Source organism: Delphinapterus leucas, chromosome 4 (assembly GCF_059928025.1).
Source record: "Delphinapterus leucas isolate spDelLeu-1000000601 "Yukka" chromosome 4, BTC_Dleu_Yukka2, whole genome shotgun sequence".
Classification (NCBI taxonomy): domain Eukaryota; kingdom Metazoa; phylum Chordata; class Mammalia; order Artiodactyla; family Monodontidae; genus Delphinapterus; species Delphinapterus leucas.
The window spans coordinates 31,054,464-31,198,642 of NC_143132.1; the positions used below are offsets into that span (position 1 = coordinate 31,054,464).

At 35.3% G+C, this 144,179-nt stretch overlaps 1 protein-coding gene across 1 annotated transcript; it reads left to right on the forward strand.

Annotated features, from left to right (window-relative positions):
* Positions 1 to 32,161: 32,161 nt before the first annotated feature.
* On the forward strand, positions 32,162 to 115,380 carry ROBO2 (roundabout guidance receptor 2). The gene is made up of 14 exons (XM_022578293.3): positions 32,162 to 32,626; positions 35,721 to 35,842; positions 42,912 to 43,143; positions 46,237 to 46,361; positions 48,685 to 48,856; positions 59,272 to 59,454; positions 68,551 to 68,593; positions 70,010 to 70,137; positions 75,131 to 75,412; positions 80,688 to 80,844; positions 89,531 to 89,791; positions 94,011 to 94,216; positions 105,603 to 105,776; positions 114,082 to 115,380. The coding sequence occupies exons 1-14, from the start codon at positions 32,557 to 32,559 to the stop codon at positions 114,315 to 114,317; spliced, it is 2,391 nt and encodes a 796-aa protein (XP_022434001.2). The 5' UTR covers positions 32,162 to 32,556; the 3' UTR covers positions 114,318 to 115,380.
* The last annotated feature ends 28,799 nt before the right edge of the window (positions 115,381 to 144,179 follow it).

The window sequence follows — 144,179 nt, forward strand, 5'->3', positions numbered from 1 at the left end:
GTCGTGTATACCATATGCTAGATAGTGATTGCCTCCAGTATGGAAACTAAAAACTGAGTATATCAAGTGAAACTCATTTAAAATATCAAAAACAAATTGACAATATACAACTTTATGGAAACTTCCAATTATTTCCTAATTTAGTAAATCAAAATTTAGTATTTCCTAATTTAATAATCAATTTAGTAAATCAAAAGGCAGCAGTACCAGCTGCCTTGCTTGTGAAGCTGAGGCCTGCTCCATTTTGTGTCGTGTATACCATATGCTAGATGGTGATTGCCTCCAGTATGGAAACTAAAAACTGAGTATATCAGGTGAAACTCATTTAAAATATCAAAAACAAATTGACAATATACAACTTTATGGAAACTTCCAATTATTTCCTAATTTAGTAAATCAAAAGTATGTTTCTTTTTATAGAATATGATTGGCCACAAGAGTGTATAAGTATTGAGAAATATATATGTTTTTGGCAAAATTCCCATTTTTTATTATTATTATTATTTTAAAGAAGCAGCCACTATTCTAAACAGAAATCTATAGGGACATATTTTTTCAATCTTTTAACTGTTTAAACACAAAAATTTAACATGTCTTCATTTTAGAAAGTTCTCTTTTGAGTTGAAGTGGAGTTTGTTTTATAACATGCTCTAAAGCATTTTATTGAGGCCACCAAAAGATCCAATAAAAAGTGAGTGACTGAAAAAATTCATTCAGGAAAAAATAGAAATCATATAATGCTTTAAAAATAATGCAGCTGGTATTTTCAACACCCCTACCCTCCACCCCACCTTGAAATTTGGAAAGTTTAATGTGCTGGATATAATTCAACCTAATATTGGAAATATTACAGTTTTTTAAAAATCAGAAACTAGGTGGATATTATATACGAATCCTTTCATGTCGAGATCCACTTTTGTGCAAAAGGCATCCTGAGTGTATCTTGGTAGGAAACCTCTTGGAAGGAAACCTATACTTTTATTCTCTTCAGCCTTTCTTCTTTGGGCAAGGTGTTACGCCATGACCTGAGGTGATCATCTCTCTCCTAGGAGCCCTTGATGTTTCCTACATCTGGCGCTGATTAGCTACTTTATGCAGTGTCCCATTTAATTTTTATTAAGCATCACGTTTTTCATTGCTCCATATGTTTTGATTAAATTGTAGGTTAAAAAATGCATTGTATTTTGTCTTGTATATTCTAACAGAGTTCCCATAATGTGAAACATTTAAAATATCTTTAGCTCATACTAATTTTTCAAGTGAAAAACAGGTAGTGGTTACTTCTCATGCTTGGCTGGTTTTAGTCACTGACATTTCTTTTGGAAGCACCTTGTGTGTTTGACAATGTCTGTTCAATGCCTCTAATTTGAAGGGTAGGTATAAAATTATTGAGTCATACTTTCTTTTCTCAGACTTTGGTGAAAATGTTTTATTGTTTTTGTATTGAATGGTACTATAGGGAAGTACAAGGCTTACAGAATATTTTTAGCGTCAGCTGGGATACCCTTTTATGAATACAAATATGAATACCAATGTATTCCCTTCTTCCATAACTTTGCTGGGTTATACTTTGGGCCTGATCACCCTGTGTCTAATGTTCCTAGGACAGCACGACCCCTAGAATCTGCAGATTCATCCTTTAATTTACTCTATTTCAAAATGGTTTCTTCTGTTTTATCTCTGAATACTTTTTCTGTCTCACTTGTTTTTCTCAAATACATCAGTTATATTGGCTTTCCTTTGTCTCAGTTCCATATCTGTTAACTTCTCTGTAATAATTTTGAAGTCATTGTTCTTTCACATTGTATTATTTCTTAATGCATATTTATCACCTTCCTAACTTTTTCAATTGCAGTTATCTTTTTTTCTTATTTCTAAAATATATTTCTTTAACTTACTTTAACTTTTAGTTCATTTCCTTGATAAGCTTGAACAAAGTATTCTCCTTCACTTGTGTTTTAATGCCTTTACCCCTTTTTGAGATTTTTTTGTTTGTTTCTTTTTTAAAGAGAGGCCCTGTTGTACATAATTCTATTTAGACTATGGACAACTATTTATTCTAAAGTATTTCTGTGTTCCCTTGGGTTATTTTTGGATGATATAAATGCTTTATCTCCCTTTGATTAATTGATTATGTTCTTTCCTGTCATTAATTAGTAAGTAATTAGTTAATATACAGTTTGCTTTATTTTATTTTACGTAGATCCTGTTTTAGTCCCTATTTGATTATTAATCATCTAGTTAACTGCTGAAAGCTAGGGTTTACATGTTTGGAGAAGACAAAGTGAAAAGTATCAGGGTCAACCTCTACTTGAACTCTTATCTGGAATATTTTTTCAAAAAACATGTCATTTTCTCCTTGGTAAGCTAGTGATTCTAGTAATACACAGCAAAACACTTTATGTTACAAACTCTCTGTATTCCATAGGAAACACTCTTCATCTTCCTTCGTACTCCCTGCTTTGTAATGAAGATGGTTTTTACTAGTTTTACTAGTTTTCTACTGCTGCATAACAAGTTACCACAAATTGAATGACTTAAACAGCAGCCGTTTTTTAGGCTGCAGTTCTGTAGATCAGAAGTCCAACCAGGCTCAACTCGGTCCTTTTTTTAGCATCTCACAGGCTAAATCAAGATGTTGATCAGGCTGGGCGCTTCTCTGGAGACTTTCCAGAAGAATCTACTTCACAATTCATGCAGGTTGTTGGCAGTATTGAGTTCTTTGAGGTTGTATGATTGAAGTCCCCATTTCCTTGTTGGCTGCCAGCCAGAAGTTGCTCACAATTCACTTGCTAACCTTGCGCATGGCTGCCACAGCCTTCGAAGTCTGCAGTGATCCCTTGAATCCTTCAGGTGCTTTGCTCTGTATCTCTCTCACTTCCCAGTCTGCTATCAGCTAGAGAAAATTCCCTGATTGAAAGGTCTTATGTGATTGGGTTAGGCCCCTAAACTAATCTTAAGGTCCCTAAGACCTATCTTAAGGTCAACTGATTAGTTACCTTAATTACATCTGCAGAATCCCTTTTGTCACATAACATAACATAACCATGGGAGTAACTCCATGAAGGGAAGGTCATGGGGGCCCCCTTAAATTTTCGCCATCCATAGTAGGCTTGGCTTTTTCTTTCCTTCAATACCTTCTCTCCAGACTTCTTAATTTTAGTTGGTTATCTGCAAAGTCATGTCTCATATTTCCCAAGTCTCCTTCTTGACTCTAGATCTCCTTTCTTTCTATAAAAGGATCATGGATTGGGCTCTCACAGTATTGACAGAAAATTTTTGTGAAATTGGAATTGATAGAGGATTGTGGGTGGGGCTAGCTGTTGCTCACCTTGCATCCTCATTTTCCTCCAGATTTGACCTTGTTTGGCAGGGGTACTTCACAATTTGTGGTTTGAGGCAATGGTAGTTTTTCCATATTATTCATTTATTTTGTTATGCTCAATAGAGGAAGGTGGAGCAATAAGCCTTTACTCCATTAGTCATTAATTTTGGGATCTATCCAAATGAAAATAAAATAAACTGTTAACTTAGTAGTTAAAAGTACTATAAATATCAAATATCACAATAATGTAGATATTCTGGATAGAAACAGTATTATGAGATTAGTATTAAGAGATTTCACTGGCTATTGCCAGAAAGAAATAGCATCAATATTTTAGTCACACCTTCTTAGAAAGTAAAAATGTTCATTTTTATAAGTTATAATAATTTGTTGACAGAAAGATATCATCATATCTATTTACATATGTATATACTGTAAAATATATATCATGATGTGCATTACACCTAAATATTATATGCATGACATTTGAATTACTGCACTACTTATTTAAACATATTAAATGTCACTCAAGGGAATAGTACATAATTAGATTAATTAAAATATATAAACTACCAAATTGAATTAAATTTTGAGTTAAAATACGTCTGAAAGATTTTTTAAATCTCTTATGGCAAACATGGCTTCCCAGATTCACTGAGGCTATTATTTTCATCTCCCCTCAAAACTATTAGCTCTTTGTCAGTAAATACATTGTTGTATTTATCTTTCTGCTGCCTCTAGGTCTAGCATAACATTTACATGTGGGAGGGGCACGCCAAATGTTGGTGCAGTTAATTGATACACACATATGCATACATAGGTAATACTTGCCTCGAAAATGTTTATGCAAGCAGTTTTAAACAGTGCTATAAAAAGATTAAGCAACATTAATGGTAACAGGCCAATCATATAGTCCCCATTCTGCTAGTAGGAGATAAAATACAACAAAAAAGAAGGCACTAATGAGTTAGGATGGTGCCTTACTAAGCGTGTAATTAATGTTATTAAGAAACATTGCAGTTGCATATTAAAATTCCGTTAACTAAGCAGCCCTTCAGCTTCAGTACATTTGTTCCTTGCTTGCAAGTTTCCCCCCCTTTTTTTTTTCTGATTGGCATCTTCATGCAGTCTTTTTCTAAAAAAATGAGATAATGGGATGTGATCAACCTTTGTGGTTTAGCTAGAGTGCTGACATGACAGTTCTGGCAAGTTGACAGGTTAAGTGAGTGAAAATGGATGTCTTGTCTCACCATTTACATGAAGAGCCATTTTTAAGCTATAGTTTTCCCTCCTCACCTCCACACATACAACCTCTTCTACCCACAGTACTGAGAACTCTAGCTTTCCCAGTTAGTATCTGGAGAGGATTTTTTTCACCACTACTTGAACTACTTTTCTTCTGCTGGTGAAAATGAGATCTTTTTCAAAAATAATGTAAATATTGCCTCATTCAATGATTCCTTAGTTTTTAAATTAATAGTATTTTCCTTGAAAATTAACAGTCCCTTAAAGAAAACAAAATTTTATTATTTTATTTTCTACTCAGTATTTTAGTTCAGAAAGCAAAGTAGAGAAGCAAAGCTAGATTGGTGAAGGACAGTATAATATGGGAAAATGTGATTTGCAATTCAGAATTTGTTTAAATTTAATTTTTTTCTAAATTTGTAACTTGTAGAATTCAAAAGTTTATGAAATTTGCATGTTAGATTTCAGAATGATTTCCTATAGTTACATGATTTTCTGTACTTGCCTATAATTTAAGTGGAAGTCTGAAATATAATAAAATCTAAAATGACCTGTAAACATATCCAACTTAGTTACTTTATGAGTTAGCGATTTCATTTATTACAATATAGAAATATTTAATACAATTAGAGGATTAAGTTGGACTTGCTAAAGCCAGTAAAGACCATTTACACAGAAAAATACATGTTTCCACCAATATAATCCTTCAGTTTAACAAACAGACTTACCTGCTTTTCTAAAGGTGTCAGTGAAGCCAGGTGATGGTAATGGTGCATTGGTGCAGTCTGGAAAACTTCTATCTCTAACATAATGCATGTATTTTTCCCTCTGTGAGGAACAACCTCACACCCTTCCTTTCTTACCTACTTAATCTCAAAAGAACAAATCTCTCTCTCGCTCTCTCTTTTTCTCTTTCAATGCTTTCCCCAACTGTTGGAGACAGACTGAGTCAAGTTACTCTCGTAATGGTGGGACATCCTGTATTACAGCAATTACCATGTTCATCATGTTGTGTCATGCTTGATTGTTTGCATGTGAGTTTCCTCTGGTAGGCGGTAAGTTCCAGAGAACAGAGATTTTAGTACCCTCAGACCCTGACACCATATAAAACCAGTAAGTGTTTGCTTAAAATAATTAAACACTATTATGAGTGAAAGTGCCAACAAACATCTGAATTCATTTCTAGTACAAATTTATAATAATAAATTATTATTTTTATATTTATTTAATAATTTATTAATAATAATAAATTTTATTTATTTTTTCCAGTAATATGTTGCCTTAAAAAAATTAAGGTCAAATATGGCTATGTGATGAATTGGGAGATTGGGATTGACATGTATACACTAATATGTATAAAATAGATAACTAATAAGAACCTGCTGTATAAAAAATAAATAAAATAAAATTCAAAAATTAAAGAAAAATTGGCTATGTGGTGGAGCTGTTTATTATAACACTGTTTTTATATGCATGCAGTGAGATCTTAATGTGCAGGGTATTTTGAACCAAATGAGTTTATCCTTTTCAAAGGCATTCTATTTATTCTAGATAATTGTAGAATTATTTCATTTTTATATTTACATGGCTCATTTTCAAGGAGAAGCATATTATCTGTGACTGTACATTAAAGAACATGGTTTTAATCACTGTCACAAAACATACACATACTTTCTTGTGTGTATGTCACATTATCACCAAAACTCAGTACCTTTGACCCTCTTTGGAATTGCTTTCCCAGTTATTGTAAATGTCAGTTTAGAAGGCCACTTACATTATTTTATAGTTATACTATATAACACATTTGACTAGCTTCATGGCCTACTTTAGTCATCAGATTTTGAACAACCATGAGTAACTTTTAGTTTTCACTATTATATGAACCTTCAAAAATCAGTCTTCCCACAATCAATAAATTCCACAACAGTGGTTAAAAAATATAAAGAGTATAGCTGCAAAATTAGAACACGTCTTTACTCATACAAGGATTGAATGCAGTTTGTACATGCGAGGGCTCTCATAGGTGGAGAGTAGAATATGAAATCTAAATAGATGAAGAATCTAAAGATTTTGATTCATTTCAGTCATTTTATTTTTTTGACCACTATACTTTCCATATTTATGAAAACAGCAGACTATTTAGTAGTTTTACTTTTTCATTTTGACATTAGGAAAGCATATATATATATATATATATATATATATATATATATATATATAAATATATATAACATATATATTGAGAGATAGATTATTAGATTACTGTTGAAAAGAGGTATAGATATTGGTTTTTGTTATGGAATAAGAAGTTTTAATATTAGTTAGAAGTAAGGTAATGGCTGAGAAAGAAATCACAGCACTCATCCAGAAGAGTTATTGCCATGGACCCAGTAAGAAAATGATTAATTGGAAAGGTAGGTAATTTAGCAATTTGATCGTTTATATTCCTGAAAAATAGTGACAAATGAACAAAATGTGATTAAATGGGGTCTATAAAAATTTTCATTTTAAATCCTATATCCCTAAGTTATATTTTTCATTATAAATTCATTACTTCCTCTGGTATGGATTATGTGTTACTAAGTTTCAAATCAAATATTTTTATGACATTATGCATTTTCAGTATTATTAACAGAAATTCTTTTGAAATCAAGTGAAGTGTTAAATGGTAAAAATTAAATAGAATTAAATAAGTTGAAGAAACAATCATTTATCAATTAGAAGCCAGCCTGTTCTGATTACTGAGTAAACATTCATCTCTTACTCCTGCTCTACATTTCATGTTAATGAAATGAATTTTTGCTATTTCTTGTTGCTGAGGCTAAGCCTATTAACTAATTTCTTTTGCAGGAACTTTTAGAATTGGTAAACATTTTTTATGCTGTTTTTGTCACTCTGGGGTGGTGGCTACTCATTTATAGTCTTTAAGTTATAGATTTTCATTTGGTATATTGGGCATTCTTTACAGAGGGGCATATAAGAATCAGTTAGGAAAATTTTTCAAACATATTTTCTTTGACTTCTCCCCACCCAAATTACTATAATAGTGAGTTACTGTCACTGGTAAGAATGCATCATATTCCTTAGTACGATGAGATGGAAAAAAGCGAGAGTATTTGCTTTAAATCAAGAATTTTATTTAGTGTTCACTATTTGGAGATTTTCCAGGCCAAATAAAGATACCATTTCATTGCAAAATAGTAGACAGCACACCATACCACTAAGAGTTTACAAAGGAACAGAAGAATCAAGGCACACAGGCAGGGGGAACAAATAGAGAAACAAGACAATACAAGCAAGGGCAAGTACCTTAAGTGGGAAGAACACAAGAAAAGTACAAGATTAGAGTGTGTTCAGGTTAATCGTTGTCGACAAGGTGGATCAAAGGATAATAGATATCAAGATGGATTAACCACTAGAACAAGCAAATACGCATGCAAGTGATTGAAAGTAGACTGGTCTGCTGAAATGTTGGAGCTAGTTTGGGGACAGGTGAGCATCAGGATGGTAAAACCCTGGGCCAGCTGATGGAAGACAACATGCTACACAGGAGAATGATGTGCAAGCATTGCAATGGCAAGCAATAGAAAAAGCACTGTAGGTTTTTGAATAAAGAATCACTTGAAATAAGTATACTTAAGAAAGGTTGTACTTACAGGTGGCGCAGAAAGAGCAAGATTATAGGTTTTATGTACTTTAACAATAAAAGCAATTATTTAGGAAAAACATGTTATGATTTTAACAACATTATACCATATTGGAAATTATAGCATATAATTCTTACCCTTCAGTTTGGTAATAGACATGACAGATTCTCAGTTAGTCATATGGCTTGAAGTGAACCATATGTGTTTAAGAGGTCCAACTATATCAGACGGATCAGAAGTCAAGTCCTTCCTCCTATCTATTGATTTAACCTTTAAAAGCCTTCATGAGATTCAATTTTCTGGTCTTTACATCATAATGATAGAAGTTAAGACATAGGGCTCTTTGAATATTAAATGAGATAATGCCTGTGGATGGTTTAACACACCTCCTGGTACTTAATAAGCGCTCAATTAATTTTAATTATTGTTGTATTAAGCAGTTTTCAACTTGCAGATCTTTAAAACAAGCAAATGATGGAAGAATGTGTGTTTCAAATATGCTTATAGAATATATTATAATTTAACAACCAAAAAATATTAAATAGCAAAAAAATTTTATACTTGAGTTTAGGATACAAAGTTCATAATCTTTATTGTTACAGAAGAAGAAGCTTATTCACGCAGGTGCAAAACTGTACCCAAAGGAAGAGCTGCTGAGTGTGCCTAGAGCCACCGTATCACATATTAATGTATGCAACTTCTTCATGACTGTCTCCATGTTCATGTCTTCCATAGAAAGTCATGTTTTCCTGTAAAAACAACTCTGAACATGATGTGATCACCTTTAGGGTCCCCCCATCCCACATCTCCAAGCACACCTCATGCAAGGCCGATGCTTCCTACTCGTGTTCAGCCGTCTGATTTCCATATCACCCACTCGCTCACAGCAGCGGGCGTTAGCGTAACAGAGCTGTAGTGTGACTTTGATTGAAGCCAGCTTGGGCTGAATGCAGTATCAAAGCATAACCTAGCAGAAATCAAATCTAATTTACTGTGCATTGTATTTAAATTTTCAAAAACACAGTTTTGGGTGAACAGCACCAGACCTCTAATCTTTCTTTTTCTTTTTTCCTGTGTCTTCTTCTAAGACTTTTTATTTTATTAGGTCTTATATTTAGTTTCCTGATAAAATTTCCTTAATTTTTTGAAACATCTTTATTGGGGTATAATTGCTTTACAATATTGTGTTAGTTGCTGCCGTATAACAAAGTGAATCAGCTATATGTACACATATATCCCCATATCCCCTCCCTCTTGTGTCTCCCTCCCACCCTCCTTATCCCACCCCTCTAGGTGGTCACAAAGCACTGAGCTGATCTCCCTGTGCTGTGCAGCTGCTTCCCATCAGCTATCCATTTTACATTTGGTAGTGTATATATGTCCATGCCACTCTCTCACTTCATCCCAGCTTACCATTCCCCCTCTGTGTCCTCAAGTCCATTCTCTACGTCTGTGTCTTTATTCCTGTCCTGCTCCTAGGTTCATCAGAACCTTTTTTTTTTTTTTTTTTAGATTCCATATATATCTGTTAGCATACGGTATTTGTTTTACTCTTTCTGACTTACTTCACTCTGCACGACAGACTCTATGTCCATCTACCTCACTACAAATAACTCAGTTTTGTTTCTTTTTTATGGCTGAGCAATATTCCATTGCATATATGTCCCACATCTTTATCCATTCATCTGCTGATGTACACTTAGGTTGCTTCCATGTCCTGGCTATTGTAAATAGTGCTGCAATGAACATTGTGGTACATGACTCTCTTTGAATTACGGTTTTCTCAGTGTATATGCCCAATAGTGGGATTGCTGGGTCGTATGGTAGTTCTATTTGTAGTTTTTAAAGGAACATCCATACTGTTCTCCATAGTGGCTGTATCAAATCACATTCCCACCAACAGTGCAAGAGGGTTCCCTTTTCTCCACACACTCTCCAGCATTAATTGTTTGTAGATTTTTTGATGATGGCCATTCTGACTGGTATGAGGTGATACCTCATTGTAGCTTTGATTTGCATTTCTCTAATTATTAGTGATGTTGAGCATCCTTTCATGTGTTTGTTGGCAATCTGTATATCTTCTTTGGAGAAATGTCTATCTAGGTCTTCTGCTCATTTTTGGATTGCATTGTTTGTTTTTTGATATGGAGCTGCATGAGCTGCTTGTATATTTTGGAGATTAATCCTTTGTCAGTTGCTTCATTTGCAAGTATTTTCTTCCATTCTGAGGGTTGTCTTTTTGTCTTGTTTATGGTTTCCTTTGCTGTGCAAAAGCCTTTAAGTTTCATTAGGTCCCACTTGTTTATTTTTGCTTTTATTTCCATTTCTTTAGGAGGTGGGTCAAAAAGGATCTTGCTGTGATTTATGTCATAGAGTGTTCTGCCTATGTTTTTCTCTAAGAGTTTTATAGTGTCTGGCCTTACATTTAGGTCTTTAATCCCTTTTGAGTTTTTTTATATGTATGGTGTTAGGAAGTGTTCTAATTTCATTCTTTTACATGTACCTGTCCAGTTTTCCCAGCACCACTTATTGAAGAGGCTGTCTTTTCTCCATTGTATACTCTTGCCTCCTTTATCAAAGATAAGGTGACCATGTGTGTGTGGGTTTATCTCTGGGCTTTCTATCCTGTTCCATTGATCTATCTTTCTGTTTTTGTGCCAGTGCCATACTGATTACTGTAGCTTTGTAGTTTAGTCTGAAGTCAGGGAGCCTGATTCCTGCAGCTCTGTTTTTCTTTCTCAAGATTGCTTTGGCTATTTGGGGTCTTTTGTGTTTCCATAAAAATTGTGCAATTTTTTGTTCTAGTTCTGTGAAAAATGCCATTGGTAGTTTGAGAGGGATTGCACTGAATCCTATAGTATAGTCATTTTCACAATGTTGATTCTTCCAATCCAAGAACATGGTATATCTCTCCATCTGTTTGTATCATCTTTCATTCCTTTCACCAGTGTCTTATAGTTTTCTGCATACAGGTCTTTTGTCTCCTTAGGTAGGTTTATTCCTAGGTATTTTATTCTTTTTGTTGCAACGGTAAATGGGAGTGTTTCCTTAATTTCTCTTTCAGGCTTTTTCATCATTAGTGTATAAGAATGCAAGAGATTTCTGTGCATTAATTTTGTATCCTGCTACTCTACCAAATTCATCGATTAGCTCTAGTAGTTTTCTGGTAGCATCTTTAGGATTCTCTCTGTATAGTATCATGTCATCTTCAAACAGTGACAGTTTTACTTCTTCTTTTCCCATTTGGATTCCTTTTATTTCTTTTTCTTCTCTGATTGCTGTGGCTAAAACTTCCAAAACTATGTTGAATAATAGTGGTAAGAGTGGGCAATCTTGTCTTGTTCCTGATCTTAGAGGAAATGGTTTCAGTTTTTCACCATTGAGACAGACCTCTAATCTTAATTGACCTTTTTATATCTGGGTCTACTCCTCTGGAAAGCACACAATGTACTTTTCTTAAGGAGCTGTTGTTTTTAACTAGTACATGTGTAATTGAACATTGAATTGTGCCACTCTGTTTTCTTCATTTCATTTCTTGTTATAGCTGAAGCAATAAAGTATCGTCATTTAATAGGTTAAGCAAGTCGGTCGTTACATCATAGTTACAAAAGATTTGTCTAATGCTTCAGGTTTTAGAGAAGACATAAAAATATGTATCTTATAGTCTTCTGTCTTCGAAATATATGAGAATTGCCATTTCTATAACTAGCATATTCTTCTGGAGTTTATAACTCAAACTCTTTAATTCACATTGGGTTTAAATATGTGTTTTGGATTGTCATCCTGAGGACCTAGTTGTGTTTTTTCATATTTAATGAGAGCCATCATAGAAAATCCATTTTGTGTATAGCACACTTTGTGCTATCGTGCTGTGTTGATAAAATGCCACCTCTCTGCCTACTCCCTCCCATTGGTGCCATCGGCCAAGTACTGTTTTTTCAAACCATTTTCACTGCCACCTGGCAGAAATACTGAAACTGTGAAGTGTTATCAGAAGAATTATTGATGCAGTTTTTCATTTTAAAACCTCAAAAATAAACTCCTTAAGCTGATATCCCTTCACAGAAGATTACATTATAGGTCTTGGGCAGAGAAGGAGAGTCTACAGAAGTAAAAGTGATTGATGCAGTTGGTTTTGGTGGCTCAGCTTCAGATGACAATAAGAAAAGATGTACATTTTCAGAGACTTGAATACTTCTAAAATCTTTTGCTTTGTTAAATACTTTAATATCTTTATTTTTTAATTTTAAAAATGAAAAGGTGATTCTAGTTTCAGCAAGATCAGTGTGATTTAATTTTGGGTGACAAGAAGCAATTTGGTACATTATAAATACGGTGCATTTATAATAACTTGGAATAAAAGTACATTATATATAAACATCACATGAAAGGATATTTCATAGCATGAGTAACACAGATGCTGATAGCATTTTGTTACTAGTCTTTAAAAATTCATTACTGAGTAAAAACTCAAGAAACTTTGATTTCCTTGTCTTTTAGATTATATCATCAGTGGTAAATATTGCACTGTGATATTGCAGAATTTCTTTTTCCTTTAAGAATTCTTATGAAATATTATATTTAGGTGCTACTATGAATATGGCAATTCTCAACTGGATTTGCTGTCCCAACTTGCTAAGATTTTTCAGCCTCATATCTGCCTTTTCTCTTTTAGGAAGAGCATTCTTTCTAGAACACAACCTTATTATATCTTTCTTGCATAAGCATCTGTGAAAAGATCTCCATACTATCTAGGGCAAAATTTAAGCTCATTTAGCATAAATTATCTCACCTTACCTATGTCACTTCTGCATCTCTGATTTTATTTTTAAAATCATTTATATCCTCCCAACACATCTGCTTCCACAGGTCTCTGCCTGTGTCTGCCTCTCTCTGTCCCAGGTGACCTGAGTCCTCTCCATCTCGTGAACTCTTACTTGTGCTTCAAGGCACAATTCAAACATAGCCATCTCCTGGCATCTTTCCTCTTTTTTCCTCAGCAGTTACTTGATCTAGTTTGTGCACTTCCACACTTTTTCCCCTGATGCCCCCTGCATGTTTCTATTATTATGCAAATCATATTCTGCCGTATTTGTTTTTATTTATTTATTTAATAGCAAGTCTCTGCCATAGGCTATGAACAACATTTTATTCTGTTTCCTATCTCCTGTACCAAGCAGAATGTATCATAGTTTGTAACCAGTCAATACATTTTTGAACGAGTAAATAGATGAATCATATCTTTTTCAAAAAGTGGATTGATAGATATGGTTATTCGCCAGTCCTTATTTTGGGGGTTATGTTTTAGCAGCTGTGTTAAAATTGTAGGATCTGGATTCCAAAAGCATTTTACAAAATCGCTCATCTATCCAAAGGTTTTTAAACGCTTGAAAAATCAAATTTAAGAAGTCTATAGTTTAATATTTAAAGTACAAATGGTAATTTTACTGAGATAGATGATAGATAAACAGAGTAAGCATAATATGCTTAAAACTATAAAATATGTTTTCATTGCTTGCATTTGATGTTTCATCTGATGATTTTAATCATGTGTATTCTCATTTATTACATTTTAAAAATTATATAAAGAAGGATTTTATAGTTCATATGGGGCTCTAAATTTTTACTAACTAGTTTTACTAGCTAGTTTTGAGAACCAATTCAAATTCTTTCTGGTCCAAAGCAATACAGATGAACTAATAAACTATGTATGTGATTTTCGTCACAGACTGTTAACTGATTTTTACTATATTGGCTTTTATTTTAGTTTTTATTTTTGATAATGAGGTACAAGCTAAGTTACTCAGTACTTCTTACTTAGTGTCCATGTTGGCAGTAAACTTTTTTTCATAGAATTACTAAGAAGGAAAGAAATATACATTGATCTTTAAATTTTTTAATGTATATAATTTTTCTTAGATATTACAGATGATAGAGACCAATCTTAAGTATCTTTGGGGATAACTATCGGTGGTTTCACATCTCTATTGAAAAATGGACACTGCAGTGTTTTAAGAGTCGTACCTAAAGTAATGTTGATTTAAACTATCATTCGTATTAGAAAAAATGGAACAAAAATCAATGTATCTGTTGATTCAGTGGAATTGTGTGGAAATAACAAGAAGATCATAAGAAGCAAGTAATCTCCTAAAAATACAGGGCAACATAAACCACGTCCTGTTCAAATAGATACATAAATCTGGGTTCTTCATCCTTTTAAACTGAGTCTTCTATTATCTATAGCTGTAGAAGAAAATTTCACTGAGTAGATTTATTCCTTCTGTCTCTGAGGTGTGTGTTGAATGTGTTGAATTAGGAGGCAGTATAATAGGACAGCAAAAAATAAGCCACTACAGATCTCTTGAGATTTTTGAAAAAATGCTGCTGCTGTTTGTATGTACACTGTACACTGTAAATCCTGCATGTTTGAGGATACCCTACATTTACTCCGTTCTTGGACCTGTAGTTATGTACTCCTAAAGGACTGAAAGAATTCTGGGTAAAGGACTTTACCGAATGGTGCTTGCTGTTAAAATTCTTCAGCGTTCAAATTTTAGGACTGTGGCCATGTACACTGGGTTCTAAAACTTTGAGTTCATTTTAAAGTTTTTTTCTTGGTCATAAGTTTTCTAGTATAAGCCAGGAGTTACACTGGAAACAGATGATTAGAAAAGTCATAGAATAAACATGTTGTTTTCTCTTCAACAGGAGTGGATTTTAGTATGAAGAAGATGCCCTTGTGAAAATGTCCAGTTACACAGTCTACTGTTTTTCACTTTCTTCTTTCTCTTTATAATTAGCCCCAAATTTAAATCTGAACTTACTTAGAATTTTTACCCCATCCCTTTATTTTCTACTGGAGTTCCTTGTACCTAGGTCTCATTATTTTTGCCTACACCATTTTACTGGCCTTCCCGTCAGACTCCCTACTTTATTCACTGATCTGTCTCGCTCACAATCTATATACTACATTCATTAGAGGGTTAAAGCTTCCAAAATTTTTGCTTTACATTTATCACTCCTCAGCTTAGAAAGAGTCGGAATAAAAACCTCAGTTTGTCTTCTCAGGCCATTCTTAGGATACAAATCTATCTTTTGTAGCCAATGCTGTTTATACAGTGGGGACTTGCCATTCCTTTGGGATTACACACTGTATGCTAGATGCGTTCTTGCTTCTTACACTTTGCTCAGTTAGCTCCTTGCTTGGAATATGTTCATTTCTCCACTTCTCTAAATGCCACCCCTTCCTCCAAGTCTCCATAATGTCCACCTCCTGCATAAAGCATTTCACAGCTACCTTAACACAAAGGGATCCCTCTCTCCTGAAATCCTATCACACTTATGACGTGTACTATAATTTAAGTGCTTCTCCTCTGTGCTCTGAGAGCACCTCTATCATTGAACTTACCACAGCCTTAGAGAATTGTTGTTTTAATTTTGCTCTTGCTGTTGTCATCATGATCATGTTCTGTATTTTCTCTTAGACTATGAGTACCTTCATGGCTGCAGGATAGATGATTTTATCTGTGTATCTTTAGTGCCCAGTAGGGGAACATAGTAATTGCCGAATGCTTATTGATGTAAATGAAATGAATTAAATAGAATCAACCACTTTCATATGTTTCTTTATATTGTTAGTTATCTTTGTATGTAATTCCCATCTCTTCGATTCTTTGATATTTTCAACGCTTCAATTCCTCAGGTCTAGAATATCAGCACTTTGAGAATAGGTATCATTATTTTATTCCTTCTGGTATCCCTGTGCCCAGTACAATGTCTTGCAAATATTACAAGAACAATGAATGTTTGTTAGTAGATTGATTTCACAGGAAGGAGATATTTGAGTAATGCAATGCCTCTTTTTCTCTCTTCATTCAAAACACAAAACCATATTGGGAAACCATGTTTTTTCTTAAAAACTTTAGAATATCATTAAAAATCTATTTTTCTATGCGAGTATAGGGGCTGCAGGATTTACAGTGTACATTTAAAATGTGTCTACGAATACATTTACTTCTTTCCTCACATTTGATAGAGTGCTCGTTTTTCTTTCCCCATTGTGTTTTGAGAAATACTTAAAACTAAACCAAAAACTGTAGCCTCTGTCTGGCACTGAGCAATCCACCTAGTATCAGATTTTCTCTTTGATATATTTTTCTTTGTCAGCAGTTTATATTGACACACTTTCTTTCCTTTTAAATTATAGCTCCTCCACAGTTTGTGGTTAGGCCAAGAGATCAGATTGTTGCTCAAGGTCGTACAGTGACATTTCCCTGTGAAACTAAAGGAAACCCACAGCCAGCAGTTTTTTGGCAAAAAGAAGGCAGCCAGGTGAGTGTAAGCCTTGACTGCTTTTCTGAAATCTCTGAACTCCCCGTCTCTAGTGACCCTCAAAGTTTGTCTTTCCTTTCTTGTTAACAATGTTGAATTTATTTTATTTCTGAAAAAGAGACCAATTAATTCTAAAATTAGCGGGAGTCAGATGCTTTAATATAACATTCTTTTTTTCTAGTGTTAATTCTCTAATATTTTTATCTTACGTCAAATAGATACAATGCAGTGTAACCAAATTATCTGAAAAAGTCTAACCTGTAGCTGTTTAAAACCTCCTAACAGAAAGGTAAGTTTGCTTTCTTGCATTGAGCTACATTGGGATAAGTAAGTGAGTTAGTATATATAAAACACTTAGGACATCCTGGGCAAATGTAAAACAGTCAAAAATATTTCCATTATTAATCAGCCTCGAAACTAGTTTCAACCCCCTTTCAGTTATATAGTATAAATACCTTTTCTTTATCGTTAATTTAAGCACGCTTCCATTTGAGTAGGAGAAATATTTTCTTCCATCATCCCTTCTGGATTCCCTCACAGTGGGGTTAGACAGGAAATAATACATTAAATACCAGAAAAAAACCCAACACTTGTCTGGTCTTTGCTGTGCCCTGGTTTGTCCTCTCCGGGCCCTCTCTGGGCAGCATGATCTCTCAAGACTCTGCTAAAAGCTAATTGAATACACCCGTTTTCTCATTTAGAACTTGGTCCAAACTTGGACAAGCACAAGCCTCTAGGTTCTGAGGCAATGAGTGGAACTTCCAGCCTAAACCAGATCAGAAATTGAGTTCTTTGTCTACAGACTTATCTGTGCATTCCTGAGGGACCTAGAGATATTTTTATTCTAGTCTCTCCGGAAGCATACCGAAGGAGGCATATAGTTCACAGGAAGAGGCCTACTGGTGTTCCTCGTCAGCACCCTCTGGTGTTAGTCCAAGTTCTGGAAGAATTTCCTGGGCAAACATGGAAACCATGATTTAAAGTCTCAGGCAATCTAAAAACTTTGCCAGAGACGGAAAATGCTTTTGACTAAGTTAAGAGAACCTGTTGATCAAAACTCGTGTATGATTATCTGGGTAGAGAGACATCAGGAAGTTTCCCTCAGCCGTCATTTTGCATTGTTGTGAATTCCTATACAGTTCTGTACCACCCCGAGCTAGCAGTTTTAACATCTCAGTATGGACGGGCAAATTATCTTTCTTCCTTTCCTCATTGCTCTTTGTTGGATTCACTTCCCCCATGATTTGTGGGATGTAAATATAGTGATGAGAAGGTTAAGGTAAAGTTCTGGCCACTGTCTTATCCCACATCAGGATTGTTCCAGGACTTAATTGCCATCTTTTTTATCAGTTAGTAACAATACAATAGATTTCTACTCATAGACTTCCTTGATTCTTCACTTAAAAATTGCTTTCAGATTAAAACATCCCAAACTCTAAAGTGAGTGTAAAGCAACATGATATAGTTATAACACACTTGAACACACACACACACACACACACACGTACCCTGAAAAAGGAAAGAATTCTAAAGCCATTTTCCCTCCGTATAATTTTTACAATCTTTGTAGCACTGTTTAAATTTACTGAAGCTCATTTTCTTAATCTAAAATTTGAGGATAATATATTTTACTTCACATAAGTTATGAAGATTATGTGATTAAATTAGTTTATATGTAAAAATGCTTTACACATTTTGAAGGTTAGAAATGGGGAAAATGCAGAATGCATCTGCCTTCCCTTGTTCCTGGCTGAAGTGGCAAGTTCATGCTTCTGCTAAGGCCAGGCTGCTAGGGCCAGAGGTATCCCTCTGCCCACACACAGAAGCTCAGCACCACTCTGGTCACCTCTGTCCCCAGACCCATATCGTGCCTGAGAAGGCAGGAGGGGATGAGCCTGGAGAGCCCTGGTAGCCTGTCAAGATTCTCACTCCTGCCTGTAGCTCCTTCCCTCCACCCATTCGGGGAGGTATGGGGTCCACAGAAGTTACTTTCTCAAGCCACTGATAGTAAATATATTTATGTGAATTTATTATTTATTTATAAGTGATACAAATATAATGATATAAAGCAATTTGATTGTTGCAGATTTACACTTTAAATCCATGTAGTGAGTTAAATCTCATTATAACTTGTTATCATGTAGATACAGCTGTATCATGTATAAATCACATGCCCTTAAATAGCTTCAGGTTTATACATGCTATTGCATGAAATGTGTGTTGGTCTTGTGGCCCAATGAGCATGATATTTAAATATGCTACATTGTGTTTTAATGTTTTTTAAACAAGAAATGATCAAATAGCATTAAAGTATTTCTTTTTCTGTTATTTGATAAAGTGGCATATAATTCCAGAGATATTAATCTCTGGGAAAAATTTTCGAGTTAGGTGATTGATTTGATTATAATCTTAGGCCTCCTTTTCTTTATTTCAGCTATCTCCCTCACATTAGACAGAGGGGTCGGGGGAGAGAGGAAAGGGGAGAGAGAGAAAGGAGATTGTGAATGAGAACAAAAGAGAAATGCTTGAGCAAATTGTAAATTTTCAAATCATGAATTGGGACATTAGGAAAAATAAATTAGTCTTACTGTCTGCAGTATCCAATTTTTACAGTGATCTATGACTATCCATCAGTATAGAGAGTTAAGAGCCTGGACTTAATGGTCCATATTCCTCAATATGTGCTGATAATGCCAATTAGCACTAATAGGATACCCAGGCACTTCAAGGCGAGAAGAGCTCTGTAGAATTCCTGGGTTTTGCTTGTCATCCATTTTCTTTTGCCTATGTCATACAAACAGGGAATAAAGATGATGGGTTAACCTCAATCATATGCCATTTTCCATGTCATCGAATCATTTAGAAGGTGGACTGATAACACATTGTAGAGGAAGAGATCCCAGAGAGAATTAAGCCCATCTGATGTATTAGTGCTATGTAAATTAGTATTCTAATGGCTAATTGTAGGAAAGTGCACACTTTGAGTTATTGTATCATTTCCAAGTGCCTTTAAAATTTAGACCCTTCTCTTTCAGATGGTTTATTTCAGTAATATATTTGGATTCCACAGGAGAATTAGCTTGCTCTCAAATTATGCTTCATATGTATGAAAAAGTCTAGCCTTATATAGTAATACAAATTTTATAGGAAGGCAATAGCATTTTGAAATTATATTCCTGGCATGCTAGCAAACATCACCTCTTTTAGAAAAGGTTTAATAACATAGTATGTTTATGTAAAGTGGGCTTACAGTGTCACACTCGAATCTAATAAAGTGGACATCCATCATGTTGCAATAAAGAGAAGAGCTTCTAATTAAAGTAGGACCTCATTCGCAGGATTAAAGTCATTTAGGGTAATTGAAAAGTGTTAATACACTATTTTATCCTCTTTCATTGGTATTACTTCAAGGGTAGAAACATTTTAAGGGGAAAATGTGTCTTATGCCTTTAATTGAATGTTATTACCTCCTGATTGTAACATATTGAAACTGTTTAATTACAAACCTGGAAAATTAATTACTATGTCGAGAAACAGATCCCAGAGGGTTATAATGTTCTTTTTTTGTAAGTAAATACAACATAAAAATTGATATGTCCTTATTTATAATCCAACTTGGAAGCATATCTCAATATAATTTATTGTATCCAAATTTTTGTTTAATTGAACAACAGTAAAGCAACATAGGTCATCCAGGTTAACATTACTGCTCTCCTATAAGAACGTTCACAATTTTGTGATTTGGCTGCTTGTATTAATATGAGTTATATAGGAAACTAAAGAACCTTTGGTTTTTTGATAGGGTAATATTATGAAATTCTTTACCATCACACGCATCCTTCAGAAACATCCCGCATCTTCTTTTTATTTTCAATGATTTGGTTAAGCTTGCTCAGACGGTAGCCTTTATACCTAGCTCCTTTCAAAGCTGTTACAACCTGCAGAAATCTTATAGCAGAAGGAGATTCAGCTGTCTCTCTGTGTCAGTCTCAGTCACACACTTTTGAATACCTTTAGGAGAAATTGAGTTACTTATGTCAAATATTCAAAAGGGTCAGCAGAAAATATTTTTGCGTTCTCTAGTGATCTGCAGTTTATAAAACACATACACAATTGATGTTACATTCTAGATTCTCACGATGTTTTATGAGTTGAGTCAGATGAGCATTATTATGTCCATTTTTACAGATGAGGAAACTGCGTTTCAAAACTGTTCAGTAACTCACAGAAAGTCACGCAGAGAGTAAAAGCTCACGATCCAGACCTAGATGATTGTCCCTTCAGCCAGAGCATGCTCGCTTCTTAGAGCACATCATTTTCCCATGATGGGAAAAAAGTTTCCCAGTGAGACTCACTGTGTGGCCTTTAACCCTTTCAGTACCGTATTTTTAAATCTTTGTGTTTTCTTTTTCCAGCCACATTTCTCTAACTGCGGTAGCTGTTGTTAATATAATTTTCCTTCTGAGTGAGAAGAGAATCTTAGTAACATTGTGTTTGTTTCCACAGAATCTGCTTTTCCCAAATCAACCCCAACAGGCCAACAGCAGATGTTCTGTGTCGCCAGCCGGGGACCTTACAATTACCGACACTCAGCGCTCGGACGCGGGTTACTACATCTGCCAGGCCCTAACCGTGGCAGGAAGCATTTTAGCAAAAGCTCAGCTGGAAGTTACTGATGGTGTGATATTATTAGAATTTGTTTTCTGAAAATAATGATTTTTATCAAAACTATGAAATTCTCTGACCTTTTAGTTAAATCCTTAAAATTAATGCTTATCTTCTAAGTTTGAATCTAGGTAAAATAACATTCTTAATAGTCTCTAATTCTCCCTGATTTAATACCATTTACTTTCCCAAAGAAGAACATCAAACACAATCTATTTTATTCTTAAAAATATAGTGATGCATTATTTTAGTGAAATAGAAATAGGAATGTTAGCTCTATATTTTTATTCAGTCTTGTGCTGATATGATTGCTTCTAATGGGAAGTAATAATCTTATTTTACTAGAGGAGAGAGAGAGATATAATCTTTATTATCAGTGGAAACAGAGATGACTTTTCACTTAGCCAATCACATTGTGACATCCTATGATGTGTTAATTATACATTCACTAAGTTAAATTAATTAAATACCTTCCAAACTACAAATGGATGCTAAAACTAATTTTTTATTTGTATGTATGCACTACAAATCTTAACTGAAGCACCTGATTCAGGTGAAAGTTGAAGACCATGCAGCGCTCTTCATGTCTGATTTTTTTTTCCCAAGAGCTTTTCTGTCACAATTGACACGTAGGGAGTTTTAGATATTTGTGAACCTCTGAGCATTAATTTAAGCCATATTCTTTGATATCTTAAATTTAAAAAATCTCTCTTGCCCTCTTAGATTTGTGGGGTTTCTGATTCTCCCCACACCCGCACCCTCCCACTCTGGGTTCTGCGATAAAAGAGCTTTGGGCTGTGACCTCTCTGATTCTCTTCTTTCTCTGCTGAGCTTTTATGCAATTCAAATTTACATGTAGATTAAAAGGTCATTTAAAATTAATAGAAAGGCAGTATTTTTTAATGTCTGCCCATGGTATTGCCTGATTCAGCGCCATGTCAGGAATGGGAATAAATAGAACAGACAAACATTAGCTGAGGGGATATTGAGTCGTTAATGGCCATACCTGCTGATGCAGCAGAGACTTACTGCTATGGAACTGAAAGAAGTCAGGTTCAAGGGTAATGGTGCCAAGAAATTCTTCCTTTACATGGACAAGATCGTCGATCCTTCAAACCTCCATATTTCTTTAAAAGAAATAAAATATAATTATTAACCTTTTTTAAGCTCCTATGTTAGGAAAAAATGTCTAGAAACATATACTTGGAAAATAAGGTATTCTGGCCAAAACCTAAGTTTTATTCTATACTACTATGAAAGATTCCAAATATAATGCTTAAGAACTCCACTATAGCTGCTTATGGTATTTTATAAAAGACAGACTTTTAAATGTTTCTAAATGAAGAAAGTGTTATGAAGAAGGCAAACCATATTTGTAGAAAACAAAGTTGATGATTTAGAAGAGCCAGTTGATATGACTGATGTGGTTCATGAAACAGGTGGATATTCAAAACTGTGCCTGATATAATGAAAAGGAAAACTTGTTTTGAGAAATTATGTTTGTTGTTGACATAATCTCTCAGACCAGTAGTAATTCTAGCTTTGGTTCTGTGGTCAAACTGAAAAGAGTGATAAGGAAATTTAAATCTGATGACTGAGATGTCTCTGAACATTTGGTTACAAGTGGCTTGAATATTAATTGCTACATTGATTTTTACTTTCATAAGCATTCACAAAGTCAAGATCCTTTTGCAGGAACATTGAATGGAGGTTATAGAGTTATTGATTTTGACAGTAAAGAAATCTAACTTCAAGACCTAAACACACACACACACACACACACACACACACACATACACACATACACTTTATTATAAATAACGGTCTCCAAATATTAACTTGCCACATTGGCCGATGACTTCAGCTTTTATTCATAGTTTTAAATTTTTCAGACTGGTTAACAGTTTAATAATACGCAAGTCATCCCCTTTTGAACGTGTTGCTTGGTATGATCCAGGGCAGTTTAGAGCCAAATGAAATTCCAATGTAGAATGAAAACATATGTCGTGTTCAGAAAAACAAGCAAAACATCTATAGCGATGTTTCTGTTGTTACACTTTTGTACTTAGAGTCCTTTCTTGGAAATATTTTTAACTCAAGTGTTCACATGAGATGAGATTGTTAATGGTGATGAAAGGTGCTGTTGAGTGATAATTTTACTTATTATAGGTAGAGCTAAGATCTTTAATACACTTGAATTTCAAAACATCCCTTTAAAAGACCTTCTTATTATTTCATTAACACTGTTCTTCATTTCTTTTCTTCTCTCAGAAAATTAGAAAATTGTAATGAGAATTCTGAGTGGAGCCAATAGAATCTAAAAGGACTGGAGAGAAGAAATGTACAATAGATGTCACATCATGATCTTATATGAATGGTTTATTGAGGATTCACAATGCATAGTTAGAGAAAACCATGGAATTGTTCACAGATCACTGGAAACCCTAAATGTTCATTTAACCTCTGACCTTAGTGTCATGGAAACTTGTGGTCATCTTTCACCCATAACATCCTTGAAACTGAAAGTTCTTTCTGGCCAGGAGATTTTCAGTTACTTTTTTGATCAAATTCATTTAAAAGACAATGAGCTACTCATTTGGGCAGTTAAAAAGAAAAAAGAAACTAATTGTATGTCCTTTGCCCATATATAATGATTTCAAGGATATGACGGTAAGAGCAGGTTATAAGAAGTTACCAGAATCCTATATAGATATTTAATTTGAAACAAAGAAGTAACACTATATAAAATTTAATAAATAGTTTCTTCTCTGGTAATGCAGACCCATTTTTCTTACTGAATTTTAAAATTATTCATAATGTTTTGTGAATTGGCCTTCCATTTTTGACTCAGAGAGAAAATAAATTCCACAAAGCATTCAACTTGAATATCTATTTGCACAATTATTGCCAGATATGTCAGAATTAGTATAATATTGTGCTTTCACATTCTCTGAAGATTATTTAATTTACTTCTAAAATGAAGAATTTGATCAAGAAAAGCAGTGAACTAAAAGGATCTAATTTTTATTTGCAAAGAATACACAGAGAATGTTGTTTTCCTTAGGTTTTTATAAGGTTTTCTACATATACACACATTTTAATACATATTTTGATATAACAGGTTTAGGTTGATTGGAAGTGCACTCTATCTGGACATGCAGGAGACCTCTATTTTAAATCAAGATCAGTTGGCTTTCTCACGGTAGCCTCTAAAAGGGCTGTTTGATTTAATGTCTTTCGCCAAAACTGTGAACTCTACAAATAAAAATACATATAGATTGAGAAACATATAAACGGGTATTTGTAAAAGTTGGTAGACAAAGGAAATTAGAGCATTAATAAGCAAAATGACTTTTTTTGATTATGTACATAGTAATCCAAGATGACCTTCTTGAGAAAAAGCACTCTTCACAGTTGCTTAGCAATAATTCAGATTCACCATCTTTTTCGTTTTGTGGAACTTATATATATATATATATATATATATTTAAATATTATATTTGTTATTATTATACATCATAAAGAGCATATTTGGATAATTAACCAAAACCTATGTGAAGTTTATAAAACTTTCTCTTACGAAATCCTTTCTTGGGCTTGGGTATATCAGTTTCATTGTGAGGTGGTCTTCTAATGAATTGTAGATGAAAGCCTGCCTCCAATTGATTCCATATTTTCATTACCCATTTAAATATTACTATACATTCTGATATACTTCCTAAATCATTATATAATACTTCTAGAGGCACTGATGATACTGCTGCAAGTCAATATTCAATTTAAAAAACAGTGAACTATGTTTATGAAATTATGGAAAATTTACTCAAATGATCACAAAAATGGATATATATGTAAACACAAATTTTCATGAAAACGCTATTTTTGTCATGTCATAAATATGGTCTTTAGATTTTTTTGCTTAAAAGTATAGACTAATTAAATTATATCATCCACATTATATTACTATAATCTAGAGCCCAATATCACAATTTTAGAAATAAATTATTTATAGTCTAATATTTTAACGTCATCAAAATATTATAGTCTATATAAATAAAGCCGGCAACTGGTGCTATGAAGGTAAAATTATGTATTACTCATATATTTATAATAAAAGCAAAAGTGAAAATTGATTGTACTCATGTGATATTCCACAGGCTTTCTTAAACATGCATATGAGAGAGAAAATGGCCATTTTGCAAATGATTACCATAAGCTCTCAACATTTTAATTTTAATATGATTTAACCTTTCTAAGATGTCAGAATTTATCTTATCATCATCTTAATTATAGGTAACTCAGAGTAAGTTATAAATATAGTATGGCTTCAGTAAAATATGTACAGGTGTATGTATAGTAATTATAGATGATAGATTTATAATGGATGTAGAATATTACAGAAAAAATTATAAGTAATATGTATGACTTTGGGGCTTTAATCTTACTTTTGATATAAGACTACTGATGATATAAAGACTGCCAAATTTCATAAAATTAAAATATCCTGAAAAATATCTTTGTCCTTTAGTTTTGACAGATAGACCTCCACCTATAATTCTACAAGGCCCAGCCAACCAAACGCTAGCAGTAGATGGTACAGCATTACTGAAATGTAAAGCTACTGGTGACCCTCTTCCTGTAATTAGCTGGCTAAAGGAGGGATTTACTTTTCTGGGTAGAGATCCAAGAGCAACTATACAAGAACAAGGAACCTTGCAGATTAAGAATTTACGCGTAAGTAATGTTGGAATTTGTATTTGGATCTTCATCTCAACAGAAGTATGTACTTCCCTAGGGAAAAACTGTGTTGTGAAATTAAAATCTTACATCCCTGCATAATTGCTATACATTTTATTATACACCCTGTTATTTCTTATTTTACAAATGACAAATTGAAATTAGAGGGAAGTTCATTGTCCTTAAGTTCATTATAAGCTCATAACAGGCCTAGAAACTTTTTATTCCTTCATTCTATCCTATACGTATGTAATCAATGAAACGAAAAAGGTTAAACACATAAAGTTAATGATAGTAATAGTACATTTAAAATAACTGAAAATGAGAAATGCTTCTGATTTACTCTCATGAACAAGGGAAGTTCGTAATGAAATGTGGATAAATTGGCTCAGCCCAACAGTTATGTGGAAAGTAATAAAGAGATGAGACTGATGACTGCATAGGAAGCAGGTTTGGCTAGTTGGTAAAAATATCTTACATTTTAGGTAAAGTTGCTGTGCAGTTTAGGTTTAAATCTGTGCACAAGAACAAGCCATTGCTGGTCTTTTAACAGAAGATGACATGATAGAAAATGACCGTATCTGCCAACTTACCAAGGTAGACTTCAGGAGCAGCTCAAAATAAATGGTTACTTCTGAATACTATATTAGCTATCTACTGCTGTGTAACAGTATTAGAAAACACTTCACAACACTTGTGTTGTTAGGCTCAAAACAACACATGTTTATTATCTCATACCTTCTGTGGGAGTCTGGGCATGACTTAGCTGGGTCTTCTGCCCTAGGGTCTCACAAAGCTACAGTCAGGGTTGTAGTCTCATCTGAAAATGGACTGGGGATCAGTTTGCTTCCAAACAACATAGTTGTTAGCGGCATTCAGTTCTTAATGGCTATCAGACTGGTGACCTCAGCTTCTTGCTTGCTGTTGACTGAAGGCTGCCGGTGGTTCCTTGCCATGTGGATATTCCCAATATGATTGCTTGCTTCCTCAAAGTCAACAAGGAAGAGAGTTTTTTAGCAAGACAGGCTTACAATCCTATATAACATAATCACAAATGTGACATCTTGTCACCTCCATGCCATATTCTATTGGCCAGAAGCAAGTCAACAGGTCCTCCACACACTCAAGGTGAGGGATTACACCAGGTGTGAATACCAGAAGGATGTTATCATGGGGGCCACCTGCCCTCCACAAGTATATTCAGTTCATTCAACCAAATATAGAAAGCCTCCCCTCCATGTAGCAAGCACTATGCTAAAGCTCAAGAGTGTCAGAATAGTCACAAGATTGGGAATGAGGGCCAGAATTAGGGTGGTTGATGTAATAGTACATGAAGAAAAATTGACTGAAAATGATTCAGTGGAAGAACAATTAGTAGCATCTGGTATCTAGGTATAAATTGGGAACCAAGGTGATTAAAAAACAAATGAAAAGGTGTTGCATTTTCCCATTCAGAAGCCTGAGGAGGAAGATAAATTATTTTTATTATGTGTATTTTCAAATGATCACAACGGGGAGTGTTTTTTTTCTTACAATGTAAATTATTTACAATCACATGTTTATCAGATGTGTAAAATACGGACACATAACAAAAAGGAAGAATGACTTTTTCGTAGTGTGCACATGCATACACAAACACAAATCTTTAATTTGTTACTATAATGAATGTATATATTGTTTTATTTTAATTTTGAGGTAGGCATTAATTATTGCTCTAAGTAGACAAAATGCTATCAAATTCAATTTAAAGAAAAATAAATTAATACAGGTTTTTAGCCTGTCTTTTTTATTTATTGTAAATTAATTGTAAACCTTCTTTGGACAAAATGGGAGTTATTAAAAAATTAATGCCAGGTCTCCTTGAGTAAACAATTTAACCGCTCTCTCTGAGCTAAAAGCAGACTTCTTGGGCCATGGAGGTTAATGCATTTCCACTGTACTGCTGAATTAAAGGGTGTGCTTGAACAGTCAAGACCCCCAATAGTGTTTAAAAGAAGCAATTAAAGGTGGGTGCTTGATGATGTCAAACAAAGTTTGAGCCCCTCTCTCAGGCTTCTGAGTAGTCTTTCTGAGATGCATACACCTGGGAGCTTGTCTGCAGCCAGCTACACAAGGAGAAAAGTAGGTGAGAGAGTGTGCCAGCACATTAGTCTTTTTCAAAGCACTGATTAAGGACGAAAAGAGAAGGATGGAAAAGATACGAAGCACTCATGACCAGAGAAGACATTATTTAAAGTTAAAGGAATGAAAATGAATATGGTGATGATGATGGTGATACAAGAGTGAGCTTTAGCAATGGTATTTAGGGTTTTCATATCACTTTTGATAAACTCCACAATGAAAACATTGTTATTTTTTCTGTAAGATGACTGTCTTTAACAGAAATAAAATGTTTTACACTACTTCACTGATACAGTCAAGAGAGGGTTTCTGTAGATCATATTCCTTTATATCTTACTTTCTTTTCCAGTACTTAATGCAAGGGGGGAAAAATAGTGTGATGAACACTGTGTTCTCATGGTCCAGTAATTGGTAGCTGAATCCGTTTCTTCTGAGGAGAATATTCCAATAATCATTAAAACCTACCGACCACAGCTAATGTCAGACTTGTATCTCCATACAATGACAAGGAGATGCAGTTAAGAAGCATTACCTAGTATTCTTCTTTTAGCATTTGCACATAATAACAAGTGCTACGTTTTAGTTCAACTGCTATAATAAAATGCAAATTTTTTACTCTTTCACAGACCATATTCAAATGAACATCCCATTAAAATCCAGCCTCGGCTCATTATATTTAGTTTGTGAGTGATGCTTCTTAAAAGCAAAGATTTCTAATGACTATAATGCGTGCACAGCCACATTTGAAAAAATGGCTCTTTCTACAATGGCTATCCCCCATCTTGCCTCAGTATAATAGAAGACAATTGTACAGAGATAACATAATATGGCAAAGAATGACGTGACAGAGTAATTTGAAACTTAGGTTAAAATACATAATGCCATTTAAAATCAATTAAAATTGTGGAACCGCAGTAACATCCAGGCACTAATGATTTACCCGAGAATCAGTTGTGGAAGGTTGAGTCATCAATACACTTACATTTTGAACCCAACAGATATTATATTCCATGAACTCCCATATTTTATCAACAATTAGACTCACGCTCATCGTGGAATTTTAATTCTACATCTTCTGCTTTGCCTTATTCTGTTCGGTCATCAGTTTCTCTTCCCAGTCTCGCTTTTCCTTCACCCCTAAACTAACCTGAATGAATGTTGTTTGCAATTTAAGCCCGTGGGGCTCAACCACAGGGAGGATTTTTGATTTACATATTACCGAACTTGAAGTTTTTGTCAAGGTATAATCACGGAATCTTCTGCCTTTTAACATTTACAAAAGGGAACTCTTGATTATATTGTCAACTGTTCCTCAAATTCTTTTGCCGCTCTTCAGTGAATAACAAAAACATTTTATGTAATCAGTGAAAGACAGTTTTTAGTATGCTTTAAAAAGTGTTATGGATTAGATGATTTCTATGACCATTTCAGCTCTCTACTGCAATGATTCCATGGGTATCGTTTGCTTGTTTTTAATGACACAACTTTATTTCATTCACTGTTACACTGCTACAATTTTAATACAAGTGAGTACTGCACTCTTTAAAAGGAAAGATTTAGTTTTCCTTTTTTAAAAAAAAAAATTCTTCTTCACTTTTCTCCATGTCTTTAAAAAAAAAGAAGGTCTGCCCCCCATTATCTCAGTGCTTATTTACTCCTGGGTATATTTTATTCTGTGAAATACAGTTTGTTGACGACAAAGAGGACAGCTTTGCATTACTGATCTCTGAATGTTTATAGGATGCTGAAAACTTCTGTCTTGAGTTATCCATATCTAACTCTGACACAGTGAAGTACCAACATAAGCTGGAATTAAAAGATAAGGGGATTGCTGTGGAGGCAAATAGAAAGACAACTAAAGTTTACAGACAAAGAGCATTTAGTTGTAGAAATATAATAAGAACCTTTGAATCACCATTATGAATAAAATTCATGATATGAGCTTATTTTAATATTTTATGTGTGCATATGATTGACTCTAATGTACAATTTGGACAGCCAAATGATATATCACATTTTCACAGTCAAATATTACCTTGTTGAGATTGAGTAATTATTCTACAAATCAATTAAAACAATTTTATTCTCTCCCTTCTATGCACACTAGATTTCTGATACTGGCACTTATACTTGTGTGGCTACAAGTTCAAGTGGGGAGACTTCCTGGAGTGCTGTGCTGGATGTGACAGGTGGGTTCTTTGTGAACTATTTTAACAGAAGAAATCTTGAGCCAGTTTCAGTGATTAGCTCATTATCAACTAACAAGTTAAAGAGAGATCAATATTTTAAATTTACTGAATGTAAGAACTAAGCTTTACGCCACTTTTTCGTTTCTATACCTCTTGGTACGTAGCATTGCACATATGAAATGTGATACATTTGTCCTTAATAATCTTGTTATTTTATTTTCTCTGTCTAAAGAACAAGCAATGCTAGTGATCATGTGTGAAAGTAAATATTTACTAATATGTAGGAAAAATCAAATATTCACTTATATACTTTTGATTCATGAAGATGAATTGCTCACTGTCTATTCAAATTCTTTAATAGACTGTTTTCCTTTTAAGCATCTTTATCAGCTTATGTAATCAGAAATGAAGCTTTTTCTATTTGTCCTCTCTAGAGTCTGGAGCAACAATCAGTAAAAATTATGATTTTAATGACCTGCCTGGACCACCATCCAAACCACAGGTCACTGATGTTACTAAGAACAGTGTCACCTTGTCCTGGCAACCAGGTACCCCTGGAACCCTACCAGCAAGTGCATATATCATTGAGGCTTTCAGGTATGAGACAGTTCCTTTTTTCTCCATTGGGTTTTTGCTTTAGCTCCTATATCCTAAAATCTCAAGTGAGCTATCCTGCTGTTTTATTCTAAGGACATGCTTAATCAGTGCATTTTAAGAATTTATCTTTTATATCTGACTTTATTCAAGAATAGACTTTAGTTTTATTTTTCATTCATACCTTAATTATAAGATTAAATATGCATTATCCATGCCTACGTCTGTAGGGATCTAGTTATGACATAATCACTTAGCTCTTGACCATTGTAGGGATTTATCAGATGTGAATTTTGGCTTTAGAACTAAGCAGAAAATAATTTAATTAGGTACAGACACTTTTTAAGTTATGCAACTGTTATTGAGGCATGGAAGCTTGGAATTTTACTTCCTAATAATTAGAGCAGAATTTAAAATAATTCCAGTGTTTTATACTATATATTTGAATACGTGTATTGGCTATGCCTAAGAGAATATTAAAAGCTACAATTAAGAGATTGAGTACATGCACTTCTGATTGCTGAAAGGAAAAGATATGTCCAATTGTTATTTGAAATAATTGCCGTCAATTCAAGGATATAGACTATAATTTAGCAAATACTAGTATAAAATTGTTTTATGAGAATTTGAAAAAATAGTTGTACTAATGGGAAAATGTGGCTTCATATTTAGTTTCAATGTGCTTCTGTTTGTCACTATAAATATAGTGATAGCCTCTCTCCTTTTTAAGCATTAGGACAAATCATCACTTTCATTTTAGGCTTCCCTAATCTATTAAAGTTAAGGATCGATATATAGTTTTCAAATTTCAAAACAGTGTTTTTCTGTAAGTTTCATGCTTTGATGTAAAAAGACTTCTGAAAAATAAACAGACAGCCCTGAAAATCACATTTCCTCCTCATTCTAAACAAAAGCAGCATTTGACCTTAGACAAAGTGCTATAAAAGGGCATCCCGTCTGCAGATGACTGTTAAAGGGTCCACACATACAGATTCAGAGATATTTCACCATCCCGAAGTGATAAATCACAATACTGTGTAATGTACAATTTTATTAAAAATGTGACCAAGGGAAAATATTCATTACATGCTTCCTTTCTTCTTTTACAGATATGTAGTTTTAGAAGGCTCTATTATAATATTGCATGTGGAATTGATGCAAAAGAAAACACACCTTGTAACAGGAAAATGTATTGGCATAATTTACTCTGTAGTCCATTTATTCTTTCTACAGGTTAATTCTTTTCAAGGTATATATATATACATTTACGAGGACCATATTTATTGTATAAACTTGATGTTGTGATCTTGGCCTCTGTTCCTTTTACAGGTATTCATTTAGTGGCTGCTGTGCTTTAGCAAAGGGCTATCACATCTCCTGGGCTGAGTTTAATTTTGTTGTGCATGGCACTTCCGTTAGGTGGGCTCGGCTTTGTTGTTGAATAAACTGAAATCATCCAAATGTTTCATTTATTGGGCTGAACACTTCAAGCGTTGTGTGTGTGCGTGTTTAATTTTCAGCCATTAACCTTTGTCATTGATACCCAACTCCATTTCCAAGACCCTTATGACTGCTGTTTAAATGAAATTTCTGTTCATGTTTCAGCCAATCAGTGAGCAATAGCTGGCAGACAGTGGCAAACCACGTAAAGACCACCCTCTATACAGTGAGAGGACTGCGGCCCAATACAATCTATTTATTCATGGTGAGAGCAATCAACCCCCAAGGTCTCAGTGACCCAAGTGCTATGTCAGATCCTGTGCGCACACAAGGTAATTTCAATAGCTGCAAACATGACTGTTTCTAGAAGGAGGCATTAAACAGATCTTTAAGGACAAAGGGGTTGCAGGACCAAAGATAAATGTGTCTGCATTACTTATTATAATGTTTCACTAGACCTGATCCAGTGAAAGAGAAGAAAACTTGTTGTTCACCTTGGTGAGTGTGTCCTCTTTCTGGAGTTGTCAGGGTCTATTTGGTAAAAAAGAAACAGAATAATTTGGTACAATTACATAGTAAGTTAAATTGGGGCTTAACTGTAGGGCTTTACTATATTTCAAAAGAAGGAAAAATGTTCCTCCTTCTTTGAAATTAATTGTACAATAGCAAAAAGTGATCTTTAATGGATAAAATGCCCTGTTAGGGATATCAAAATTACTTCCTCTAGTTCAGGAATTGTGTTTTGATAGTGCAGTGGGTCTCAAGGTGTGGTTCCCACAGAAGCAGCATATGCATCGCCTGGGGCCACATTAGAAATGCAGATTCTCAGTCCCTGACTCAGAAGCTCTGGGGATGGCGCCTGGCAGCCTGTTAAAGTGCCCTCCAGGAATGTTAATGCTTAAGTTTGACAAGCATCATTACAGTGTATTTTATTAAACCACATGTTTAAAGGAACAATTTGTTTCAGGAAGCAGTAAACCAAGCTTTCTTCCCGAGGTATGCAATGCTTTTGACTAATAAAAAACAAAACAAAACAAAAACACCCACCCAGAATATTATAAGATCAAAATGGAAGATTTCTCATCTCATCTTTCATAGCCTGCCGCTTCAAACTGAGAAGTTGCTGCAGTCTAGGGGTTAATATGGGATGTTGAATTATAATTTTCCTTCTTACTAGTAGGTGAAGGGAATTAATAAAATAGAAACGGTGGCTTTATTATTTGTTACAGCTTACTTCCCACACGGTTCTTGAGAAAGGGTTAATTATTTCTTATTTGTAAAAGGCTTTGAACAAGATATTTATAATTCAAAGTAGTATTTTTATGCTATGAAAAGCACCATACAGCCATAAAATATTATTATAATTACAATGTAGTTCGGTGATAGCAACTAGCATGCTATTATAACAGAGAAGGGCACCTTAAAGGAATCAAGTCAAATAAAGTTACCACGTGATTTTGCAACGTCGCTGACATAATGACAGTCAAGGGAGGAGGGGATGCCACTTTGCTGTTGTTCTCTAAGCACTAATGTGATTAATTTCCCATAATGATAAAGGGACTGTAGGTAAAGAACCTGTCTCAAGAGAAGGAAAAAGTACAAGAAGGAATTTGACGACCTGAAACTGTTTCAATTTTACCTTGCCAGGATCCAGTTGCTTTTAGTGTGTCTGAATTTAATGAGTACATTAAATTATTGAACTAGAAAATGAAGAGGTGTATGGTTTTAAGTCAAGAAATTGTAGTACCCAGATCATTTTTTTTTTTTTTTGCGATACGCGGGCCTCTCACTGTTGTGGCCTCTCCCGTTGCGGAGCACAGGCTCCGGACGCGCAGGTTCAGCGGCCATGGCTCACGGGCCCAGTCGCTCCACGGCTTGTGGGATCTTCCCGGACCGGGGGAAGAACCCGCGTCCCCTGCATCGGCAGGCAGACTCTCAACCACTGCGCCACCAGGGAAGCCCAGGATCATTTTTGACACCACACTTTCAGCAGCTTTGCATTCTGCAAAGCACTTCTTTGCAAAGAACACTTGGCTGTGTGAGCTCTTATTTTTCAAAGATATTAAATACTGTAGAATTTAGCAATTTCTTATTTCAGCAAGGCAGCAAGTACTTGTACCATCAATATCACAGTAGATCATAGATATATCAGCAAAGATTAATAGTATTCACATGATATTAATAATACACACACACACACACACACACACATATATATATATATATATATATATATATGATTTCTAAATCAAGTAAAACTCACTGTGTTGTTTATGTTAAGGATGAAAAAAAGTGGAACTGGAAAAAAATTACCAAAATGTAGTCCCTAATTATTTATGTTCCAACTTAAGTTAGTGCACCCAATTTAAGTTATGGCTGAGATATGCACTTAAAAATATTTTTGCAAGAGTGTCGCATTGTGGCCTGAGGAAATAGGAGAAAACAAGATTAAGAAAGTAAATCCTTTTAAATTGGACTTCATTCCTTAAATAAGGTGATTGAAGAAAAAAATCCAACGTAACATTACAGCGCACCAGTTAAAGAAGCTGATTTGAGTATGTGTGAAATTCAGTGTTTGATAGCAATTTGATGGACTTGGACGTCTATAGTTTATCTTTTTTCTTAATGGACACATAGGATGTAAACCATTGTATGGGAAGTAGAGTAGTATTTAGGCGAATGGTGACTAAGGGGTCAGAACAGTTTATGGCTGAGAGTATATCATTTTAAACATTGTAATTCTTTCTCCCTCCTACCCCCCATCACTTCGAAAAAATATCATGATTTTTTGTCAGATATTGGAGTACTGCTCAGAATTTATTACATAGAACATTTTATCAGCATTTTAAATTGGTCAAAATTATTTTTGTGAATTTGGGAGGGTTCTTCCCCTTCTTTCCGTCATTTTGTTTACTTTTAGTAACATAATTCACTCACAGTCCCCCTGATTACTTCCTCTTCCACACTCCCAGACTGAAATAGGTCAAGGAATAGGAACACACAACCTATAACTGGGGAAAGGGATTGAACAAATTCCTCAACAGCAATTTTCAGACCTGGCCCCATTAACTACTTGGAAAAGTCCTTCAACATGGCAACATCTGTGTAAAACTGATGTTTCTAAAGAAGTCTTGCAGCACATACTTCATCCTTTAATAAGAAAATAATAGATCTTTCACAGCAGTGTACTGAGTGGGGATAAGGGGTTGCATACACTTTTATTAATATTATTTTAGTGAAGATATCAGTTCTCAAATTATGTTCTAAAATGGTGGTACATATATAAATATGCTGTAACGTTGTTTGTCCCAAAGAGTTCCTAATTTTTCCCCTGGAATTATTTCTAATGGCATAATATTGGCTTATATAATGTATATTAGAATTCCACTATTAATTTTAAAAAATTGGGAATGGTTATCCCTGTAGATATCAGCCCACCAGCACAGGGAGTGGACCACAGACAAGTCCAGAAAGAACTCGGCGACGTCCTTGTCCATCTTCATACTCCGGTTGTATTGACTCCCACCACTGTTCAAGTCACATGGACGGTAAGTTTTTAAAGACTATCCTAATGGTAGTCTCTTTTACTCCTTTAAGAAAACAAACCAAAACAGGAAAAAGCAAACAAACAAACCAAAAAAAAAAAAAAAAAAGTAGCAAAAAGACTCACCATTTAAAGTCAAGGTGTAATCAAAGGCAAAGAAGAAAAAAAATTCCATAGATAAAAGTGTGACTAGAGTAAAAATAGGTCGCAATATAAACAATACGATCTGTCTCCTGAATTTTTAAATGGCCTTACTGAGATATAATTAACATACCAGAGTTAAAGTGTACGACTCAGTATTGTCTGGTATCTTTGCAGAGTTGTGCAGTCATCAGCAGAATCTGATTTTAGTACATTTCATCATCCCAAAGTGAAACCCTCCGCCCATTAGCAGTCACTCCTCCGTTCCCCTGACTTTAGCCCTTTGCAACCACTAATCTGTTCTCTGTCCATATAAATTTGCCTGTTTCTTCCATGTGAATGAAATTATACAATATACGATCTTTTGTGTCAGGCTTCTTTCACTCAGCATGATGTTATTGAGGTTCATCCATGTTGTAGCATGTATTATTAGTACTTTGTTCCTTTTTATTATAGAGTAGAATTCCATTGTATAGATGTATCTCATACATCTGTTTATCCATTTATCAGCTGATTCATCTTTGAGTTGTTTCCACTTTTGACCATTATGAATGATGGTGCAGTGAACACTTGTGTACACATCGATGTATATTTTCATTTTTCTTGTGTATACTTAGGAATTGTTGAATTAAACTCTCTACTTAACGTTTGGATGAGCTGCCATAATGTTTTCCAAAGTGGTTACACAATTTTATGCTCCCACAAGCAATATTTGAAGGTTCTAGTTTCTTTCACATCCTTGCCAGTTTCTCTTGCATCTTATCCTGTCCTTTTGATTATAGCTGTTCTAGTGGGTATGGGTGGTATATCATTGCGATTTTAATTTACATTTCTTTAATGACTAGTGTTTTGAATGTTTCATGTGCTTATTGAGCATTCGTATATCTTCTTTAGAGAAATGTCTGTTCAAATTCTTTGCCCATTTTTAAATTGAGTTGTTTGTCTTCTTAGTATAGCTCTATAATGTTCTTTACATATTGGATACAAATCCTTTATCAGATATATGATTTGTAAATATTTTCTCCCAGTCTGTGGGATGTTTTTTTACTTTCTTAATGATGTCATTTGAAGCACAAAAAATTTTATTTGAAGTTCTCTTCTAAATATAAATCAATCATCTTCACATTCTTTTAGCTGAATCTCATCCAGCAGTACCAAGAAAAGTATATAATTTTAATAATTTGACATATGTAGTAAAAAAAATTAATGGGTTTTAAGGAGTAGATTGATATTTTAATATATGCTAAGAACATCCAATTCCAAATTCCATGCATTATTAAATGTCAACCTGCCCACTGTTATTTCAAAATACAAATGTTTTCATCGCATGATAGTCACTGAAATGAAAACAAGAAATAGCATAAAAATAGCCATATTACTCATATTAGAGGATATTAACCCTTGTATATGTGTTTGTGTCTATGTGTGTCTGTTTTGTGAAGAGCCAGATAATGTTCTTCCCTGTGCCTAATACGGTTTTTGCCAACTTCTCATTTATGCCTGAGATCTCTTGCCGCTAAAAATCCATAAGGATGATAAAAGAGCAGTTTTTTAAAACCCCCCATATTTGTGCTAGATCTTGTATGTTGTGTAAGTAATGGTCATTTGAGTTATGGATATCTAGAAAATTTTCACTTTAATTATAATATTAGAATTATATCCATCATAATTAATTAGAAAGAATTATATTAATTAGAAAGTATTTATAATTATGACTATTAGTTTTGTTGTTGTTATTGTTTTTGTGGTAGTAGAAGAATGACAGTAAGTTAAAAAAAAAATGGATTTTTCCCCCTTAGAATCCAAGTTTCTTTAGGAAACTATTTCACCCATTTCCATCAATTCCCTTAACAAAAGAAGTTGAAAAAGGAAAACCAGTTATTTTTCGTCAGTTCTTAATTAATTATGTTTGAAATATGAAACACAATGAAGAGAATTATTCCAGCGTCCTCTTATTAATAAAACCATTGAGCAAACATAGTTCAACAAGCATTTTTTGAGGACCGGTTTTGTACTAGATGTGGGGAAACACTGTATAAAGAGACACAAATCTGCTTGAGAAAAACGTGGGAATTCTTAATGACGGTACACAGGGATAAGGGCCATAACCGTATGTACACATTTTATAAACACAGGTTTCAATCAAAGAGGAAGTGATTAACTCTATCCTCAGGCATCAGAAACAACATTATCACTTATCTACATCTATACGGGGAAATATAGAGGCATTATTTATTTGAACAGAGGAAACTAAATTAACATTTAAGGCTGTTTTGTCCAGTTCTATAGACTTGTAAAAGGAAACCAACGCAGACAGGTTGAACAGTGTTCCCAGTAGCCTACATCTATTTACAGGTAAAGATAGGATTAGAATTTCCTTACTTTAAACCTGCTTTTTGTGTTTTTCACTTTAAAGATAAACTGTAGACAAATATTTAGTTGAAAGAAATACCTTTAACTGTGGAATTTCAACATATGATCCTGGATGGGGCACTTTACTTCTTAAACCACACTAGTCAAATGTTTAGTGAGTACCAAACTGGGTAATGCTTTAACAAAAAATAAAACTAAATTTATGTTTTAAGAGTAATTATGATTATTTAAGATTACATTGTTTCCAATTTTATTTTTGATTTAATTTCACATAGACTTATTCTGTTTTCTGCATATAATGGTTTCTATTCTTCTGCTCCCGTGAAGGGAGTATAATGACCTCATCATTTTTCCAATGGCACAGGAAGGGTATCATTTGCCATGGCTCTTCCATCTTTCTGTAGCTTTGGCTAGATACCAAACAAATAAAGCCAAGGAAAGGGTTATATTTTGAACAACAGATTCTTCCTCAGTCTAAATTGAAAAAGTCTTTTCTGCTTTGTTGTGAGTTTTGAAGGGGTTTCTTTTTTAAGCTGCTTCTAAATGTGGAAATTATTTGGGTAAGAATCAAAGTCATTATGTTTATGAAGTTAATCACTGTAAAAGTCACTGAATTTAAAAGAATAAATCAAATTAGATAAAAATTTCAGATCAGTAGTCTGGGAGTTCTTCCAGGAGAGGGACCTTGTCATATTCATCTCTATATCCCAAGAAACTTGTCATTTCTAGTTTGCATATCTCTATCCCTCATGAGCTTGTGTTCTGAGAGTCCAAAGTTCATGCTTTCATTTCTGTTTTTTCAGAACAAAGAATTCATTATGAAATACTTTTTCAGTAACTGTCTGTTGAATGATCAAATCAGTTGTTTTCATACATTTTAACTTTCTACTTTAGAAAAGAAACCATTCAATTATATCACAAATTCCCCACGAATTTGTAGTTACACATGAGATAAGTACGTATTTCAGAGGTAAATTTTAGTGAAATAAATTTAGGCTGGAAGTCAGATCAGTTGCCAAAGAAATTGTAACCAAATATTTCATTTTCATGTCATATTTTCAACTTGCTAAATGTGTATGTTCTTTGAGTTATAACACTGTTAGTATTTGAGTTATAGACATGTTGACGTTTGAGGGAAGAAATATATTCCCCAGCCCATGTATTTCGATTAGGGGTCAGCTGATATGGTTTATCAATAGTTGGCAGGATTCTATTACCAAACACATAGGATGTTTGAACTGGAAAGACCATCTGCCTGCCCCACAAGTCTAATCTTGAAGCAACAGTACTTAACAAAGGCTACTTTCTAAAAGTGACTGCTGTTATAATGAGGGTAGGTAAAAATGATGAAAATGGCTGTTTTACAAAGAAAATAGCAATAAATCCCTTATTTTAAAATCATTATTCTAGTTTTTGTGTGTGTGAGTGTTTTGTTTTTATTCAAGGACAAAAAGGATTACAGGCCCCTTGCCCCTTAAACATCACAGCTACTGGAGTTGAAAGAGTGTTTTGGCGAACTTGAATTTCAGAACTCAATTAAACCCAGATCAGTTACTTAGAAGGCTAAGCCCACCAAAGGAAATTCAACTTGAATTTTCAGTATAGATGGAATTTTAAAAATTGAAATGATCGATATTGAGCATCTCGCTTTAAACCTTTTAATGAAAGTGATGATTTGAGGGCCACATATGGGCCCCCATTTTTAGTATATCCCTTACGTAACAATGCTTTATCATTGTACAGCTCTAAAACTTCAGAGTGCTTTAAACTGTATTAGTCATTTAATTGTTTCTGTGCCCTTGTAATATGCATATTATTTGAGCAAACTAAGTAAACTGAGGCTCAGAAAGTTTAAAAGGCTAAGCCATCACTTAATAGAGACCTTGTGACCTGAAGACTGAAACTCTCTTCACTTCACATGTTCCTTAAGACAATTCATTTGTATTCAGATACCAGAAAATACCAATTTTTTTAATTCTATAAGCCCATGCATGGATTTGTGGCTGGACTCTGATTATAATCAACTCTAAAAGAAAATCCTCCTTCTTATAACTAGAATGTTAATAAAACTAGTGACAAGCATAAGGTTTAACTCAAAAGTGACCACTTGTCAAAAGGTGCTCCAAAAGTCAGTGCTGTAGAGCACATATCCACTAAAAATCCCACCTATTTTTTTAATAGGTAATATGCAGCATTTTCATTTTTGCTTTCACCTGTAACAACAAATTTCCTTCTGAAAAGAATGTATAGCAACCGCGCAAAATCAAGTTAAACTATTTAGCTCTTAAGCAGGCCATTAGAATACACTGGTTGAAGGCAATGTACACTGAAGTGAGCAAAGCAATGTTGTGTAGTAAACATTAGCTTCATAAAGTCCTAAAACACTTAATTAATGAAAACCAAACATGGATAAAAGCAATTTACCCTGATTTACAGACTCCCTTCATCTGGAAACAGCTGCTTAATGTCCTTCTTAAAAACACAGCTTGCTTCTTTCAGTATTAACAAGCTATTATTGTGAGTTATGTCTTTCTTTCAGTATATAAATTCACTTAAAGTGAATGCAGAGAAGTTTATAAACTGCAAGCTTAATGTTGTTTTAACATATGCTGCAGGGATTATTTTGAACATTGACAGTTTTGATGAAAGGCATCTCTCCTGGCTCTCATAAATTTACCTTTTTGCTTTTTACTTGCCTTGTTTTATAATGTCAGAACAACTTCTGCTTTTCAAAAAATACGTATTTTGGTATGAACACAAACTGCTAGCATGCATTAGGATTCAAAGATCATGAGCTTTGGTATCAGAACCGAGCTTACTTTTCCTTGACATAACCTCATACAAGTGTAGCACTAATTCCACAAATCTTTGAGGGTTAGAAAACTGTCAGGTGGGTGAAGGAATTCTTACTTGTTGAGACTCATCTGTGAAACTGGAATTAGCTATACTTAGAAACACACATGCTCATGCTTACCAACTTTATGGATTTTTCTAGCTTGGACATTCTAAATACCAAAAAAATGTCCCTTTGTTTCACTGTATTTTGATTGAGGTTCTGTATTTTTTAATTTTCTGTCGTCACTTAAAAAAATATTTTTAAATGCTGCAACTAATGAAGAAATGCCAGAAGTTAATACATGAAAGAATACCTTTTGTTTATTATGTGTTAACAGTTGGATAAAGACATTTTTAAAAAGCTGAAGTAACCATTTCCATCATCACCTTCTTTATTTCCTCTCTCTCCTCAACCTTCCTAAAATGAGGTTATTCCATCTCTTCTCCATTGAATTTTACACATTATTTGACAGTGAAATATGTCAAGTTAAAGGCTTCTTAAAATATGGCTACTAAACTACAGCATATGGAATATTAATTGAAGAAGGTGCTGTGCTAGTTATATTTGTCAAGCATTTCTAAAAAATGGCAAGACATTAAAAAAGTTTAAAAAGCTAAAAGTCCCTTTATCCCTGAAATGAAACAATGGTAACTCCAATAAAGACTTTTCAATAAATGTAAAACAAGAACTTGTTTTTTGATATTTTTTGATATTTTGATATTGGTTTTCAGGTTCCAAATCTCAGATTTTTATTAAAAACAGCTGCTTATCCTCTGTACCTCAAATGAATGAAAGGATCAAGGAAGTTGTCAGGTTGTGCCAATAGTGGGATATTGGAGGAGCCAGAAGTTGATAACTTAATAAATGTCTTTCATTTAATATTTGTTAATGGGTATAAGCTTTTCATATGCATTTAAAACAGACGCTCTGGCGCCACAACTCTTGAGTCTCTTTCATATGCTTCCTTCAGCTACAGGAATTTTACACATTCTGTTCCTACTCTTCTTCCCCTAAATAAGTCTCACTTTCTATGCAGACCTCAGCACTTGTTCTTCTTCCAGGAAACTGTCTCCCCTTCCTGACCACTCAACTTCCTCTCCACTCTATGCTTTCTTAGCTCCTAGTACAACTCATTCATAAAATCTGCGTATGCTTATTTGTTATGAATGTAACCTGCCCATTGTTTGAGTGATCATTAAATAATGCCCACCTCCTACCTGAATTCTATGCACCATGAGGCCTGGGACTGACTCTACTTTCATTCTCCATTTTTACCCTCAGAGTTAACAGAATAACTGGCACCTCTTAGTAGGAACTCAGAAAATGTTTGAGTGAGTGAAGGCATTAGTGAATGAACAAGGGATGAGAATGGAGATTCCGGACAAATAGCACACTACATATAAAACCACAAAAATGAGAATTGTTGACTACAAAAAAAGAACGAACAGACGAGCAACAAAGCTAGAAACATTGGCATGTCTAGGCCTTGACAGGCTTTTGTGCTAATCCAAAGAATTTGAATTAATTGAGTATCTTAGCTGCTATGAAGTATTTTTAACAGGAGAGAATGTTGTTCCACTCTTCATTTTGGAAATAACAACTTAGGAGCAACGTGAACTCAGAACTGGAAAAGGATATTAGAAGCAGGGAGATGAATTAGAAAGCCATGGCATCACTCAAACACTTCCATTTGGTTTCAAAAGTCTTTTGCTTTGTTTTTCAGGTTGATCGCCAACCCCAGTTTATTCAAGGCTACCGAGTGATGTACCGTCAGACTTCAGGCCTGCAGGCTACATCAACATGGCAGAATTTAGATGCTAAAGTCCCGACTGAGCGAAGTGCTGTCTTAGTCAATCTGAAAAAGGGGGTGACTTATGAAATTAAAGTTCGACCATATTTTAATGAGTTCCAAGGAATGGATAGTGAGTCTAAAACAGTTCGTACTACTGAAGAAGGTCAGTATTCAGATTTCTAACATAAACCATACTTAAATAATGAAATCAATTTCTGTTGAAGTTCTAGTTTATCATCTTCCTTAGAAGGGTAGCAAAAGAGATTCTAAAAGTCAATCCAGGAAGTATCATTTTCTCCTTTTATTCTGAGAATTTCATAGAATCTAACAACTCAAAAAGATGACATTCAAGTAGTTTGAATTTTCCTTAAGGAAACATTCGCTTCAAATCTTGTTTTTCAGTGCACTGGAATTTGATTATAATGTTTTCCTATTTTTTTTTTTTTACACATGGATTTAGCTCATTTGGCTTCATTAAAGGACAGGCTAATGGAAACCCAAGTACACAGGCTGTTCTTTGTCTCTCTTTGTTTGGGTAGAGTAAAGCATGACATTTCCTTTCATAAGCCTCCTTCCCTATGGGCTCTGCCAGTCTGATTCATAATTTCTAATCCGGAAGGCCCCTTGCATGTTTGCAGCAGCATTCTTCTTAGTGATGTTCCCTCTCCCTCTTCCCTTTGTAACTTTTCTTACCTGCAGATACTTTTAAAGTCAGTCTGTGATGGACATGAAATTAATGTTGGTCTCAACCAGTCCATTTTCTAGTGTCTCCTTCCCTAAACTAGAGGTTTATAATGAATGCTATCATCAAAGTACAAAAAATCCGGGCTTCCCTGGTGGTGCAGTGGTTGAGAGTCCGCCTGCCGATGCAGGGGATGCGGGTTCGTGCCCCGGTCCGGGAAGATCCCACATGCCATGGAGCGGCTGGGCCTGTGAGCCATGGCCACTGAGCCTGCGCGTCCGGAGCCTGTGCTCCGCAACGGGAGAGGCCACAGTAGTGAGAGGCCCGCCTACCGCAAAAAAAAAAAAAAAAAAAAAAAAGAACAAAAAATCAGATACCAACTATAATAAATTCCCCCCTTTTCTGCTTTTGTACTAATTTTACGTACAAAAACATTTTATATAAATCAATATAAGAGCAACCTTAAGAAAATGTGTGTAGGTTGTTCATGGTAACAGAGAGGTACATGTTTGACCAAAGAACTTTTAAATTATACATATCTTATAATAAGCAACACAGAGAAATGTTATCTTCATATTGGTTTACAGTGTGATATACTGACATGAGCTGAAGTGCATATTTTTAAAGGCATCATTAGTCTACTTTTAAGATTTGTAAAGAAAATAAATTAATAATAGGATCTTTATCCCCCATTAAATTTTACTTTATGTGGATAATGTGTAGAACTAATGAGTGGGGTGGGTAAATTTAATACAGAATGCTACATTTGAAGCATATTTCCAAAAATCAATTTCACTGCAGTTAGACTTTTCCTCTAGACTAGACATTTGTCACCATTCGGTATACGTTCATTTCCGCTTTCTGTGGCCTTCTGAAGGGAACAAATTGGAACTAAGCTGGGCTTGTCTGGGAGCAATGAGCAGGTTCTTTCACATCTGTGTAATAATTGACAGGTCAGGAAATAGGCACGGTGTTCTCGCCAAGCTGGCGGTAAGGCAGATGAGAAACCAGTTCTCCAAAATGTTACTTTTCAATGATGTCTACTTAATAACTACAAAACTGGTAGGCAAATGGTTGGATTGATGTCATTGTGCCACATTTTGGAGCAACCTTATCACACAGAGGAGTGATAAAGAGCAGTATGGTGGTAACATGTCTGTGTGTGTCTTACACTCAATGCAAAGATGACTATACCTTAGTGAAATATGCTGTGACAGATTTATCAAACGTGGGAAACTTTATTGATAGGCTTTTTTTTTGGAGGGGGGGCTGCGTTGGGTCTTTGTTGCTGCATGCAAGCTTTTCTCTGGTTGTGGCGAACAGGGTCTACTCTTCGTTGCGGCGCGCGGGCTTCTCATTGCGGTGGCTTCTCTTTGTTTTGGAGCACGGGCTCCAGGCACGTGGGCTTCAGCAGTTGTGGCACTTGGCCTCAGTAATTGTGGCTTGAGGGCTCCAGAGCGCAGGCTCAGCAGTTGTGGCACACGGGCTTAGTTGCTCCGTGGCATGTGGGATCCTCCTGGACCAGGGCTCGAACCCGGCTGCCCTGCCTTGGCAGGTGGACTCTTAACCACTGCGCCACCAGGGAAGCCCCTATTGATAGTCTTTTAAAATATGTTTTATGTTTGAAGTGTACACGTTTTCAAAGAACTAAATTGTGTAGTTGTGAAAGCATTGATCTTATATGTAAAAATTCTTTTGTACCACAAAATTATCTGAATTTTGCTTTAACTGTTAGTACTTTGATTTGTTTTTCCCATAAAGGAAGAGAATTGTAGGAAATTAAAATCTGTCCATTTCACATTTGATCCAACATGAACTGTTTTCATTTATATCATCAGAGTTCCTTGCTCATCAATATAAAATAAGTTTTAAATCTTAAATTATGGGTCAATTTATAACAATTATTTTTCTCAATACGAAAACAGAAGTGTCTTTTTTCTGCATTGGTGAAATTTATAGCTGTGTTTCTGTTTTTATGTATTAAACGCAAACCAGAACAAAACAAAAAGATTGTCAGTAATGCTACCACTCAGAGATAATAACATAAAATTTTGGAATGCATCCTCTCAGAACATTTTTGATAGCAGTGGTTTTTTTTGTTGTTGTTTTTTGTTGTTTTTTGTTTGTTTTTTAAAAAGCGAGCCTATTAGAGTCAAAAGAACCAAAGTTCTAGTATCAATCAGACACACCTGGGTTCAAATTCTCCCTCATTATTTGACTTAGAGCTAAGTCTTCAGTTTCCTTATCTGTAAAACTGAGATAAGAGTTGTTTTTATTTCCTGAGGTTATTATGAGAATTAAATCTTACTCTTACCTCAGTTCTGGGCACATAGGAAACATTCATTTGAATGTTAGCTGTTAAATTTATTGTTGAGGACATATTACCATAGCTGTTGTATTTGCTTTAATCTATCCATTATATATAAAGGATTTTTTTTTTAACTGTCACTGTTAATTCAGAACTACTGGAAACCAGACCTTCTTGCATTTTGTCTTTATATTCATATTCTGTAAGCAGTCTTAATGTACACCAAGACTTACAGTTTGTGTTTATTCTAATCACTTCCCCTGCAGCCCCAAGTGCCCCACCACAGTCTGTCACTGTGCTGACTGTTGGAAGCCACAATAGCACAAGTATTAGTGTTTCCTGGGATCCTCCTCCCCCTGACCATCAGAATGGAATTATCCAAGAATACAAGGTAAGGCCCAGATGAAGAAGGAAAGTTCACAGGTAAAAGTGCCCAGAGAAGTCTCAGGGTCACATGGAGGGGGAACATTTCGAGTGGCCCTCTTATTGAGTTTGAGTGTAAAGTAATATTTTATATCTTTGTGTGACAGGTAAAGAAGCAAATGCATAGGATGCATAGAACCTAATTCCAAGGTCACAGATAACACAAACTCAGTTGGACAAGCAAACCATAAGAATGCAGCGTTGTTGTTGTTGTTTTTTTTGTTTGTTTTAATAATGTGATTGCAGAACCTCAGGGATTTAGAGAGACAGGGTAGAGGGTAGATAGTGAAGCCCTATCCTAGGGAGTGCCTTTATCTTTGTTATTAGATTTCTGTGTAATGGGACTTAGAACAGCTGTTTTTAAACTGTATCTCATTAAAAAGATGCTTCAGGAGTTTAAAGAGTTGAGATGGAGATAAGAGGGTGGGCAGTACAGCCTCCCACTGTAAATTCTGCTTTTACCAAGTTATTGGTAAAAGGTTCTGTAAAATATTTCACTTGAAAAAAGGGAGCCATTGAAAAAGCAAATTGTGAAAAACTCTTACTTTTCAACTGATGAGTTTGTTGCTATTTGGAAACAGTATATATTCGTTGTTTCTTCACCATCATTTGAGCGACATCACTTAAGAATCACAAGTTGTCTAACTTTGAGAAATAAGGTTCTAATTAATTGTGATGTGATTAGACTACATGGGAGAGTAAAACACCTCATTAAATCTTGTAAAAATTCAAAACTATGCTTTTTTGCTATTAATAAATTTTTATAGAAATCTGATAATAACATACTAAGTAGATCTATTAGAAAAGAAAACTAGACACCCCACCTCACCCCGGAAATTCATAGTTGGTATGTGAAATTAAGCTGAATAATTTTACTCAAAACATTGTTGCTTCTAGGAAAAAATGTGAAAGTTAAAGTAGAATTTTCCTAAGTTAATGGTTAAGTTACTGAAGCAAATGGACTAAATTTGCATAAGAATTTATTTTAAAATTATTCCCATCACATTATAAAGAAATGTGAATAAGAAAATAAGAGTAAGTGCTTTTACAGTAGCATAATTATATAAAATCAGAAATTTTATAAGTGTTAGGACACAATGTTTTAAAAGCAAAACATTATCTACCCTGGAGTGTGTGTGTTTTTTAATGAGTTTAGGATTTTACTTTTATATCATCTAGGACTAAATATCTTCAACTTCTATTTATTTAAATATTGATTTTTTTTTCACAACATGATAATTTTTCATAAGTTGTAAATTTTCTCGCTCATATGAGATTGTCCTATTTTGGTAAAAATGTGTATATTTTGGTAAGGGCTAAATAACCCTTCACTAGTAACTTAGGTTTCATAGACTAAATAAAAGACATTTGCAATTCAAAGGCATTCTTTTAAAGAAAAAGTTTCAGGAACTTACCTCTTTCAGAAACAAGCAATGTACGTGTCCCCGTGTAGATTATAAATACTGTATAATAGAAATACAAATAAGTACACACAGTAGAATTTTTTATAACACATTTTACAGTAACAGATTTCCATATCCCAAAAGAATGTATGACTTAAAATTTGATTCTTATTGGAAGTACAAGCCTAGCATCCCTCACATCAGTGTTTAAAGACTTCCCACCACTCTGTTCTCATGCATGTGTATGTATGTATAGATATGTTTTGATCAATATTAAGATTTATTACTGTCAGTGTAAATATTGGCTTTAATTTTATCTCAGTCAATATCTATAACTTTAGTCAATTAATCTTGTTAACCACTTCTGTGTAAGTTAATATTTTCTTAAATGAAATATAAATTACTTCGATGTGCACCTGTATACTTTGGATACTACAACTCATAATCACCATATTTTTAATAATTCTTTGCATAATAAATCTTGATAAATAAATTAAGCAGAGGAATTTGTGTGTTTTAATCCATACCTAAACGCCATTTGCAATCAAGGACCACTTTCCAGACCTTGCAGAGGTGCTGAGGGAATCATTGTACTATGAGCATTCAGTGTTGATTGTAAAATATAAAGGAATGCTGCATAGTTTTAGCTTCTTTTGTTGTTCTTTAATACACACACACACATACACAGACACACACACACATATATATATATATATATACATACATACGTATATATATAAACAGCAGAAATTAGGCTTTAGAAAATGTCATTTACAAATACTTCTATAAGACTAGAAAATAGATTGGTCTTTACTAAAAGATTTAATCAATTATAATGAACTAATTACCAGAAAAAAATAATTTGATATTCACTTTACATTTCTATAGATTTGGTGTCTGGGGAATGAAACACGATTCCACATCAACAAAACTGTGGATGCAGCCATTCGATCTGTAATAATTGGTGGATTATTCCCAGGTATTCAATACCGGGTAGAGGTTGCAGCTAGTACCAGTGCAGGAGTTGGAGTAAAAAGTGAGCCACAGCCAATAATAATTGGTGAGTACCAATCCATATGATATGTGTTTTAGAATCAGTCAACTGGTAACAAGGTAGATTATTTTCTTGAATCTACATCCCAACAGTGGAAATACAGTAAATAATGAGTAATAAGATGCACACATCATGTAGGCAAATAAACTGACTAGAGCTTCTAACAAAATGTTTAGCAATTGCTTATGCTCTTAGGATTTCCACAAACTTCTTAAAATCATAATCATTAAGAGTTTACATGCTGAAAGTTGGTTTGAAAATTATTTTTAATCTATAGTTTCATTTGTAATTTTGATGCCTTTGAAATACAATAGGAAATGAGGCAGTTACTGAAGAAGGCGCATTATGTTTCAAATCTGTATACCTCCTCTTAGCCAGAAAAATGTCAAAAATTAACCAGAAACAGGCCAAAAGAAACTAGTAATCCAAATAAACTATCCCAAAGAAGAAATCCCTATTCAATCTACTATCATCATTACAGAAAATTGCTTCCTATCACCATGGATTATGTTTGACTTTTCTTGAAATATATATAAATGGAATCATACAGAATATAATATTTTGTGTCTGGCTTCTTTCACTAAACATAATGTTTTTGAGATTCTCCCATACATGTATTATGCAATTCATATGTTTTATTTCTGAGCAGTATTCAATCATGTGAATGTATCGTATTTTGTTTCTCTGCTTTTCTCTTGAGAGAATGTGTAAGAAGATTTTTTGAGGACATATGTTTTTATTTCTTTTGGAGAATTACCTAGAAGTGGAATTTCTGGGTAACAGCACTGATGTAGTTTGACTTTATAAGGAACTCTAAATATTTTTTCAAATTGTATAATTTTATACTCTCACTGGGAAAGAATATGACTTCCAGTTTTTCTACATCCTCACTGACATTTAATGTTGCCATCTGTCATTTTAGCCACTTCAGTGAGTGTAAGAGTCCCTCATTGTCATTTTAACTTCAATTTTCTTTGATGACTAATGATGTTGAGCAACTTCACATGTGCTTATTGGCCATTCACATATTTTCTTTTGTAAAATTTCCAAGTCTTTGCCTTTTCTAAAATGGTGTCATTTGTCTCTTGTTACTAAGAGGAGTTATTTGTACATTTTCAATGTAAATTATCTGTCATAAGCTGTATCACAAATATTTTCTCCCAATTTATGGCTTTCTTAGTCCTTTTCTTGATAGTGTCTTTTGAAGAGCAAAAGTTTTCAATTTACATAATCTATAATTTATCAAATTTTTCTTTCATGTTTAGTACTTTCTAAGAAACTATGTCCTAATCTAGATAGCAAAGGTATTTTTTTCCAGAAGCTTTATAGTTTTAGCTTTTATGCATAGCTTTATAATTCATCTTAAAGTAATTGCATGTGATTTGAGGGTTGAGGCTTATTTATTTCTTTATGTAAAATCAAAATGCATAGGTATCCTTCACTGAAAAAACTTTCCTTTCTCCAGTTAACTATATATGTGTGGATCCATTCCTGGATTCCCTGTATGATTCCATTTGTTTATATGTCCATCCATATGCCAAACCACAGTGTCTTGATTACTAATAGCTCATAGAAAGTCCTGAAATCAGGTAATGTGAATACTGCATCATTTTCTTCTCCAAAATTTTTTTGACTGTTCCAGACCTTTTGCTTTTCCATATACTTTTCAAATCAGCATGTCAGTTTCTACAAAATTATGTTGGAAGAAAAATTTGGAAAATTTTTTTCTACAAAATTATGTTGGAAAAATTATATTTATGTTTAAAAATACAGTGGATCTATACATCAAATTGGAAAGATTAAACATTTTCATAGTCAGTCTTTCTCTGTGGGAATTTGATGTACTCTCCATTATTTGTCTTTATTTTTCTCAACAATATTTTGTAGATTTCAGCATATGGCCTTAACATATGTTTTGTTAAACTTTTTCCTATTTAATGTTTTTTACACTATTACAAGTGAATTTATAAAATTCCCTTTTTCAACTACTTTATGTTATATATAAATTTATCTTTATGTATTTCCCTTTTATCTTATGGCCTTACTAACTTCACTCACTTATTTTAATAGTTGCAAAATACTTTTTCTGAGTGTATTCAGATAATCTATTTTCTTTCTCCTTATTTGTGTTAATATGATAAATTCTATGGTTTCAAAGGTAAATAAACCTGGCATTCTTGGGATAAATCCCACTTGGTCAGGATATATTATGCTTTTTACAGATACTACTGAATCTGATTTGCTAACATTTAGTAAAGAATTTTGCATCTATGTTCATGAGGGATATTGATAGGTAGTGTTCTTTTAATGTGTTCATCAGGTTTTGGAATCAGGGAGGCTAGCTTTAATGGGTTGGGAAGTATTCCTTCCTCTTTTACATTCTGTAAGAGTCTTGGTAGGCCTGGTCCTATTTCTTCCTTAAATCTTCTAGAATTCAATGATGATATCTGTGCCTAGAGTTTTCTTTGTGAATTATTTTTATTGTTATGAATTTACATTTATTCAGGTATTTTTTTCTTCTCTGTTGGTTGTGGTAAATGGATTTTTGGTGTTTGCCCACCAATGAATTTGTCTAATCCATCTAAATTGTTGAATTTATTATCACATGTTTATTTGCAGTATCTCCTTATTTGTAATCCCTTTAGTTGTAATGCTTGCAGGATGAGTAGTAATGCCATCTCTTTTACTCATAAGTACTGTGGATTGATGCTCTCTCTCTCGTCTCCTTTTTCATTGCCCCCTACCCTCTCTCTCTCTTCCCTCTCTCCAACTTTAATCTTGATAAGGATTTATCAATTTTATTAATCCTTTCAGTGTACAAATTTTGGCTTTGTTAGTTTTATTTATTTGTTTTCTAATTAAGTGATTTCTGATATTTTTTTCTTCTGCTTACTTTTATGTTGCTTCTTAAGATAGAAACTTATATCAATGATTTGGACCTCTCTTCTTTTCTAATACAAATATTTAAAGTTATAAATTTCCCTCTAAGCACTTCTTCAGCTGAATCTTACAAATTTGATGTGTTCTGTTTCCATTTATCATAAAGTTGAAAACACTTTTCACTTTCCCTAAAAATTTTTGGGTTTTGCAGAAGTTATTTGGAAATGTGCTATTAAATTTCCAAATGTTTTGGTATTTTGCATATAGCTTTTTGTTGCTGATTTCTAATTTAATTCCACTGAGGTCAGAGAGTGTATTTTACATGAATTTAGCTTTTTAAATATGGAGACTTAGTTTATGGCCCAGAATTTCGTTTTAGCGAGTGTGCCTTGTGCATTTAAAAACTATGTTCATTTTTATTTTTCTATATTGAAATGGAACGTTCAATAAATATCAGGTCAAATCAGTTGGTAGTATTGTTAAAGTCCTGACTTATTTTCTGTTAATGCATTCTTTTAATTAATAAGAAAAGAGCCTGACAATTTATTATAATTATAGATTTGTATATTTCTCCTTTTTGTTTATAAGTTTTTGTTTCATGTATTTTGCTACTCTGTTTTAACTGAGTATATTTTAAGATTGTTATAGCTTCTTAATGAACTTATGCTTTTTTATTATGAAATGCCTCACGTTATTTCCTCGTAAGATTCTTTGTCTTGGAACTTACTCTGTCTGATGTTAGTACACCTGTGTGTTTGTGTTTTGTGATTCTTTTTCCATCCTTTTATTTTAACTCCTATGTCTTTGTATTTAATGCACATTTGTATTATTTAAATTGCATATTTTGAGGCCTTATTTTTTATCCAATATGATAATCTTTGCCTTTTAATTGGAGTGTTTATTATCTTTAATGTGATCATTGATGTTTTGGAGCTTAGAATTACCCTTTTGCTATTTTTTTTTTTTATCGGACTTTGTTCCTATTTTCCTAATTTACTGATTACTTTTGGATGAATAAAATGACTTCCTGTATAATATTTTATGTTCACTCACTATTGAATTGTTAAGTATACTTATTTTTGTAATGATTACTCTAGGATTAGCCTATGCTATATGGATCTTAGAAAATATAATTCCATTTTCCTCCCTTTCAAGCTTTTTGCTATTGTTCTACATTTTACTCCTGCACATGTAATAAAAACCAATACACAAACTAAAGTATTATTATTGATTTTGCTCTAAACAATCAACTATCTTTCAAATAAATTAAAACTAAGAAAAAATATTTTATATTACCCACCTTTATCTGATATTCTGTTCCTTAAATTCAATCCCTGAGTCTGCCTGAGTTTTACTGTCTCTTTAACTCAGGAATGCTATTCAGCCATTTTTGGACTCCCCTTCATTGCATCACATTTTAGAAATTGTCTCCAGATAGAAAGATATGAATATCATACAATTCCCCTTGTTTATTTCCTTTTTTCTCATAGTTCTGTCCTTTTGTTTCACATATTTTGCCTAGGTTTTCCTTGTTTATGGTGGGATGGCATGTCTCATTCCTGTTATCCTTTCATGGGCAGAAGTGGAAGTATCCAGTGAATTATTCAGTTTATATAATACAAATTCCATTTGTTCTCTTTTACATTTTTCATTGCCCTCTGAAATTCCCCATGTGTTCATTCATTAGGACTCTATTATTTTAAATTAATGAACATATTGTAATAGTTGCTTGAAAGTCCTTTCCTCCTAATTTCAACATCCATGTCATCTCATGGTCCGTTTCTATTGATTACTATTCCTCTTGATCTTGGGTTATCTTTTCCTCATTTTTGCTATTGTGGTTGTTATTATTGTTTTGCTTGTTTTTGCATGCCTGGTAATTTTTTACTATATACTGGACATTGTAGAAAACATACTATACAATTTTGTGATCTTCTGAAGAATGTTGTTTTTCTTTTCCTGAGAGGCAGTTATGTTACTGGCTGATCATCTCGATCTTGTGGTGGCTTGGTTTTTACATATTGTTAGTATGGACTATTTATGCTTTGACAGTATTCTTCAGGCAAAACCTCAGTTTAATTTTTACTTCTAAAGTATAGTGCTCCTGGACTTTCAGTGAAAAGCCTAATATATTTATCTGGTCTGCCTAACTTGATGGAGTTTAAACTTCAAACACAATCTTCTCTGCAGTGAGAGTCTGCTCAGTCTTTGCAGCCTTTTACCTTTTGAGTTTCACCAAATCCTTGAAATCGTCCTTCTGCCTGCACAATTCAGGGTTCACACTAGTACTGAGGGAGAATTTATACACAGATTTGAGAACATCACTCTCCTGTCCCTCCCTCTTTCACATGGTTTCTCCCTTAATTTTTTGTCACACTGGCAGCTGCAAAGGTTATCTTCTGACACCTCCTAGAAGTAAGACTGAGATTTTCAGCTTGAGTTCTATCTCCCTAGTGCTGCATGGATTGAGCTCTCTAAGGGGGTAGAAAGCCTCATAAATGCAGATTTTTTTTTTTCTTGAGTGATTTTATTCTTTCAAAAGGGAAATCCCTTCAGTTTACCCTGATTTTATTTGTTTGTCGGTGTCTTTATCTTTTTAAATGTTCTTCCTAGAGTTTATATATTTTAAAAATACTTGTCCAGAGTTTCATACAAGCCAATGTGCCATTTGCATTCTTTTCTGTTTATTTTCTAAAATATGCACATAGAACATACTACCAAATTCTGGGAAGTTGTTTCTTTTTACAATGCATTTATTATATAATGAAGTGATTTAATATTCAGTTGTCATGTTAAATTTTTTTAGATTCTCCAAGTATTCTTCCTTTTATATATTAAAAACATTTAAAAAGTTATAGTATTAACTTTTCTTTAAATTGCCTTCCCTTTCTTAATTAGTCATACAAACTGAATTAATTTCTTAACCTGAGGGAAACCTATAATCTTGCCCTTCTGAGGTTTTCTAAAATAAATTGGAATAAGAAAAATACAGGTACACCCAATAGGATTTAACAGATATAGATGAACTTTTTCTTATTTCTACATATTTTCTAAATAATATTTAGAATATTTGTTATTTAGAAATAAGGCAGTAATTTTTCACTTAAAAAATATGAAACAGGGCTTCCCTGGTGGTGCAGTGGTTGAGAGTCCGCCTGCCGATGCAGGGGACACAGGTTTGTGCCCCTGCCGGGAAGATCCCACATGCTGCGGAGCGGCTGGGCCCATGAGCCATGGCTGCTGAGCCTATGTGTCTGGAGCCTGTGCTCCACAGCAGGAGAGGCCGCAACAGTGAGAGGCCCGCACACACACACACACACACACACACACACACACACACACAAATATATATATATACATATATATATATATGAAACATGTTTGAAAGGTATAGCTTTCTATGAGAGCTCCTAGATAGGCAAACAAAGCTTTTGTTTTGTTTTGTTTTGTTTTCTGTATGCGGGCCTCTCACTGTTGTGGCCTCTCCCATTGCGGGCACAGCCTCCGGATGCGCAGGCTCAGCAGCCATGGCTCATGGGCCCAGGTGCTCCGTGGCATGTGGGCTCTTCCCGGACCGGGGCACGAACCCATGTCCCCTGCATCAGCCGGCAGACTCTCAACCACTGCGCCACCAGGGAAGCCCGCTTTTTTTTTTTTGTCACTGCCCTTCTAGCATATATATGAAAAAGATTGACTGAAAGTAATTTTTCTAAATCAAAGATCAGTAGGATTACCAAATATCTATATTTTCCTTTCACGTTTTCTTTTTGTTTTCTGTCATCTTTGGTAATAAATATAATTCTCAAGCATGGAAAAGTTGGTTTGTTTTGATTTTGGTTTGTAGTAGCTACCTATTTGCTTCACAATATTTGGGGGATTTATTGTATTTGGAGGCAAGTAAAAATTGCAGTAACACCATTTCCCCAAGTTCATGTCATGACAGTTAAGAATAAACAATTGTATGGTAACTTAAAATAATAATGTTAACTAAGATTATTTTAAATCAAATGGAAAGTTTTGCTTAACTCATACTATTTTAAAAAGACTGAGTGATCAAGTGGATAATGAGTACCTTTTAATTCGTTTATATATCATACTTTTCAAATTTTTCTATGAAATAAAAAATAATCTAATAAGTAATATTTCTATCTCCTTTTCATGTAGTTAGAATACACAATATCCAAGACAATTATAAAAAATAGAATTGTACTACTTGAAATAAACACACACACACACATGCACACATGTGCACACACACACACACAAGCACAATTCAACCTGGAAAAGGCTATTTGTCCTCGAGAGATTTATTTCTTTTTAGTATCTACTGTTGTACTGAAGAAGCCTTTAATTGTTTCTTTAATTACCCTTGCATATCTACCTCAACATCTTGTCTGATCACCGTATCTACACAACTGTTATTCCTTATTTGAAAAGTGATTTAGTGATGGCTAATCTCCATTTCTCTTTCAATTTACACTTTTCCTATTGTCTATTCAGTACTGGAAACAGCACTTGAAGTGACTCAAGCTCTTCCTCACTTCCCCTTTGCTTTAATTAAACCATGTATTGGCATTTGATGTAATTTATGGCTGATAATTTTGGATTTGTCTTATGCCAGACAATGTACTGTTTCATCTATTCCTTCTCAGCTTAGTTTTTATTCCAAAAAGTTACATTAAGGGACCTTTAATTAAAATTTGTATAAATATAATAAATAGCCTTACACAGACTTAAAAGTAGTATTGTTCTTTTATTTGCTGTCTCCACTGGTAAGGTGACTTTTACATCAAAATATCCATAATTTTATATGTTTGCAATTACACACAGACAAATACAACCAAATACATTTATATATATAAGCATCAAACAGCATGTCATATAACAAAATTACATTGACTTAAAATTCTCAGTAATCTTGCTTAGTAATATACCTATTGTTTCCTTAATCATTTGCCTATTTCACGCTTACCTTACATAGTTGGTAATATGTGGAACAACTGCAAACTTTCACAGTAATAGGTACAATCGAATCTGATGTGTCTAATTAATTTTTAGTCCAACAAATTAGTTTTGTTCTTCATTACTGTCCAGTGGGAGGAAGACATTATATTTCATTATATTTTTTTGTCTGAAAGAACAATGGAGTGTTACAGGTCACACACATCCCATGTCTGTGCTCTAATTAGTCCAACTGACAACATTGTTTTAAAAATACTAGCAGCACAAGAAATACTCATACACTTTGGGTAACATAAATAAATATTTCACTATATTCAATAAGACATTTTATAGATCTTTTACACAAATGAAGGATGAATTTTCTTTTCTGTTTGTGCTATAAGGGGTTTTCTTTTTAGTAACTACTAGTGTTTAACACAATCACCAGATATATGTATTGATATGTCTCAAGTTGAAAATATGAGCTCATTTTAAATACATTTTTGATTATGTTTATATGTATAGTAACTAAGAGCAGATAGATTAGGAAAATGAACCAGCTTCACTACATAAGTGAAGTTAGTTTTTAAATCTGGAAATTAACACAAAAGACGTTTCAAGAATGGCAGATTAGACCATAAAAAATGCTAGCAGCTATAACAAACAAGTGGGCATACAGATTGGCTTAACAAAATAAAAGTTTCTTTCTTATTCATAGCCCAGTCTAATATGAGTTAGCAGAATGGAGGATGGGGTTTCTACCCCATAAAATTTTTCACGGAACTTGGCTCCTTCCATCAATGGCTCTACGTCTCTTAGAGCAGGGGTTCCCATCCCCTGGGCCGCGGACTGGTAAGCACCAGGCCGCAGAGCAGGAAGTGAGAGGTGGGCGGGCAAGCTTCATCTGCAGGTCACTCGCATTACCGCCTGAACCTTCTCCCCTCCTCCACGCCCGCGCGTGGAAAAATTGTCTTCCACGAAACCGGTCCCTGGTGCCCAAAAGGTTGGGGACCACTGTCTTAGATGGTCAGCATCCTGCCGCAGATCCCTTGTTTCTATCCAACATGCTAGGAAAGAGTGTGACGTATTGTCACAGTGGTTTATGGGTCAGATCTGGAGGTAGTATGCATCTGCCTGTGTACAACTGGCTAATATTCAGTCACTTTGTTGTACTCAGCTACAAGGGAGGCTGGGGAAAATAGGCTAATTTTCTGCCCTGGAAGAAAGGTGAAACCTTGGTAAACAAGTCACCTATTGTTTGCAGGACTCTCACATCTAGATAATTTACAACTTCTATTCCTACCTGAGTGGCCCTTAAAGTAACTCTTAGCCTTACATGGGCTATAATTACTGTGTTCCTATTAACCTCTTTACATACATCGTCTCAATTAATCCTCCCAAATAAATGAAATAGTACTGTTGCCAACTAACAGAAACAGGGATTCCAAAAGATTAAGTGCCCTACCTAAGCTCACTGCTTACTTAGCTAGTAAGTGGCAGAGATGATACTCAAATGTGGAACTTCAAAGACCTTGCACTTTCTAATATATTACAGTGCTATGATAACTGAAACAATGAGAATTACACATCCTGTGATGTGATATGCTGAAATTTGCCATTTATATTTTGCTTACAATTTATTTTTTAAGTCTGGAATTAGTTACTAATGAGATATGATATTAACATAAGAAATCACTTAATTTCCAGTGCCTGAATTCATTCATCTCTTAAACACATAAATCTTTGCTCTTCAGTGATATTATGATTCCATGAGTTTTAAACCTGTTTAAAAATGTGGATTGAAATTTTCTTTATTACCTCTGAGAGGGCTAAATTGTCAGAAACATGACTACTAGAATCATCTTAGTCCAGATTTAAATGTATGTTTTTGTTACATAGACCTTAGAATTAATTTTCAAGTTGTTTTGTATCCAGCTTTTAAGTGGATTTTCAAATTAGTTTCAAATACTTTAAGGACATTTAGGAATTTTATCTTTTCATGATGTTTTAACTGTAGATACTAATCTCTATGAAAAGATGTTTACATAATTGTCATTGTTTAATATAGTAATTTTAATACCTTCCAGAAAATTAAAGTATGTTTGATCAAAATAAGACCTTTGGTAGAATACTAAGGGCAATATTTTGAACATTTGTATTTAGGCAGTGCTGTAGGGGGAAGGTAATTTTCAAATACCTGGCGTTAAATGTTGTAGTTGCTTTTTTTAAAAAAATGAGAATTATATTACAAAATGCTTTGCCTAACTGAAGAAAGGTTACTATTATTTCAGCTCACAGCACTTGTTTTAGTACTTATTTATGAGGCAATAAATCAAGAAGTGGTTCTGAATCTGTCCACAGCAAAACAAAACACAAGGGAGCAATGTTCTTAATCACATTTCAAACTTATGATTTGATTCTTTTTCTGAAACTTACAAAATATGCTTACCAATAAATTGTGACAGGCTCAGGACACAACAAATATTACCTGCTTCAAAGAATGTTCTAATCTTCTGTGCCTTTGGCATACCATATATGTATTTTTGTGGGTTTATTTGTCTTAATATTTACTAACACTAACACTGTTGTTTCTTCCATAGGGGGAAGGAATGAAGTTGTCATTACTGAGAACAATAACAGCATAACTGAGCAAATCACTGATGTTGTGAAGCAACCAGCTTTTATAGCTGGTATTGGTGGTGCCTGCTGGGTAATTCTGATGGGTTTTAGCATCTGGTTGTATTGGCGAAGAAAGAAGAGAAAGGGACTCAGTAATTATGCTGGTAAGAGGCTATTTCCAGCTAAAAAAATGTCTTATCTTTAGAAATATGACAAAATTCAAGGGAAGGAACGGAATGGAATAACTGAGTGAATGAATGGATGTTTTGGGCTTGATTTAAACAATTACAGACAACATGCTTTAATGCACTGCTCTTCACCATATCACATTATGACCATAAGGCAATCTTTTTGCTTGTATCTCCAAGGAAGCATAAGAAGAATGCACACTGATAAAGTGCTTAGACATTTTTCTCCACTAGTTCAACACACACACACACACACACACACACACGCACACACCTTGCATGCTATGACACCGTTGTTTGAAAAGGGAATTTAAGCAAGAGCATTCCTAAAATGCTCAGAAAAAAAGAGAAAAGATTTGAAATGTAGTTCTTTGTATTTCATGGTACAGATTACAATATAAACTGTGTCTCAGATGGAAAATACAAATGAAGCAAAAAAAATCTCACCAGGATTGATGAGACTGATGAGGCATGAATTAAGTCATTTACTAGTCACTTAAATAGGATGTCTATTTCAAAGGGACCAATAGGTATTTTAGAAGGAAGAAAAAGGAGAAGCAGCAGAAGAAAAAGAAGACCGTTGGTGTTCTACTTATTCGCAAAAATGTTTTCTTCTTAGAATCAAGAACAGGAATTTTAAGGATGTCCAAAATTATGGCCTTCAAAATACTTCCAAGGAAGAGAGAGAGAGAGAGAAAATTATCAAGTCAGTGATTGACAAATGAACTCAATACTGAAGCTATATTCAATTACAGTTTAAATTGCAATGCCTTTTAAGTACTTTCTCTAACAATGATCATCAAAAGAAATTGTCTCACAATATTTCACACTTTGTAGAATTTACAAGGGAACAATTTTAATTTACCATCGTCCTACAAATATTTAAAAGTTTTTGAGATATTTTATTCATCTTCTATTTCTAATTTTTACTTTAGTAAGAAGCATAAATGTGTTAGGTGACTTTGACAGAGGCTTCAATTCTTATTAAGTTTATCCGCTGCTGTAGCTTGTAGGTGTCTGAGCTTCTGAGTATAGTTCAAAATAAAAGGAATAGCACCCACTTGGTTGTCTTTCTTGTTATTCGATAGCATTTAAATACGATCATTTGACGATCACACTGTGGCTCATGTCTAAATTTTGTGAAAATAAAGTTTATTAGTTACTGGTTAGAACAAATTCCCAGGACTAGAGAAGGTAGTATAATGTATCCATTGAAAAGGGCCTTTCATGCTTTGTGACTTCCTATTGCTCTGCCATTCTCATTTCTCATTGGTTACTGATGCCTGCATCCTTATGCTTTGTCATCTGAGTGCTTTATCATCCTACCAGTGAGTGATTCTTCCTGGAAAGGTATGCTGGGCAATAACTGCTGAGTGTCAGAGTCATGAACATTAATGATACTTTAACATAACTTCTTGTTTTGCAGTCCAGTCCTCTGCTTTCATTCCCTGAAGGTATTGTCCATCAACCTGTCTGTTTAGTCAATCACCACGTTCCATTTCGTCTCTGTGACACGCTCATATAAATCACATGAGAAATAAGGAAGAATGATTTAATTCAAGGACTATTTTTATGTTTTATCTCATTGCTTGGCTTTAGTGAAAATAATAAAAGATTGACTATGCTAGTCACTTCAGTACAAAGTTCTAAGATGCCACGTTTGGAGTGTTGCATTTTTACCCTCCATACATCTTTATTCACTCACTCCTTCAAAATAGCATAGGTCTCATAATTAGTAGTTTATGTTTTTAGTAAAATTATGTCAGATAGCCTTTTTTCTTCTTTTTTTTAAAACAGTAGTTCTTTGCAAAACCTATGCATTTAATTTAAAAATATCTGTTGGTCTTTGAGCTTGACAAGAGTAGTACATTTCTTATTATCAGTTCTCATTGTGATTGATATCCATCTGCTTGTAGAAGAACTGCTAACTCGGAAGGTGCTATGCACTTCAAATATTTTGGAATTAGACCAAGCCACAGAGCAGCCTTTCTGAACTTTTGCACTTAATTGATAGATGGCTGACTCTCAGAATGGATTCACCTTCAGCTGGTAATTTACCTTCCAGCAACTGCTGTTCTCTTCTAGGTGAGAAGCAAATGAAAATCCAAACCACAGGTACTTAGCATTACATATCTGACCTGGCGATATTCTCTACACATTTCCCTCCAGAAATATCCTATCCTCCACCTCCTGGAATTTTTATATTCTTGAGAATATGAGGATTTTAAATAGGAATGATTAGTGTAGTGTGTATTTATCGTATGTTTAAATTTCTGATACTTCATGCATGAGCTAATGATCCATTTTAAGAGCACAGGGATTTCGTACAGGGATATTTTTCTCTGAAGTGTTTTATAAAAATTATAGAGAAAATAGTCTATGTGTACTAGTTCTGTTTATTTTTGGTTTTCATAAAAATTTCTCTGGAAATCTTATAATTTAACAAGCATGAAAACTAAACCCAGTAACATTAAAGCAATGTAATTTTACTCACAAAATGAAAAGTCTAATGTTTCCACTTTTTACTACATGGTAATATCTATATAGTTTCAAAATTTTCTTATTGATTTATGATAGCAATAACTTTTTTTTCAAATAAATGAAAGTTTACTTTGGGATCGGTATTTAAATTAATTTATAACAAAAAATGTCTTCATTTATTTCAAACCCCAAATTTGATCTTGGATTATACTTAAACTCTGCTGCAATTGATGTAAATTAAGAAACATGCATTTTAATAAGCTAGACTGATCCTAAGTAGAATTGAAAAGCAGGTAAAATTTGATTTCAGCACTTGCTTTTGCCTACTTCATTCCAAGTCTTCTTAACCATCACAGGTAGATTTTATTTTTATTTTTATTTTTTTGCGGTACGCGGGCCTCTCACTGTTGTGGCCTCTCCCGTTGCGGAGCACAGGCTCCGGACGCGCAGGCTCAGCGGCCATGGCTCACGGGCCCAGCCGCTCCGCGGCATGTGGGATCTTCCCGGACCAGGGCACGAACCCATGTCCCCCGCATCGGCAGGCGGACTCTCAACCACTGTGCCACCAGGGAAGCCCCACAGGTAGATTTTAACCACCAGAGGGAAGATTTTAACTAGTGGGGAGAAGAAATAACTTGCAGAGTGGAGAATCTAACTCTCGGCAGGATACTTTCCATTCACTCTGTACAGGCAAAAACTCATCCGCTGATTTTATTGTGGCTAATCTTTGATTCTCCATCTCCATGTGGAAAATTATATTTGAATGCTTAAAAGGAAGGTAAAAAAAATGGCATGCTACTCAGTGTTGATATTTTTCTTATGTTTCAGAGGATTTAACATATTGATCATAGAACTCTAGTGGATTAGCACCTTAGATTGTAAAAGCAACTATCAAGAATCAAATGTAAACTTATACATTTAAATGATCTGAGAGTAGAATTTGGCCTGAACGTGTTTTGCTCCTTTACATAGAAGAACTTGGAGATTTCCCCAGGGCGAAATTACACACTAACTTCCTATTCAATTTTTTCCTATTTATTCTTTATTTAAATTCTTTAGACACAAACACGCACGACAGTTTTGCTCGTGGCTCAAAGAAGGGCAGCTGGAATGAGAAAGGTATCCTCATATCTCATATTCTACATGAAATCATTTTATATTTTTCTAGAGTAACATGCAGTGTTATTTATGTTAATCTTCATTGAACACTATCAGTCTGCTTGTCACTGCATGTGAGGTTCCTGACTGCCAGAAGAATTCACTACCTGAATTACCAGGTGAAATAGAATTGTAAACATGTTTAGGCAGAAAATACTAGGTGATTTTGAATCGAGAGTAAATGTTTGATTATATGTATTAATGGTATTTGTGAATAGAAAAGTGAATGACATAAGTTTGAATAAAAGCCATGCAGCCTTCATGAAGATTCTATATATTGTATTATAATCTTCATGAAGGCTACACAATTCTTTTCAAACTTATGTTGTTCATATTCACAATTTTTAAGTCACCAACTTTTTAATGAAAATAAACATTTTCGCTTTTAAAGGGGTGAGTTCTCTTTTATGAATATTACCTTTGAGGAGAACAGATTTTATTAAACTCAGTAAATATATATAAATAAGTGAGCAAATTATGAAATACCAAACACTTCATGCATAGGTTTTAAACCCTTGGTGAAATTATTTGACAAAATGACCCTAAGACAGCTAAAAGATTTGATGGAATTTTTATACTCTGATTATCTGGGCTTGAGTTAATGCTTATTAAAAGAGGATTAATCTACATTCATAGTTGAGAAATAGCTTATCAGGAAAGGGAGTGAGGCTTGGCTGGCAACATTAAAGTTTCCATTTGGAGTAGGAAAATGTGGCCTACTAGAGATAGGCACTCTGAAAGCTTCCTTACCTCAAAATGTCAATTTACCACGTAGCTCTGTTTCCCTTCCCCCTCAATTCTAGAAAGTGAGAGATTAGGATTAATCCTGTCAGATAATAGTAGAGGTACTTTGTGTATGATATGAACTTGCAAAATCTCTTTACCTTATATCTTTTATAAATATTGCAATAAATTCAGAATATTTAATGCAATTCTAAAACATTTAAGATTGTGGTGTCTATAGAGCTTTTTGGAAACCTTAGCACTAGTCAGTCAGTTTTAGCAATAAAAACTTCTCTATGTTGCTCCCTTGAAAATTCTTAATTTTAGATGCTAGCAGAAACTCCTGGTAAAGATTCACACTTATTTCAAATTTAATTCTGATAAGCACAAAGTTACCACACTGTGATTATCAAAATAGTGACTAGAGCAAGATTGTCCAACCACCTACCCTCCCCACCCTCTTGCTTTCAGCTTTAAGGTAGTTCAACATCTCTGAAATGAGAGCTACCTCAAAACAGCTTTCACTTTGTTGTGGCATTTATTTTTATGTTTTTCTCTCTCTGCACATGCAAAAAATGCTGATCAAAACACCAAATATGACTTCCATTTTAGGAGTTCTGATTGTTCATCCTTAGCGCAGACTGAGCAGCCATGGCTCACGGGCCCAGCCGCTCCGCGGCATGTGGGATCTTCCCGGACCGAGGCACGAACCCGTGCCCCCTGCATCAGCAGGCAGACTCTCAACCACTGTGCCACCAGGGAAGCCCTCTAGTCTGCTTTTGATCTCATGGTCTAATAGAACTCAGTTATTTTTGGTCTACTTTTCAAAATGGAACAAATCTAAAAGTTTTGGAGCATGGGAAGAAAAGGATACTCAAAAAAGTGTTCTCTCTCTTTCCCTTGCTTTAAAAAGACAACTAATCAACCTTATTATGTAAAGGTATTGTTTTTTGTTGTTCTTTTTCTCTCCTGATAGAAACATACAAAATTGAAGATTCTCATGTATATCAAATTGTATCCATGAGCCATTTTAAGTCAATTATGTATTTACATAATGACTGTGTATTTTTGCCTTTGTACAGTTGGTATGCAGAGGTACAAAGATAAATGTCTTTATGAAATATTTTGACAGTCTTTTAGCGGTCTAGAACCATTTGAAAACAGTTTAATGATTTGGAATACAAATAGGAAATCGATATGTCTTGAAAGTTTTGAAATTTAAAATTCTTTTATTCACAACATTTAATTCTCATTTGGTAAATATGGACCATACCATAGAGTCCATACTCTAACACAGCTGTAAATTAACTTGATAAATTTTTTTTTCAATTTTTTATTGTGGTAAAATGAACATTACATAAAACTTACTATCTTGACCATTTTTAAGTGTACAATTCAGTGGCATTAAATACATTCATGGTGTGCAACCATCACCACCATCCATATCCATAAATCTTTTCATCTTCTAAAACTGGAAATCTATATCCAGTAAACAATAACTCCCTATTACCCCCTCCCCCCAGCCCCTCACAACCGTCATTCTTCTTTCTGTCTCTATGATTTTGACTGCTCTAAGTACCTCATAGAAGTGGACTCATACAGTATTTATCTTTTTGTGACTGGCTTATTTCACTTAGCATAATGTCCTCAAGATACATCAAAGTTTTAGCATATTTCAGAAATTCCTTCCTTTTCAAGGCTGAATAATGTTCCATTGTGTCTATATGTACACTTTGCTGATCCATTCATCCATCACTGGATGCTTGGTTTGCTTCCACATTTTAGCTATTATGAATAATGTTACAATGAACATGGATGTACAAATATCTCTTTGAGACCCTGATTTCAATTCCTTTGGAAACGGAATTGATGGATCTTACGGTAATTCTATTTTTAATTTTTTGAGGAACCAACATACTGTTTTCAACTATGGCTGCACCATTTTACCTTCCACCAACAGTGCACAAGGGTTTCAATTCCTCCACATTCTTGTTAATGCTTATTTTATGTTTCTTGCATAGCAGCCAACCTAATAGGTGTGAAGTAACAGCTTATTGTATTGGGTTGGCCAGAAATTTCATTCTGGTTTTTCCGTAAGAGCTGAATGAAATTTTGGCCAACCCAATAGTTTTTTTTCTGCGCTATGCGGGCCTCTCACTGTTGTGGCCTCTCCCGTTGCGGAGCACAGGCTCCGGACGCACAGGCTCAGCGGCCATGGCTCACAGGCCCAGCCGCTCTGCGGCATGTGGCATCTTCCCGGACCGGGGCACGAACCCGTGTCCCCTGCATTAGCAGGCGGACTCTCAACCACTGCGCCACCAGGGAAGCCCTAACCCAATAGTTTTAATTTTCACTTTCCTAATGATTACTGATGTTGAGCATCTTGTCAGGTGCTTATTAGCCATTTGAATGATATCTTTTGGATAAGATTTTCAGTGCTGCATCATAATACTTTAAAATTTACAGTTTATGAAAAATTTACCATTGGTAAGTACATGAAGTTAAATACAACTTAATTTCTGTGCTTCTGCTTCAGTTCTCCTCTTTTTCTCTAATATCATTTATTGCTCTGACAGTAACAGAAAGTTTGGGTGAGGAAAAAGAGCATCTAAGTTAGAGAGAAGGGCTCAGCTCCTCCCCATGTATCTCCTAAACAGCACATTTGGAGGTGTAGCCCATCAGTACCTGTTGATTTGCATATTCACAATGATATTCACAGCATTATCTTAGCTCTCTTTTACCAGAGTAAAACAATCACTTGATAGTCCATTAAAAATCCACATAACTAGGAAGTCACATCAGATAGAAAGCTAATTAGCTGTACTGTTTTCACATTTTGTGTTTTTTCCTCCTAATCAGGCCTGTATTTAATACCACCAGTGCTCAGTTCTTTTCAATAATTGTTTCAGATCAATTTTTTATTGTTGTTCTTAAAAGCAGTTATTAAAGGGACCCAGTGTGGTGTGGATACACTGCTGATTGTTGATTCCCAACAACTGAATCCATCAGGAAGCAGATTAGTGATCAGTATTCTTTTATTTTCTCCAAGGAGCTGTCCATAGCCAGTCGTGGGCAGGTACAAAGGTTATGTAAGGATTGTTTTATAATTCACTTGACAAGTTACCTAAAAACTTGATAAGGCAATGTACTTTTAGGTGCCAAGATGTTTCTGAAAGCACTGCTTCATGAATTCCTGAAAGAACCTTAGCCATCTTATTGCCTAATTATGATGCCATGAGAGATATATCCTGAGATGACCTTAGGGAAGGGATTGGGGAACTACATTTAGAAAGTTATAAGATCTAAAGAGTGATCATATTTATTAGCTCAAACTTGAGAAAGAGGTGAATGATGGAGAGATTATCCAAATGAGAAAGTATTTACTATGTGTGCACTTTAAGTAGCAATATGACCTTAGTTTATTAAAAATATGAATCAATTCATAAAATTTTATTTTTACTTTTGCTCACCAAGTAATCACAGGAAATCTAATCAGTATTTTCCAAAGATAGGATATGTTGGATTCACATCTGTGAAATGGTATTTTTGCCTTCATCCCCAGGGATTGGTTTAGCTGATCCATACTAATTTTGGTCAAAATTGCAATTTTGCAATCCATAAACTTCTAATCACCAATTTTTTTTTCCCAATGATTTTCTAGTTAAGTAATTTTGTGGCAAAATTTGGTCGAAAATAATATGAAGTTATTTATAGACTTTTTTCCACTAATCATGAATATTCACATCTCATTGCAAAAACAATAATTTTAAATACATTTGCTGCCTTAGACCCTCTCTGCAGTATGCATCATATTACCTATCTCAGATCTGAAGCATTTTGAATTCCAAATAAATTTAGCTGCAAAGGTTTTGGATACGGGATGATGGACCCAAACTGATATTTACCTTCTTTGGCCAATCCTTGAAGCCCACTTTCATGTTGTTAGCTTTGTAGAATGGAATCTAGTGACCAGAGGGAGTGGATTCTTCAGCTGTGGCCCTCCTGGATACTTCTTGATATTGCTAATAAGTTCCACAGTTTTAAAAAGGACTTAAGTTTTGTAATCATTATATACAATTGGAATATATTCAGTATCAATTATTTGAAAGTTTCATTTTTGTAAGAGTTGGCTAATGAAACAAAGCACCCAATACATTATCTATTCTCCATTCATTACAGTTCATGTCTTTGTAATTATACTATTTCAACTCATAGTGCTTCTTAATGTCTCTAAAAGGATCTGTGATGGGGAGGAATGTGTTGTCAATCAGTACTTTCACTTGTTTCATTAAAAGGATATTATCTGTTTGGACTATCCTGTTTCAGTTTCAACTATGTGCATTTTGCATTATGCCCTCTGATTAGGACACCAATACGTTAACATTAAAAGTCATGATTTGATAATTCCTCATTATTGCATGTCAATCTTCCAATACCATGTATATACCAATTGACACCCAAATAAAAATTGCCCCTTTGACTTAACCATATGTTTGGCTTGAGGAATATTTCAATGTCTTATTAAAGATGGAGCAAATGATAGCTTTGCTTTAGGCCAAACCACTGCTTCTTATTCTCTGTACAATTATGTTAATTATATTTTGTTAAAATTCCCAGAGGTTTCAGCTCTAAACTAAGGGCCAATATGTAGTTGTTATTAATCATAATTAATATTGACTACTTGTGTATGTTTCTTTTTTTTTTTTACAGTTACATTTCAAAGAGGAGATGGAGGACTAATGAGCAATGGAAGGTATACTGAGGAGATATTTTAAATTATTATTTTTAATCAGGACTGAGGAAACTCTATAGTAAGAGGCTATTATTGTAATAAACAATCACTTATAAGTGAGAATTCTAGGAGGAATTAAATGGCTTACCACAAGGTTTAATGGCCTATCTGTTGTGCACTTTAGAGGAATCAAGTCCAGATGTTTCATATCTCCCAGAGGCCCCTGAAGAAATTAGTAGTAAATATCACAAGGAATGTGTTCATTTGTTAGCAGGATGTTTATTGCATTAATTAGACATTAGCAAATGAAGTTGCTGTTGTTTAAGATTCCTTATTGGTTCTCACTAAATTGCTGTGAGTGAACAATTACACATAATCGATCACAAAGTAAATGATTCATGGATGATGAATCGGCTGTAGATCGATCAGACTGGATTCCACAACTTTGGATACTCAATTGAAATTGATAAAAGTTGATAACAAACCCATATATCCTCATCTATTTTCCCTTTGCCGATATAGAGATTGTAATTAGGCTCTGGTAATAACTTCCAATCTCCCATTTAATCAATATTTTAGCAAAAAGAGATTAGGTCTAATGAGAGCTAGTGGATGTAGCAAGAAAGCAGTTGGATCTTCTTATTGCAGTTTCCATAGAAACACATGTTTCTCTTAGGGATTGTATCACAAAGGGTCTATCAGAAAAAAAAGTACAATGACTATAGATGTTGCTGTATCTCTGTAAATATGCTAATAATCTGGAAAGTGACCAGAATCCCATCTTTTATTTTAAAGATGGGAATTCTTTATTAAATAGGTTATGAAGGAAGTTTTCTTCGTAGATTATATACACATGCTGGATCAGACCACAGTGGATCTTTAAAAAAACCTTTAATATCCTCCTAATATTTTAAATTTAGAGAACCTGAAAATGTGCTATTGATGGAACAGTATAAATACTGTTCATTAATTTCCCTTAAGTTCCTTGCCTCTAATCAAGCATGAGGGCCCATATCAGGGGTTATAGCCTATAGGGGACAGATAAATATGGGAGCTGCAGGAATTAAGGAAGCAATAGTTCAAAGTCCTGGAAATGGCTGATACTGAGCAATTGTTCCCTTGAGGTGCCAGTTTATCATCAGACCTTGTTTCGGGACGCTGCTATGTTACCAGTTTCCCACCAGTTTCAGGGAAGACGACTGAATTCATTTGGGTATCAGCAGAATCCCAGGCAGCACTCTTCGGCTTCCACTGACAGGGTTGATCTATATATAGCCTAGTGAACTGCTAAAGTTCCTTAATTCTTGAGAGCCTACAGATTTTAATTTGAAAGTGAATTAAAATCTTAAATTCTTTAATCCATTTTAGTTCATGAGACTGATGTCCAAATCTCTCATTGAGTTCCATGGATTGATTTCCTTTTAATTCCTGTTTTAGCCGCCCAGGTCTTCTAAATGCTGGTGATCCCAGTTATCCATGGCTTGCTGATTCATGGCCAGCCACGAGCTTGCCAGTAAACAACAGCAATAGTGGCCCAAATGAGATTGCGAATTTTGGGCGTGGAGGTAAGTTATGTTTTTCAAAATTTTTTCATTTATTTGTTTTCTTGGCTTTCCTAGATGTTTTGAAAAAGGCATACTAAAAAGTAATTATAAAACTGTTGTATCTATTATCTTGAGTAAAACTAAGCTTTTAAGGGCGTCATCACTAACGAAGAAGATAAATATTCATAGTACATTTGGTTTTGGAACTATTAGTACAAGATTACTAAAATCAGGAACCATGTTGCCAAACAGCAACATGATTTCGAACTAGCCTTTTCACTTCTCTGATTCGCATTCAATATATATTTATTGAGCATGTCCTGTGTATCTGGCACTATAGCAGACGGTAAAAATATAATATCATATAAGGAGTAGACACTTAAGTAAGTATAACAACATGTTGACAGAGAGCTTTTCTGTAGCTCTACAACTGATAGTACCCTAAATAAAAGACAAAAAATGCTAAGTGGCTGACATGCTAAGGTCTTCAAAATTTGGTACCAGGGTCCTCCCCATAGTTCTTTATAAGGAGACATAATTGGACCTACTATAAATAATCACCACCTTCCCCTCTCCATCTTTTCATCCAGTCACTAGGAGAGCAATGGGTTTAGAGAAAGATGGGACTAGAGAAGTCTCAGGCCCCATTGTTCAGTTCAGCCGATACATGAGTTTTTCCTTGGCAGGGGATTGTACAGACAGTAAATGGACTGGAACTGCCTTGCCAGTACCCCAGATGAAAGAGCTGACCCCGGGAGTAGGAAAGTTCTATGAATGGAGTATTATTTAAGCTGATATATGAAGGAAAGGTGGGCAGTCAAGAGTGTGTAGAAAGTGTGTAGAGAAGAAACCTACTGTGTTTTAAGGCCCAGAAAGTAAGAGAAACGTTGACCTATTTAAGAAGCGAATTAATTTCCTAATGACTTGAGTATAGATTGCAAGGCAGAAAAAGTGGTAAGAAATATAGAAGGACAGGTAACAGAGGGCCTTCTGAGCCACACAAAGACTTTAAACTTTGGCCAAAGGATGTTCAGAAGCCATTGATGGACTTTTAGAGGAGAATGCTAGAATGCGAGTACTGTTTTAAATCATCCATCCTGCTGCTGGGTGGAGAATGGAGATAGTGTGGAAAATTTGGGTGATTAATTAGGAGAATAGTGCTGTAATCTAAGAAAGTTCATGTGAATCCACTGGAGGATTTCTACACTTCTAGGTAGAATTAATGTAGGAGACCCAGGGTTGAGCTAAACTATTCTGAGTCCATTATAAACCTCAGTGATGGATTTCACGTGTATGAGTGTATAAACATATTGACTTAGAGGAATAGTCATGGATATTGGCATTTTCTCTTTACGAATGTAATATCAATCCAAGTTTGAATATAATTAAAATAGTGTTTCAAATAATAAAGTTACTGATTATTGCACAACTCTGCATTGTGTCAATACAAACTGAAAAAGAGGGATCTCCCTCCCATTCTCCAAATAAGATGCAGAAAATGACCAGCCCTACCTTATAGGTGTGTAATGAGAATTGAATGGACGGCTAAATATACAGGTTTAGCACAAAGCTTGACATACAATCAGTGGCCAACAGGCATGACTGGGGAGTAAATGATAGAACAGAAAGTAAATTGTATGACTCCTCAAGAGTCTTGCTTACCCTATGTAATCCAGTACTCCCCGTTTAGATTCTCACTTGCCCAGACCCTCTGATAGTGGTGGCTGCCTCCCCTAGGTGTCCAAACTCTGAGCCCTGCAATTATAGGCTACTACTTTACATTGGGTAGTTCTATGCCCAAGCATCTCCTCACCAAGGAGATGCCCTGCCCTACCCACTGACTTTGAAATTCTGGTCCCAAAGCTTTTATCAATCAAGGAATAGCTGCCTGTCTTTCTTGTATTTGTATTGGAATAACACGCCATTCTATCTACATATCAAGAATTAAATGCGCGAAGATGGAGAAAGTGTTTTGGTTTTGTTTTTTTCCGTTTCTGGCAGACTACATCAACATCTAAAATGTCTCAGTCTAATTTAGCCAAAGGGTACATTTGAAGATTTTCAAGGTTTCCTTCCATTTCCACTTCATTTTCATGACATGAAAATATTTCACAGGTAGCTATCAAGGCCAAGACAAAGTTTTTGCAGGGTTTACTGTATCTCTTTTCATTCAGTGTGATAAGTATTTTAGGCATTTACTATGTACCAAAGATAGGATTTTTTGCAAATTTTATTTCCTTTGCACAATAAATGTAAGACATAGATAATTATATTTCCATCTTAGAGGTCAAGAAATTAAGGTTTATCAAGATGAAAAATTTGAGATCTATGTGTAGAATCCAGATCTAACAGATTTTAAAGCCTAGGTTCTTTTATTTACACTGTTCTGCAGTTAAGGTGGGATTCACATGTATGATTGTATTACCATGTTCACTTAGAAGAATAATCACGGATACTGACATTTTTTCCTTCGAGAATGTTATACTGGGACTTCCCTGGTGGTCCAGTGGCTAAGACTCTGTGCTTCCAATGCAGGGGGCCTGGGTTTGATCCCTGGTCAGGGAACTAGATCCCACATGCCACAACTAAGAGTTCTCATGCCACAACTAAAGAAAAAGGTCCTGCGTGCTGCAACAAAGGTCCCGCGTGCCGCAACTAAGACCTGGCACGGCCAAATAAATAAATAAACATTAAAACTCTGTCTTCTGACACCAAATATGTCAACTTTAATAACAATAAAAAAAGAATGTTATACCAATACATGTTTAAATGTAATGAAAATCGTATTTTGAATAATAAAGTTACTAATTATCACATGTCTACATTTTGACAATACAAACTATAAAAATTCATTTAACTGTTCAGTAAGTGCTTACTCTTTGCACAATGCTAGGTGAGGAATTATGGAATTAGAGACATAAATCCCAGGTACTCCTGTCCTCAACTAATTTAAGATACAGTGAAGGGGACAGTCATTCATACAAGTAATTATTCCAGGCAAAAAGAAATAAATGCATGTGTAACCAAGGTGCTGAAAGACTGCAGAATGAAATCATGAGTAAATCCAACTGGAGGGAAATGTTTCTATAATTCATAAGCAGAGAGAGATTCTATTTCTAGAACCGTAGCTTTGTTCGGTGCAGAATAACATTATGAAGGATTAGATTCTCGGACTATTTTTTTTCCGTTTTTAAACATTTAAACACACAACAGTTCAAAAACTTGCAGTGGCTCACAATATAAATCTAAAGCTTTGGAGAACATCATAATCAAGGTGTTGGGAAGCTGGGGTCAATGCTGGAGAAACATCTATCCAGTTAATATTCATCAGTGAAAGACATGGTGGAGGAAGTAGAAACAAAACCCTAAAAACTTCCCTGGAGTGAAGGATCTACCTTCACAACCTTGATATATTATTAAGTATCAAAAGTTTTTGATAATAAAGTGATACTGACCTAATGCTTTAGAATGAAATACGTTTCTTTGTCATCAAATTTTCTAATTAGTTTATAGCTAAAAACAAGAAGGGCGAGAAAGTAGTTACAAAATTCTGAATCCAAGAACAATTTACTTGCTTATACAACTTGGTGAAATATTACAAATGTGAACATGTTTAACAATCTCACTGATATGTATTTAAAATAGTCATTTAATAAAGTACATATATACTTAATTATAAAACAGTTTGGAATTCCAGACATCAAAACCCTCAGAGAGACCTAAATTATATAGTGCATAAAATATATTATAAATGTCTTGTTACTGTTGCTAAAGAAGATCATTTTTAGCTTTTGTAAAATATAAAAGCAAAATTAATATTTTACAAGAATCCTTATTTCAAGTACTGTTGGGTATCATCTCATCTAACAGTTTTAGGATATTTTGACTATTTCAGCATTCTCCTTGCGATGATAAGCTGGTTTTGGTACTGAGACAACCTGGTTCATTATTACAGTACTATAACTAGTTGAAAATTTCCCATAATGAAGAGATCAAGTGGGTTGATGACCTCATGTCCTATGAAATGTGACTTTCAGGACATACATTATTAAGGAGCATAATATAATTATATTCACTTTAACTCTGCATGATTAAAAATAGTATTAGTGTGTGTGTGTGTGTTTGTTTGTTTTTTCTTTTTTTAGATACTAGTATCTTTCTTCTGGGAAGGAAAGTAAGTGCTCAGGAGAGAGGTGGCAGTTCTGAAATAAAAAGCATCATGTAAAGATAATTTAGCGCACCAAAGTGATAAATGGACTGATTGATATTCAGTGTTGTTCCTAAATTTTAATTTTATACTTGCTGTGTTACAACTTGAAACTATAATTCTCCACTTCTAAGATTTGGTAGCATAAACTAAACTCGCTAATCACTCATTGCTTTTTCTATAGTTAAATCCTGCTGTATTGTGAAAATGACTTATTCATGAAAATGTTCCTTTGTTATCCAATAAAAAAAAAAATTGTTACCATTAGTTACACTCCATTTCTGGAGCTGTGAAATCAACCCAGATAAACAGCAAGTTGAAACTTCAGAAGAAAGTGCCTCATAGTTTGGAGAGTATAATTTTGGACATGTTTGCATCTATTTAGCAGTTATATTCCATGTCTCTTGGGATAAAGTGGAAAAAGATGCTTTAATCCATGATTTGTAGATTCACTTTTGTCATTGCTTCAGTAAAGAGCTAACAATTTCATAGATTCTAAAACAGAATGAGCATCTGAAAGCATTTTTTAATAGTGAAATATACCAAACTTCTCATTCATGGTTGAAGAAAATGGGGGAAGGGGTGTGTTAACCAGTGAGACATGAAGGACGAGCTGTAGGCCTGCCTGTCACAAGGCTGATAGCTTGGTGATGGTTGTATATCATCTACCCTTCATTGGCTCATGAAGCCCATCTCAGCTGAAATGCAAACGTGTGGCATGACACGTTTATTTTTCATCTTCAGTCCTGATAGTTTTGGGCTTCCTGTGTATCATTAAATTGTTTCATTTCCCTATGTTCACCACAGATGTGCTGCCACCAGTTCCAGGCCAAGGGGATAAAACGGCAACAATGCTCTCAGATGGAGCCATTTATAGCAGCATTGACTTCACGACCAAAACCACTTACAACAGTTCCAGCCAAATAACACAGGCTACTCCATATGCCACTACACAGATATTGCATTCCAATAGCATACATGAATTGGCTGTTGATCTGCCTGATCCACAGTGGAAAAGCTCAATTCAGCAAAAAACAGATCTGATGGGATTTGGTTATTCTCTACCTGATCAGAACAAAGGTAACAATGGTATGTCAAGTCCTTACTTCCTGAAGAGTTATTTTCATATCATTTTTGCATGAGATAGAAATTAGTATTTGTTGTTCAGTTTAGTGATTCATCACCAGGTTCACTACCTAAACTAAAAAATATACCGGCATGTATTCAGTACCTTCCACAATCCCCACCACCACCACCGTCGTCACTATCACCACACACCAACACCAATCAGTTTCATCCTTTTAGCTCTTTTTTCAATAGTGATCAATAGTCCATCTCGACTTCCATTAGGCAGGATAGACAAAACATGCCTCCACTGTCCTATGACATCTGCTTCTGAGTTGCTAACTGCATGTTCTGCATGGGCTTGTGCTGTGAACTAATCACATGATGCCACTATGACCTCTGCCCTTTAACCCTTAGCCTTACTTTACATCCCTGACTACCGATTGGCTGAGGGATTGTCTAATAGAATGCCACACAACCAGTCACAGGATTTCAGCACCACCAGCTCTCACAACAGCTCAGAGAGGAGTGGCAGTCTCTCAGGTTGGTCTCGTCACAGTAAGGAGAAATATTTGTTTGTCACCAGCATATGACCTGTGTTCCTAACAACCATGAAGAAGTACCTGGATCACAACTCACTGTCAGACATTTATCTTTCAAATAACAATAACAGTTTATCCTAATGAAATCATGATTTGGGGGAGGGGGTAAAATTCACCATCACCCTTTATGTACTAATTGTACAAGGATGTATTCAGGGAAAAATAGTACCATTTTACTAAATACGAATTATTAAGGATCAGATGAGTTTGATCTGCCTTGAGCCCTACTTAAGAGTCCAGAGAACTTTACAATAAAAAGATCTTATAGGAAAATCAACCCCATGGTGTGGACAGCAAAAGATGAATTCAACAAAAATGCAAATGATTTTGGCAATTGTTCATAATATTAGGAGTCTGGTGATGTGACTTCCTATCTTTGGACAATTTTTCCGAAATATTATGTAATATAGTATTCTATTGAATGATATTATTTAGAGTAAGGTCCTGATACCATGCTAAACAAGAATGTTAATATGGGACATTATTCTTTACATTTAATTGCCAAAAAACCCCTAATCTTTCCTATTGATAATTCTTTTGTGCTGTAAATTTTCATATATATTCAAGACACAACAGCTGAACTAACAGTCTGTACTGCAGGTATTGTATAGCACACGTGGGGAAAAACACATTTTACTGGAAAGAAATATTTACCTATCATAATGAATATCAGTGATTTTCTCTAGGCCCAAGGATCCTCATCTCTAAAATGAGGAGGTCCTAGTAGACATTCTAACTTTCAAACATAACATCTATGTGGTGTGTGACTGACAACTTTATCTGCACATTTCTAGTTGATGCCATGACCTTATTTGCTTATTTTTTCATACTTATGATATATTATTTATTTCTATGAAGCTTTTTTTAACCTCAGTTCCTTAATAAAAGATTATGGTATATTATGATATGTCACAGGCTACGAGGCATCAAAGCCATAAAGAGTTAATTCTTTTACGTCATTAGGTTAACATTTACTAAATGACTTTTCCTCAGAGATAAAACACTTTCAGTCTGAAAATGTTAATGTTCTATCTCCCCTCCAAAATGAGCCATTTGCTCTTCTTACCTATTGGTAGAATTAGATACATTGTAGAATGCAGAGAATTTTAAACATCTATTATGAATTTAAACTGGCTTAATTATATAGGGGAATTTTTTTGAATAACCTTATATGTCATTTGTACTGTCATTTATTTATGAGGAATCCCACAATTGTACTGAATAATTAAAAAATTAATTTTATCCTAGGCTTATTTCATTCAAGATATGCAAAGTCTCTCTCTCTCTCTCTCTCTCTCTATATATATATATATATATATTTTTTTTAATCTATATATTGTAAGCCATGGATTGTTTAAGACCTTCTGTGAATTCCTTATTAAACATTCTGTATATCTTGATTACCACTGAGTTTTTAAAGTTATCTTTTGAGTAATTGTAAGCAGAACATGATTCACAATAGTGCTTACTGCTTTTCTGAATCCATTAATCTCCTGAGTGACATTTATATATATATATATGTATATGAATTATATTAACTACTTCATCTACATTTGAATACAAAATTACTTAAATTGGTGATAGAAAGCATTCTTTAGGAGGTAAGAATGACGTGATTATTCTCTTCTTAGTTTAGTCAAATTGAGTTTAATATTAGTTTGTTTTGTGCTTATAATCAGAGGTATGTTTCCTAAAGCTCAGATTTAAGATCAAACTTCCCTATGGATATTGGATCATATCATATTGATATTATAAGATTTTCTTAATTTGTGCACGGTGATGAAACAAATTTAAAATAATCACAGTAATAAAGAAAATTGGACATTCCTGAGTTATATGAATGAATTTCTCACCCTTTTTGAAACACTCTTATGATTTATTAAATACATAAGTTCTTAGCACTTCTCTTAAAAAGGCTAACCATTAAAAAATATAAAACACAGATTTTTTCAAAATAGTATCTGTAATCATAATTTTATATATATACATGCATATACAACACAGTGCCAGTAGTAATAACTAAATCTTTTTATATGCCAGTATTGTTTTAAATAGACTATAAGTTTAATTTTAAAATGAGCTATTTTCATAATTTTCTTTACATAGAAATCATTTGTTCAGCATAAGTAAATATAAATCCAAATATTTACATTTTCAGTTGAAGAGGTACGGGTCAAATATGTTTGCAAGTCATCAAAATATGTTCCCCTAAAATATAATGCAGGCAGTTCTCACCTTAAAATGCTTTATGATCTTTGGTTGCAAGTAAACAGCAACACAGTGGGTTCACTTAGATCAAGATATAGATCTCAGATAGTTTAATTTTCTTAGCTCATATCATATGCCACTATTATGCTAAGAGCCCACCTCTTAACTCATTCTAGAGAAGACAAAGCATGTTGATTGATACTTACCAAAAGTACCCACAATGAGATGCAGAAATTTCCCCCAAAGAGGGGAAAGTAGACATTGTATGGAAAACCCTCACAAATTCCCCCTATGAATCACCTCTGCTTCCACAGCACATTTTTAAGTAAGTTGTTTGGAAGAGTTGATAACGGCTTTCCTGACCTTGGACAAGGATTTCAACAGAGCTGGGTTCAGAGCTGCTGAAATTGTAATTTCCAGTAAAGCTGCTGCATTCTAAATTGCTTGTTCTTTTACTGTGTGAATATGGACCACAAACTCAGAAAGAACCTCTATTTTCTCATCTATAAAATGGAGATGTAAAAACTTCCCTCTTTGTGTCACTCAGTTCTGGTGGTGATCATATAACATTTCTAAAAGTGCTATAAAAAGTGAAAAAAGTATAGTACACATATAAATATACAAGGGATAAAAGAGGTACAACTAGGGAAAAGCTATGAAAAACACACGCCCAACCCATTCTTCTTTGAAGTATTGAGACATAGTTCTGATACACAAGATACAATCTTGTTTATGATTGTTTTGATCAAGAAACAAAGAATTAAGGCTCACCTACCTTAAACACAAAAATTACAGACAAATTCAATCAGGTTTATTATTTCTTTTCTAAGAATCGGGTTATTTCTGGGATCCTCATTGGGGTAGGAGTTGAGTGTGGAATGGCTTTGGAAACAGGTAGAATTGAGTTTGCTTTGAGATAGAGGAGATGGGAGAGTGTGATAATGGCTGGCATTTATTGAACATTCTATACATTCTGAGCCCTTTATATGCCTTATCTCTTGTAATACTCAAAATAACCCCCCAAAATAGTAACTTTATATTTTTTTACATGTATAGAAATTGAGGTGATATCTATGAATAACTTGTCAAGTAGGTGAGAAACTAGTTTTCAAACCCAGAGATCCAGCTCTTATCCTCAAAGCAGAAGATACCTGTTCTCCTTTCTCTTAATACTTCTTCTGCCAAAGATAAAAAGTGAAAGGAAAGGTGAAAGCACTCAGTTTTCAGGGATGCTGTTTTAAATATGTGTGTATATGTGCACACTACCTAGTAAACAGACATAATTCCATAACTGGCAATAGTGTATATGTTCAGTTCAGTAGTTTCATCTGGCACTCAAAGTTGTTATAATTTTCTGAATTGGCTGATGCAGGTTAGTAATTGGTAGAAGAAAAGAAATGAGGTAAACTTCAGTGATATCTCTATTGTTAGATAGCTCTGCTACAATTTGATGCTCATAACTTTTAGTTCCAGAAAGATGTAGTCCAAGGGGTCAATACCGTTTTTTTTTGGAGATACAGCTATTGACTGTAGTGGGAGTGACAGAAGTTACTTAGGTTCCCCGAAACATTTTTTGTCATCCTGCTCAAGAAGTACACATTTCTGCATCCAACTGTGGTCCACTTAGGAAGAAACTTGATGTACTTAATTTTGGCGGAGTAAAAAGTACTGCATTGAACAAATGATAAAACTATATTTTTATATTTTTTAAACTCTATTTCATTAAGCTCTGGTAATTCCAGATATGGCTTATATGCTGCCAACCTACTTTCTGCTCATGTTTTGTACATGAATTCATTTGTATTATGAGAATACTGAAACTGATTACTATATTTCCATTAATTTTCCCCATATTTGGAATTTTAAGAAATGTTATGCTTAGACATCTGAGAACTACTCTTACTATAGGCAAAAATAATTGTGCCATTCATTAGTCAGAAATTCTATAAAACATATCATTGTGAAAGATTTATAAGTATCCTCCAGATTGTAGTTGATTGATTTTTATAAGTTACTTTTGAGAGAAAACTGTTACTCGCCTGGATTAATTAAATTGAGTAAATTCTAATGGAAAAGTTTAGCCTGTATCCTTAGATACTGCATTTTCCACTGAGACAGATTATGCAAAGGAGCATTATAAACGCACTAAAATCTTGACATTTGAAAGAATTTGTTATGGCCCATTATTTCACCTAACAATGAAAATGTGGAGGCAGCAAACGTGAATAAATCAATAAATTAGCTTTTGCTACCGCAGCCATGTTTTTGGTTTATTCAACTCTGCAGTTAATGCATTGTGAAAGAAACAATATCATTTTGAGTGATTTATAAAAATGTTTTTCTTATTATATCATTTCATTGTTTATAGCTTTTAACAGCTGTAACATACTGATTCTGGTGTTTTGAAAACATAAATACATCTTCCTGCCTGATATACTCTGTTTCTTGTGATATTCACTATGTCTGAATAAACGTATTATTATTTTCAGGTGGGAAAGGTGGAAAAAAGAAGAAAAATAAAAACTCTTCTAAAGCACAGAAAAACAATGGATCAACCTGGGCCAATGTTCCGCTACCTCCTCCCCCAGTCCAGCCCCTTCCTGGTACAGAGCTGGAACACTATGCAGTGGAACTGCAAGAAAATGGGTAAAAATATCTCATATACCAGCAAAATGCCCAGGGCTATCCTCCTTTCTCTGTTATGCATTTTTGTCTTGATACTGTGTCGTCTTCCTGTTTTCCCTGCTGCCTTCCCAACCTGTTCATTGCTCCCCCCCCTCTTTTATTGTTTCCCCATCTATATATTTTTAGCTGATAAATACAACACAGCACATATTGAGGACGTAGAATCCTTGGCCATCAAGTGCCTTAGATTGTCTGCAATCATGATAATGCAGCCTCCATTTATAATATTGCTTGTTAGTTTGAAAGCAAGTAACCCAGAGCTCTGTGAACTAAAGAGGCACTCCTGAGAAGGGCTGAAAAGGAAATTAAAATAACCTTCTTCATCATCCCTCGCATTTCTCTAATGACTTGATGTCTGGCCATAGCAGGGCGCCCACTGTTGAGCTCCATCACAATGGGATAATTGTAGGGATCTGGCCAGTGGGTAGGACTTTAATCATCAGCTTTGATGGGAATTTAGGGGTCCGAACAATAAAGGAGGTTCAAGCCAATGCACACTCTGTAACAAAACCTTTTAAGTTAGAAAATTTCCTTTAAGAGTTTTAAGTTAAGTGACCAGCTTCCTTATTCTTTCCCAAACATCTCACAAGAATTAGTTTGCTTTCCTCTGTTAGTTTAAGTGTTAATTGATTTTGAAGTAGAAAGACATTGATACTGTTTATTTTTTAATCCAAAAAAAATAGCTAGTCAGAAGAAACATAGTCTCTTTTTCTATTTTAATAATTCTAAGTGCTCTGTCTTCCTCACAATTTGCTTTTGACTGAAACTGAAAAATGCAGAATAGAGGCAGTTTTTTATTCCAAGTTTTCCTTTATTTAGAAGTATTTAGGTATTAAAATATCTCAGTTTATTTAAATAATGGTTTTATTTCCTATCTTGTTTTACATAAAGATCACATGCACATGCTTATAATTTTTTCTCCATCTCCTTTTTTCTTACATAACTGCTGTCTTTGAGGTCTCCAGATTAATTTTCCTAACTAGAACTTTCTTTATCACATTTGCTTCCGAAAAAAGATTCCATTTGCTTTTTCTTACAGTTACCTAATATATATACACATATACTCTATATATTCATTATATACACAGATAGATAGATAGATGGGCATGCATATATATAAATAAGCATACCTCCATATTTTTTCTCTATATCTTTCCTTCCCTCCAAAGGGCTTCATTTGCTTTTGTGAGATTGTAGCTCCCATATATATGCATGTCATTTTTATTGTACTTTTGTTAAAACGTTCACACCTGAAATGGGAAGTTAAAAGTATACCTTCTTTCTCTGACTTTTTTAAAACAAAATTTTGCCCATGATCTTATGTAATACATATCAATAATAAAATATGTTAGTGTCACACAATTCCTAGGCAGGGAAGCAGGGAACAGAGGTGTGTATTTCACAAGAAAATATTATTACAGGGCTTAGAAAAATGCATTTTAAAGGCTGTAATTAGAAAATAAGAAAATAGAACTTGTAAACTGGGGAGAGAAAAGTAGTGTTGTTAAACATTTATAAACATAAAGTCTTGAACTCAGCGTAAATATTGTAGGTAATTTGGAATCTTGATTAGTAGATTTGAGATGATGATGAGTTTGTCCATCTCTTGTTCTTATTAATATTTTTGTATTTTCTAATATGCAAACCTTATAATACTGAAAAAAGATTTTTAAATATTTTCTATATACTCTGCTCTTATGATATTAACTTTGAGCTTTTTTTTTTTTTTTTTTTTTTTTGCGGTATGCGGGCCTCTCACTGTTGTGGCCTCACCCGTTGTAGAGCACAGGCTCCGGACGCGCAGGCTCAGCGGCCATAGCTCACGGGCCCAGCTGCTCCGCGGCATGTGGGATCTTCCCGGACCGGGGCACGAACCCACGTCCCCTGCATCGGCAGGCGGACTCTCAACCACTGCGCCACCAAGGAAGCCCTAACTTTGAGCTTTTATAGAATAGTTTATATGCCTTGATTTGAAACTTATGCAAATTTAAAGTTTTCTTGAAATAGAAACAACAAAAAACTTTAGAAGTCACCTGTTTTTAATAATTTTTATTTCTAACAAACAAGGATTCAGCAATTGTGCTTCTTATGGTGATATGTAGATTTTGCTTTTGTTGTTTTAGTATATCATAATAGAGACCTTATTCAACATACATTTTTTTTTTAAGTACATAAGAACTGTTAAGCCCAGTGCCAGAAAGGAAAGCAAAAGAGATGAAAGAAACAAAAACACAATTAATAAGGAGGATGTGATCCCTGATTTAGGAAACTCACAGAATTCAGAGGTAGAGACCAGAAACCACACACACACACACACACTATTTTGTATGGCGAGCCCTAGGTAAGCAATGTGTACAAAATAATAACTTGCATACAGAAAGGGATAACCATGTATGCCAGATAAGGCTGGGGCAAGCCTATAGAAGTTGAGTTTTGACGTGAATCTTGAATCACTTATTCACAAATAATAGTACCCAGTGTTGGGTGTCTATTGGGTGCCAGGCTCTGAGCCAGAAGCAAAAAGGACAAAGATAATGAGAAGTAGTCCCTAACATAAAGTAATCTCCACATCAGAATAGATTTCTAACCAATGAGTACAACAAAATGTTACTAATGTCACTATTTGCCGTGCAGATGGAGAGAAATTTTCCTGGCCAAAGGCATAAAATAGAAACAAAATGAAAGATGAGGAAAAAAAGGAATAGTCCCATTAGTTTTCCTTTAGTACTTCCTACTCTTCCTTTGAAACCCCACCCTATTCTAGTTAAGGTTACTTACCTTTCCTTTACTTGTCATTATTCCTTAAACTTACTTCTCTATTGTAATACTCATCACATTGCATTCTAGTTGCTTGTCTATATCTTTCTGCCATATGAGGTTTGTTGAGCTTGAAACATGCACAAGATAGAAGATAATTTGAGAAGGTGTCGTGAGGCCAGTTGTGAAGTCTTGTATGTCTTATAGGAATTCTGATCTTTGGGTATAGAAGGATTGGAGGACATGAGGCTAGGGCAGGTAGATAATGTATGGGATTTTGCAGCAGAATGGCCAATACCATGAAAATGATAAGAGAATAAAATAAGGCAATGGCAGCGGGATGGAGAGAGAGGGATAGATTTTAGAAATGTATCTAGCCCAGAATAATCACAATCTTGAAAAGATTGTCTTTTGCTTTTTATTACAATGTTTAATATTGTTTCTAAGAGCTTAGATATCATCAGTTTTCTTTCTTGGCCTTTCTTGAGCTATTTTTCCCCCACAACACTAAATATCAAAAGTTATCAAATCATTGTCCTAATAGACAATGATTTGTTAATTCAGTACTATATCAACAATGGTAAATGTTCTCTCTCATCAATATGCCTCTCTCAGCTAGACAAAAATGTATCAAAATGTTTGTTCTTAGCTATAAATATAATGTATTTTAATGTAATCATACGAGGCTAGGAAGAATTCAGTAGTAATTCAATAGAAAACTAATGCTTTGTTTTGCTATTGCAATTAGAAATTGGCAGGCTTTCGTGGTTGTTGAACTTTATTGTATTTTTATTAGTAGTTTGGTGTTTGTATCTGGCCTTTCGCAAGTTAGTTCACATGCAACATTGATTTGTTGCCATCCTGCTTATTATTCACCAGGCAAGACAGATAATATGATGCCTCATATTTCACTGACAGGAAGTCAAAGAACAAAAGCTCCTCTAGGAAAGGTTGGCCAAGAGACCTTTGGATTGGCATTAGAATCATTTTCACAGTCTTTTTTAGGTTACTACAAGAAAAAGTTGAATTTTCATCGCTCAAATAAGATATACATCTGTAAATTTGAAGGAAACTCTAAAACCAGAACTATGCTTTACAAAACATTCATAGAGTCATCTATTACTTTCTTGCACTTCTTCAGAAACTGCACAAAACCTAAGTATCTGTTGTTCTGGAATGAATTAAGACATGAATACCTCAGAGGTGATGCACAGTTCTCCCCATCATATGATTTGCACCATATCCCAAATTTCTTTGACCTGTTCTCTCATGTTCTTCGCCTAGACTTTCTTTTATCCCCCTCTCTCTATTTTCCACTTCTTGCACAAACGACTGAGATGAATCCATGGATTTTTCTTAGTTCTGCTTCTGTTCCACAGGGGGACAGAGTTTGCTCACTACTGTTCTAGATTGTAGAAAAGACTTGGCAGAATTGATGATAAACACCCATTCTAGTTAAATGGAATAGCAATTAGAATATTTTTTAGTCATTTAGTACATTATGCAATGTAATTGTATAATGTTAAAACTCATATTTTATGGTAGACTCTCCTTTGCCTGATGGTATTTGAATAATAAATAAATGAGTTGAGTAAAACTAATTACAATTTTTTATGTTACCTTAACACATGATATATGTACCATTACTTACTCCTTTTCTTATGTTCTGTATGTATTTTCATTCCATATGTGTATTCCCTTTGAATTATTTGAAGTAAGAATAGTTTACTACTTATAAGGTAGGGAAATTTTAGGAGATAATTGCCTACTTCCATTTGAAAGATTGAATATATAAATGTTCTTTCTTTGTTCAAACGTAGGACATCCCTGACAATAGTCTATGTAAGCAAGGAAAGTACATGTACTAGTTTATAGAATAAAACTGTGCTATTTTGTAACAAGTTTATGAAATAAATTTAATTATAACTATTGATGAAGTATAACAGGATGCATATTCCATATTGAAAATGGGCAGTTTTTTAAAAAAATTAGGCTACTTATACATATTTTTGTTTGACTTAATAATATAGCATTTAAAGTTAAGTAAGTTAAGGAAAGAAACCTAAGCATTCTTAATAATGAAGCAGTTTGTGAGTCTTCATTTCAAATCAATAAATATGCTTATCATATACTATTTTTAAGGTATTACGTCAGATGTGGCCAAACAGGAATAGTTCAATGTCATTATGTTAATGTAGCTTAAATCCACTTGAGGGAAAAATACTATTAACATGTGAAAGGTTAAATACTAAAATAAATTGGACAACAGTTACAGAAATCAACATTGGAAATAGCAGAAGACAGTGTATAATCAGTTTTCAAGTAAATGTGCAAAAATATTATCAGTGCAAGTTCAGAAGAGTTATATATCAGTGCTATTTGGCCTCATCAGGGAAATCTTTATAAAAGATATGGGATTTAGCCTGTAGCTTGAAGGATTTGTAAGAGTAAGCTAGGTGAAATTGGAGGAGTCTAGCTTATTTGAAATAAGTTGAATTCTTTAAACTAATGCACGAGGATGGAAAAGTACAAAGAAAGGAGGAAACAAACCAATTTCTTTTGAGCAGGAGATTCTTGTTGAGAAACTGAAGAAAACATCTGAAAAGGTAGGTTGAGGCTTTGACACATTTAATGGACAGAACAGAGTAAAGTGAAGTGAATGTTTTATTCCAAGAGTTCTGATGTTTTCATAGACAGAAAGTGTAAGTGATGTGCAAGATTGATTAGAAGATGGGGAAAATTAAAAGCAATAAATCCAACTGGGATAGTCGTTATGAACCTTTTACACCGCAGACTCTTATCTTCGAATGAAATCTAACTGTGATCTCCAACATAAAAAACGTGAAAAATGCCATCGTTTTAGAGCAATATATTTTCTCGGGTCATACTGGTACTTATATAGCCAAGAAATGGGAATACAAGTTTAACTGTTGGTATTTTCTAATATATAAAAGTGGTTATTTGTAACACACTAAAGTGTGCCTGATACTAAAATGTAAAAGACATTTCAGAAGAGATATTATCAGATTATACAGGGCTTCTGAAACAAAGTATTCAGTTTGCAGCTCATCGAGGTAGAAGATTATTCAGGTACCCCCAACAAGAGATGAAAATTTAACAGCCAAAGATGTCATCACACTCTGTATGAAACCTCTCAGTGACTATCCATCACCCACAGGCAAAATTCCAAACTCTTTCTTGGGGCTGATGAAGCCCTTCATGATCTAGCACATACTCACCTCTCCTGCCTCATCTATAACCAACCTTCTCTATTTGCCAGCTGTTACCAGTTAGAAAGCTGAGTTCTTCAAATACTTTAAATTTTCTCTTCCTCTGGGCCCTCTCATGTGTTACCTAGAATATCCCCTTTTTCAGTGGTCAGCAGAGCCTCACCCAAGCCCCAAACTAATTTCAGCCTCCCTGCTTTATTCTTATAATACTTGGTATCTTTGATTATTTGCTACATATCAGTCTGCCCCACCGGATTTTATGCTCTATAAAAAGATCCAGTTACCTGACACATGTTGGTCAAATCAAAGGATGATAACTTGAGGAGTTTCAAATAGACTTTATTTTTTTAGATCTGTTGTAGGTTAACAGCAAAACTGAGCAAAAAAATACATAATTTCCCAATTTCCCATGCCTCCACACATGCATAGCCTCTGCCACTATCAACATCTCCCACCAAAGTGGTACATTTGTTAAACTGATGAAACTACATTGCCACAAAATTCTCACCCAACATTCATGGTTTACTGTACGGTTCACTCGTGGTGTCGTACACTCTGTGTGCCGATGTACAAAGAAAAACTGGATGAGTGTATAATGACATGTATCCACCATTGTAGTATCATCCAGAGTAGTTTCACTGTTGTAAAAATCCTCTGTGCTCAGTCTGTTCATCCCTCCCTCCCCTTAACCTCTGGCAACCACTGATCTTTTTACTGTCTTCATAGTTTTGCCTTTTCCAAAATGTCATATAGTTGGAATCATACAGTATGTAGCCTTTTCAGGTTGGCTTCTTTCACTTGGGTAATATGCATTTAAGATTCCTCCATGTCTTATTATGGCTTGATCGTGCATTTCTTTTTAGCACTGAATAATATTCCATTATCTGGATATGCCACGAGTTATTTACTCATTCACCTACTGAAAGACATCTTTGTTGCTTCAAAGTTTCACTAATTATAAACAAAGCTGCTATAAACATCCATGTATAGGCTTTTTGACAAATTCATTTTTAAACAGGATAATTGGAAAGACACGCCAGTGAAACTATTCAAGAATCATCTGGACATTTACAAATTAGTGTTTTGTAAGGGACATCAGGACTAGATATATATATTTGTAATATTCATTCTATTTTCAGTTTCTTTAATAGAAACCTATATGCTAGATACTGTAATAGGTGCTGGAAATGCAAAGTGGAGAATTACAGAGTTCTCGAGTTAAGGATCTCATAGAATAGTGGGGAAAAAGAGACGTGAGACAAATAATTCCAGTATAACATGGGGAGTGCACAGTATAAGTATTATGGAGTTGTAATCAGTTGCATATGGTGGGAGCAGAGAAGGCTCACAAAACTGAGGACATTTGACTTGAACCTTGAAGGAGAAGCAGGAGCTCACAGTCACATGATTTGAGAGTAGTCATATACAGACCCAGAGATTAAAAAAACATAGAGTAGGCTGGTGTTGGGGAAATAATGGGAAATTAAGCTAGAATAATAGGCTGATGAGATGGGGAAGTATCTTTTTTTAGTCCTTGCTAATGGGTTTGAACTTTTTCTTGCATTAGCAATATCACTAATAATTTAAGCATAGGTGTGATGTGAATGAAGATTTTAGAAATATAATCCGATTGCCTGTATGGAAGATATAGAAGGGATGATGATGACATTCCAAGAGACTAGGAAAGCTAATGGGCTGGTTCATCCCAGAAGGAGATTGATCTGTGATCGTGGGAGTAGAGGTGAAGTGTAGAATAAAGACTTGGGGGATATTTAAGAGGTTGACTTTATAGGACAATTACATCTAATAAAATTGCTTATCTTATCCTTAAGTCTTTTAAAAGTGCATTGGGATCTATTTGATTTAAGAAAATAATAGCACGACAGAGAAGGTGTAAATAAAAATGCTACTGATTTTGTGTCACAATTAAAGCATTTTGGATTAATTTTCTATGTTCCCTAACCAGAATCCCTAAAACATGCTGTTTTTAAAATTGTTGTTTTTCTTTTTAATATATATTTTATAGGATTAGGTTTTAAACTTCTGTTTCTATAGATTTGAGATGTTGAGATACAAGGAGACATCAGTTTCTAATGAAAATATTAAGAAACTTAAGACAGTTGAAAGGCTATTGAATACATTTTGTAGCCCAAAGTCTTAATGATTGACATGTCATATGGAATGAAAGGTTGGCATAGATCTAGAATAAGAGTAAATAAAATTATCAAACACTTCTTAAATGAATATTGGCATATTCTTTTGGTGCACAAGAATGAACAAGAGAAGAAAGTAGTTAAATCTACAAGCACTAAATTCATTAATTGTCTTTAATTGGAAATTTGGTTTTTCTACGTCAGTAACTTTGTTGGGAAGTTATTGCCTTTTGTAACTGTCGGGGTAACAATTAGCTAAAAAGATCTTTTAAGAATAAATTGAGATCTTGAGATAACCGATGTACTTATGATTAGAAATTAGATAACAGCCAGGTGATTTACTATAATAGTGCCAACAACCAGAAATCAGGAGGAAATAAACTGGGAGAACATTTTAGATGCTACTGTGGTTGCCATTCATTGCCAGTGTAATTGTGTGTGTGTGTGTGTGTGTGTGTGTGTGTGTGCCTAAGTGTTAATGTGCTTTTTTTCCTCATTTAATTTCAGCTATGACAGTGATAGCTGGTGCCCACCATTACCAGTACAAACTTATTTACACCAGGGTATGGAAGATGAACTGGAAGAAGATGATGATCGTGTCCCAACACCTCCTGTCCGAGGCGTGGCTTCTTCCCCTGCCATTTCCTTTGGACAGCAGTCCACTGCAACTCTAACTCCCTCCCCACGGGAAGAGATGCAGCCCATGCTGCAGGCTCACCTGGATGAGTTGACAAGGGCCTATCAGTTTGATATAGCAAAGCAAACATGGTAAATATCCTCATGAGGTCAGGGGACCCATGCTTTCAACACATGGATAGAGGAAACGTTCTTTCACATTAAATTCACAAGAGAGTCTCATTGAACTCTACAGCTGGGGTTAGAAATGCTTTTGTACAACTCCTTCATCATCCAGATAAGGAAATTGAAGAAATGTTAAATAATTTGACCAAAGTCACACAACTAATTAGAGTGAATTGGAGCAAGAATTCAGATCTGCTGAATTTCAGGCTCAAGTGCTTTTGGCTACACCAGAATCTTTTCTAATTTACAGTTTAGCTTCAATTAGCTTATCCTTGAACTCACTTCCAACACCATAATGAAGGACTCTTTTTAGATTCTTCAAAGTGCCTGTGATTAATTCTGTATGTGGTTGTGAATATGTAAATGTAAGCTTCTGCAAATCACATATGGTCAGTGTCAGTTATTAAAAGACCTTCTTTGGGCTGAACTAAATGAGACAGAAAAGAACAACAATGTTAGTAACAGTAAACGCACACACACACAAAAGAGCCCCTAGAATAAATTACAAATCCCAAATTCCTTTTTTTCTCATTGATTCATAAACTTTCATAAGGTATAGATGGCAGTCTGCTAATGCATCCTGTGAAAAATATGACAGGAATACAAGTGGAACCAACTCTCACAGTTCTGTGCAGTTATTTTTTCTTATTTTCTCTCCCTTCTCCCAAACAGTAACATATAAGTTTGACTCCTAAAAATGAAATCTCAGTAACATACCTCTGATTATCTTATGTTGATTTACGTCCTATGCTTGAAGTTAAAGTTTTATGAAAGAGCCTTAGCTTCTTTTTTGGTAGTTTTAGCTACTGGGATAAGCTGATAATGAGATGTCTTATTCTCAGTGTTAATGAACTATGTGTTTTAAAAATACAACTAAATATACAAAGAGATACTCAAACCAGGAATATCATTTAAAGCTTATCACAAACATAGGTTCTTTTTTTAGAACCAGAGGTTCTTGAACATTTTCTCAATCATCAGATGTTTTTCCAAAGGTCAAAGACATTTTACTGGTAAACAGTATTATTTTGCATCAGTCTGCTTTATAGAATACAACTATTGAAGTTGAAGCCAGCTGCTTTAAGAGCCAGAGGATTTCTTTCAAGTTAATTAAATGAAGCCCTGCATATTAGTCCTTTAAAGCACAGATTCTAGCTTGGAGGTTCTCAACGCTGCCTGTGTTTTGGAATCATCTGGATAACCTGGATGCATAGGCCCAACCCCAGATATTCTGATTGCTTGGTCTGGGATTTGACTAGGGTCAGCCAAGGCTGGACCACTGCCACTGCCACTCCTTACGAGCTGTATGACAATGGGCAACTCGCTTAACACTTCTGTGCTTCAGTCCCCCATTTGTAAAATGATAATGGTAGTAGGAATTGACTCATCTACAAAGTGAGAGGGCAGTCCCCCAAGACCACCCTCACTTCTGACACTATGTACAAGTTTGGAGAGTCCCCAAGACTACCCCCAGGTTCAAGAATCGCTAGAAGGAGCCACAGAACTCACTGAAAGCTATTATACTTGAAGTTATAGCTTATTATAGTGAAAAGATACAGATTCAAATCAGCCAAGAGAAGAAATGCGTGGGAGAAAGGCTAGGGAATTCCGAAGACGGATCTTCCATTTGTCCTCTCCCAGTGGAGTAGTGAAAAGCACAATTTCTCAGCAATGCAGTGTGACGATATGGGTCAACCAGGGAAACTCACATGAGCCTTGAGTTTCGGAGTCTTTACTGGGGGTCTGTCACATAGATGTGGTTGACTATTGCATGGCTGACCAGGGTCTATGGCCCCTCCAGAAGGTGAGCTGATATCCTGTGACTCGAAGTTCCCTCCATAAATCATATAGTTAAGACTTTCTGGAGGAGCCTCTGGCCTCCAAGTAAAGACATTTTATCAGACAGGATGTTCTAGAGCTTAGAGATTACCTCTCAGGAGTACAAGGCAAAAGTCTAACTTCTCTTTGGGCAAGGTCAAATTCTTTATTTCACACCACTGTTTTTGGGAGAATTAAATGAGTTTACACTTGTATAGTACTTAGTAAATTATCTAGCCACGTTATAGCTGTTATTATTCAGAGGGCTTGGGTTTTCACCTGAGTTGTTTATTGCTGTCTTTCCACTCTTAGAGCCCCACTTAGTGAGTGCTCTATAGACACTTGCTGAATGAGTGAACAAACTAGTTCTCGTCCACCTGCCCCAAGTACCCACAGAGCACACCCTGCTTCTCTCTCTGAGTATGCTTCTGTTAATCCAACAGTCCTCCAGAATGCCATGCTGGTGGCCCGTGTAGGAGGTATGAGTCTTCATGTGCTCGCACAGGACCTTGCCCTACTAGGATGGCAGTGCCAGCCCATCTGGGCCGCACATCGACATCACAGGAGGAGTATTTAAAAATGATAATTCCAGGCTTCACCTCCAGGGATTCTGTTCCTATTGACACATGAAGTGCAGAACACAGTGCCTGTTACTAGAAGATACTTAAAAATGTTACGTGCCCTTTTCCTGTTCATCTCCTAATTCTCCTGAATTCAAGGAATACACTTTCACCACTCAGTGTGCCTTGGTTCCATCAAGAGGTGTCAGCAGTGCTGTAGGACTAGAGTGTTGGTCTGTTCGGTCCTTCTCAGGACCAAAGTGAAAATTATTAGACAAGAATGGCCCATGTATATAAATATCACTTTATATTCTCTTACTCATGACTTGACTCACTCCATCCCTGCTTCACAAACAGAATTTGAGGTTACACTTAGAGCAAGATGTTGCCATCAACACTCAAGATTTTCTGTGAAAGCATTAGTTAGGAAATGACTTCCTGACTTTCCAATGAATGAGCTGTGATGAATGCCAGATAATAAATGGGACCTCAAATGCCTTATCTATTAAATTAAAAATGTGGGCCTGATGATATTGAGGGAGCTTCCAGAACTAATATCTTAGGTTTTTTTAACATTAAAAGGTCTAGAATCTTGTTAATATTGGAGTTGGTTACAGGTCCAAGAATGCAGTTGGGAGAAGAATATTAAACAAATTCTGGAAAAATGAAATATTTTCCCCATAAATGCAAATATTAAAGAAAATCTTGTATCTTTAATTCAAAAACTAACCATAAAAATGCATAAATCGCCCTTAAATCCAGTGGTCTTTTAAGTATTTTGTATCAAGGCAAAAAAAAAATAAAAAAAGAAAAATGTGTCCAAACATGCTATATTCCCTCTATAATGACAGTAACAAATAACAGACTTACTTTCCTTCAGCATTTTATGGTTTAGAAAAAACTCCTAAGTAGTCACGAAACGAGCTGACTGGACTCTAGTGTCCAGCTCTGCATTTTACTAGCCATGTTATTTGAAACTTAAGTCACTTAAATTTGAACCTCCCTTTAAAAAATTCTGAAAGAGAGGTGATAATACCAGTTCTGTCTACTCCCCAAGGTTGCAATTAGAGTTATTCATTCATTGCCACTGGTTTATTTGGCAAACCTACTGTTCTAAACACAGAGTGCTGAGATGAATCTTTTCTGCCTTTGAGGTGTTTAAGACTTTGGTGGCTAAGACAGATGCAAAAATATTAGCTAGAGCAAAAAGTAGCCATTCCTCCCCAGTTTAACCTAAACTCGTTAAAGTGGAAACAATCACCCAGCCTGATTCCTGGGGGATCGTGCAGGAGGAAAGCCTCGTAAGGCAGCGAATGGGCCATGGTTGGAGGGAGAAGGTGTTGGTATTAGATTTTCATGTGACATCTTTTCTTCATAAGGGCCAGCAGGTGACGTGGGTTACACAGGCTGAGTAGAACTTTGACAGAAAACTGGGAATGTAATTGTATTCTTTTTGGACCCAAAAAAAAATCAGCTTTAAATAGATAGGTGTGATGAATATTCCTATTCTCCTTTGGGTGATTTATTTGCACAAAAATGCTGGGTCTGTACTCTTTTTCCTCTGTGTATCGTCCCGTAAATACCCATAGAAGAGTGTAATAGTCTATACTGTTGTTACTGTTTTGGCAAGTCATGTATACGTAGACCATTGTCTCTGCTGAAATGTAAGAAAGCATAGTAAGCTCCAGAATTAGTTAAAGGAAAGCAAGAAAACAAAATTAGTTACCGCAGCAGCCTGTTTCATTCTAATTACAATTTTGTGGAACGCTAACCAGTACTTTTCTTTTCCCTTCCCTTGTGAATCCTAGGCATGTTCAAAGCAATAACCAACCTCCGCAGCCCCCGGTTCCACCATTAGGTTACGTGTCCGGAGCTTTGATTTCCGATTTGGAAACAGATGTTCCAGATGATGATGCTGATGATGAAGAGGAAGCTTTAGAAATCCCCAGGCCCCTGAGAGCACTAGAACAGACGCCCGGATCCAGTACGGACAATCTAGACAGCTCTGTGACAGGTAATGGAACTGATTTAATAGGAATAGGTGACCCATTTGTAATATTAAAATGCATCGAAAGTCAAATACTTTCTTATGTAAGATTTATTCCACTCCATGTATTTCTTTAACGTTTTTAATATGTTAATATTAAACACAAAATTCAAAAAGGATTTGGAAATACTTTCGCTTTGCTGCAAAAATGATAAGAAAATTTCATGAATTTTAAAAAGCTTTAAAGACATGAAAGAAAACTCAGTTATATCCAGGGCTTTCATGAAAAGTTCACTCTACTGGGGAAACAAGTCTATTACATAAAAAACCTTGACTTTTAAAAATGATATATTTTGTATATCAGGAGCAACATACAAAGTGAATGCAATCTTAAAACGCTTCTTGATATTTCACTCCGTAAAATCATTCACTGGTGAAAATAAGCAACTCTTCAGAATAAGGCTCTCTAAGGTTGCACAAGGTATTATTTTTAGAGTGGAGAAAATGTATAGCGAGATAAACTATACATTTATGCATTTCATATTGTTGATCCAATAACTGCTTCTCTCCCAAGAAATAGTTATTTTTGCTGTTTACCCCTTTGACTTCCTCTGGCCTCCTTCACCAAGTGAAAGGCTGCAACTGGTATCCTCCTAGGATGATCCCAGGATTGCCACCTATTTCCAAGGATTTAAATTTAGCAAATTGTATTTAAAAAAACTTAAATCCTAATGTGTACACAGTGACTGTGGAGAAAAGTAAAAATTCAGTCTTTCTATTCAAGTAGGTATCCGTTCTTTGATACACACACGCAAATGCCTCTTACGTGACTATAAAGATATAAGTGCTACAAATGTGTTGCCCATGCATGTCCTATCCTTGAGTCTTCTCTGTATACCACCCATTTCTATATTTACTTTCATGACAATCTTCATTCTAGGAGTGCATTTTACCACAGTCCCATTTAATTCATTTTTCCTCCAACGACTTCTTAATTTGCACACATTTCACACTGTGTGTTATAGTTCAAAAACACTGATGGAAATTCCTTTATGAAAGTGATGGAGAAGCATGAGTACCTACATGTTTCCTCTGCACGACTTCCTGAATTACACAATGTCATGCACAAGCCTACACTTTTCAGGTTTTCTTTTTACCTGGGGGCTGTCTGCATGCCGAGCTAATTAAGATTTAAGAAGTGCAGATAAACTGCTGTGATTTGAAATCCAGATCCGACTGAAGGTGGCAGAGCAAAAGTTTAAATCTTTGAATGCAGAGAGCTAACTTATTACTGCACTATTATGTTAAGCCCCTTTGCCTGAATTTCTAGCATAATCTCCTTCAGGGTAAAATCTGCATAGTTTTGCATGTCTCACTGCTGATACTGAACTCTTTTCTATTAGGAATGCAGTAAAAATTGCAATGATAAAAGTCAGCCACAGCCTATGTAGTTCTTTTCTTAAATATTATAATGTCAAAGATGGTAAATATACCTATAAATCAGGAGAAGGCCATTTTGAACTTTTACATGCTCACCTGTTAATAACATGTTTCACTGTTAACATGACTGCAGTTAAAGACAATCTGAATTTCCCCTTGTAGCTGGTATAATGTTCACTCCAAATGAAGCTTTTATTGGTAAGAAAAAGTCTGTTTTCCTACTTAAATTCGGTGCTTAATTACTGCCATATATAAAAACCTCAAGGTGTTTAGGTATGCATTCCACAATGAATTTATCCTATGAATAATATCTCTCCTTAGTTAGTTAAAGAAGTTGCACTCTATACCAAAGTAGCCAAGCAGGAAACTTTTTTCTTTTTTTTTGTTTTTTTGGGGGATTTACAATAACTTTGTGGGGAAGGTATGATCAAAGATTTAATTTGCTTTCTAGGGTGTAAGTGTAACTTAAAGTAAATAAAAGTTAAAAATAAAAGTAAATATAGTTTTTCAGAAAAAAGGATGTGTGTGTAGGGAGTGTGTGTACAGAAGAGCGTGTGTGTCTGAAAGCATAGCCTGGGTTTGTGATTATGTGTAAGGTGTGTGTGTGTGAGTGTACGTAGGAGTATGTATATGAGCATACATAGCATGCTGAGTGTAGTAGAGCACGTGTGCATGTGTGTATGTGTACCTGGGGGTGGCCCTGAGATGCATGTGTGTACGGATCAAAAGCTACAGAAACCAACATGCTAATGAATATTGCTCTAACGTGTTTATGTTTTCTTCAGACACTCAAGGCTAGTTTAATGGTGCTAAATGAGGTAGGCAATAAAACAGAGGCTATTTCCATTGGCTTTGTATGTTTTTAAGATGGTAAGTGCCCACGGAGAGGATTCTGATTTTTCCTCAAATTACCTTGAATTCTAAATTTGTGTGTGGTGTGAGTAAATTAGTCATCACTTTCATCTGAATTCTCTATTTTCATTTTCATGAAACTAATGACCATTTTTTTATGAAATAGAACTAACAGTTACGTACCAGTCCTTGAAACTCTAAAGCCAACCAGAACGAAAGCCCAGCGATAGCACAAAGATGGGCTAATAAGACTGTATATAAAATTATTTAGAATTTTACTTCTGAAATATGTTGCATTCCAACAGCTGCCACATTAAGGAATATCAGCAGTTAACAAGGTACAGAGACTATTTTTGTAAAGGAATAAATATATTATTTTCAAATGTTTTCGGAACAACTAAGTAATTTATGAGGGCCTTTAAATTTTTTGAAATAATGCTTCATGAATGGAAAAGGCCAAGAAGAGAGGAAAATATCAGTAATTCTATAACCCATAATCTCAGTGTCTTAGCCTGGTTGGGTAGTTATAACAAAATATCATAGACTAGGTGGCTTAAACAACAAACAGTGGAAAGCTGACAAGTCCACGATCAAGGTGTGGGCAGTTTGGGTTTCTGGTGAGAGCCCTCTTCTTGGCTTACAGGAAGCCATCTTCTCACTGTGTCTTCACATGGCAGAGAAGGAGGCAAGCTCTCTGATCTCTTTTTATAAGGTCCCTAATCCCCCCTTCATGACCTCACCCTCATGACCTCATCTAAACCTAATTACCTCCCAAAAGCTCCACCTCAAAATACCATAACATTACGGGTTAGAGCTTCAGCATATGAATTTTAGGAGGACGTCCATAACATTCAGGCATGGAAAATGTATTTGAAAATCTGTTATTTATTGATTTCCACAACAAATATTTATTCAAAGTCTATTCCTTCCAGCCACTTGGCTAGGAATTTAGATTTGGTAATAATAGTAATAATAATAACAACAACTTGCACATATATAGCCCTTAGTACACCCAAGGCACTCTTCTAAACAGTTGCCTGTTTTTTTGTATGAGTGGCTTAGTGAGCTAAGAATGCTTCTTACATTTTTAAAGGGTTGTAAGAAAACAAGAAACAAACAAAAAGAAAAAATAAATGACAGACAGCAAAGCCTAAAATATTTAGTATATGCCACTTTGCAGGAGAAGTTTGCTGATCCCTGTTCTAAGGTTTTCACATGTATTAACTCATTTAATTGTCACAACGCTATTTTTATTCTCATTTTATAGATAAGGAAATTGAGGCACAGAGGGGTTTAAAGACTTTCTTTAAGATCACCCACCTGATAAGTGGCAGAAGAATGTTCAAAATCAATCAGCCTTACTCCAAAGACCAGTTATCATGATCCCTGCTCTGGAAATGCTCAACCGTTTTCTCATCTTTGGATTTAGCATATTTAAGAGGAAAATGATTTCCTGGTCTGTTCTTCTCTCTCCCTTTCTGTGCGTGTGCATGTATACATATATGAATAAATATATATTTATACAAATAGAACACATTATTTTATCTCTGGAAACATTCATTTTTACCCCTTATACACTTAATCAAGATCAAAAATATTAAATTTTTAGATGTAACTTTTATTATTTGTTTTTCTCATATTTCATTCTATATTCAGTTATAACGACTCATGCCAACAAAATTCAACTCTCATCGGGAGTCACATTTTTATAATTTTATTTTAATTTATACTTACAGTTTAAACCTACTTGGTTGTAATAAAGTACAAAAAGTGTTCTGATTACAGCACATCACACTCTTTTTTGTCTAGAAAGTAAACATACAGGATTGTTTCAGTCTTCAGGAATATGCTTGTAATATTTCTTTCTAAATGCCAAACCCATCACTTTTGGGTAACAGGTTGGGGGAAACCTTTAATACTTTTTTCTTTGACTTCCATGGTGGGAGTCAAGGGTGAGTGTTTCCTGTATTTAATGACTCCAGCACAGGAAAGAAAAAAAAAAACAGAAGGCAATAGGAGAGAGGGCAGGAGAAAAATGTCCTGAACATGGAGTCAAGGTTCTAACAACTGCCTCGGTGAGCACAAAAAGTAACACTAAGAGTGAGTGCTGTTAAATGAAACAAAAGTTTCCTTGATTGCTGAGCCCCACGTAAATACCCTGGTTGAAAGGAAATAGGGGCTCTATATTTTCTGTATTTTATGTCTTTGGAGGTTTTTGCTGGAAGTCCCAAAGCAGATTATTTTGAAAACAGTAAAACCTGGCAGCCACACCACCTTACTTGACCACACAGCTTTTAGAGAATTGGCCACTTAAAAGCATGACCTGATTCCTTGCTTTTGTTGCAAAAATTTAAGGAAAATGTTTTTGTAATAAGGAAATTTCAGAGGTAATGCTAAAAATCACTAAATAATTTTCTTAGACATTCTCCACAGCTCTGAATTATTTAAAAAGAAATTAAATACACACTTCAAAATTTAACAGATAAACGTGGAATATTATATATTCAATTTTTATCTGAGTAGAACAAATTAGCAGGTGTCATAGGTCGCAAGGAAGAGATTTTTTAATTTCTTATTTTGCTTTCCCTTTTATATTACACATTCCTTTCTCTCTGAGGAATGTAGGTGAATTGTTGTGCATTCAATATGTTTGAGTGAAAGAACTTCTAAATATTAGAAATGTTTTTCTACATCTAGGCAGAGGTCAGTATTTGGATTGATTTGTCCAAAGACACTTAGAGCTGAAGATTTTATTTAACAGATAGACAGATTGCACTTAATAGGAAGAGCTCCTGGACTAAATATTGGCTGAGAAAATGGGGGACAGCCAGGTTTTGTATCTCATAAAGATGGTAATGCAACAATTAGCAGGGTCATATTATAAAGCATACACTTTACTCTAGCTTAATGGGTCTAAGGATGAGCATCTATCAGCAAGGAAGGATTTAGCATAAAACAACATGTAAATGAATTGATGACTGATCATAAATTAATTTTAGTGCTGAAGACATAATGGAGATACAGCAAGATGCCACTTTATCATGGTATTTTACTGCTCAGTACCATTTTGCAACAGCTTAATGTCCTATCTGCAGTTCTTCCTTAACAGCTTGAATACATTTGAGATTTTTTTGGCCTTTCAGCAATTTTTAAACCTGAGAAATTTGGAAAGATGGAAGATGCAAACACAAATAAATCTGGCTATGTTACACAAATTCATTTTTCATTAAATGTTTAAATATGTATTGATTATGTTTGTGTCTATAACATGTCAAATTGGCATGGATTGCTTGTAATTTGTGAAGAAACTCTACCTTCGCAGTTTTACCTAGTTTTGGTTTCAACTTTCGTGGTTATGTTTACATTTATGAAAGAAAGCCAGTTATCACAAAAATGTCTTACTTTCTAATTGATAAATCACTGTTTTTCTTTTCTTATAATCATTGTCTTTTTTTGGTAATAGTTTACATAAATCTTCAGATAATCTTTGATGTTTAAATATAAAGAAAAAGAAAGAATGGTAGCCACAGAGAGGTGAAATCAGTAATCATTAAATAAATTTTAACAATTTTACACTATGGAAGAAATTTAATATATGTTATATACTTTTTTACTCATGGTGTATTGCCAATTTTCCTTAAAAATATTTCCCGCAAATGTAGCCATTCCATATATCATAAGTACTCCATATCTCAAATAGAGAGAATGGGTTGTCAAACATAAAGACAGAGAAGCAAAGAGGGAAAGAAAATTTTTTTCCTTCTGTTTGTTTCCTTCTTGCCTTCCATTTTGAAGGCAAACTCAGCTATATTAAGCTGAGGGCACTTGCCCCTCTTTAGTTTGTGGTGATGAGGTTTCCTATTGCCCATTATGGGCAAATCATTATGGCACACATCTCTTCAACTCTGAAGTCATCTATCTAGTTTCTTTGCTCTTACAGAGAGTGGTGAAAAAAGAATATCTTTTTATATTGACCAACTCACTTGAAGCCATGTCATTCATCCATGCTACCCTCCCTTCCCAGGGAAGGGAAAAAAGCATCAGAGAAAACTTCGTGAATAACTGGAATTTCTGAGTAATAGTAAGGAGCATTAATGATTGAGATAAACTCAGAGCAAAGACCCAAAGGCCGGAAAATAGTTGATTTGTTTAGGAATTGGCAAATCTGTATGTGGAAATCCTCATATGAAGGACTAGTTACATCACTGCTTTCCCCATTGTCCAAGTAATCAACAAGAGTTGACTGACCTTATATTCCTTATTTAATAAATGTTCTGGGAGTTATTTTGAGTATGTTCTTTCTGTAACTAAAGTAAGGCCATTGCTAGGAAATTACACATGGAATAGAATCCCATGCAGAATTTATACTGAATAATGAAAATATCGAAGGCATTTAATTCATTATGCCAATGTTCATTGAATTTTTACTGGGAAATGTCCCTGTACATGAGGTATTAAAGTGAATAATAAATAGTTCCTAATCTCCAGAATTCCACTGTCTGGAAGAGAAAACACATATGCAACAAACACTAGTTTGTAGAGATATGATATGCTACCGTATGCATACTATTTGAAAAACACAAGAGGTAGAGAAATTGATTCTCTCTAAGACAGGGTTGAAGACGAAGTGGAGTCAGGGTGATAAAAGAGATGATATTGATTTGGACTTTGAAGTTAGGCACTGGGCAATACAGTTAGTAACAATCTAGAGGTGTGTCAAAGGAATGAGAGGCAATGGGACTGAACTGGCTATTAGAGGGAATGGGACTGGAAAGGCAGGCTGGGCTAGATACTGAAGAATCTCAAATACCTCAGTCAGTGTTTAAATGTATTGGCAAACTAGGTAAGGCTTTGAATGGAAAGACAGAATTATGTGATAAATGTCCCAGAAAAAGTGATTCATATGACAAGGAGGAAGATAGAAGGAACCAGAAGGAAATCGGTTAGGAGGAGCTTAGGAACGAAACTGGAGATGTAGAAAAGGAGATGCTTGTTTGGAGAGTGAGTTTCAAATAGCTGGCACAGATTTATTTGTAGATTTCAGCAGACATGTAGAAATACAGAAAACAGGACATAGAAGGGACCAAAACTGAGCTTTCCCATGTTTCCAAAGTATCCTCAGTTCTAGGGTTTCATATTCTTTTGTGATCACTGGCTGAATCACTTTGATTTTTTCTTATCTACTGTAGCATTATATTGCAAAGCTGATTGCATCATTTCTCCTTTCATTTTGGGCTGCTGGTCCTCGACTTGTGATTATTAACTCAGAAATGGTTCTCTCAGAGGAGGCTCAGTTGCTGGTGTTATCTTGGCTTCCTTGCAGGGGCCTGTGTCAAGGGAATTTGTTTGGAAAGTAAAAAGTGTATCTCCATGCTTTTGGCAAATAGAATCAAAACTCTTTCCTTTTCTGCTACACTTAACACCCTTTTAACTTCTCTGATCCTTCTAACCCCTCCAGTGTCTGTTTTCTCTGTCTTGAAAGTGCATAAACCCGTGTTATTGAATCCTGGCACCTGAACTAAAAGTACAAACACTTTATCATGGCAACGCTTCTAACTCTACTGCTGTCTCTTAAATATTGGAGTAAAGGGGGAAGAAAATCTATGGCACTTAACTTTAGTCTCTTTGATGTGAATATGTGTTTGTTTTATTTTGGAATATTAAATTAGCTTCCTATAAATACTTTGTGCCTCTCTTTTTAAAAATTTGGGATAAGCAACACTTGGTATTTTTATTGTGTAATACCCTAATGGTACAACAACCTAAATAAATACTGTAATGTTAATTGTTTTAAGTAATAGATCGTCTCAGTGTGCTTTGGTCTAAGAAAAAAAGGATAAAAGTGTAAATGACTTGCCAAAAATTAAGAATAAGCATTTTTTCTCAATAGCATCATATTTTGCAGCTCTTTACACATAAAGCTGTGATTCTTTTCCTCTATTGCCATGTTGCACTTTGCAGAAAAATCCATGTTAATGTCAGTGGTATTCTTTATAATGATTAATTTTCTAAAATAAAGATTAGTATTAAAGAGAAAACTGGCGATCTTAAAGTAATTGAAAAACAAAGAAATCATACTAAGCTTTGAAAAAATAGAACTTTTCAAAAATAAATATTTTGTTATATTCTATTTGCTCTGGTATTATTTATACATTTTTGATTATTAGTGTTTGTTATTTCTTGAGTAATTACATTTTTATTTTAAATTCTTGAAATAATTCTAGCCCTTCTTCAGTATGCGAGTGTAGATTTCATGACAATTATCACTAGTCTGCATTAAATTCAAAATATATTCACACTATTTGTTCAACTGAGTTCTTGATAAGTTGACTTTAAACACACTATAATTTATTTCAGTAAAAATGTTTTTCTCTGAAGTCTAGGCCTTAAAATATACATAGCAGTTCTCTTTTAGAAAATAATAGTGTAACAATTTAAACAAGGTAAGAACGGAATCATACAGAGCATGTTTTGTTCGTGTGTTGAAAACAGATGCATGTCTTAAATGAGCTGAATTCTTCTGCACTAGAAATGTTTAAAACGTGGATGATGCTTGCACATGGCTAAAGAAGTCTTGATGAAACCCGATTTACCTCAAGGAAGGGTGAGGAGTGAAGGCTTTTGTTCATTAGTATAGTTATGTACAAGCAGATGAGCGATCCAATATATACAACTCACTAGACGACTACATTTGTTTTTAGGTTCAATGGTAAATGGATGGGGCTCTGCATCTGATGAGGACCGTAACTTTTCTGGTCATAGATCTAGTGTAGGTAGCTCCTCAGATGGCTCCATCTTTGCCAGCGGCAGTTTTGCACAAGCACTGGTGGCAGCAGCAGATAAAGCGGGTTTTAGGCTGGATGGAACCAGCCTTACAAGAACAGGTTGGTAGACTGAGTCAACACCCTTTGCATGAGAGAATCTTGCCCTTGGACACCGAGCTATTTATCTCCTCTTCTTTCTCCTCAGTGAGTCTGACTGCAGGGTTTTCTTTAATATGCATGAACACAGTTTGGATGCTCAGTTATCAGACAGAACTCTCTTCTGATGCCCCCTTTGCAGAGCCAAGAATAGGCTCCTACTCACCACCTTCCATCCTTTGTTCCCCTTTCCCTTCATGGTTCCGCTGATTAATTGGAATATGCTTCCTTCTTATACTACAGCAAAGCTGCAACTCAGATTGCCATTAAATTTTCAATAACTCACACTTTGCAAAATTCTCACACAATCAATAATGTACCCAGTGATTAAAATTATTCAGCTTTTATCTCCATTACTTTCCTTTGCCCCATTTCTTTCTGCAAATGCATTTTCTGGGAAGGTTTTCTCAGCATGGGGTGAATGGGTCTGAAGCTGTCAGTCTAACAATTCAAATGGCTGATGGTCTTATTCGTTGTTTGGCTGTTAAGATTTTAATCCAATAATTTATTATTTGATTTAAAGGATGCTAATTAAAAATACACCCACTGCATTTGCAAGTTAGATAAAATGATGACTACTTGTATGTTGCTCTTTATCACAATCTAATTTTGGTTTCTGAAATTAATAAATAATAATATAAAAGACCAAATATGTAATTTTTCACATTTCTGATCATTAACTCAAAAATAAATGTGGGATTCACTCTATTCATAGATCAGTAATTTTGTAATCATTTGTTTTACTGAACAAAATAACTTCGGCATGATCCTGTTACATGACTATGTGCACTTCTTAAATGCACATAGAAGAAACTTCTGATATATGAATTAAACTGAGTTGCCTTACAAAACAAACTAATGAAACTCTAAATGCATTTTTGAAATCTTAATAGTATTCAAACAGTAGAAAATAAATGACTTTGACCCTTCACTAAACTCTCAAGTTATAAAAATGAGCCTTGGAAGCTTTCTTTGAATTATACCATCATATAATGTTATACTATTTCTTTTGAGTACGCACTAGGTATCTTCAAAGTAAAGAAGATTTTCCAAGCATTGCAGAGGTTTATTTTTCATATAGCATCTGAACTAAAATATGTTGTAATATAATGGTTATTTGAATTTTCTTGCTTTCTAAGGCATAAGTCAGAAACTTTATGTTGCCTGAGTGCTTTTTGTGGCATAGCTATAAGCAGAACAGTGAGAAAGTGCAAGGGAACTAATAAATTAGAAGGCACACGTACATTTCTTGCATGTATGCTAATAGCTAATAAAGCATTAAGCAATATCATGTCACATTGACTTAAAATGTAACTATATACAGTAATTTTGAATGAAATGAAAACATGCAATAGAGAATAAATACATGTACATAAACCAACCCTCTCATACCATAATAAACGTGTTATTAAAATTGTAAGATGTTGAAAATGTATTAGCTTACCTTTTGCCAGAATATATTTCCCTGTATATGTACACTAAACTACAAGAAAAGGACATAACACATTTCATTTTTCAATGAGAATTTGGAGTCTGCTCAGATACAATACTATTCATCAGAAAACACCTATTGCACTTTGGATATACAAGGTGATTTTAACCTGCTCTCTATCCTATACTATACACTAATGTTATTGAGTTTCTGCTAAGAGAGGTAGAATTCATCATGTATGTGTATGGGTGGTAAGGTCAATTAAATATATGTATCTGAGCTGACCTTTCATGTAAAATTTCAAATGTAATTACTACAGGACATTTTTCTGTGCTCAAAGAGAGTTTGTAAGATTCCAAGGGTGAAATTTGATTAAACAGATAAGACAGTACATAATTCACTTTAGAAATAGCTTCTTTAATTTTAAGGAGCAAAAGCTGCATGAATTTGCCTATATCTATGAAAATATTACTAAGATTGTCAAGGTTAAATAAAAATATAATCAAGGAATATTGAGTTTTTGGTTAGTGGTTTTGTTTCATATTCGCTTGTTTAAATTTTTTCAGTGGGTAGTATGTTGTTTATAAAAATCGGACAAACTAAATGCAACAGGGCATATTTTTTTTCTATGGAGATGCACCAGTATTTTGTATCTTCAAATGTCATCTCCAGGCAGGTTTAGAGGCTAGTCTTAGAGCAGAAATACAAGACAGAATCAAGGTCTTATAATGACATTCTCTATACCTCATTCCCTTTGTTTACTTTTTAGGCAAAGCCTTTACGTCCTCTCAAAGGCCTCGACCAACCAGCCCATTTTCTACTGACAGTAACACCAGTGCAGCCATGAGTCAAAGTCAGAGGCCTCGGCCCACTAAAAAACACAAGGGAGGGCGAGTGGACCCACAACCAGCATTGCCTCACCGAAGGGAAGGAATGACAGATGGTAGGTTTGTTTCCTTCTCTCGTCTTCTAACTGAAAAAACATGCTCTGTGCAATATTAACTTAGATTAAAGAAGCTATGGTAGATTAGGCATTGCCTTGTTATATCACCAGGCTGAACACCTGGCAATGTGGTCTTGTTTCAATAAAACACCCTCTTTTTTTTTTTAACAATCTGGAATTATTTCTACATTATCCAGCCCCAAGAAATACAGGCCATACTGCTTTGCAATGTTGATTTTTCTGCTGTTCTGGCATTTTTCCATTAGTGCTTTTTAGTGAACATTCCTTTTTAAGATTAAGGAAGAAAACGTAAGTAGCATTGCAGTTGCCATGTTGTTGGATCATTTTTGAAATTGAATTAAGATATCTTAGATGGTATTTCACTTTAAAAAAAGACCGTGTAGTGATTTCCAATTTAGTAATTTTTTAGTTTCATTAATTCCAGGGCTAAAAATATGCTATAGATCATCTGGTTGATGGATCAGTAAACTTTTTCTGAAAAGTCCAGATAGAAAATATCTTTGGCTTTAGCGAGCCAAACAGTGTCTGTCAAGACTACTCAACGCCACTCAATTGTCGTGTCTGTGAAGCTATAGAAAAAATGTACATGAATGGGTGTGACTGATTTCTCATAAAACTTTATTGACAAAACAGGCAATGGCTTAATTTGGCCCATGGGCCATAGCTTGCTGATTTATTTCAATTCCTTTATTTATGTATAGCATCCAGTCTTTGAGTATTTGCTTAAATACTGCTAGTTTCAGGAAACAAAATATTACTGGACGATATCCTTGTTCAATAATGAGTAGTTCATCAGCTCTATATTCAACTTAATTCTCATATGTTTAAATATAAGAATAAAAGTATTTATCCCGAAGTTTTATCCTCGGGAATATGTAAGATAATATACATAAAAAGCCCAATATAATGTCAGACCCAAAGGTAAATTTCTTCCCCCTTCTCTGTACTGTCTCCTGAAAGCACACACACTTTTTCCTGAGATAGTACTACGAAACATCAAAAAGATGAACCTAGCCAAGCTGCACATTAGAACCATCTGGGAACTCTTAAAGTATACCCTGGAGATTCTGATTTAATTGTTCTGGGGTGAAAACCAGTCACGAGTATTTTTAAAGCTCCATGGGAGAATCTAACGTGCAGTCAGCTTTGAGAAGCTATAACTGAGTTCTGCACACTCATCTCAGTCTCTTAGACTTATCATTACAGGACAGAATGAGGCTTAGTTGGAAAAGAAGTATTTGTTCTTTATTGGTTTGGGGGTAGGTCCTTAGCTGGCAGCCACCGTTGTGCTTTCTCTTGTCATTTTATAATGCTAAGAAGATTTTAAAAGCCAAAATAACTTGGTCTAAAAGCCTTCAGGTTTACTTATCTTCCCTGCTTACTTTGTCCCCATTGGAAAGTGTTTCTATGGAGTGCAAGGGTAAGGGTACAATCAAGATTTTGATTCTCTATAAGTGGATATCCTGTGGTGAGCAAAAATGCTTATTACCTCCTTTCTGCCCCAGATGATCTAAAGATTAGTTGAGCACTTGAAGCGTTCATCTTGTTCCCTCTAAATAAAAAGGACTACTCTCACTGATATTCTAGTTACAAATCTCAGCATTAATAATTTTGTGTAATTTTCCTGATATGAATGTCATGGAGAGAGGAAAAAATCCAGGGACAATATGGGTTTTCTGTGGCTTTTCCAAAATGTTTGAAGATCGTGTCCAGAATCTGTGGAAGATATAAAATATAAATCAGCAAAATAGAGAGCTCTTTTCTTCCTTCCTAAAACACTTTCCTTGCAAGCTTTCTTCAGAATGTCTAGTTAAAACAAGCTACTTCCTAGTTTAAAGCATGATCAATATGTTACTTATATTTCTAAAAAGCAAATAGGTTCCTAACATTTCAAATTTACTGGCATTCCAAAAAAGGTTATGGATTAGGTGCTATTAGTAGATACATTTTGGAAGTGGTGATATTGCAAAGCAAATTTTGGCTCACATATCTTTCCAAGTGTTTGATCCAAAGACATTTTAGTTATGATACAGGGACATTTATTTTGGATAGCACTCTACAGATTATCCTTAAGGATTTTGTTATTTTACCACAGATGTATATGTCGTAGCTTTTGTATGGTATGAATCCATGCATCAGTAATAAATTTATAATATTTGTGTATAAAATCAAACTGTTCTTTTGAGGAAGGTTGCCATTTAGTAGCACTTAATGTATAGACATTTTACCATAAAATTTTTGCATTATAGATTTTAGAACAGTGTTTTATGAGTACATTAATCAGAGTAATTATTGCTAGCTGCTATACCAAACAGCTTCTATCCCCTCAGTGCCTTAGCACATTAAGCGTTTATTTCTCATGGACACAGTGATTTATAAAAGTCAGGTGACTCTCCTCTAAGTTGTAGTGTAAGGGTGTATGCTTCTTAAATATTGAGACACCATTATTTCCAAGATGGGACCTTGATGGTTTCTGAGTGAGGGGAAGACAGAACGTAGGTGATTATTTGAGAGGTTCTATGGCTAGTCCTGAAAGTGGTACATGCCTCCTTCATTGGCAAGAACTCTGTCACATGGCATCAAACTAACTACTGGAGTGGGAAAGTAATCTTCCCTTGTGGCCAATAGAGGAATTGGGAGTGGTAAGCAACCTCAGTCTCTGTCTCAAAGACTATGCAAAAACTCACATACATGTTAAGGAATGTTCTTCTCCCTTGGATAAAGTCTCACCTAAACAGACGTTGTTCAGTTCAAATCATCTATTGCGTTTGCATAAGCCAAAGAATATCCTTTAAAGCAAATACATTGACCAATGCTAAACAAAGGAGGCAGAGAGGTAGCTCTCTATCTGTCAGCCTTTTTTCCCATCTCCTTCCAGCCTGTCCTCCCCTCACCCTACTGTCTATTCAGAGAAGGGGCTCTTTTCCAGCTCTACCATGGACTAGCTTTGACCATTGAGCAAATTTATTTATTCATTAATCTATTCATTCAAATATTTAAGCTCATACCAAATGACAGGCACAATGGGAACCATACAGACAAAATTCCCTGCCCTCCTGTAGCTTACATCTAGTGAGAGAAGATAGATAAAGACCAACATAAATATATAAGTGAAAAATAAAAGCATACAAGACGGTTGTAAGTGTCATGGAGAAAAAAAAAAAAAAACATAGGAAGGGAGTTGAGAAATATAGAAGTGGGAGAAGTTTTAAACTAGATTGCTCAGGGAAGGACTTACCAAGATGACGACATTTGAGAAAAGACTGGAAGATTACAAGGGAAAGAGCAATGATGATATCTGAGGAAAAGTCATTCCAGGAAATGAGAACAGCAAGTGGAATCCTGAAATATTTGATAAAAAGGAAGAGGAGCAGTGTGACTGAAGCAGAGAGAGCAACAAAATAGACTGTGAAGTCAGACAAGTAAGTGAGGACCAGCGTTCTGTAGGACCTTTAAGTCTCTATAAGGACATTGGCTCTTTACTTTGAGTGGGAAACCACTGATGGTATGTACATGTGTGTGTGTGTGTGTGTGTGTGTGTGTGTGTGCATGTGTGTGTGTTTAAGGCAGAGGAGTAACAGGATTTTCCTTATATTTTTATTAAAAAACAAGTCATTCTAGATGTTAGGTTGAGATAGACTGAACGTGCTTCTATGTGGAATCACAGAAACCACATGGGAAATTGTGGAAGTAATGTAGGGAATAGATGCTAAAGGTTCATGTCAAGCTAGAATCAGTGGAAGCAATGAGAAATGTTGAATTCTGAGTATAGTTTGGAGGCAGAGCCCACAGGGTTTGTTGATGAAATTAATAAAGGCTGTAAAGCAGGGAAGCCAAAAATTACTCCAAAGTTATGGCCAACTTGTAGTAATTGAGATGAGGAACACTAGAGAGGAAGTATAGTTTGTGGAGGAAGATCTAGAGCTCGGATTTCATGTGTGAAATTTGAGATACTTTCTAAACATCAAAGCTGAACTCTCCAGTATGGATTTAGTTAGATGAGTCTGGAGTTCATGGAAGGAGAGACCCAGGCTGGAGGTACTTAATTCCTTTATGCCTTTTTTTCTTACCTAAAAAAAGAGTATAATAATGGCACATATATCATTGAACTGTTGTGTGCCTGACAATAGCAAATCCTCAGTAGGCCAGCCAGAGACTCTTTAGTGAATTGATTTAGTTGAAATGAATCAACAGAGAAACGAATGATAAATTTAATTTAAGTAAACATATTTGATTACATACTTTTATTTTTTCCACAGCCATTCTTAATCTCATCTTTTTTCCAATTTGTTTATTTCAATGTGCTTTCAATGTTCTTTCTTCTTAGACTATACAAACTCCAAGGATATTACTTAATTACGTAGCCATATAATTTCAGGTTAAATTAAATAGTAATCAGAATTTTAGCTAGCATAAGCAGATGCCATTTTGGCCATTTGAAAAATTAAGCTGCTCTGATGGAGAATAAAAATCAGTGACAAGATATGTTATTTTAGAAGCAAATATAATAATTTCCCCCCAACTGGCAGTCTTAAGTCCAATTACCCAAATGAAATAATTAATTTACATTTATAATAATATGAACTGAAGGGAGTCAGTGTTGAATATAAAGAAAATACCAAACTCATTGGTGGATTATTCAACAAACAATCTTCTCAGTATTGGATTAGCTCTTCATTTTGGAAGAAATGTTCCAATTGCAACTTTATTCTCCCAGATAGAAAACCTGTTCCCTTCAATAATTAGTGATTCATAATCTAACGAGAGGACATACATAAGAACTGGGAATGTTGCTCCAATGTGGGAACTCCCGAAGCAGATACGGAGGAGATTTTCATTGTTGGTTCAATGGAGGGCAGTATTATTTTGTTCATAAAAGAGAGTATGAAGCTTCTTAATAAAGTCTTTAAAAGAAGCAACTTAGCCTTCCTTAAAGAAATTATGTTTTGTACACAAGAAATTTATACGTTCCCCTTTTAAATTTCATGAACAATATTATTAGAAACAAGTGCATCATTACTAAAATGGCCTGGGAAATAATTACCTATGTTATATACAGTATCCTCTATTAATGATATAAGTATGTATATTGTCCACGATATTTGATCTTTGTGAACAAATAACATAATTACTGATACTTTAAGGATGAACAAAGCAGTTTGCAACAGCATTCCAGAAAAATGAGAAGAAAATAATCCAAAAGAATGTTAGAATGTTTAGAAGATTTCAAAATCTTCCATAAAGTAATTTCAGGACTAGTATAATAGTATAAATTAGACAAAAGAACTATAATACTTAAAGAAATATGAAAGAAGGGACTATGATTTCACAACTAAAGACATTCAGAATATAAAAGTATCATGGAATGAAAAGCTAGTAAAAGAAAAATGAAAAATTAGCTGAGTATTTGGACTTTTAATTTTTTCATATCTGATATTTAATGTAAAGAGCTTTTATGAAAAATTATCTATTCCATTGCATCTCAAATTTTCATGATGCATTGTCTACTCTAGCGCCATGAAGCATATTCTATCTAAATTCTGAACATTGGTTATTACTTATTAAAATTAATACATTGGAAGATTATAATATATTAGTTGTAACTCATTAGCTAACTCATGAAACGAACAGCCAGAATTGGTTGTCAGGCAGAATGTTAATTGCATTTAATAAATGTTAGCTTAACCCTTTGACTGTTGCTAAGTGTGCCACGCACACGGATAAGAGCAGTCATATGCTGTATATGATACGGCATACAGCTCTTAATTTCCCAAGGGCAACATTTCCTATGGAGATTGGCAGGGCAGCTTTTATTATTCCCAGGGCCTTTTATTAACACAGCTGCTAGGATTTCTATTCATTTTGTGTCTTGGTATTTCTACTTTGGGGAGGTGGCAGTGGACAATGGATTAAAGATGGAGAAACCATAAACTGCTCTTTACACCTTGAACATCAGCCTCAATGTGCAATTGAAAACACTCTCTATGTACAATAGTTGGATAAAGCCAGTTGATTTTATTTCAAAGACACTGTGATCAAAAGATAGCAAAGAGATCAATAATGTGCATTTTAGATATAAATAACTGACCTTTTCCTCCCCCAAATTCATTTCGCATAGGTGATACCTGTAGGAGGGCAAGGGTTTTTTCTTCATCTTGAATTAAAACCTGTACTTTTCATTACATTTTAGTCCATTCTAAACATTATTCAAAATTTTTAGATCTTCCACCACCACCAGATCCCCCTCCCGGTCAGGGTTTAAGGCAGCAAATAGGCCTGAGCCAGCATGCTGGTAACGTGGAAAACTCAACAGAGAGAAAAGGAAGCTCTCTGGAGAGACAGCAAGCATCCAACTTAGAAGACACAAAGAGCTCTTTGGATTGTCCAGCTAAAACATCCCTAGAGTGGCAGCGACAAACCCAGGAATGGATAAACTCCACAGAACGCCAAGAAGACATACGGAAAGCCCTCCACAAACAAGGTGTTGGACCAGGTGTGTTCTGCACAGTCCCAAGAAAGTGTGGACTTTTACATTTTTTTTTTCTACCAGGTATCTTGGAAATGCCAGTTGTTTAAGGGCATCTGAAATGCGTTTGCTTTGAATCACTAATTGAAGTTGGAATTCCGCAGCAGAGATGTCAGGTGTAAAGAGCACATCCCTTAAGCCTGAGTCAGTTCAGTGAGGGTTGTTCCTCAAGTTTACCTCTGCATAGGGTCTTTGAGCTCAAGAGACCTCCAGGCTTCATCTGCAGAGCTCAAGAGACCATTTGATTTTTTTTGTTTCCTTTGCCTTTTAATGTTTGTATTGAGTACTTTTAGACCACTAAATTTCATCTTTAGTGTCAGTTGAATCTCTGTCTTCAACCGTTTGTTCATTTTGACTGAAGTAGCTAGTCATTTTGAGAGAACTTGCTTCAGTCAAATAGGTAAATTAATGGAAATAACAAAGTTGCAAATAAATAGGCAATTACAGAATTCTCATATTAGAAAAGGTTAAACTGGAGCCTGCACTTGCTCCAACGGATTAAATTTAGTTGATAACACTTCAATGTGAAATGTTTTTGTTTTATAACTCAAATTTCCTGGAAATGTCACAAAATAAGTTTCATGGTTTGTGGTTGGATTTTTTTGGCAGGGGGAATGTTGACCCACTTATAGAAATGGATTTTCTAGAACATCTCTTCTTATGTCAGGATTCATTGAGTATTAAAACATACACACACACACACACACACAAACACACACACACACAATTGAAAGGGTTTCCTTACACATTCTTTTATTCATTCGGACTTTTCTGGATATGTCCTCTACTCATGCATTTTCAATAATTATATTTTGTCACAACTTGGTGCTTAAGGTTTAAGAAGATACAGTTATAAAAAAGCCAAAAGATGATAATATTAGTATCTAGATTTAGTGGAACATTTAGGATGCTTACAGGTGTGAGAGAAAAATCACGTGACCCTTGTCATTAAAGACTATCTAAAAAGAGAAATACTAAATTCAGTCAGTATTTTTTTCAGTCATCTAATCGCAGTAATAATAACCCATACCTAGAAAGAAAGAAAAAACAGAGAGGTGGAGAGAAAGAGAGGGGGGGAAAAAAGAAAGAAGAAAGAAAGTAAAAAAAGAGAGAAAGAAAAAAGTTATTTCAGTGTTAAGTATTTAGTAATGCACATCATGAATTATTTTTAGAGAGATGGTACATAAAAAGAATATGGACATTATTAAAATGAATGAGTTTCTCTTTTTCTTTTAAGGAAATACACATCTTTTCAAATAATGTATTTCTATCCAAAGAAGCAATAGAAATTTTAAAAGCTGAGTTTATTACACTGATATATACTTCTTTATCTAAGTTGATTGAGAAAATGTTGCCATAATTTAAACTAAAACACAAACCATGTTCCTTCCTTCTTAATGAAAAAAGTAAATTGCAGCCTCTTTGAACCCAGAAATTATTCTCAGAAATGCTTTAGTTAAACAATATGGTTATTGTATGCAAATATCTTTTAAACTGAGTTTAAATTTTGCAAATAATATATAACATTAGATACTTATTCCAAGATCTCTTTTAATTTAATCCTGCCTCAGTTTCTATTGTAGGAAATGTTGCTTGCACATAGAATTTCCTTTACTATTTGGGCCTTATTAAACTCTTATTTTTAATTTTACTGAAGAATGGAATCATAAAATAGCCTAGCTTGAGCTTAGTATTTAAAGTTAAGTTTGTTTTGCCTCCACATTGTTGTTCAACTCAACCTTTTGTTTCTTTTTTCAGAGGAGACCTTGGTGCCCTACAGCAAGCCCAGTTTCCCATCTCCAGGGGGTCACAGCTCATCAGGAACGGCTTCTTCTAAGGGATCCACTGGACCTAGGAAAGCCGAGGCATTGAGGGGAAGCCACCAGCGCAATGCCAGCGACCTTCTTGACATAGGATATATGGGCTCAAATAGTCAAGGACAGTTTACAGGTGAATTATGTAAGTGCTTTAGGACGTTTAAAAGGCTATGGTGATTCAGAAAGACGACTGGGTTAATAACGTAAGGCAGAAAAGTTTTCCTTGACCCTCTTAGGATCTCTGACTGGGTCTGAAAACCAAACTGATGAGATAGATTAACAGGAAAAAAGCATACAAATTTTATTGAATTTTTACATGAACATGGAGCCTTCACAAGAGAATGAAGACTCAAAGTGACCAGAGCAGGAAGCTTTTCAATCCTTTAGACAAAGAAACAATAAATGCGTTTAAATTTGGTAAGACAGAGAGGTTTGGGCTAGGGGTAGTAAATGGTGAAGAGGCAACTGAGAAGATAAGGATTAGTTTAACAAGGTTTGTTTGTACAGATTTCTCAGCCCCCAATTCCCCATCTCTGGTGACAAGACTATCTTCCTCCTGGTACCACAGGGTGGGTACCTGTCACATAGGAGTTTTTATGATCCTTCAGGGACAGATGAGGTGGGAGAGGTCACAGTGACCTCTCTGCTGTTTTTTTTTCCAAACTCCCTCACCTTAAGGTATTCAATATGCCAAGGTACCATATTTTGGCGTAGCACGTCCTGAACCCCTACAATGACATTGACACAATAAACAAATTTCAAAATTATAGAAAGCTTGCTTTACTATGAGAAAAACAATCATGATTTTGAGTAGGTTTGGTTATAATAAAGACCATTGCTATTTACATCAGTCAAATAAACATTTTTCTCTTTCGTTTGAATTATTCTGTGCAAAAATTGCGTAATTTAGGCAATTAATTTTAATACTTAGAAATTAATTAAATATAGTTCTTGTAGTTTTCTTTGCCTTTTCTTTCTTATTTAATAAGGAAATGTTGGCTCTTTGGTAGTTTTAAAGAACCTCCTTGGGAATTCCTCATTCCTTAGTTGCTCTTCATTTATTTATTTTTTTTATATTTAGGCAGTCAACCTTGAAAGGTTGATCTTTGATTTTAGTTAATTTTAATACTTGAATTATAATAACATATAAATAAATTTCTCTTTTGATAAAGAGCTGTCATTGGTAGTTAATATAACTAAACTACTTTCCAAGTATAAAATACTAGAGAAAAGTAGGATGTCACAGTATGTCACACACAGTAAAAAACATTGAACTCTGTGTTAATTTCATCATGAAAGTGACCAATTTCACTATCCAATGTCAGAATTATACTTGCTGAATATTTTCAACTGCTTCCGTGAATTCAGTTTATCTGAAGGAATAGCCCTGAATTCCAATCTTGTCAACTTTTACTGGTTATATGAGAAGAGAAAGTAAACTACCTTCTTAATTTCTCTACTTCCTTATCTAAAATATGGTATTACTCTTATGCTCACATCACAGACTGGGGGATGCCATGAGATAATGAAAGTGAAAGTACTTTCAAAACTGTAAATTTCTTTATTAATGGAAGTTATCATTACTGTTGTCCATTAATAATCTGATTAAGATACGCTTATAATTTTTCATTTGATTCAGGACTACTTGGATTTTTCTTTATTATATTGGAGTAATTATACACTCATAAGAGTGCAAAAATGATCTACTCAGGTTTTGTCTCCAAATTTTACAGTGTTTTTTTTCTTTCACTTTCCATAAGTATAATTTTTTAAATTCACAACCTCACAAAATCCAAGATGTTATCTTCATCTATAATCTGTTTGCTTTGCTTTTTGTTACGCTATCAAGATAAAGAATACTTTAAATGTAAACTTATTTCTGATTTTTTTAAATCTCTTTATAGAGTAACTGAGAGGAGACATGCAAAGCTGCTCTGAAGGACCATCAGGTCTGAACTCATGGAAGTGATGACACTAAACAGTGCAATGAACAATTTCTATTTATGTACTATTAAAAGAACTGTAAATGCAATGTAAAGACACACAGCCACACATATCCCACAGATATTTTACTTGTGTTCTTCTCTTAAGTACACCACCCACCTTAACTCTTTCTTGTCAGGAGTATATAAAAAAAGAAAGAAAACAAAGCTCGCCCTCCAGGGAGAAAAGGATTTTCCTCTGTATATAATTTCTTTCGTGCATTGCTATGCAAGCTCACTCTTTTTAGCTCTGTTCATATTATTGTCTGTTCTTATTGGTCTGTTGTACTATATGTGAATTAATAGGCTGTGGTGCCATATATTAACTTTTAATTGTGTAACTTTTATGTTTAAATTTTGCACTGCAATTTTATTTGGTGATAAGCACAAATCTCTACTCCTCGTGACATGAAGAAAAAGACTGAATGTGAAGGGAGTTTCTGTACTGTAAGCTAGGTTGGATAATGCTGGTTGTAACCAATCACGTTAGGGGGTTTTCAGTTGGGGTGTAGAAATAGGAAAGATGCAAAGGAACAGTGGTGTTGGCGAAGTCTTCTTGGAACATCAGCGACTGAGTCAATAAAAGAAAAGCAGAAAGGTGGCTTTTACTATTGACAAAAGCAGGGGTCAAAAGAAGGAAGTTGAAGTCTTAAGACTGAATAGGCATTAAAAAATACAGGTAGCAATGATGTACTAAACTTGCTTAAAAAAAAAGAAATTAAAGTTATATTTAGAATCAGCTTTACCTGTCATTGTAATTGACCCATCTGAGAACTACAACAAGCAAGAGGAAATTAAGGTGTTTCACAACAGCTGTATTTATATTACAGTTTTTTTAAAAAAGCATTTTCTGAATTACCATAACTAATCTCTCCAACTCATTAAGTCGGAACATAATATGAAGTTCCCCAAGGAAACAAACAAAATGAACTCTAGAGTATCTAGCAAATAGTTAAAGAAGCAATTTATTATTAGGACATACTCGAGCTGCTTCCAAATACAAAAACTCTATTGCAATATCTTGTTTCATCTTTTTAATACATGTACAGTACACACTAGAGGATAGAGCTGCATCACTTAAATTCATGATTTTTTAAAAATAATGCAGTCTATATACAATTTTGTGTTTTATTTGATTAAGAAGTGAAGTTATGCCACCAAATATATAGCCAAATTGTAAGTGCTTAAAAAGCAGTGCTCAGAGTATGTTCAGTTCACAGTAAGTAGAGTTATTGGAATAAATATTTTATGGTACATTCTCAAAAATTGGCTACCAACTAAAATATGTTTGACCCATTTTGAATGAGTAAATCGAAAAGAAAAATTCTAAAGAAGAAAAATGCATGTTTATACACTTTTTAAATAAACCAAACCTCGTAAGTGGACATTAATAACAGTGTCCTGCCTCATTTGTTTACACGACTTTGAGAACAAGAAGTTCCTGAACATCAGTCAGGTGTCGTCCAAATGAATATGACTTTGAAATATATGTTAGCTACTGTACATGTATAGTCAATCAGTCAAGTAGAAGAGAACTTTCCTGAATTTCCCAAACTTTCCTGAAATTCCTACTTGTGACATTTTTCCATGTGCTGCCTACACAATTGTAAATTCTATCTCTAGTTATACTTTCTCATGTTTTTCCTATGATGTGTTCAGTAGTTGGTACTATGAAAAATATTCAATGTAATGATTAGAATCAGTTCTAAAATATGGGGCCAGTTTGAATGACAGTTCATACTCCGTGCATTATTGGCTCAGTCACCAATTGTGTGTCATATTGTTATAGCAAAGGAAGGACATAGTTAAATGTTTCCATCTTTTTTATTCCCCAAGACTGCATCAACACAGGCAAGAGTAGAGGAACATAATGTTCTTTATGGGACCAACATCTTCTTGGTCCCATGTAGTTCATTTCTTCATAGAAGAGAAAAAAAACTCTGAGACCCACTTACTCATCCCTTTATCAACTTTCCACCATCAGTGCCTGAATCTTAATGCAGTTTGATTTCTCTGGGACAGAGAGACTGGGGAGGATGAGAAGTTTCTGTGAAGAATGAATACATACTTATTCACAGCTCTAAGATGTGAGGAATTTAATTCTTTATTTATGCAGTTCCCTACTTCACCTCTTTCTATTTAAAAGCAAAGTTTTGTTTGTTTTTCTTTCCTCTTTATGCTCCCCTATAACCCAGTTTAGCCTAAAAGTTTAGTTCATTATACATAGTACACATAAACTTTTACCCCTGGTAATTGGCAGGTGTATGTGACTAATAAACTAAGACTTCAAAAACAGAGTATGTGTATGCAGGTGGCTCCTGGAGTAATGCAGGTCGGAGCATCGTACCTTTTTGATTGTCTTCAGTGCATAAAAATAAACTGTTTTGGTTAGATTATATCAGGCCTTATGGTTACTTGGAATGTTCTTTTACAATAGTTCACATCCTCTGTTAAGTCTGGTTTTAAATTAATTGATTTCGGTCTAATATTGCACCCAAAATATCCTCCTCCGTAGATATAAAGCAAGAAAAAATACCGTAGCGATTCACACGAATTCGGGAACACTACCAAAAGTCAAAAGGCTTTGTCAACTTGCTCTATGTAAAAAACGTCCGATAAGGATAAGTCAGAGTATCATGAGAGCTACCATGAATTTTTTCATTTTTGAAGCCAGTTAAATGAATGTGGCAATTCACAGAGCTCACTCTTGAGCAGGTCTAAACAGAAGCCTGCATAAGCTGTCAGAAGGAAGCCTGGGTGGGAAAGAATATAATCTTACCTTGCACTCAATGGCAGCGCTGCTATGCAGTCACGCCCAACACAAGCACAGCTCCATTCTTAACATGCAAGGTCTGCAACTGGGGCCATGGCCGAATCAGTGCCCCAACTCAGGTGTGCCTGAGTGTATGCAGGCAGAGGCCCCCTACCCCTTCTCCAAATCTTCCCCATGCTGAATTTAAAGTAAGGTGGGATAGTACAGGGGCATGAAAACAATTGATTTCTTCACAGGATTTGAATCCAGTTCGAAGGAGAATATAGGAAAATCCAGACCAACATTTAAGATATCCGGTAACCAAAGGGAAGTAAAAGCATTGCAGGTTGACTTTCTCTGTAACAAAACATTAAATGGTGTCCTATGCCATAGTCTGATGCCCTGGCTATTTAAATATACCTTCAATGCGATTTGAGTTGAAAGTTTGTATGAGTTGAATAGAACAACTCCAAATTTCTATTCAACAAAGTTACGTAATTGTCCATTGACAACATAATTATAATACCAATGAGCTCTTAACTGTGGTTTCTCCACTGGAAAGTGATTGTGTGTCAGTATTAAAGATCTGCAGAACTGTAACATTCACTGATTTGTTCATCTGCTTCTGTATACTGTATTTATAGAATTACAAGGCAAGAATTGGTATAAAGCAACATGTCTTTCCACATTATCTTAGAGGTGAAGTTACTTTTATTTTGCTTCTCTGCGATATGTACTTCAAATGAAACACCATAATTTTTACTAATGAAGTTAAATTTTTTCTTATCTCATAATTTTCAAAAGCATTTATTGTGACTTTAAAGTGTTGCAAGATAAGGGATTTTGTGGCCGTGGGTAGACTTTTTATACTTTGTTTTATAGATGTACTTTTTTTTTAACTGTAGTTTGTTTAAGTCACCAAACAGTGTCCAAAATCTTAATGTGTTTCATTTGATGTTGTTAGATCGGAAAAGAAATCGGCATAAAATTGATTAATAGTATTGTCAAAGAATTGTGTATTGTGTACTCACTGGGAAAAAAATAAAATATATTCACATTTCAAATCTGTAAAAAAGCCATTTATGTAAAACAGACTTGCTTGTAGACAAATCAAAAACAGACCATTTTGTCACTTTCAGAACTCTACATTAATATTTTGTGGCCAAATGCATAATCTCATTTTCTCATTTGGTTATGGGTTGGTGGTGATTAATAGAAATTGATTAATAGAAATTATAGTAGTGACTAAAAGTCACTGATGAAATGTTAAAAGCGTTTGAAATTATAGATCCCACTCCATCAGCACTACTTTACAGATCTGATCATCCCAATCCCACAAAGGCCTTCAGATAGATAGAATACAAACTTCTTGGCTCATTCGTTTTCATTAAGTACAATTACAGGATCAGATGCTCTGTAAAAATAAAAAGAATTTTTGAGTTCTTTAAATTAATAATCGTAGTAACAGGAAAATGAAAAAAAAGAAAACTTTAAATATTTTTAAAAATACATGGTAAGTGGACAATACATTTCAGAGTTTAATTTAGATTAATAATAAGAAAATAAAATAGTATTAAAATAATTACAAATAATGCTGTCTTAATATAATACAATGGTAATATATAATACATGTGGTGAAAGAAAAATATATCAGTTACCAGTATGATAAATGGTAGAGGAATTACAAAACAATCATTGCTCTATTGAGTCTGAGTGTACCATGGAATCTCCTGCAAATGGCGGAAGTGCAAAGTTACCAGAAAAGTTTATTAAAGATACACTATGCTCTATTTTCTTTTCACTATTCTCTTAACTATTGTACATGAGCTAGAGAAAAGATATATCAATGTTACAAGAAAGCATTTAAACAACAAATAATATTTAAAGTCCTCAACTTGTGAAAATGTATTTTATCTCTTTCAAAGAAGCGATCAGGAGAGTTCATGCTAAATTTCACTTTATAACAGAGATGTGAAATAAAACTGCAGTAACAGAAGACTGCCATAAGAATTCAAAAGAAAAGGCAAGTGGAAAGACTTGCTAAGGGTGGGACAGGGAGGGGGCTGGGATTCGTGGCATAGGTGGGGAGGTTATATGCCATCTCCAAAAGCTCTCAAGGACTCTTTCACCTCGATGAATTTAGCATTTTGTTTTGGTCTTCACCCTCAGAAGGAATTTTCTTCAGGACCAGGGAAGGAATCTGGTACACAAGAGTTGCAAAGTTGTCAAGAATCCAAGTGACAGACGCAAGACACTTGTATGATTGTGCATTTAATTTAGAAAGAACTACAAAGGTGACTTCCTTTGCATCTTCTAGTCAACACATTTTCTCCTTCCAGCTGTCAAGCTACAAGAAATATATATATATATATATATATTCAGTTATCTTTGTAATTAATAAAGGAAAGATGCTTTTGTTTTATAATTCAAATACAATGACCTTGGGCTCAGGTCAACCTCCAATTTGCAGGCCCTTGTAACTGCCCTTAGGTCACAGCACCATATCACCCTTTGTCTATAAAATGCCTTGGTGGATACAGCTTCTGGGTAGCAGACAACATTTTTTGGTCCATTTTTAGACAATGTTTTTCTAGAGAACATCTATGAATAATTTGTTTCTGACAAACTAGTTTTTTTTTATCGTTGTTTGCTTATGCATTCCTTTTGCAAGCAAGCATTGAGATATTATGCTAAGAATTAAAGATTCAGAGTAATTAAAACAGAAATGGATTTTGCCTTCATAAATGGATTAGTATCTTCTGTGAAGTCTGGTCCTGATCTCTAGAAAAGTATCTTTTTGATTAATTTTTCTGAACTAATGGAAAAGAGACCTGAAGCAAGACTTTCCAAAAAATTCACAAGCAATAAAATCTGCACTAGTTTCATTAATTCCCCTTCACCCCATCACATTATCCAATATTCTAGTTTTTCTCAAAACAGTCTATGGAATTTTAATAGGTATATTTAAAATAAAGAAGAAGATAAATGGGTGAAAATTCTATGGTTGAATATGTAGAGATTTCTTTACTACTTGACTTATTTTCAAATCTGTTCAAATCTTATCTGACATAAAACCCTTAGTCCTGGAGCATCTTGTAAGACTAGTACTATGTGAACCCACTTTGAGAAATACTCTTCTAGAAGCTGACATACCTCATTCTGTCCCTAGGCTCTACATTAGTGGCCCCCAAAGGCATGCATGCCATGCCTTGCTGTGGTTTTTTAAAGTCATTATTAAGTCATGAGAAAAACGCATGTGAATCCCAGGTATTCTGTGGAGATAACAGAGAAAAAATATGTAATGAGGAATTGCATGTATCCTCCCCTTTTTGATAGAGTTTCAAGTACTTAATTGATATCAGTGTTGAGCACTTGATCAACAGGTAAGGTTGCAATATGTTCTTTAGCTTTTCCGTATTTCATTTGTGTATTGTTAAATCTCCAAATCATTAGGCTAAAACGAAAGCACGAAAATACACTCATTATCTTCCCTCTCCCCTAACTCCCAACTCTTACAAAAGGATAGTTTATTCATTTTTTAAGAGCACTGTCTGATTATTACTAGGTTCTACTTCACATGGAACATTGCTAAAAATAATAGTGGATCACAAAATTTACAAGGACAGAACTTATAATTTGTCAATAAGACAATAGAGAACTAAGTTGCAGTGGGATGTGGAAAACATCTAATTAGTAATGATGAACTTCAGTGTACTCAGAAATGGATAAATATAAAAGAGAAATTGAGGATTACCGTTGTATGAACTTTTGCCGGCATTAAGTGTAAAAGAAGATGATATGTTATAAGGGAAATTAAAGTGAAATGGGGGGAGTAGGGACTTAAATGTACTTGATTAATTTTGATTAATGGTAGATGAATGCAATCAATAGATTAAAATGCTTCAACATAGATGATTTGAGAGTAGTTGCTTACGGGTAATGGTTAGTTTAATAAAAAAGATTAAACAGGTAAATGGAAGCAGCCTGGAGAAAAAGACACAAGACGAAAGTGGCAGTCAGCTTTAGAAAAGGGATTAAAACATTTTCAATAAATGTGCAAGCATCTTTGTGCAAGTAATTATACTCCAAAGATTAAATCCCTGTCTTCATTAATGTTGATGATGCTAATTTTTCTTAGCATTTCCCTGGCATTTAAAGTATACTTCAACTATACCTAAAATGCATAAAATACACACTCATGAACATATGGCAATAAAGCATAATTTTAAAGAAATATGTGTTAAATATCCAATATCATCCAATTCCTATTAAAATCATTTAACTAGTTATTATCATAAAAGTTAAAATTTATAATGATGGTCAGAGCTGCTTTTATCATTGACTCTCAAGAGGAAAGATATTTTGGATCTGTTTAATAATATTAAAGATAAAATGAATTTTAACACTTAAAATGTATTTTGTAGCCAATAAATGCAGTAGGAGATACACACATATGTATACACACACACATATACATATATAAATGATGTTCAATTCAGTAGAATCTAAGATATGATGAATACACTCATGGAGTATGGAAAAGGGCACCTAACAAAGACTATAGGCATCAAGACAAGTATCCCAGACTGAATAATGCTTTAGATAATCTCTGTTTCTCCTGGACAAAGTATATAAGCATTTATACTTATATGTATGTATATATACACTCATGTGCATATATGTTTTTATATATATGCATTTTTATTTGTGTGTAGTACACATACACTCATTTTTATATATACATTTATATTTATACATATACATTATACATACATACACTCATGTACACATAAACTTATGTATATCATGTGCATCATATATATCATAATATATACATACATGTGAAGGAATGGGTATTTTGTTGTTTGAATAACCAAATGTTTTAGAATGAATAAACAAATGTATACATAGTATTGTGCTTGGCACAATGTCGTGGGATGCTGGCAATGATAATTAATACAATCTCATTATAAACTAGTCGAAAGCAATAGAAGGCATGAACATTATATTAGAAGTAGAAAGTGAAGCAAACAGTGTAAGACAGAATGTCGCAGAAATCCATTTCAGGAGTTAACAGGTAGGAGAGAACACTGAGGGCTGGTATGGTCAGTGAGACTTCGGTGATAAAACAGATTGAGTTTGGCCTTAAATGGGAAGAATTGATAGAACATAACCTGGTGGAGAGGAAGCAGACACAATGCAGCCTCCAGCCTATAGGAAACTGCAGTCTCACGAGAGAACCAGCGAATTGAACCGTTTCCAACCAACATCATATGATGGAATCCAAGATATGATAAATATGTGCAGTGTTATAGTGAGATATGGAAGGTGGGCACCTAACTCAGACTCTAGGGGTCAAGCCAGGCCTTCCAGACCAAATAATGCCCCAGAGAGTCTCTATTCCTCCTAAACAAAGGAGTTAAATGAGAGCTTCAATTTCCCTCTGCAGAAGCACATGCTTCTTTTTCCATTCTGGGGAGGTAAGGACATCTCACCGTCAAAGGGGATTAGTGCTTTTGGAAATGGGAAAATTCAGTTCTACCTTTAAATTCTATGTATCCAAATTTGCCATTCGTGTGATTAGTTTCCAAATAAAGAATGCTATATATGCCTAAATCTGCAAACTAAATAAGTATCAGAAACATAACACAGTGTGAAGTATTCCTACTTAGAAAGTGTGCAGTTTCATGTAAACAAAAACAGGAAATACCAGGCAGAAGCAGAACGAGACCAGTTACAAGGAACACCAAATGGGGCAGAGCAGCTTTCCACACATGTGCAATTGAATGCAGCAGAGCCAAACCAGACCCCAGGGCTCAAATAGGAACTTCATTAGGGAAAATTAAGAACAATACACAATGCTGATAAACCTGATATAATAATCTGCCTGAGGACCAACCACAAAAGGAGCACAAACAAATCAAACTATATCCTGGCAAGAACAGATGAACTGAAACAAAGATAATGATGTGCAGTAAAACTTTGTAGGGAAAAGTGGATCTTGGTCCTTCTGTCTTACCTCCCTCCCATTCTGCCTTCCCCCAGGATCCTAATGAGTTGTTGATTATCTTTTATTAAAGACCAACAACAGAAAAACTCAAAAACATGAAAAATAATTAGAGCATAAGACTAAGTATGGATAATTATGAAGTGGCAAAATATAATTAATCATCCTTTCCCTGCAAATCTCTTCTAAAGTGGCTCCATAATTTTAAAATGCACAAGAACTTTAATTTTGTAAAACCCATGCACACTCTTGAACACACACATACAAATGGCAAACAAAGCTATTTGCTGACAAAATAAAGTTGCTATGAGATTTAGGGGCAATATTCAACATACTCTTGAATGTGAGTTGGCTAGATTAGCTTTCCAGGCATAAAGTATACCTGCTCAACACTTTATTTGATATCTTTCTCTAGTTATAGCTTGTCCTCAGGGATTTCAAGTTTTCCATGTTTAAATTTAGTGCTATTAGAAATGATTTTTTTTCCCTTGAAAATGTGGATATTTATTTTCCCAACCATTTGAGATTTGAGAGAGGGTTTCTTAAAAAATATTGTGAATTATTTAAACATGTGCAACACTGAAACATCATGTCTTATGCCCCATTTGTAACTTCCACTTTCTGACGCAACACTAAATTGAAAGGCTGCTAAATTGACTTGACTATACTGGCACCCACTGAATTATTTTACCACATTAAGTAAAATATATTGTGACTTTTCATGTAAAAGCATTCATTCTATTTGACTAAATACCCTATCTAAGAGCTTAAAGTCTGAACATATTAAAAGATAAGCTAATTAGTAGTGGAAACAGAATAGAGGGCAGCAAAAATGTGTTTAGAAACCACTAGGCACATGCCTGTTGAACAGTTAAGTTTGGGGCTTAAACCCGCTTAAGAGAAGCAAAACATAGCACATCATTTTACCTCTTTATGTCAAAGTAAATAACATGAAATTCCTCTAAAGAGACAACCATATTTATTCTACTAAAACCTCAGGCAAGCAAAAATTTACTAGGAGATTTTTTTGTATAAATTGTGGGTAAGCCAGTAGAAGTATTTTCAACTGCAGCTTTGCAAAAGTCAGAGAACTGTTTTTCAAATAGATCATTTTTTAATATAAACCCTTTATAAAAGCTGAGGATTGAAGTCATAGTAAATATTACCTTATCCAGGCAATTTTATTGGTGGTGTTAAAGTGTAGGCAGTAGACCAATATTTTGTACCTGGAGAGGTCAATCCACTTAATCAACATATACTTAGGGAGCAAATAGAGTCAATATTTTCCTGTGAGAAGATCCTTGCATCATCTCAAGCATTTAGCAAATGCCTGAATGCTGCGTTATGTGGAAGAAATTGTCCTTGAGCATAAAATGATTCCTGCATGTGCTCTCGTAAGAGAAACTAAAGAAACTCAGCTATGCTGTGGAACGTACTGCAGTCTGTTGAGCACACCAGAAGTCACCCAATACACTCATGAAACAAGCAACTCATCAATTAAACCAGTGAATCTTAGATTTTCCTTATAGATGTTGATGACCGTGATATACACACTGGTTTTGTTTAGTACTGTCGACAGAAAAAAATAATGCACAACCTAAAAGTTGAGAGTTGTGTTTTATTCTGCATTCTTGGGACTTCAAGCCTGCTAGGCAGCATCTCAACCCTAAGAAAACTGCTCCGAAGGGAAAGGGTGGGAAGAAACCAGATATATAGGAGTTTCTGCAACAACACCAGGTAGTGAGAACAAAGGATTACTGATAATAAAAGAAAACCAGAGCCTCAAGTTAAGGAATTTAGCGTTTTTCTAAGTATGGGATGATGCAAGAGTCTGGGCTTACCGAAGTGATTCCTTTGACATGCACCTCAGCTCCCTGGGGCCAGTATCTTACTGTGCTTTTGAGACAGGCTGGGACCTGGAACATGGGACCTGGGACCCTTTGCTTGCACCTGCAAACGTCTCCTTGAGCAACAAAATAAAAAGAAACTATGAGGGACTAAAAATAACTGTGTACATGAACAGTTGGGGCAAATTCTGGATAACAAGATACAAAAAGACCAAAAACCCAACTGCCACTTCTAAAGAGCTGTGAGCAAAAACAGGGTGTTAGGAGCAAAAGCCGAGCACTGTGCATGTCCCCTGCACTCAACACTACCAGAGGGGCGGGCAAAACACCTAAGCCTCCCCTCTGGCCCGACCCCTGGACACAGCCCTACCCTCACTCCATATAAGGCATCAGCTCACGCCCCCAGGGAGTGAGCAAGGGAAACTATTACTTGTTTTTGCTCCACGCTGCTGCAGCAGGAGCCCCAGTAAAGCCCTGCCTGAATCTTGTCTGACCTTTTATCAATTTCTATTGATTAAGGAAGGCCAAGAACCCTGGTCGGTAACACTTTCTCAGCCTGAGCCTCCTCAGGGTGCACCGTTGGGGGTGGGATTGCGGGAATTGACTGATAGATGGTGGGCATTCTTTGTTTCCTTCCTGAGTTTCCTCAGGGCTCACCATCGGGGCAGCTGCAATGTGACGGCTGATGACTGTGACATTCTTTGTTTACTGATATGACAGGCAATATTTTATTTCTCAGTACAATGACTGCTCAGTGGAAGTTACCAGAACAGATTAGGCAGCAGGTTTTAATCTTATTAATATTTCAATTCTCTTTTTCTTGTTTACAATAATAATGATATGCATTTATTTTTTCCTAATTGTTGATCCAAATTGTGAAGGTTCATATGAAAAACAAGGGGTAAATTAAAAAATATATATGTAATTTTATTTAAAATTTTTCAGTGGAATACCCCCTGTGTATTAGTCAATGCTTCTGGGTTCAAGAAACAGGATATTCCCCAAAGGAAGTAGTTTAAAAATACAGACTTAATGTAACTTAACAAGCCGCCAGCGGGTAAGTAGTTCCAGAGTAGTTGCAGCGAATGAGTTGGCAACAAAATAAATGTAATTAGTTTTGGAATAATCTTGCCCAAATCCTACCCACTCTTTCTAATTAAATTTGTTCAAGAGAAAAATTGTATGGAGTTTCAGAGCTTTGTTCAAAATTATTTTTTTTCACTTCAGGACGTGGACAAACAAAGGAGACTTATCTGTGATGTTAATTATTTTGTAAGAAATCATGCTTTATACAGATTCTGAAAAAGTCCAGTGGAAATAGATATATTTCAGATTTATGTGAATCATCAGACATTTTAGAAAAGATGGAGTTAGTAGCTCCCAGATAGGACAGGCAAGGAATAATAATAATAAAATTAAGTATGTAATATGGATAATCTACTGGTTCTCAAAGTATCTTTCCAGTACCCTGGGTGTCCTCAAGACAATTTCAGAGACATTGTGAAGTCAACACTATTTTCATAATAATAGCAAGATGTCACTTGTCTTTTTCACGGGGTTGTTATCTGCAGTGATATCGCAAAAGTACAGATGGATGAAACTGCTACTCCTTCAGCACAAATCAAGTTACTAGCACCAAAATGTACTAGTAGGGCTTCCCGGGTGGCGCAGTGGTTGAGAGTCCGCCTGCCGATGCAGGGGAAACGGGTTCATGGCCCGGTCCGGGGAGATCCCACATGCCGTGGAGAGGCTGGGCCCGTGAGCCATGGCCGCTGAGCCTGCGCATACGGAGCCTGTGCTCCGCAACGGGAGAGGCCACAACAGTGAGAGGCCCGCGAACAGAAAAAAAAAAAAAAAAAAAATGTACTAGTAGTCATTGTGCTTTTTACTGTATCCATTGTATTGGTTTCCGAGGGCTACCTTAACAAAGTACCACAGACTAAGTGGCTTAAAAAACAGAAATTTATTTCCTCACAGCTCTGGAGACTAGACAACCAAGAGGCCTTGGCTTGTAGACAGCTAACTTCTTCTTGTGTCTTTACGTGGTCTTTCCTCTGTGTCTCAATATCCTCTTCTTATAAGGACATGAGTCACATTGAATTAGGGCCCATCCTAATGTGCTCATTTTAACTTAATTACTTCTTTAAAAACCCAGTCTCCAATACAGTCACATTCTGAGATACTAAAGGTTAGAAATTCAACATATGAATTTGAAGGGGACAGAATTCAGCCCATCACATTCACCATCACACATAACTTAAAAAGATAAGAATATCTTGATGAAGCAGTAAAAAGTATTAATTTTATTAAATCTCAACCCCTGAGTAAATGTATTTTTAATATTCTGTGTAATGAATGGATGGGAAATACTCAAAAATACTTCTGCTCCACACCAACGTATGAATGGGAGTCCCAGATAAAACATGTGTGAGATTGAACAAGCCACTTTTTAAAAACAGAACATATTTAATTAAAATAAAGACTAACATACATGTTTTAATATATGATATTTGTTTTTCTATTTCTGGCATAAATCACTCTGTATGACAGACTCTAGGTCCATCCATGTCTCTACAAATGACCCAATTTCATTCCTTTTTATGGCTGAGTAATATTCCATTGTATATACATATGTGGAATCTAGAAAAATAGTACAGATGAACCTATTTGCAGGGCAGGAGTAGAGACTCAGATGTAGGGAATGGCTGTGTGGACATGGGGGTGGCGGGGAGATGAACTGACAGATTAGAATTGACATATGTGCACAGCCATGTGTAAAACAGATAGCTAGTGGGAAAATGCTGTATAGTGCAGGGATCTCAGGTCGGTGCTCTGTGGCGACCTAGATGGATGGGATGGGAGGGTGGGAGAGAGGTCTAAGAGGGAGGGGATATATGTAAGCATATAGCTGATTCACCTTGTTGTACAGCAGAAACTAACACAACATTGTAAATCAACTATACCCCAATTAAAAAAAAAGTTTTAAAATATAAAATAAATAAATACTAACACACAAATAATAGCTATTCAGATGTGAGTATTTGACAGATTTAAAACAAAAACAAAAACAAAGGAAGTAAGCCTGACACCTCAAGCAAAAATACATGAGAGTATTATTAATGACAAAATTTGAGCTCTCAAACAAAAATTAGAATTAGAAAACATACATGTGCCACCATGAACTTGACAACTTTCTAATACTTAAGGCTTTTCTGGTAAGACTGGTAATAATATTGGCATATATGATTTTTTGATATTATATAACAAAGTAAGCCAACAATTGAAAGATCTGCATAACTCAATGGGTCAATGTCTTCCAATTGGCCAATGCATGGTATTTAAAATCTTGCATAGACAAAAGATCTATTCAAGGTGCCTGATAGGCTAATGGATTTTAATGTAACAGAGTTTTAAAAGTTCACTGATATGGTTTCAAATTTCGCATTGTGACTTAATTTCAGAAAATTCCACTTGTCAAGTTTTATATAGTATAAAAAGAGGAATAGCCATCATTATTTGAAAAGGCTGTTAAAATACTCCTCCTTTTCCAACTACCTATGTGTGTAAGGCAGGATGTAGTTCAACCAAAGCGACATATCTCAGTAGATTAAACATAGACGTGTATGTGAAAATCTGTCTTTTTATCAAGCTAAACAAATATATGTTATGTAAATTGTTTACTACTGTTATTTCAAAATATATTAACATATATTTTATTAATTAATTAAATTTTGAATACAGTAAGTCTCTGTAGTTATAACCCACATAAACAAAATTTTTTGAATTATCTAATCTTTTGAGTGTAAAGCAGCTATTTCCAATAAGACCTTCTGCAGTAATGAAAACGTTCTATATTGGTTGTGTCCAATGAGTTGTGTCCAATATAGTCACATGTAGCTATTGAGCTCTTGAATTGTGTTTGTGTGATTGAGAGACTGAAATTTTTAATTTTATTTAGTTTCAATATAAACAGTGGATGTGGCTTGTGACCATCTAATGGATAGTATAGGGAAAAAGCATCCTGAGACCAGTGACAAGGAGAGCCACTGGAATAAACCATTGTGGGAGTTTCTAATTCATTCATTAATTCAATTATATTTGTTGTGTAACTGTGATGGTTAATTTGTCAACTTGACTGCAATAAGGGATGCCCAGATAGCTAGTAAAACACCATTTTTGGGTGTCTCTCTGAGGGTGTTTCTGGATGAGGTTAGCATTTGAATCAGTAGACTGAGTAATGAAGATTGCCCTCACCGCTCTGAGTGGACATTGTCAACTACAAATTGGCACTTGTCATTGGCACTTGCCGTCGGCACTTGCCGTCTACCTCTACAGGGATTAAATCAGGAGCTGCTGCATCTGCTGACTTTCAACACCCCCTGAAAGGAGATCAGGATGGGGAGCAGAAATGAGGCACTCTGCACTCTGGGGAAAACTGGCAGAACAGGTCTTCAGATAGTAAGATATTTTCAGGAGCTGATTTTATGAGCCCAATTCTTGTACCTCTTCGTATCTAGAAAAGCACTAAAATCCTTCATGGTGACGTCTGCTTCTTGTGACTAGGAGTAACCATGAGACTAACAGAAATCTTCTGCAAAAAATATGTGCTTGTTTGCGTGTACTCCCTCTTCACCAAAATCACATATATTTGACCTTTCCCCCCTACCTCTTTGGAGCAGTTTCACAGAGCTATCTGAGATGCTGCCTCCCAGGCCATAGTCCTCCTTTTGCCCCCCAGAAAACGTAACTCACAACTCTCATGTTGTGCATTTATTTTTAAGTCAACAGTATCATCCAATCTACTGAGGGCCTGAATAGAATCAAAAGGGGGAGAATTCGTTTTCTCTGCTTGAGGTGAGGCATAATTTTCTCCTTTCCTTGTTTATTTGTACTTCTGGTTCTCAGACTTCCAACTTAAACTGGAACTACACCACTGGCCTCTAGATTCCCAGGTGTTCTGACTCATATTGAATTTTACCACCAGCATTCCTGTTTCTCCAGCTTGCAGATAGCAGATTATGGCACCTCTTGGCTTCCATAACTGGGTGAGCCAATTTCTGTAATAAATCTCTTATATCTCTATCCATATGTCTATATCGATATCATCTATTATATATCCTATTGTTTCTTTTTCTCTGGAGAACCCTGACTAATACAGCAATATGAGGTGCCAGGCCCTGACTAAGGTGCTCAAGGCAAAAATAGACCCTGTACTTGCAATTTACATATTGGTAAAATACCAGCTTCAAACCAATGATGCAGGAAAGGCATATGATACTACGGGACTTTCTAATTGGGGAATTTGATGTAATCATGGGTTGTGGTAGAGCTGCCTCAGTTTCCTAGCTGCCTTACAGTTAAACTGGGTTATATGACAAATTCCAGTGAGTAGGAAATGATATTTATCACTTCCAAGCCAATGTAGAGAAGAGCACATGTGCCTGACTTGGAGGATTCTTCTCCTGCCACGGCAGTGGAGGAAGCATGTATTTCTGGGGGTTCAGTTACAAGATTCTGGATTTCCCATAGGCCTGGATTTCTCCATGAGTGGATGGAGTATGTTCCCATGATGGGCATCTGCCGTTAGCAGAGCCTTATACCAGACATTGGTCCTCCTGTGCGTGAGGACCTGTGTGACTGCATATGTTGCATGACCATGAAGCTGACCTTGTTAAGTAGGAAATAAACCTTTGTTGTATTAAGCCATTGGGGTTGTGGTGTTATATATTATCACAGTATAACCTGACATATCCTGACTAATAAAGAACTGAAGAAAGGTTAACTAAAGAAGTGACTTTCTAAGCTAATATCCAAAGTATAAATAGGAATTAGCAAAGTGAATAGAAGAATTATTCAAGAAGGAATGACATATGCTAATATCATTTCTCAGGAGAGATCATGACAAACACAGTATAGCGATACCCTATTTGTTGGATATGTCTATTTATCCCTCCAAAATACTCTTTACCATTTAGCTTGCTGCCCCAGGAGCTGACCTGAATAGTTTATAACAATGGAGTCCCTTATCTCTGGCTTGTAGTTTTTAAGTTTTTGGTCAGGGGGAGACCTAACCCAAAAAATAAAAGAAAAAACAACTGAAGGGAGCATAAAGGAATCAAGATATCCATTACTCTGGCTCCCTCCTTGTGGGGTTGCCTCAGGCGATGCCTTTCACTACAGGTCATAGTTTCTTTCAAGTCTTTTCCAAAAGGATCTATCTTCCCAGTTTTCATAAGCACTCCTATCTCACAATCCCTTTGGTCCTAAGGATAGTAGCACTTTTAGGGTGTGCTTTCAATCTGTCTTACTCACATATTTGTAAATAGTTCATTTATTGAGCTCTTATTGAACTATCTTGTTTTAAAAGTTGTCATATCGTTCCCATTTGGCTATAGTATGATGATGCTAGTATCAGAGAGCACAAGGATGAGTATGGTTTGAGATGTGGTTAGAGGGCAATGTAGAGGCCAGACAATGCAAGTCCATGTGGTTATTTTAAGAAGTTTTGTCTATCATTTTTTAAGTGAAGCTACTGAAGTACGTGCTGGAGGCATGTTATAAATGTAGGTACACTTGGTAGAAGAAAACTGCTACTACATATTACATTTGAAGCAAAATATAACATAGACTCTGGCTCAGTGAATGTACTCACCCTTGGACTCTACATGGTTAAATCAATTTTTTTTTTACAAAGTCTATCACAAAACTGTTGTCATTACTCTGTAGATATTAATCATAGTACATATGAGTAAGAGAATAATGTAACCATCTGTTGCCTTGTCTATAGGAGAAAAAAAGTATATAATTAGTCTAAAAGGACAGCCCTAGAGGTAAGAAAGCACAGGTTTTTAGGTTTTAATCAGCTCTAAACTGTAGGTAATTAGCCATAATTTCAGAGTAAATCTCAACTGCATTACCAGGTTTATAATTTTCTCACTCCTACAAAGAAATTCACATATTTACTTTATAGCTAGAAAAAGAATTATTAAAGCTACCAGTTGAATGAGGTTTGTACCTCATTGTGGCTAATAATGGTATCTAGTTAGAATTTTCTGAATAGCTATTTAATCATGCTATTTATGTCCATTCATATCAATTTACTAAGCCCAAGAAATATTTGTTTCCGTTTCATCAAGTTTGTGTTTTAGAAAAGGCTTTATGTTGTATATACAGTCTTGCTAGGAACTGAATCGTGCCACCCTCTCTTCGCTCCCCACCTCCAAAATCATATGTTGAAGCCCTAAGTCAAAAAGTGACCATATTTGGAGATAGGGCCTTCAGGAGATATTAAATTTAAATGATGTCAAAAGGATGGGGCCCTAAGTCAATAGGACTGGTAGTCCTATATAAAGAATAGGAGAGAGGCATGCCACAGGGGAAAGGCCAGGAGGAAAACAGCATGCAGGAGGTTGTCTGCAAGTCAGGAAGAGATTTCTTCCTGGAAACCAACACTGCTGGACCTTGACCTGAGACTTCCAGCCTCCAGCACTGTGAGAAGATTAATTTCTGTTGTTTAAGCCACGCTGCCTGTGATATTTGTTATGGAAGCCCAAGCTGACTGGAACAGATTTTGATACTGAGAAATGGAGTGCCACAGTAACAATTACGTAAAAATGTGGAGGTGCCTTCGGAACTGAGAAATGGGTAGAATCTGGAAGAGTTTTGAGGTGCAGGCTAGAAAAATCCAAGATTGGGGTGAAGGGGGTGTTGATAGAAATATGAACGTTAAAGGTCATTCCGATGAGATCTCAGAAAGAGAAAAGAACTGGAGAGAAATCTTCCATCTCCTTAGACAATAAATAAATAATCATGAGTAGAATGTTGGTGGAGATATGGATATTCAAGACCATTCTTGTGAGATCTTAGATGGAAAGGAGGAAGAGGTTATCAGAAACTTGAGGAAAGGCAATCCTTGTTACAAAATGGCAAAGAAATTGGCTGAACTGTGTGCAAGTTCAAATGTTTTGTGGAAAGTAGAGCTTGCAAGCAATGGATTAGATATATAGCTGAGGAGATTTCTAAGCAAAGTGTTGAAGGAGCAGCCTAGTTCATCCTGACTGGTTATAGTAAAATGTGAAAGGGGAGAGATGAATTAAAGAAGAAATTAAGCAAAAAGGAACCAGAACTTGAAGATTTGGAAAATTCTCAGCCTATCCATTATTACCAAAAATGAGAAAGCATGTTCTGAAGAGAACGCTGAGGGTGTATCTGAACAATCATTTGATAAAGAGGTTAGTATGAGTGCAAAGCATGATTTTAATCAGCCACCTCAGTAGAGGGCAGAACAGAGATGCGACACTGGACCAAAGGAAACAGAGAAAATAGGGTGGAATGAAGGAAGGCTGTGAACATGTGTTAATCTTCAAGAAAAGGGAAGAATGACCCCCAAAGTCAATTCAGAGATCGTGAGGGCTGCCACTCCCACCATAGACCCAGGGGGAAGGCTGTTTTCTCCTTTCAGTGGACAAGAGGCCGCCACAGATAACTGTAGGAGGGGGACCCTCACAGAGAGCTGCATGAGGTGGGGAAGTTACCCCACAAATCCAAAGAGACGACTGCCCTGCAGAGCCATGGGGTGATGTTGCCACCCCAGTGGGCCTGGAGGGGAGAGCATCAGAGCAAAGAGGACTGGTTTTAGCCTTAAGATCTAAGGGGATTTGCTCTGCTAAATCTTGGACTAGATTGAGGCCTGTTGCCCTTTCTTCTTTCCCATTTCTCCCCTTTGGAATGAGAATTTCCCTCTTACCCCTGTCCCAATATTATACTTCAGAAGCACATAACTTGGCTAGTTTCACAGGTTCACAGCTGGAGAGGAATGTTGCCTCAATGAAACACACCTTGAGTCTCACCCATACCTGATTTTGATGATATTTAGATGAGACATTGGACATTAGACTACTGCACTGAGTTAAGACTTTGGGGGATGTTGGCGTGTAATGAGTGCATTTTACATTTGAAAAGGACATGAATTTTAAGCTAGAGACTGAATTCTCACCCCAAATTGCCATGGTGAAGCCTTAGCCCCCATGTGACTGTATTTGGAGATAGGACATTTGAGGAGGTAACTGAGGTTAAAAAAGGTCATTTAGGGCTTCCCTGGTGGCGCAGTGGTTGAGAGTCTGCCTGCCGATGAAGGGAACACGGGTTCGTGTCCCGGTCCGGGAAGATCCCACATGCCGCGGAGCGGCTAGGCCCGTGAGCCATGGCCGCTGAGCCTGTGCGTCCGGAGCCTGTGCTCCGCGACGGGAGAGGCCACAACAGTGAGAGGCCCGCGTACCGCAAAAAAAAAAAAAAAGTCATTTGGGTGGGGGTTTCATCTGTTGTGATTGCTGGCTTTATAATAAGAGGAAGAGCTCTCTTTCCACATGCCACAGAGGAAAGGTCACGTGAGGATGCATCAAGAAGGTGGCTGTCTGCAAGCCAGGAAGAGAGCTCTCCCAAGGGACCAAACCTGCCAGCACCTTGACCAGGGACTTCCAGCCTCCAGAACTGTGAGAAAATAAATTTCTGTTATTTAATTCATACTGGTCTGTGGTATTTTGTTATGGCATCCTGAGCCGGCTGATACAAGTCTCATTTTCAAATTATAGATAATAGAGAAAAAAAAAATTCCTGTCTCCCCTACCTTAATACACCCTATGTAACTTTGGTCTTAAAAGAAAACTGAATCCGTATCAGTTTGAGTGAGAAGCCTGGATTTGGGGGATAGAGTGAAGCATGCATAAAATAATGTAATGCCCTGGCAGTACTCCGCTCTACTATTTTTAAAGCCAGATGGCTAACGGTGCTACCGCAGGTCTCTCATGAAGACTGTTGCTATCATATGAATCGCTTGGCAGTAGCTTTTCTATCCCTTCATCATTTGCCAGGGCAACTCGAGTATTGATTGCTGTCTTTTTGCTTCTATGAGTTCCCTTTGCTGTATTTTATGAGTTTGCTGAGATATGTTTATATGAAGCAATATATGTGTGTATGGGAGGGGGTGTTGCTTGTATACATATGAGAGATTGTTTTTCACATGCACTAATCTGACACGTTTGTTTATTTGTTTTTTCCCCCGTACAACTAGTGGACCACTGACCATCTTTGGACCTTGTAAATTCTCAAATAGAAGCAAAGCTGACCTCCACTGTGCTTTCTAGGGTTACCCAGGGCTTTCAAAGCACATGGCCTGCTAGGACTCTGAGGCAGGCCACAAATCATCTATAGGAAATGATAATTTCCATTTTGTCTGACAAACTATAAGTTCTAGATTTAATGTCAGGCAAGAGATATGGTTTTTTCTTAAAGAAAACCCCCCACTGCTAACAGTGTTATTAGTTCTATTTTCTGCATGCTCCAAGCTCTCATTAAGATCATCCAAAGGAATGAGTAAGCACAGGATTAGAAATCAAAGAAATTTCCTCTAGTTCTGGCTCTGCCACTGTCTAGCTGGACAGGTTTGGACATTGTCATTTAGCATTTTTTTGCCTCATTAACTCATTAAACATTATTCAAGGACCCACTGTATGTCAGATGTTGTGCAGGGATAAAGAAAGAAAAATAAACAAAAACAAACAAACAGATAAAGAAACCTAAAAGCTCCAAGTCCCAGAAGAACTGAAAACCTTGTAGAAAAAAAAAGCATAGGTAACAGCAGGGTGTCAGGGAGCCTGCCTGTGTGTAAAATGTGTGGTCCATGACCGCTGTTCCAGGTAGCCAAAATGTATGTATTCTTTAGAAGTAGTAAAGGAAGAGGAGGAGAGATTTGCGCTGCAGTCACAGGGAAAAAGAGAAGAGAGAGGAGGGCCATGGAGGAGAAACTGGGCTGTATTGGCATCTGGCCTCCTGCAGGACCACGGGATTGGATCTGAGCTGCAGCCTAGAGAAACGTGAGACACTAAAGTTGATCCTGCCGTTTTCAGTTGGAAGCATCACGCGATTCTGACACATTGGTCGTTTTGCGGCTTTGGGCTGCCCTGGACTTTTGGACTTTTGGACTCAGAGCAGGACCTCATTCTCCCAAGAGGAGGGAGAATTTGTGGCAGGTAGAACAGGAGCTAAGAAACTCATCAGATACAACAAATGCCCAGCAGATAGAAAAGGTCAGCAGTAGAGGCCTGAGTCTGGGACAGCTCCACCCAGAGGCAGGTACTCATCCTTTCATACATGTGGCTTCCACAATATTTGAGAAATGGGTGAGTTGTCTTTGCAGGAATTTCCTGTCTCTGCAGGAACATGAATATGAAGGGGACCGAGGTAACAAATGATTATTAATATTATCTCAGAGTCTATGGAAACTGAATGGGAACATACAGGTTATATGCAGAGTTATCACTAACATGTAAAAAATATCTAGTGACTGCAGGTACAAATAGCTATGAGGACACCTAAAGGTGTGGAATTAATAACTCCAGGAGGATTTGAGGGAGAGATCAACAGTAAAGGCTATAGTTAATTATTTTCTTAAAGGTAGAATAACACATTTCACACAAGGAGAGAGGAGACATTCATTTCAAAATGGCCAGTATTAAAAACAAAAAACATGGACAAATAACAATGGCACCTTGAGGGAGTGCATTAGTTTAGAATGCTCTCCACTGCAAGTAACAGAAAACCTAACAGTATTTTAAACAAAAAAGTTGGCTTTTCTGGCATAACAAGAATGCTCACAATAGGTAGTTGCTGTACATGGTTCAGGGAATCAATTATGCCTTTACTTCATGGTTGCAAGGTGGCTGCTGCAGCTCCAGCTATCACACACATTCTTTAGTCGAGATGAAGGAAAAAGACAAAATGTCCATACCAGCCATCCTCTTTTACCTGGAAGGATAGAGCTTTGCTAGGACCCTTCCTCCCTTCTCCTATGACTTAAGCTAGATCTCAGCCTGGATGTAACATGTTTGTTCCCTTTCAACCCTTCTCCCCTCTCTTCATGCCTGTCAGCAAGGATGCAATCTGGGAAAGCAAATATTTAGCTGAGAACATTGTCGTATTGAAAATAACAACAACAGCAAAGAGTTCGTTAGGAAGAATAAAAGAGGAACAAACAGGGAATAGGGAGAAATGATGTATGACTGGAAACACAGTCTTTGAGATGGAAGGTGGGTGGGGGGCAGGGAGCTTCAAAATGAAACCTAAAAGTAAAGATATGGTCTGATTTTAAAGCCCTCTTTCGGCTATGTTTATAAGGCTTGTTCTTTTGTTCCTTGAAACATGAAATAGATGAATTCTCTTTTAACTTTAAGATTCTATAAGACCCCTTGTCAATAATCCCTAATATTTAAGATCTTTATTCGAACGTCAGAAATTTTCTGTTGATCACACGCTTACTGCTTGCCCTACTTTCCCTAAAGCTCAACGAATGTAGAACAATGAACCCTTCCTTCCCCTCTTCCTCTCTCATCACCATCAGTGCTAAGGACTTTAGCCACATAAAGAAGAACTTAATTGAAAGTAGCCTGTTTTTAACAGAATGGCATCTGTGTTGTATCCAGCAGCTTGAAGGAGCAATGGGTTGAGTAAAGGATGCAGAAGCAGGAAATTCTGGTCAGGTCCCATCACAGATGAGCTGTGATGCTTTGTGCAACTCTCAGTCTCTGGGCTGGTGTCATACAGAAAAATCTAAAATAATAGACTGAAACAAGTAAAATTCTGGAGTCCCTTCTAGTTCTATGGTTATTTGTTGACTCATTTCCTTCAGTTCCTCCAAGCATGCACATACCATGGCTGTATTTTATAAGGACTGATCTAATGACATGTAATAGGGAAAAAAAATTCTTTATTATGAGATGTATGGATCTCTAACTTAGCTAGATTTGTAATCTTGTGCAGTTAATGATTTTGCTGTAAAGGAACCTATTAAACAATACCCCCTTAGTTTGGGGGTCCTACATTTTTATGAATTCAGTGCCTCTTATTGCACTGTCAGAAGTTTTGAAGTCTTGTGTTTTCAGATAATTCTCATTTCCTTCAGAGTGCATTTCTGCCCGTGAAGCTTGGAGCTGCAGCCTTCATGTTCCTAGACAGTCACCAACATCTTTAAATGTCTGTCAGGCATGACTGTGCTTATAAGAATGAGGAGGTTTTGCAATTGAGTTCAGGGAAATAATGACCTCTCTGTCATTTATCATCAATAAACTGTTGAAAATAGTACATGAAGGCGCTCTGCTAGACAAAGATGCCAAGCTAGGCTGTTCAACTAGCATCCTAGCAGCTCTGTTGTTTATTGCTCCTCTTGGATCACTTCCTTTATTTAATTTTGGCAAGTTACCAAAGTTAAAGAAGATATTTGCTGCTGTTGTGGCTCAGATCAGCCCACTTGTCAAACAAGCGGATTGTGAGATGTGGGGGGAAACTTCTCAGTGCCAGAGACCAAAGACAACAATGTTCACTGATGGAGGAAATCTTTATTACTGTGAGGTGGAGCATGCTGTTTTTACAGGACGTTTTTCTAACTGGATTGCATCCGCTCTTTTAAAAGACAGACAACTGGAGTATCACTGGAGATAATAGGATCTAGGGCTGGAAAACCTTCATATTTTATTAGGGCTGCATTCATTCCATTTCTTTAAGTAACTGGAGTGTTATTTCATGCTCTAGTGTCTGCATAACTGTGTTGCCTTTGATTCTCAGTTCCATTTAAAATTCCTCGGCATATCAAGGCTAGTGAATGTCAGCGAAGACAACTATCAACATGTAATAACTTCCAAATATGGGAACGTGTAGCTGGAAAACACTTAAATGAGCAGGTCTTTCTATAATAAGTGGGAGCCAGGGAAGGACAAAGTAACTCCAACCACCCTGCATGTATGTCAGATTCCATTTAGGTTTTGACTGTGCATAGACATAGGCATTTATCACAGACAATCAAGGAACTGGAGTAGGTCCCAATGAAGAATAAGGTTACACAGACCAAATGAGAGACCCATAGGATACATGACAGAAAATATTTATATCAACCAGCTTCAAAAACCTGTAGGAACTGGGGAAAGGATATAGCCCAATTGGGACAGTAAGGAAATCCTCAATAAATACTCAGTTTAGTAACTTGCTTAGAACTCCATCCAGGTTGTCTATTGTTGCATAAATAACCATGACAAACAGTGGTTTGAAGCAACAACTTACTATCACCTTTATTGGTTCTATAAGTTTCCCATGAGGCTGCAGTCAGATGTTGGCAGGGTCTGGACTTTTTTGAGGGCTCAACTGGAAATGCAAGATATCTTCTTCAATCCCAAATGTATTGTCTGCCTGAGATGGGACAACTTAGGGCCGCCTAGGCATCTTTCTCTCCATGCCACCTCCTTGCACGGCTAGATGGGTAGCCACAGAACATGGCACTCTCAGGAAGCTAGCCTTCCCTGGAGCAAGTGTTCCGAGAGACTGAGACAGAAACTATGAGATTTCTTACAATCTAGCATCAGAAATCGGACAGTATTCTTTCTGTCACATATTATTTATTACAAGTGAATCACAAGAGTCAGCCCAGATTTAAGGGAAGGGAACTAAACAAGGGCATGAGTATTAGGATGCTGGGTGCTTTGGGATCCATCTTTAGAGACTACCTACCAGAATCTTATCGGTTCATTAGCTAAGTGAATTGTTATAGCTTACTATTTGCCAAGGAATATACTAAGTTCTATTAAAGAAATTTCTTGGTAGGACCTTCAAGATGGCAGAGGAGTAAGACGTGGAGATCACCTTCCTCCCCCAAAATACATCTATATGTGGAACAACTCCTACAGAACACCTACTGAACGCTGGCAGAAGACCTCAGACTTCCCAAAAGGGTCTTAGTGCTCTGGCTGGCTGTCAGACCTGAGCCTCTGAGGTGGGAGAGCCAAGTACAGGACACTGGACCACCAGAGACACCGCAGCCCCACGTAATATCAATTGGTGAGAGCTGTGCCAGAGATCTCCATCTCAATGATAAGACCCACCTCCACTCAACGAACAGCAAACTCCAGTGCTGCATGCCCCATACCAAACAACTAGCAAGACAGGAACAGAACCCAACCCATTAGCAGAGAGGCTGCCTAAAATCATAATAAGTTCACAGACACCTCAAAACACACCACCAGACACGGTTCTGCCCACCAGAAAGACAAGATACAGGCACATCCACCGGAACACAGGTGCCAGTCCCCTCCACCAGGAAGCCTACACAAGACACTGAACCAACCTTACCCACTGGGGGCAGACACCAACAACAAAAAAAACAGGAACTACGAACCTGCAGCCTGTGAAAAGGAGAACCCAAACACAGTAATTTAAGCAAAATGAGAAGACAGAGAAATACAGAGCAGATGAAGGAGCAAGGTAAAAACCCACTAGACCAAACAAATGAAGAGAAAATAGGCAGTCTACCTGAATAAGGATTCAGAGTAATGATAGTAAAGATGATCCAAAACCTTGGAACTAGAATGGAGAAAATACAAGAAACATTTAACAAGGACCTAGTAGAATTAAAGAGGAAACAAACAATGATGAATAACATAATAATTGAAATTTAAAATTCTCTAGAAGGAATCAAGAGCAGAATAACTGAGGCAGAAGAATGGATGAGTGACCTGGAAGATAAAATAGTGGAAATAGCTACCTCAGAGAAGAATCAAGAAAAAAGAATGGAAAGAATTGAAGACAGTCTCAGAGAACTCTAGGACAACATTAAACACACCAATATTCGAATTATAGGGGTCCCAGAAGAAGAAGAGAAAAAGAAAGGGACTGAGAAAATATTTGAAGAGATTATAGTTGAAAACTTCCCTAATATGGGAAAGCAATAGTCAATCAACTCAAGGAAGCTCAGAGAGTCCCATACAGGATAAATCCAAGGAGAAACATGCCAAGACACATATTAATCAAACTATCAAAAATTAAATACGAAGGAAAAATATTAAAAGGAGCAAGGGAAAAGCAACAAAAAACATACAAGGGATCCCCATAAGTTTAGGAGCTGATCTTTCAGCAGAAACTCTGAAAGTCAGAAGGGTGTGGCAGGACATATTTAAAGTGATGAAAGGGAAAAACCTACAACCAAGATTACTGTACCCAGCAAGAATCTCATTCAGATTTGACAGAGAAATTAAAACCTTTACAGAGAAGCAAAAGCTAAAAGAATTCAGCATCAGCAAACCAGCATTATAACAAATGCTAAAGGAACATTTTTAGGCAGGAAACACAAGAGAAGGAAAAGACCTAAAATAACAAACCCAAAACAATTAAGAAAATGGTAATAGGAACATACACATCAATAATTACCTTAAATGTAAATGGATTAAATGCTGCAACCAAAAGACATAGACTGGCTGAATGGATGCAAAAACAAGACCCATATATATGCTGTCTACAAGAGACCAACTTCAGACCTAGGGACACATACAGACTGAAAGTCAGGGGATGGAAAAAGTTATTCCATGCAAATGAAAATCAGAACAAAGCTGGAGTAGCAATTGTCATATCAGACAAAATAGACTTAAATAAAACTATTACAAGAGAAAAAGAAGGACACTACATAACGATCAAGGGATCAATCCAAGAAGAAGATATAACAATTGTAAATATTTATGCACCCAACATAGGAGCACCTCAATACACAAGGCAAATGCTAACGGCCATAAAAGGGGAAATCGACAGTAACAGCAATCAGAGAAAAAGAAGGAAATAAAAGGAATCCAAATCGGAAAAGAAGAAGTAAAATGGTCACTGTTTGCAATTGACATAATACTATATATAGAGAATCCTAAAGATGTTACCAGAAAATTACTAGAGCTAATCAATGAATTTGGTAAAGTATCAGGATACAAAATTAATGCACAGAAATCTCTTGCATTCCTATACACTAATGATGAAAAGCCTGAAAGAGAAATTAAGGAAACACTCCCATTTACCATTGCAACAAAAAGAATAAAATACCTAGGAATAAACCTACCTAAGGAGACAAAAGACCTGTATGCAGAAAACTATAAGATACTGATGAAAGAAATTAAAGATGATACAAACATTTGGAGAGATATACCATGTTCTTGGATTGGAAGAATCAACATTGTGAAAATGACTATACTACCCAAAGCAATCTACAGATTCAATGCAATCCCTTTCAAACTACCAATGGCATTTTTCACAGAATTAGAACAAAAAAATCACAATTTGTATGGAAACACAAAAGACCCCAAATAGCCAAAGCAATCTTGAGAAAGCAAAACAGAGCTGGGGGAATCAGGCTCCCTGACTTAGAACTATACTACAAAGCTACAGTAATCAGGACAGTATGGTACTGTCACAAAAACCGAAATATAGATCAATGGAACAGGATAGAAAGCCCAGAAATAAACCCATGCACATATGGTCACCTTATTTTTGATATAGACTTCAGACTATACTACAAAGCTACAGTAATCAAGACAGTATGGTACTGGCACAAAAACAGAAATATAGATCAATGGAACAGGATAGAAACCCCAGAGATAA

Coding starts and splice junctions, on each gene's coding strand:
- ROBO2 (XM_022578293.3), top strand. CDS start 32,557: ATGGTGAGAGCAATCAACCCCCAAGGTCTCAGTGACCCAAGTGCTATG. Junction 43,144..46,236: donor AGTTCGTACTACTGAAGAAG/GTCAGTATTCAG, acceptor CTTCCCCTGCAG/CCCCAAGTGCCCCACCACAG. Junction 105,777..114,081: donor AAGGGAAGGAATGACAGATG/GTAGGTTTGTTT, acceptor TTCTTTTTTCAG/AGGAGACCTTGGTGCCCTAC.